This window comes from Lytechinus pictus, chromosome 5, assembly GCF_037042905.1.
Source record: "Lytechinus pictus isolate F3 Inbred chromosome 5, Lp3.0, whole genome shotgun sequence".
NCBI lineage: Eukaryota > Metazoa > Echinodermata > Echinoidea > Temnopleuroida > Toxopneustidae > Lytechinus > Lytechinus pictus.
The window spans coordinates 29323016-29467194 of record NC_087249.1 but is presented as its reverse complement, the minus strand read 5'-3'; the positions used below and the strand labels follow the sequence as shown (position 1 = coordinate 29467194).

General features: G+C 35.5%; 5 protein-coding genes across 5 annotated transcripts; 1 reads left to right on the top strand and 4 right to left on the bottom strand.

Moving 5' to 3' along the window:
* Positions 1 to 2283: 2283 nt before the first annotated feature.
* Positions 2284 to 9339, bottom strand: LOC129260319 (serine/arginine repetitive matrix protein 1-like). Its single transcript, XM_054898321.2, has 5 exons — positions 9235 to 9339; positions 7308 to 7592; positions 6634 to 6702; positions 5773 to 5887; positions 2284 to 3047 (listed from the first exon to the last, which is right to left on the bottom strand). Exons 2-5 carry the CDS (start codon positions 7582 to 7584, stop codon positions 2429 to 2431), a joined length of 1080 nt encoding a protein of 359 aa, XP_054754296.2. The 5' UTR covers positions 7585 to 7592; positions 9235 to 9339; the 3' UTR covers positions 2284 to 2428.
* An 8203-nt stretch (positions 9340 to 17542) lies between these two features.
* LOC135154167 (proteoglycan 4-like) lies at positions 17543 to 18049 on the bottom strand. The gene has a single exon (XM_064099463.1). The coding sequence runs from the start codon at positions 18047 to 18049 to the stop codon at positions 17543 to 17545; it is 507 nt and encodes a 168-aa protein (XP_063955533.1).
* Positions 18050 to 27044: 8995 nt separating this feature from the next.
* Positions 27045 to 31232, top strand: LOC129260321 (uncharacterized). Its single transcript, XM_054898322.2, has 4 exons — positions 27045 to 27281; positions 27897 to 28168; positions 29690 to 29843; positions 30758 to 31232. Exons 1-4 carry the CDS (start codon positions 27179 to 27181, stop codon positions 30826 to 30828), a joined length of 600 nt encoding a protein of 199 aa, XP_054754297.2. The 5' UTR covers positions 27045 to 27178; the 3' UTR covers positions 30829 to 31232.
* A 29803-nt stretch (positions 31233 to 61035) lies between these two features.
* Positions 61036 to 106189, bottom strand: LOC129260322 (myotubularin-related protein 10-B-like). The gene is made up of 8 exons (XM_064100196.1): positions 105792 to 106189; positions 98404 to 98491; positions 88923 to 89011; positions 85536 to 85666; positions 83344 to 83422; positions 74026 to 74096; positions 66398 to 66570; positions 61036 to 65423 (listed from the first exon to the last, which is right to left on the bottom strand). The coding sequence occupies exons 1-8, from the start codon at positions 106187 to 106189 to the stop codon at positions 64476 to 64478; spliced, it is 1977 nt and encodes a 658-aa protein (XP_063956266.1). The 3' UTR covers positions 61036 to 64475.
* Positions 106190 to 118040: 11851 nt separating this feature from the next.
* On the bottom strand, positions 118041 to 128287 carry LOC129260323 (myotubularin-related protein 12-like). The gene is made up of 4 exons (XM_054898324.2): positions 128078 to 128287; positions 123381 to 123520; positions 119393 to 119468; positions 118041 to 118219 (listed from the first exon to the last, which is right to left on the bottom strand). Exons 1-4 carry the CDS (start codon positions 128124 to 128126, stop codon positions 118056 to 118058), a joined length of 429 nt encoding a protein of 142 aa, XP_054754299.1. The 5' UTR covers positions 128127 to 128287; the 3' UTR covers positions 118041 to 118055.
* Positions 128288 to 144179: the final 15892 nt, after the last annotated feature.

Below are 144179 nucleotides of genomic sequence, written 5' to 3'. Positions count from 1 at the left end.
TGATGACAAAAAAATTATTCCTGTGAAACAATTATCGGCATGTCTTCATGAATATTAAATAAGCAAACTGATGTTGTCAAATCCCAAATTGTTCTTTTGCATTTTATTTTAAGAAATTAGGTCTATTCAATTTTTTTCCTTCAAGAACCAAAAATATTGGACTATTAAACAACCGATTAAGTGCATCAGATATTCATTGCAACCTTTTTCATTACAAGGGAGACATATCATTCACACATGTATGAAAAATGAAAGAATTATTGCTCACATAAAAAAAGGAAAGTGGGGATGTGATATCATCAGCCCATCTAATGAATATTCATGACAACATGCATATAAATGTTTTCTCACTATATTGCTAAACTTTAAATTTCATAACTTCGCTATTTTCATCAGATTTTGATGAAATTTTCAGCATTTTGCTTTGTCAATTTTACTCTATTTAGATATGAATATTTTCAGCCTGGAGCATCCCTTTAATATTGGTTAAAATGATAAAGAGAACATGCTTATATAGGGTAAAATAACACCTAGGCCTAATAAATTAGATTTACGCTGTGTTGACTGCATGCATGAAACATGTTTTCACTTGATATTTTCCCCAACAAAAATGCATGTTCACTTTTTACCCAAGGGTGGGCAAATTTTTTTCACTCTACTTTTGTTTAATCTTTGAAAATTAAATATAAGTAAGAGAAACAGATATGTAGATATTTAAGACGGATTGTTTATTATCACTTAACAAATGGAGAAGCTTTCTACATGTATAACAACATACAATAATCCCAGCAATAAAATCTATAGGCCTACAAAATATTCATCTACAACTGAATATACCTTAATTAATCAAAGATAGAAAGACTAAAACGGAATGTTGCAAGAAACTTGCAATCAATATTGTAAGTGAATGTTGGGTCTGAAAATCATCTTGAAATTAATTTCAAATATACACTCAATTGCTGGTGTGCATTGTGAAACAAGTAGTTCAAATCAAGGAGCTGAGCTCCTTGTTCAAATTGATTTATAAATTTTAGATTTGCAACAGAAATTTGCAACCGATTGCAAATAATATTCTTGCAACACCCAAAACGATGAACTAGATGTATATGCTGTACAAATTCAGAAACGTCATCTTTTAAATTCCAATACGAATATGATTATGGCTTTCATGCTTGTAACGGAGCCGTTTATGTTGTCACACAGTCTTAATTGGACGTTCATAAAATCAGCTTCAAAACTTAAAATAAAAAATGGTCGAATCATCATAAATGAAAGACAGTCAGTAACAATTGTGACTATATACAGTAAAAATGCATCTGCTCAAGCACCTCAACATTCATTTTATCTATACATATTCAAGAGCAGAACGATCATTCTAATTTTCTGAGAGCTCATAGTACTGTAATAAAGTTTTTTTAAGGCTGTTTTGTTATTTTCACTATCGATAAAAAATAGTTCCCTTCTAACCCCCTTAAACGAATTGTACATACTCTTTAAACAAACTTATGAGTGAGCTATTGAATGAATGAATTCATGAATTTATTAACAAACTTCATTTGTATGGCATTAATATTGTGTTTTAAAATATATACAATGATAACATAAACAAAAACATTCATAACTGTATGTCGTATAAATCAATAATACATCAATACATAGATTTCCAATTATTATAAAGATATACATCTATATACAAAGAGAAATGACGAATTGAAATTTAACATAAAGAAGGTGTAGCATAATGCAATATACATAAGTTATCTAATTATCGAATACAAATCAGAAAGTAAATAAATGTATAACGTTAGAGATATATCTTTGGTAATGGGGGCTTTGGTGGATTTTAGATATTTTGAATGAAATTTAAAAAGAAAAATGTACTTGATGGTAAAACTCACCCCTCTTGTTTATAATCGCTTTGAAGAACCTATAAAAATTATCAATTATATTTTCATTATCAAGTTTCATTATGAATATAAATTTGTCTTCATCGCTAAGGTTCTTAAACTGTTTATACATTTCAGCTATTGAAGAATCTGGAACCGCTATAGTATTGACTATTTACACATTAAATTACTTTTTAAAGGCCTAATTACAACCAGCTAACTTCACTTCAGGTCCCCCAATTTCTATTTATTGTAATTATTCTACCGTTTCAGAATAAATCGTTTTATATTTGATTTGTGCAAAATAAATGAAATGAATGAGATGAACCGAGAATTCTGACTAAGCCATTGCCATTTCGGATATTTCTTTTTTTTTTTTTTTGTTTAAATGGCCTGCTTTTAGTATAAATACACGCTAATTTCATTCATCATAATTTTTTAAACTGAAACGAATCTATCTAACATACAAAAGCGTTCCCTATGAAATTGATGTGTGGGCTAATTTTAAACATAATTATCAGAGTTTTGAAAACTTCTGGCTTTTATTTCTTTGACTTTTTCTTAGATCGACCTTTTCCAGCAGTTTTAGCTTTGCTCGTCTTTGCCTTCTTATGAGATTTAGGGGTCTGACTCTTTGCTGTTGTTTTCTTTTGGGTTTTTGTACTTTGGGGCCCCTTTTTCTTTTGGGGGGCTTCCTTGGGGGCCTTGGGCGCTTTAGGTTTTTTGGCTTTTGCTGTTTGGGGTGCCTTTTTCTTCGCTGTCTTCTTTTGGGGATTTGGAGCTTTCTTCTGTTTAGCAGTGACCCCCGTCGATGTGGATGGTCCTGATTGGGTAACCTTTTGTTGTTTTGCAGGTGGATTTTGACTTGTGTTAGGATTTTTGGCTTTTGCTGTTTTGGGTGCCTTTTTCTTCTGCGTCTTCTTTTCGGGATTTGGAGCTTTCTTCTGTTTAGCAGTGACCCCCTTCGATGTGGATGGTCCTGATTGTGTAACCTTTTGTCGTTTTGCAGGTGGATTTTGACTTGTGTTAGCTGATCGTTTTCGACCCATTGGAACTCCTACTGGTTGTGTGATGATGATTGGTCTGGCTACTGGAGCTGGAGCAGGGGCTTGTTTCACGTTTGTTGTAAAATGTTGATGCACAACCGGTGCTGATGGCGTGCTTAAATGAAGAACGTAATTCAACAGAGCATTATTATATTATTTTAGAAATTGGCACATTAATTTTGTAGTATTATATACACTACTCAAAAAAAGTTAAGGACCACTTTTTAAAACGTACATAAAGATTTTATACAAGGTGTTTTATTTCTGGAAATACCTCAGTACAACTGTCCTAAATGTCCTTAAACACGCTGTAATCAATTTCACGCATGGGTGGTTTCAGTTGTTGCACAATGTCTCTCGCATCACTGCACATCCTGAAAAGTGGGCCCCGAGGGGTATCAGCTACCGACATGAAGTGGTAAAAACGAATGTCTGAGTGTCTTTCAGGCAGTTCAGTAACGAGTGTGACCACCTCCTGCAGCAATAACGGCTTCACAGCGCTGTCTCATGGAGCTGATGAGGCGATTGATGTCTCTGACGTCCAGTGCATACCATGCAGCCTCCAGAGCCACACCCAGCTGCTGCAGTCCAAGTGGATGGGCTTCGAGCTGGTCGAGACTCCTCCCCATCATGTCCCAGACGTGCTCTATCGGGTTTAAGTCCGGGGACCTCACTGGCCACTCCATACGCTCAATCCCCTGGCCCTCAAGGAACTTGGTCACCACCCTAGCTCGGTGGGCACGGGCATTGTCATCCATGAAAATGATGTTTTGTCCCACATTTTCTGCAAATGGCACCACTATAGGTTCAAGGACCTCATCCCTGTACCTCACTCCTGTCATTGCTCCCCCTGGGACCACGTAGAGACGAGTACGGTTGGCGTAGGTGATGCCTCCCCACACCATGACGCTGCCTCCCCCATAACGGTCATGTTCTGCAATACAGGGGTCTGCAAATCTCTCTCCTGGTCGCCTCCAGACTCTCGAACGTCCATCATTGTGGTCAAGGGAAAATCTGCTCTCATCTGTGAACAGAACTCTACGCCATTGCTGTCTGGTCCATCTGACATGCTCCCGGGCCCAGTTGAGACGAATTCTTCTGTGAGCAGGGGTGAGTGGGACACACTGAGCTGGCCGTCTGGCATGCATATTGGCTCTGTGAAGTCGGTTACGGATTGTTTGAGTGGAAACAATCACTCCAGTTGCTGCAGCGAAGTCATTGTTGAGGCGGCGTGCACTGTGAAAGCGGTTGCGGAGGCTGAGATTCGTCAAGTAGCGATCATCTCTAGGGGTTGTCGAAACTGGTCGGCCACTGCGGGGTCTCTCGGAGTATAGCCCTGTCTCTCGGTGTCTTTGATTTGCTCTGCTAATGACACTGTGTGACACGCCCATCATTCTGGCTACTCTTCGCTGACTGAGGCCAGCTTCCAGCATCCCTAGGGCTCTGGCTACATCTGTTTCACTTAGGTGGTGTCTTGGCATTGCTGTTGTAGGCAAGTTGTTGATTGTACAGACTAAAGACGGAAAATGCTTTGGAAGACACTTGTCTTATGGCCCACTGCAATGATGCCAGAGACATCATGAAAGAACTGCATGTGTGAAATTGATGTCATTGTGTTTGATGGCATTCTGGACAGCTGTATCTTGGCATTGCTATTGTCAGCAAGTTGTTGATTGTAGAGACTAAAGACAGAAAATGCTTTGGAAGCCACTTTTTAAGGGCACATTGCAATGATGCAAGAGACATGAAAGAACTGCATGTGTGAAATTGATTTCATTGTGTTTGATGGCATCCTGGACAGCTGTATCTTGGCATTGCTGTTGTCAGCAATTTGTTGATTGTAGAGACTAAAGACAGAAAATGCATTTGAATCCACATTTGTACCACTTCACAATGGGCCCACTTTTCAGGATATGCAATAATGCGAGAGACATCATGCAACAACTGAAACCACCCATGTGTGAAATTGTTACAGGGTGTTTGAGGAGATTCAAGACAGCCATATTCGGGTATTTCTAGAAATACAACACCCGGTTTGAAAATTGTATACACACATTAAAAAGTGGTCCTTAACTTTTTTTGAGTAGTGTATTTTCTCTACACCTGCCTCTACATAATATCATGAAGACATTGACAAATCCCGCTTCCTTATTTCGTCCAACTGTGTACCCAAATCTATATTGATTTGATTTATTGTTTCACATTCCACAAAAACATACATCTTGAACATAATTATGAGAAGATGACAAAAAATACAAAGTTGTAGTGTTTTACAAAGAAATACAAGATCGTGAAATATGAGGAACCTATTGAAAAGCAAAGCTTGTAGACATATAGGTTCCCAGAAGAAAATAATCAAGGATTAAAAACTCCTAACGCAATGAAGCGAGATAAATCAAATGTAGAAAAATAATACATTATAAAGAGTTCTACATGATAGTCACTCGAGCAAGGCGCTTACCCACTAGCGTACGATTGTAAAAGAAATATTTTCAACCTACATTTAAAAGAATATAAAGAGGGCGCCTCAATTATATGGGTGTCTAAATTATTCCAAAAGGGAGGCCCTGTAAAGGAAGGCCCTATATTATAGTGACTATAGTGACCTATTTTTTTATTTCACAATTTTAATATTTCACAATTTGCTTTCCAGTTTTAAAATTTGAACTAATATGCCCAGCATGGAAGCACTGAAACAATCAAAATGACATGAATATGTTATCATGAGGATTGTGATCCATTTTTAAGCTGAACTCCTGACCATTGGATACGAAAATATCAATGCAAATAATGTAATATGAGATCAAACAAATTATTGAAGTGTTGTCCCATTCATATACCTATTGTAAACATTTGTCTGTTCCCCAATCATGGTGTTGCCTGAAGCAGTACTCGATCCAGAGGCACTAATTGTGTTAGATACACTGGGCCGAGATTGCGTAGCGGGTTGCTGTCCTGTTGACAAAAGTGATACAAAATGCATAATTATTTTTGTTCTGTAGAACTGTCAGACCCCCCCCCCCCCACCATTTTCCAACATGCATGAACTCATCTAGCACATTTCAATGTAATTGGATATCATCTTCAATAAAGGACCAGTTCTGTTTATGTTGACTTCTCACCATGATAATCACTGCAGAGATTCTCCAAAATCAATAATTTTTTCCTACACGATATTGAAATTTTTTGACAACTTGACATAATCATTCCATAAGGCTCTGAAAAAACACGAAAAGAAGGTTTGAATTACACTATTTTGACCTGCAATCTTCACTCGTATATAAATGGAAAGAAAATTCACGCTTACATCAATTTGGGAATATTTCCCCATCATCATTCATGCCAATGATGAATATGTATCACATTCATAATCCAAGTGTAGACCCCGTTTAAAAAGACAAATCCCCTCACATTAGGGCATTACAACAATTATGGATATCATCATATCAATCATAAATTTACTTTCACTGGGCACTCGTACATGACATTTGACAATATATCCATCTTTGTTTTCAATCCACTGACAGTTTAAAAGTAAGAATTGCAAAAAAAAAAGTGTAATGAAGTTGTATTTTCTAACATTCTAAAATGAAAGTAAAGTTCGTCTATTTTGCGTATTCGCACGACAGTTGTGTTGTATTAATGCAGGATAATTTCCTTATTGGATGTCTTACTATTTGAATAATGCATTTTGTTCGTACCTGGTCTTCCAGTTTCACTTCCAGTAGCCTGACCAGAGGACGAACTACTAGCAGCTTGGCTTGACGAATCTGTTTTTAAAAAATGTGATAGTGTGGTCTAAATGATTTGATCACAGTTTTATGCAATAGGCCTAATACACTATACAGAAATGTGATGTGATCGATTATTTATCACTTCACGTGTGTACATATACTTTATCATATGGTCGTGTCACACTCTGCATGCATGTGATTGCTAAGAAAGTTTAGACATTATAAACAAATGCTAAGTATACAAATTAATTACTGTGCACAATCTAACATTAAAAGCACGAGGCAAAACAGAATTGAAAAGTAAAAAAAAATGTAGGAACTGATGTCACTGTGGGTGCATAAAACGCCAAGCCAGATAGGCATGGCTTGTATAAATACTTTTTGTTCTTTTTTTTTTCATAACTGAAATACTAACTTAACTTTCTGCTGACAAAACAACAATTTATTTTTATGGTTCCAATTATTATCAAAATATTTCCACTGATAGATTAATGATTCGAGGATTTGATTGAGCATAGAAATAACATCCGTTTGCTGTGATAAGCAAATAAAAAATAGACATGAACAATGAATATCAAATGCCAGTGTTACATCATCAAAAGTATATTATCTTTATCCTGTTTTTTTTTATAGAGGCCTACCTGTCAAATGTAATTCAGCAAGCCTGACCAAGCCCGCATCCTCCAGTGCTTTCTTCAGGAGTGGTCGTTGCTGTTCTAGAGGGGTCTTATCACAGAAATCTCTCAGCAATCTCTTGGTTCCCTCATAAGTTACCTTGTGACCAGAATGATTGTCAGCTTCATAAAATTCCATATCGTCAAGATTAAAATCAAGTTCCAGTCCAAGATCGACTAACTTTGTGTTGGTGCCGATGGCTTTGGCAAGGCTTACAATTTCACTGTCAGATATCGACGCCATATTTAAATCTACAATAAAAAACAAAACAGAACACAACTTTGGTACATATTGTGAACCTGAAGTTTTGAAGCGATGTTATTTTAGCTAGTCAGAATATTGGTTTGGAAGGCAATTGCGTCTCTTTACAAAGTACACTGTAAAACTTATTGGGTAAAATTTTTACCACTACGAGGGTTATTATATGTCCAACCAATTTGGGGCAGTATTTTACCCAATGCGGGAAGCATATTGTCCAGTAAGGTTGAAAAATAAGCAGCAATTACTTTATAGAATGGGCAAAAGTTTCATCACACTGGATAAATAAAAATGCCCAAAAGAAATGTCTAATGTTGGTTGGATACATAATTACCCTCATGGAGCACTTTTACCCAATATTTTTTACAGTGTAAAAACGCTGTTTAAAATTTTAAACTTTAAAATTTTAAACAGCGCTGTCTACTACATGAACTTTACAGTAGTTGTTTAACAGTTAAACAACCATACATGCTTAATTTATTGAGAATTAAATATTAGGGACATTGAACTTTGTTGTTTAAGATATTAAACACTTGTTTAAACTTTTTAAACAACTACTGTAATGTTCATAATAAACAACGTTGTATAACATTATTTTAAACAGTGTTTTTGACGTGTATCCCCCCTTCTCATTTGTTGGGAGTCACGTTAATTTAAAAGTAATTAGTCTTCTTTCGATGTGTGTGCCCCTATTCTTGAAATCTTGGATCTGTCCCTCTATACCTTGTGAGTAAACAAAACTTGACACCTCACAAACCCCCAATTTAAGGAAAAAATATGGAATAAAAGCATAATCATTATACATGGCTGGAAATTGTATCTTCTCCCAAAATGATTTGATACCATATTTATGTGGTTTGACTTTACGCTTCGATAATCAGTTAGTATTCTTTACAGTGATGTACATTTTGATTTGCACCAAAGTAAGGCATGACTGCAATGAATGATTCCAGATGCCAATGATGTCATTATCCTATGAGTTAGTAAACATATTTACAAATCCCTTTTCAATTATATTAACTTCTAGAATTGATACTAAAACGTGTTTATTGAACAATTATAATGTAAGTTATTGAAAAGTTGTTTTGAAATGGATTTTTATGCAACCCTCGTAGGATTATGATTATGATATCATTGACATCTTGATTCATTCATTGCAGTCATACTTTGGCGCAACTCAAAATTTACACCATTGCACTGCGAAGAATACCTCCTGGGGCCCGTAACACAAAGCTTAGCAATGATGTTTCGAATCAATCTTTTTATGGGGTGGATTCACCTTTAATGGATATAGTACAAAAATATAGAAACCCTATAAAATTGTGCTACATAAATAACAAAATAATAATCTACAAGCTTACTACTTTATTTGTATTTAGGCTCTTAAATATCGCTCATTTTAGTTTTGGTTGAATTCTATGCTCAGATCTCTGTATGTGACCATAAACACGTATAGACCTGCACCAAAGATACACAGCGTACATAATTTGTATTGTGTATTACTAAATTCACCACTGCAAACAAGTAACTATCTCCGAAATCACTCTATATTCATTAGGCAAAGCATGATGACAAAATATATTTAAAAAATACAATAAAAGTGCTCTTTAATCATGATTTCTTTTCCTAGCTTACCTGTATGATTATATCCTGGATGTTAGTTCAGAAAAGGCCGCGAAAACACCAACCAGTCACAATGATTTTTTAAATATTTTTGTCCAAAGTATGCAAAATGCAAAGGTCGTGCGTTTGTAAGAGCGGGAATTTCTTTCATTTATTGTATTGGGGAAACCCCAGTCGTCATACCATAGTTTTTACAACACACGGTAAATGGTTCAAAGAACAAAAGAACACTTAGTGTTTTGCTCTCATAATAGGGGACACGCAAGTATACTGGAGGGGGGGCCTCGGGACCCTGTTACACCCACAAATGTAATAATCGCCCACAAATGTAATAACGCCCACAAATGTAATAACACTTTACCCACAAATGTAATAACGCCCACAAATGTAATAACACTTTACCCACAAATGTAATAATTTCACCCACAAATGTAATAATGCACTTTACCCACAAATGTAATAATTTTTGATCGCCCACAAATGTAATAATGACTATACCCACAAATGTAATAAATTTGAAGGGATTTTTGGCGAAATCTGTTCTAAACTAAAATCCTATAGTAATGCGTTCATATAGCACAAAAGTGCAAAGTCTTTTTTCCAGACCCGGTTAATTAAACATTATAGTACAATTCCAAAGTCTTTTTTCCAGACCGGGTTATTTCAAAATCATAATATACGTCCATAGTCTTTTTTCCAGACCCGGTTAATTCAAAAATTATAATGCAAGTCCAAAGTCTTTTTTTCAGACCCGGTTAATTCAAAAATTATAATGCAAGTCCAAAGTCTTTTTTCAAGACCCGGTTGTTTAAAAAATTATAATATACATCCAAAGTCTTTTTTCCAGACCCGGTTGTTTCAAAAATTATAATATACATCCAAAGTATTTTTTCCAGAACCGGTTAATTCAAAAATTATAATGCAAGTCCAAAGTCTTTTTTCAGACCCGGTTGATTAAAAAATTACAATAAAAGTCCAGTCTTTTCCAGACCCGGTTGTTTCAAAAATGATAATATACGTCCAAAGTCTGTTTTCCAGACCCGGTTAATTCAGAAATTATAATGCAAGTCCAAAGTCTTTTTTTCAGACCCGGTCGTTTCAAACATTATAATATAAGTCCAAAGTCTTTTTTCAAGACCCGTTTGTTTCAAAAATTATAATATACGTCCAAAGTCTTTTTTCCAGACCCAGTTATAAAAGTCATTTAAAACACAACAACAACAACAACAAAACAAAGACCCTGCAATCTTACCAACATTGAATAACATGGGAATATGGTGTAGTCTTTCCTGCAGACCCAATTATTTCAAAATAACCAAAATCATTAAAAAAGAATAACAGATTCTAAGGCCCAACTATCCTTCAAACTAAGAACCTTCAATAAATAAAAGTTTAGAGAGTTTTCTTTATTCCAGACCTTGTCATTTCGAAAATAAGATAAATGAAATCCTCATAACTAAGACTCAATCATATTCTTGTGCCTGTTCAACATGAATAAGATGATTGGGGGAGTATTTCATCAACATTTATGTCCGACAAGTTGTCAGATCTGACAACTGTTCTTGATGTTGATTGGCCAAGAAGCAGTTCTACCAGTGTCGGATAAAACGTCAGTCAACAACTCTTTTCATGAAATGCTCCCCGGGCTCTAAGTTTTGATGTTTTTTTATTATAAATTTCTTTGCCTGGAAGAAAAATGAATGTTTAATTACATCATGTTATTACAGGATGTTAGGCTGGAAGAGGGTAAAAATTTTTGTGTTCTGTTTTTTTTAATAAACTAGTCTGGTCAAATTAAGTATGCGTTATCACAAGGGTTTTATAGTTTGGAAGATGCTGCATGGGGTCTAAGTTTTAAGATTAATGTTTCGCTTAATTTGTATTTTAAAGAGAACTGAGTGAGGGGTAAAGACAACACTCTAAGCCCAAGCATTGATTAGAACTTGTAAAGAAGGTGGTATTTTAAAGAAACGTGGATGCAGAGGTGGAGTCTACATGTATTTCCTCAGCTCTACTTTTCCCTTTTTGTGCTCGTTTCGATTCAACTACTACTTTATTTACTTGTTACCATTGTTAAATGTCTTGTATTGCATAATTAGTTTTTTTTTCTGAAGGTTGCCTCCTATTCTCTTTCAAATTCCACCTCTTGCTTTCCCTTCTCTTTGTCTTATCCCAATTTCTTTCCCTTCTCCCACATCTTTTCTCTTCTCTCTCTTTCTTCTTAATCTTTCATTCCTCTTTTTTCTTCCTTGGTGACACTTTGTAGTACTTATGGCCTTTTGTATTTATTTATGATACATTTCTTTTTCATTTGTATGAATTTGTATGGTATTTGATATTTATTTATAATGTTTACATTATATTTTGTTATGATTCTATTTGTATGTAAATATTCACTTAATATTTCAGTCTTTGACTGCTTGTGATTGTATTTTGATAGTTTTTATTGCAATAAAATCCAATATATATATATAAGTGGGTTTAATTTTGAAGATTGGTCTTAGCTGTGATTTTTTTTTCAATATTTGTTTATCTTTTAAATAACCGGATCTAGACGAAAGACTAAGCATAATACTCGTGTTATTCCACAAGAATAATGATATGACAAAGTCTTTTGTTTTTAAGATTGTTTAAATCATTTTTAAATTACTGGGTCTGGAATAAAGACAACGCTCTAAACATGTGCTTTTCTACATGCATGGTCTTAATTTGAGGATTGTTGGTTCTAAGAATCGTTTTGGGGCGTTGGGTTTTATTGATTTTTTATTCTTGAAATAATTGTGTCTGGAGGAAAGTCGATCTTCGACAATCGGTCTTCATGTTATTCCACAGTAATTAGATTATTGGGTATTCGTTTTAGAATATTTGTAAAAATTATTTTATTTTTTTCAAATAATAACCAAGTCTGGAGAAAGAATGTTTGCTTTACCCATGCATTATTACAATGTTTTGTAGGGGTCGTAGTATTATTAAAAAAACTGGGTGTGGGGTAAAGACATACTTTTTTACTAGGTGAATTTTTGGAAAATTGGTCTTAGATTTGAAGTTTTTTAATTCATTTTTTAATAGCCGGGTCTGAAAAAAAGACTTTGGACTTATATTATAATGTTTGAAACGAACGGGTCTGAAAAAAAGACTTTGGACTTATATTATAATTTTTGAAACAACCGGGTCTGGAAAAAAGACTTTGGACTTATATTAAAATTTTTGAAACAACCGGGTCTGGAAAAAAGACTTTGGAAATATATTATAATTTTTGAAACAACCGGGTCTGGAAAAAAGACTTTGGACGCATATTATAATTTTTGAAACAACCGGGTCTGGAAAAAAGACTTTGGACTTATATCATAATTTTTTAAACAAGCGGGTCTGGAAAAAAGACTTTGGACGTATATTATAATATTTGAAACAACCGGGTCTGAAAAAAAGACTTGGACTTATATTATAATTTTTGAAACAACCGGGTCTGAAAAAAAAGGCTTTGGACGTATATTATACTTTTTGAAACAACCGGGTCTGGAAAAAAGACTTTGGACTTATATTATAATTTTTAAAACAACCGGGTCTGAAAAAAAGACTTTTGACTTGCATTATAATTTTTTAATTAACCAGGTCTGGAAAAAAGACTTTGGACGTATATTATAATTTTGAAACAACCGGGTCTGGAAAAAGACTTTGGACTTTTGTGCTATATGAACGCATTACTATAGGATTTTAGTTTAGAACGGATTCGCCAAAAATCCCTTCAAATTTATTACATTTGTGGGTAAAGTCATTATTACATTTGTGGGCGATCAAAAATTATTACATTTGTGGGTAAAGTGTTATTACATTTGTGGGCGTTACTACATTTGTGGGTAAAGTGTTATTACATTTGTGGGCGTAATTACATTTGTGGGTGCAACAGACCCCCCCCCCCTCCCGGGTAGGCGAAAAGGGAAGCGCCAAAAAAGAGAAAGAAAAAATATGAAAATTAAAGGGGAAAAAAAACAGGAAAATAAGATAAGGAAGAAAAAAAAGGGGGAAAGAAAGAGAAAAAAGAAGAGGGAAGGGGGGGGGGGGGCGTCGAATTCATATTCGACATGTTCATTCATGTTCGGGGGCGACGAATAGATGTTCAACTGAGGGGTGGTGGGCGACGAATAGATGTTCGATCTAGGGGAGCCAAATCCATATTCGACCTTTGGGGCGCGAGTTTGACCTGGAGCGCAAATTTCATGTTTCACATGCGGCGGGGGCGCTAAATTGATATTTGACCGGGGCGCTAAATTGATGTTCGTCCTAGGGAGGCGCCGCATTGAAGTTTGACATAGGGGCGCCGAATTGATGTTCAACCGAGGGGGTGAGGGCGCCAAGTTAACCTGAAATGAATCTCGTGGGGGGGGGGGGTGGTGCCAAAATGATGTTCGACCTTTGGGGCGCCAATTGGATGTTTGACCGGGGGGCGCCAAATTCATGTTTCACATGAGTTTGGCGCTCACATCAAAATTAATGCTTAGTTAGATGCCCACCTTGTTCATAAACTACCAAAAGTGGTTAGAAAGTCAAATTTTTAGGTCAGAATATCAAATCTTTCATCTCGCTCTTCGCGCTCGCATTAATTTTTTAGCAAGATGACGATTCTGTTCATAGATAAGTGCTTAGAATGTCCAACTTTGGGTCGATAATATAAAAAAAAATCAGCTCGCGATTTGCGCTCGCATAAAATGTTTTGTTAGATGTTTATCCTGTTCACGATTACCAAAAATGCTTACTCAAATGTGAAAATCTTAAGTCAGAGTATCAAAAATTTGCAGCTCGCGCTTCGCACGCGCATCAATTGTTTAGATAAATACTTATACTGTTAATGGTCACAAAAGGGCTTAGAACGTCCAGTTTTGGTTCGGAATATGAAAACTTTCAATTCGAGCTTCGCGCTTGCATTGATTAGTTAGATGCACATTCTGTTCATGATTACAGAAAGTGCTTAGAATGTCAAAATTTTAGGTGAGAATATCAAATTTTTCAGCTCGCACTTCGCATCAATTGTTTAGATAGATATCCATCCTGTTCATGGTTACAAAATGTGCTTAGAATGTCCAGCTTTGGGTCGGACTCATATTTCAAGCTCGCGCTTCGCGCCCGCATAAAATTCTTCGTTAGATACCCATTCTCTTCATGATCACCAAGAGTGCTTAGAATGTCAAAAGTTTAGATCAGAATATCAAATTTTCATGTTTAGATAAATACCCATCCTGTTCATGGTTACAAAATGTGCTTAGAATGCCTAGTTTTGGGTCGGATTATCAAATATTTTAAGCTCGCGCTTTGCGCTCGCATAAATTTATTATATACCTATCCTGTTCATGATTAACAATATTGCTTAGAATGCACAAATTCTAGCTAGAATATCAAACATTTTCAGCTCACGCTTCGCGCTCGCATCAATTGACTAGGAAGATACCCATTCTGTTCATGGTTACAAAAAGTGCTGTCCAGTTCTGGGTCGGAAATTCAAAGATTTCAGCTCGCGCTTTGCACTTGCATAAAATGTCGAGATAGATAGATACCCATCTTGTTCTTGATTACCAAAAGTGCTTAAAGACTTTCCAAATTTGGGGTCAGAATATCGAAAAGTTTTCAGCTCGCTTTTCGCATCAATCGTTTAGATATACGTATACCCATCATGTTCACGGTAATACCGTAATATAGATGAAAATATTATTCCCCCCATTAGCGAAAGCTGGATCCGCCCCACGTAAAGAAATGTCAGCTCCCGCTCACATAATTTTAGGGCGTACTCTGATGAGAAGTTAAACTAAATTGAAACCCCAAAGTGCTTAAAGGGATACTCCAGGCTGAAAATATCTAAATCTCAATAAATGGGGTAAAATTCACAAAGCAAAATGCTGAAAATTGCATCAAAGTCTGATGACAAAAAAATTATTCCTGTGAAACAATTCTCGGCATGTCTTCATGAATATTAAATAAGCAAACTGATGTTGTCATATCCCCACTTGTTCTTTTGCTTTTTATTTTAAGAAATTAGGTTTATTCAATTTTTTTTCCTTCAAGAACCAAAAAATATTGGACTAACAACCGATTAAGTGCATGAGATATTCATTGCTGCAACCTTTTTCATTACAAGGGAGACATATCATTCACACATGTATGAAAAATGAAAGAATTATTGCTCACATAAAAAAAGGAAAGTGGGGATGAGACATCATCGGCCCATCTAATGAATATTCATGACAACATGCATATAAATGTTTTCTCAATATATTGCTAAACTTTTAATTTCATAACTTCGCTATTTTCATCAGATTTTGATGAAAATTTTCAGCATTTTGCTCTGTCAATTTTACTCTATCTATTTAGATATGAATATTTTCAGCCTGGAGCATCCCTTTAATATTGGTTAAAATGATAAAGAGAACATGCTTATATATAGGGTAAAATAACACCTAGGCCTAATAAATTAGATTTACGCTGTGTTGACTGCATGCATGAAACATGTTTTCACTTGATATTTTCCCCAACAAAAATGCATGTTCACTTTTTACCCAAGGGTGGGCAAATTATTTTCACTCTACTTTTGTTTACTCTTTGAAAATTAGATATAAGAAGTAAGAGAAACAGATATGCAGAGTTTTAAGACGGATTATTTATTATCACTTAAACAAATAGAGAAGCGTTCTATAACAATATACAATAATCCCAGCAATAAAATCTATAGGCCTACAAAATATTTATCTACAACTGAATATACCTTAATTAATCAAATATAGAAAGACTATAACGGAATGTTGCAAGAAACTTGCAATCAATAGTGTAAGTGAATGTTGGGTCTGAAAATCAATCACAGGTCTTGAAATTAATTTCAAATTTGCACTCAATTGCTGGTGTGCATTGTGAAACAAGTAGTTCAAAATGATTTATCAATTTTAGATTTGCAACAGAAATTTGCAACTGACTGCAAATATATTCTTGCAATACCCCCAAACGATGAACTACATGTATATGCGGTACAAATTCAAAAACGTCATCTTCCGAATTCCAATACGAATATGATTATGGCTTTTATGCTTGTAACGGAGCCGTTTATGTTGTCACACAGTCTTAATTGGACGTTCATAAAATCAGCTTCAAAACTTAAAATAAAAGATGGTCGAATTATCATAAATCAAAGACAGTCAACAATTGTGACTATATACAGTAAAAATGCATCTGCTCAAGCACCTCAACATTCATTTTATCTATACATATTCAAGAGCAGAACGATCATTCTAATTTTCTGAGAGCTCATAGTACTGTAATAATTTTTTTTTCAAAGGCTGTTTTGTTATTTCCACTATCGATAAAAATAGTTCCCTTCTAACCATCCGTAAACGAGATGTACATACTCTTTAAACAAACTTATGAGTGAGCTGTTGAATGAATTAATTCATGAATTTATTAACAAACTTCATTTATATGGCATGAATATTTTGTTTTAAAATATATACAATGATAACATAAACAAAAACATTCATAACTGTATGTCGTATAAATCAGTAATACATCAATACATAATTTCCAATTATTATAAAGATATACATATATATACAAAGAGAAATGACGAATTGAAATTTAACATAAAGAAGGTGTAGCATAATGCAATATACATAAGTTATCTAATTATCGAATACAAATCAGAAAGTAAATAAATGTATAACGTTAAAGATATATCTTTGGTAATGGTGGCTTTGGTGGATTTTAGATATTTTGAATGAAATTAAAAAAGAAAAATGTACTTGATGGTAAAACTCACCCCTCTTGTTTATAATCGCTTTGAAGAACCTATAAAAATTATCAATTATATTTTCATTATCAAGTTTCATTATGAATATAAATTTGTCTTCATCGCTAAGGTTCTTAAACTGTTTATACATTTCAGCTATTGAAGAATCTGGAACCGCTATAGTATTGACTATTTACACATTAAATTACTTTTTAAAGGCCTAATTACAACCAGATAACTTCACTTCAGGTCCCCCAATTTCTATTTATTGTAATTATTCTACCGTTTCAGAATAAATCGTTTTATATTTGATTTGTGCAAAATAAATGAAATGAATGAGATTAACCGAGAATTCTGACTAAGCCATTGCCATTTCGGATATATATATATATTTTTTTTTTTAATGGCCTGCTGTTAGTATAAATACACGCTAATTTAATTCATCATAATTTTTTAAACTGAAACGAATCTATCTAACATACAAAAGCGTTCCCTATGAAATTGATGGTGTGGGCTAATTTTAAACATAATTGTCAGAGTTTTGAAAACTTCTGGCTTTTATTTCTTTGAATTTTTCTTAGATCGACCTTTTCCAGCAGTTTTAGCTTTGCTCGTCTTTGCCTTCTTTTGAGATTTAGGGGTCTGACTCTTTGCTGTTGTTTTCTTTTGGGTTTTTGTACTTCGGGGCCCCTTTTTCTTTTGGGGGGCTTCCTTTGGGGCCTTGGGCGCTTTAGGTTTTTTGGCTTTTGCTGTTTGGGGTGCCTTTTTCTTCGGTGTCTTCTTTTGGGGATTTGGAGCTTTCCTCTGTTTAGCAGTGACCCCCGTCGATGTGGATGGTCCTGATTGTGTAACCTTTTGTCGTTTTTCAGGTGGATTTTGGCTTGTGTTAGGATTTTTGGCTTTTGCTGTTTGGGGTGCCTTTTTCTTCGCTGTCTTCTTTTGGGGATTTGAAGCTTTCTTCTGTTTAGCAGTGACCCCCGTCGATGTGGATGGTCCTGATTGGGTAACCTTTTGTCGTTTTTTAGGTGGATTTTGGCTTGTGTTAGCTGATCGTTTTCGACTCATTGGAGATGCTCCTGATTGTTGGATGATTTGTCTCGCTGGAGCAGCTTGTTTCACGTTTGTTGTGAAATGGACCTCTCCGACCACAACCGGTGCTGATGGCGTGCTTAAATGAAGAACGTAATTCAACAGAAAGCATTATTATATTATTTGAGAAATTGGCACATTAATTTTGTAGTACTATATTTTTCTCTACACCTGCCTCTACATAATATCATGAAGACATTGACAAATCCCGCTTCCTTATTTCGTCCAACTGTGTAGCCAAATCTATATTAAAGTGACTATAGTGACCCATTTTTTTATTTCACAATTTGCTTTCCAGTTTTAAAATTTGAACTTATATGCCCAGCATGGAAGCACTGAAACAATCAAAATGACATGAATATGTTATCATGAGGATTGTGATCCATTTTTAAGCTAAACTCCTGACCATTGGATACGAAAATATCAATGCAAATAATGTAATATGAGATCAAACAAATTATTGAAGTGTTGTCCCATTCATATACCTATTGTAAACATTTGTCTGTTCCCCAATCATGGTGTTGCCTGAAGCAGTACTCGATCCAGAGGCACTAATTGTGTTAGATACACTGGGCCGAGATTGCGTAGCGGGTTGCTGTCCTGTTGACAAAAGTGATACAAAATGCATAATTATTTTTGTTTTGTAGAACTGTCAGACCCCCCCCCCCACCATTTTCCAACATGCATGAACTCATCTAGCCCATTTCAATGTAATTGGATATCATCTTCAATAAAGGACCAGTTCTGTTTATGTTGACTTCTCACCATGATAATCACTGCAGAGATTCTCCAAAATCAATAATTTTTTCCTACACGATATTGAAATTTTTTGACAACTTGACATAATCATTCCATAAGGCTCTGAAAAAACACGAAAAGAAGGTTTGAATTACACTATTTTGACTTGCAATCTTCACTCGTATATAAATGGAAAGAAAATTCACGCTTATATCAATTTGGGAATATTTCCCCAATTATCATTCATGCCAATGCCAATGATGAATATGGTATCAGGACAACTACCCCCTGGACAATCACCCCCCGGACAACTACCCCCCGGACAATTACCCCCCGAGGACAATTACCCCCGGCCAATAACCCCCCGGACAATTACCCCCCCGAGGACAACTACCCCCCGAGGACAATTACCCCCGGACAACTACCCCCCGGACAATAACCCCCCCGGACAATTACCCCCCGAGGACAACTACCCCCGAGGACAATTACCCCCCGGACAACTATCCCCCGGACAATTACCCCCCGGACAATTACCCCCCGGACAATTACCCCCGGACAACTACCCCCGGACAACTACCCCCCGGACAATTACCCCCCGGACAATTACCCCCCGGACAATTACCCCCCCGGACAATTACCCCCCGGACAACTACCCCCTGGACAACTACCCCCCCGGACAATTACCCCCTAGACAAAGGGGTGCACAGAGTCATACGTCGGCCGTACGTTTGACGTAAGAAGTACTAAAGGCATTCTCGAGTATCTTGGAATCAAACGTACCCCGTAAGAAAGCTGTAAAATTGAGCTCCATCCATAGGCGGATCCAGGGGGCCGAGGGGCCCGCCCCCCCCCCCCCTATCGGCAGAGCAAAACAATGAAGAAAAAAGGGGGAAAGAAAGAAAAAAAGAAAAAATAAGAGGAGGGAGACGAGTGCAAAAAAAAAAGGTCAGGGGATGACTTAGAAAATGATTAAAAAATATATTTCATGTCACTATATTAATTTGTTCGCTCGCGCTTCGCGCTTGCATAGCCTGTTCGATGAGATACACATCTTGCTAAATAGGCTGATATGTAGCTTAAAATGTCAAGTTTTGAAGTCGATATTACAAAGCATATTTCAGCTCGGACATTATTCATAATTTTGTTTGATTTACAAACTGATTTTTAAGTGCTCTGTTTAATGTCTGTTTTATGGTGTGAATATAACTTGCAGCTTGCGCTATGCGCTCGCATTACTTGATTTGCCAAATTATATAACAAACTACTTAAAACCCCCCTTTTATGACAGTTTACCAAAAAATTCGTCTCACGATTTGCGCTCGCATTTTTGTTAAAAATATATCAACTCACAAATCCTATTCATGATTACAAAAGTGCTTAAAATATCCAGTTTTCAGGCCTCAGTGTCAACACATTTTACTCACTCATTTAGGCTTATTACATTAATAAATATGATAATAAAATTTTCATGAATTCTTAATGATTAAATTGTCCCTTTTCAGAAAAGAATATCGACAATATCACAGTTTCATATGTTTCATATCGCGCTCAGGAAGAGGAATAAGAAAGTTGTCATTATTTTCATATGATGACAAAATGTCCTTAGACCTAGAATGTCCAGGTCCTAGGTCAAAATAATAATCAAGATATCAGCTCGCGCTTCACACTCGCATCATGTATTAAGTGCTTTCCACATCCACTTCACAATTACCATACACAATGCTATAGATAGTGCTCAAATTCACCATTATCATACCGGAATATCAAGTATTTTCCGCTCGCGCTTCGCGCCCGCATTGCTTTTTCAATGAGATTAATATCTTGCTCAATATAGGCTGATATGGAGCTTAAAATATCAAGTTTTGAAGTCAATATACAAAACATATTTCATCTCGGATATCGAGCTTTCATTATTTTTAAATTTACAAATTGATTTTTCAAGTGCTCTGTAAAATGTCCGTTTTATGGTCTAAATATTAATATTTTCAGCTCACGGTGCTCGGTCGCATTATTTGATTTGCATAGGCCTACTTCTTTATAAATTCTTACAAACCGTCCTTAAAATGCACCTTAAACGAATTGTATACTATCATGATTGCCAATTTGTATAGAAAAAACACTGTATTTGATTATGTCATATTGTTTACTATTTAGTAAATTTGGTACTTAATTACCTACTTTAATGTTTAATTACTTTCACCCAAGAATAATACACACAAAAACACCTTGTAATTTACAAGGTGTTCTTGTGTGTATTATCTTTGCATAAAGTTTTTTAGCTTACTGTATTAAGTTATAAAGCCACATCTTAATCTGGAATGTGCACCAATTGTTTCATATTTCTTAGCTTCTTGTTAGTTGAACTGTTTTAAAATAACAGATTTATAGGTCTAATTGACAGTGTTAGTGTTGATAGTTGCGTTATCGACTTTAAATATTTCTACCTATAAAGGTGTCTTTTTACGTTTTATCTATTTGCCTGATTTCTTACCTGAAATTAAACCCAAAATAAATATTTAAAAAATCAGATCAGTTGGAATCAGAGATATTCAGCATTTGTGATTATTATGACTAATCGTGTTCAATTGTTCTATGAAAACTTAGAATGAGGGCCAGTTTACAAATTTTCTGATGTATATATGCATTTTTCATGATGCAGAAGGCGCCGCTAAACAAAAACAAAAAAGGAAAAAAGAAGAAAGTGAGAGAACAGGAGAAAGAGCAATATAAAAGAGAAAGAAAAAGTTATTAACGTAAGATAAAGAAGAAAATATTTCGGAAACCTTTGCCACCGACCAAAACTTACAATGGGTCCCGCTTAATTTTAACATTGATGCTGGAGAGAAGGGGGATTTTCTGAAGGTAATTGTCTGGGGGGTAATTGTCCGGGGGGTAGTTGTCCGGGGGGGGGTAGTTGTCCGGGGGGTGATTGTCCAGGGGGTAGTTGTCCTAGAACCGATGAATATGTATCATATTCATAATCCAAGTGTAGACCCCATTTAAAAGGACAAATCCCCTAACATAAGGACATAAGGATATCAATCATACCCATAAATTTACTTTCACTGGGCACTCGTACATAACATTTGACAATATATCCATCTTTGTTTTCAATCCACAGACAGTTTAAAAGTAATAATTGCAAACAATTATAATGAAGTTGCATTTTCTAACATTCTAAAATGACAATTTTTAGATCATAAAAAGTAAGTTGTGTTGTATATAAATGCAGGATAATTTCCTTATTGGATGTCTTACTATTTAAATAATTAATTTGTTCGTACCTGGCATGCCTAGTACTCTTCCAGTTTCACTTACAGTAGCCTGACCGGAGGACGAACTAGTAGATTGGCTTGACGAATCTGTTTTTAAAAAATGTGATAGTGTGGTCTAAATGATTTGATCACAGTTTTATGCAACAGGCCTAATACTCTATACCGAAATGTGATGTGATCGATTAATTTATCCCTTCACGTGTGTACATACTATATCATACGGTCGTGTCACACTCTGCATGTATGAGATTACTAAGAAAATTAAGACATTATAAACAATGCTAAGTATACAAATCAATGACTGTGCACAATCTAACATTAAAAGCACAAGGCAAAACAGAATTGAAAGGTACAAAAAATGTAGGAACTGATGTCACTGTGGGTGCATGAGACGCCAAGCCAGATAGGCTTGGCTTGTATAAATACTTTTTATGAGATGTGATCGATTATTCTGAACCTGAAGTTTTAAAGCGATGATTATTTTGTTATTTTTGCTTGTAAAAATATTGGTTTGGAAGTCGAGGAAATTTCGTCTCTTTTCAAAGTATACTGTTAAAAATAATGGGTAAAAGTTTTATCACTACGAGGGTAATTATGTGTCCAACCAAATTGGGGCAGTATTTTACCCAATGCGGGAAGCATAATTGTCCAGTAAGGTTTAAAAATAAGCAGCAATTACTTTAGAATGGGCAAAAATTTCATAATACTGGATAAATAAAAATGCCCAAAAGAAATGCCCAATATTGTGCATCCATTAACTATTTTGTGAAAAATAAACAAAGCTTTGAAATGTCATATTTTAAATTTTACATCCAATTTTGTTGAAATTTCTAGGATTATGCCTGTTTAATTTCTCTAGAATCAATCTTTTTATGGGGTGGACTTCACCTTTAATGGATATTGTACAAAAATATAGAAACCCTATAAAATTGTGCTACATAAATAGCAAACTGATAATCTACAAGCTTACTACTTTATTTGTATTTAGGCCCTATATATCGCTCATTTTAGTTTTTGTTGAATTCTATGCTCAGATCTCTGTATGTGACCATAAACACGTATAGACCTTATACACCAGAGATACACAGCGTACATAATTTGTATTGTGTATTACTAAATTCACTACTGCAAACAAGTAACTATCTCCGAAATCACTCTATATTCATTAGGCAAAGCATTATGACAAAATCTATTAAAAAATACAATAAAAGTGCTCTTTAATCATGATTTCTTTTCCTTACCTGTACGGTTATATCCAGTGGATGTTAGTTAAAAAAGGCCGCGAAAACACCATCCAGTCACAATGATTCTTTCATTTTTCTCTACTGTATAAAATAGGCAAAATGCCAAGGTCGTGCGTTTGTAAGAGCGGGAATTTGTGTCATTTATTATATTTGGGAAACCCCATTCGTCATGTCAGAGTGTTTACAACACGCTGTAAATGGTTCAAAGAAAAAAGAACACTTGTTTTGTTTTCATAATATGGGGCATGCGCGTATTCTGGAGGGGGGGGGGGGGCTCCAGGCTCCCCCCCCCCCCCCCCGGGTAGGCGAAAAGGGGAGCGCCAAAAAGAGGAAGAACAGAGAGGAAAAGAAAAGGGAGGGGAAAAAGGGAGGGGAAAGAAGAAGAGAAAGAAAAAAAGGGGAAAGAAAGAGAAGAAAAATAAGGAAGAAGTTATGGGGCGCCGAAGTGATGTTCAACCGAGGGGTGGGGGCGACGAATATAATTATGCACGATCTACGGGCGCCAAATTCATATTCAACCTTTGGGCACCAATTTCATGTTTCACATGCGGGCGTGGGGCGCTAAATTGATATATGACCGGGGTGCTAAATTGATGTTCTACATAGGGGCGCCGTATTGATGTTCAACCGAGGGGTGGGGCGCGACGAATAGATGTTCGACTTAGGGACGCCAAATTGATGTTCGACGGGGGGGGGGGGGGGCGCCAAGTTAACCTGAAATGAAGAGGCACCAAATTGACCTTAATCTCATGGGGGTGGGAGGGTGCCAAAATGATGTTCGACCTTTGGGGCGCCAATCGGATGTTTGACCGGGGGGCGCCAAATTCATGTTTCACGTGAGTTTTTTGGCGCTCGCATCATGCACAGTGAGATGCCCATCCTGTTCATGACCACCAAAAGTGCTTAGAAAGTCAAAATTTTAGGTCAGAATATCAAAAAATTTCATCTCGCTCTTCCCGCTCGCATTAATTGTTTAGTAAGATGACGATCCTGTCCATGATTAATGTTCAACTTTGGGTCGATAAAATCAAAAATTTTCAGCTCGCGATTTGCGCTCACATAAAATGTTTTGTTAAATACTCATCCAGGGGGGCGTTTCATGAAAGGACTTGTCGGACGTTTTATCCGACAAGTCCCATTTTATCCGACAGTTACCATAGTAACAGTACCTCTCAGCCAATCAACATCAGAGAAAGATGTCAGATCTGACAACTTGTCGGATGAAAATGTTGATGAAACACTCCCCTGTTCACGACTACCACAAATGTTTACTCGAATGTCCAAATTTTAGGTCAGAATATCAAATTTTTCAGCTCACGCTTCGCACGCGCATCAATAAATGTTTAGATAAATTCTCATACTGTTCATGGTCACAAAAGGGCTTAGAATGGTTTCCATGACACCACCAAATCACAATGAATTATGAGGATATTGATTTCATATCTTCTGCTTTCAATGAAAATGGATGTGGGTCTGAAGGTGAAAGCAATTATGAACCATTAAGCCCCACAGAATTGATGAGGTATTAGAAGTAAATTAGTGTTTTGCGATAAAGGCAGCTGAAAAGAAACGTGAAATTTAAAGCGGGAAATGTGTATTGAGTCTTTTAGTCTGAATTCTTAGAAACATTCCAGGGAGACGAGCTGAGAATCGGGACCTCAGGGAATGTATGGTTGTCCTATTCCAATCCAACAGAGCGCCATCTACAGCCTTCTCATTTGGCTGATTTTAACTTACCTACATTTACCCGATTTACCTTTGAATATGTATTTTGTCGATTGTATTTTGTTTATTGTGTTGAACGGAAATGAATAAAATCTAATTCTACATGTAACCTAAACGTATGAAATCTATGATTTATTGTAATGTAGACCCTACTACTCAACAGTCAACACCCACCTTTATTCGGTGTGGTCTACCAAAAAACCATATACACCAATGTGGAATAGCACTTCCGGTGTTACGTGCATGGCGCCAAACCAACTCTGCGCAGCTATTGGCAGCTATTGTCCACGAATCACATTAGGCCTACTAAATGGGGATTCCCCCACCGTCACCTGTCAGCGCTGGTTTTTACAACTGTAAACAAATGAACAAAGCCTTTCTGCCAATTGATCGTTAACATTGATCGTTAATTCTTTGGCGCTCTCCATAACAACATCATACACATCTTCTACGTGGTATATCAGATTGGGCCTACCAGATACAGAGCGATATGAATGAAGGATATCCCGATCATTCTAGGTCCAAGGATTTGATTTGTTTCAATGATATTTGTAATGTCGAAAAACAAAAAAGGTCACGGTAAACTGTTCTTTCAATTAACCATCTTTTTGTTAGTTAGCTCTTGATTAATATGTTTACATAATATTCTTTCTTTCTGTTTTTATTTTTAACATTTTTAATTTTTATTTTCTGACTTTTTTTCGGTATCCTGCCAATCTCCTGTAATTATTGTGATTCGTGATGATTATGATAAAAACATAAATATAACGAAAACAATTTTAATGTTACTTCAAATCTACTTTTGGCTGGCAAATAGTTAGATTTAACATATACAATAAAGAGGTTCTTGTTTATTCAAATTCAGGCTGATTGATGAATTGTCGGAGAAATATACATGTGGCATGATAATTAAATCATGAATAATTATTCATGATAGAATGCTACGACATGTGAAACCGAGGTGCAAATGTGTAATCAATATTGCATAATACTAAGAAAAGTTCGGGGATTCCATAACAATCAGTCTTGTTGCTGTTGTTGTTAGTTGTTTTTTGTGTCCATTTTCACATTTCCGTTTTGTTATTATGTAGTTCTTTTTTTTTTGGGGGGGGGTGTCCTCCTGTCATTCCCACTACGTTAACCACATTTTCCAAAAGTAATTTTTGGTCTTTACATAATCGGGTAACTTTGATATAGTTTTGTGTGTATTTCTAAAACCATGTGAAATAAAATAAGTTGAATAAAAAAAACTATTTAGTATGGAATCCTTCTAACAGCCACATTTGTTTAATGTGACAGTATGTCTTCTTTAGTCCGCACCAGTGAACTTTAGCGATTAAGTGATTAGGGCTGTGTATGATCATAATTCTGGATCAGAGTTCACTCCTTTGGAAAGAGCTAGTATTTTATTTTCTTCTGACACTCTTTACCCAGGTGTATAGGCCCCAATCTGACGATACCATCGATAGACTTACGTTGTTTTTCTTCTTCTTTTATTACATTTCAGTGGAAGGGTCATAAACAAAATAATACTAATGACTGGTAGAGGACCATGAAACAAGATAGTATGGGTATTCCCATACTGGGGAATTTGCATTCGCTTCCTCCCATCCATCTTGATGTATGTCTTAATTCACTGAATAATGATAATAACAACTCTTGTTATTTCAAATTGACATGTCATAATCTCTGGTTGTTTATTCAAATATCTGTCTCTGAATCTTGCTATCTTGTGTTGTTTCATTTTCTTGTTTATGGCTGTACTTCCCCTCAATTATTACAAAAAATATTATTCACACCCCTCCATTCTGGGAGAGTGTCCTTCCCAATCGAGATCCACCCCCCATCCACAAAAAAATCCCCCGGCGTCATCTCGATGACGTCAGAAGATTCGGGGAATCCCCTACTTGCTCGTTGATCGATGGACCTGTGATATTCCCTCCAAAATGAATGACGAGGTATTTAACTGTCTGTCCTTTGGTCCTGCAGATTATTATTCTTGGTTCGTTCGCCTGATAGCAAATAGGGAATAATAAGCAACCCTCTTCGGTGTAATCATAACACTCACTCCTAACCGCAATTGTTGCTAGAGATACAGAATTAGTCATCAAAAGCTAGTCTGGATGGAAGCCCTGACACCTACATCGTGTGTGAGTCACAGGAGGAGTCAAAATGCTATTATGACGCTAAAGTATGGTTTGATTATCGTTACTATATTTGGTGAAGGTAAAGAGACAACTTTTTTTTCTATCTTTTTTTTTATAATTTACCGACTGAGATGTGTTTTATGTATTTTTTTTTCGAACCACTCCTCCAATCCCCCGATTAATAATATTTAAAAAAGATAAATTAGTATTTTCGAAAGATCTTTTTGTGAAAAATAATTTTGCACAAATGTATTTAAAAACAAATGTAGATTAAATGAAGCTTTTAGTGCCTGAAATGTGATGCAAACTATCAGTCAAATCAAATTCAGAATTAAAGATATAGAAAGACAAGAAATAGACAAAAAAAAATATTGGGGTCTCTCTTTTAGTGAAGACCATAATATGGCTGAAATATTTATTTTTATTTAAAAATGCTAAAAACATGAGGAAGACCAATTGATAAGATGGGTTTAAAACAAATATGTCGGCACGAAAATAGATCATACTGGGAGCTGAAGAAGATCATAAACGAACCAATTTACCTGGACGACTACACTTAAAAGAGAAATTTTCAGCCCGGCTAACTCCGCAAGGGGTACAAATTTTGATCTAATAACTTATGAGTTTGTTCTGTGAAACAGGATTGTTGATGACAACTTTCTCTCTCTCTCTCTCTCTCTCTCTCTCTTCACAGTGCTATCTCTGCCACCAGTCTATCGTGAGTTATCAACGTCAGGAATACCTACTGACTGGGACATTGATGTTAACGAAGACGAAACGATTCTTCTTCCACCGTGTGAGAACAAAATGAAAAAAGAATATCAACCGTCCGGTGTCATCTGGGGGACTGGTCGAAACCCGTCAGAAAACACGATGCTTAAAAACTACCCAAAAGATCCAGATCATGAATTCTACCTTGTCATCTCAAATGCTACACACAGGGATGCTGGCATCTACTGGTGTCAGGTGAGTCCTGTAGTTATGGTTGTAAGAATAGATCCTTTAAAGGGAAGGGAAGTTTGTTGTAAAAGTACCCGAAAAATGATAAAATTAGAAGCGGAAAGTTTAAGAAAGATCCATCAAAGATTAAAAAGTTATTTTGATTTGTGAGGTCCAGAGACAAAGTGAACTCACCAACACATCTCTTCCTCTCCTTTATTTTCTGAAGCGCATAGATGCACATAATTATGTTATGTGTTATGCTCTGTACAAAAAACTTATTATTATTGTTTTATTTTATCATTATTATGATTATTATTATTATTATATGCAGTACAAGCAGCTGCCCCATATCTTATGTAATATAAAATGCATAAATTTCACTTTTTAATATTCTGTTCGCATTGGAGGTACAATAAGAATTATTATTTGACATTTTATTGATGTTTATTTACCACACGATATAGAGGGGGATTGCTCGCATATGACGTCTAAAAAATAGATTTCTAATAATTTGGTAAAAAGCCTTTCATGGTTTTTCCTTAAACCGTCGGCAATATTTTGATGGACTTTCCCTTTAACATGTTTAAATACTGCAGAATTGAATTAACATATTAATGAAAGACTGAGTAGTCTTATTGAGGTAGATTAAAGTCAAACTTTCTTGAGATTTTATGGGGAAGAATCAAATTTTGACACCACCCGAGGTGAAAAGCACTATTAAAGGGATGGTCCGGGCTGAAAATATAAATCAAGCGTGTTTCATGCAACTTTTTCTCGACAATGCGATTTTATGCACGGGGTCTCATATGAACGATTAAAAATAAATATCAAAGTTATGAACTTTGTTTTCCGAATACATAGCAGTAAAAGCCAGAAAAGGTCAGTCAAATTCGTAATTTGCTAGCACCACTTTCAATTGTTTTAACTCAGTCATGCATGCATAATGAACATTGAGAAGGGCTTCAAATGGAAGAGGGGAAGTGTATCTTGTCATTGATGTACATATCATGAAGCAAATCTATAATTTTGATGGTAAAAAAAAATTACACTGAATTCCGGTTTCCTTCTTTTCTGGGACGCACTATATAGTATAAGGCTGCATGCAGTCACGCTAACAAAGCAGACTCTACATTGACCAATGATAGGCCGAGATTTGATCGGTCTGGAGTCGGTTTCTTGATGTGGCTGCAGGCATAAACCAAGTATACGTAATGCTATTCCATCGAATTCATTTGCTTGCCTCTACTAGCATCGTCGGGCAAGGGACAGTGAGATAAGTAAGGAATAAAATATGAAACTATGATAATAATTATACGTAGAGGTACATTGGTAAAAAAAAAACTCTATTCCTGTTTGGGTGATTAACCTGTTATTTCTTAATAATCTGATGTCGAAATCACATTTAAGGCTGATATTGAATCCAACGTCTCAAATGCTATATACAAACCCCAATGTGGTCGGGATAAGCGAACCTACACAGAATCCGCACCACAAAGATATTGTATAATAATTAAAACAATGACAAATCTGGTTATTTTCTTCCAGCTGAAGCTAATTGGTCACAGTGCGATAAATTGCACGCGTAATCTAACCGTGGTGCCAACAGAGGTAGAGGAAGGCAAACCGCAGCAGGAGAAGAACGGACAGCAATCGGCGCCCAGCAGATCAGCGGGTGAAACAACGCACAATCATTTTCAAGGTATCCATGGCAAGCTATCTGGTATTTTTTCAAGAAAATATGTTTCTTCTTAACATGGTTAATACGCATAATAACTATGATCATTATTTAAACATTATTAAGACAAAGGCTTACATTGAAGAAAAAAAAATCGCATTAAAATGAATATGTATTTTTTGGGTATAATATACTGGTCGTAAATTAATGATAAGTGAGTCTTGTGGTGATTTGATATTGAACTGAAAATATTATGTATATTATACATAAAATAGAAACATGAAAAATGAGGAACAAAAAATTATTGGCAAAAATTTATGGCATATTGTACCATGCATGGATGATTGTACATTGCCTTATACGGAAAATGAAAAATAGAATTAAAAGAATAGGAAGGCTATGAAAATATTTATATAACTGTGAATGGTCGATGGAACGTAAAAGGAAGGAAATGAAAAGTGAATAAGATAGGGTTACATGTTTTAGACATTTCAAACTAGCTTCTATATCAAAGAAGTATAAGAAGAAAATAATACATTCTACAATTTTAAAATCCTTATTGTTTTAAACGTTTCTTCAAGATGGACAGCCTGAGAATCAATTTTGATAGATGGGTGAATGTTATTCCAGTACCTATTTCGAACCATCTTTTGGGGCGAGGGGTATCCGTAAAAACGGAGAGTGCCTTTGCTTATTGATATTCGCCCCCCAAAAAATATTTTTTAAGACATGAGAAAGGACATTTATTAATTTTTTTGTATCATGATATTAATCATCTTTTCTCCTCCGTGTCCTCTGAGAAATTTATTAGTTTTGATGCATATATTGTTTGAAATATCAATAAAAAAGTCTTTAAAGAGAAGTTGCATCTTATTCTTATTCCCCTTTCCATATACTTCAAAACCTTTATTATTCTTTTCTCTTCATTTTGATTACAGCATTCAAGAACCTCTGCTTGCTGAGCGGAATCCTTACATTATGGCTGAACAACATTGGTGGCTTTCGGTAGAGGGATCAGAGAGGGAAATGAAGTTATTTTTATCGTTATTTCATTATATTCTATTCAAATGTACCTCAAAGTAATATCAAAACATAGTTACACGATATTAAATGTATCAGTATGATTTTTCATAACGAAACTGCCGATATTTTGTTTTCCTTCCATTATATTAAGAGGCGATTATTTTGCAGATTATACTATTAAGAAGAAACTCTATTTTGAAAATAAAAATGCCATGTTTCTTTCCTGAGTTTCTTTTTTATCAGGTTTTTTTTCAAGCAAAATAAAGAGAGCAAGAGTCTTAATAATACAGAAAATGTTCAATAGTGAAATAGATTTTGATAGGTCGTTTATAAAAAAATGTATAATTGTCAAACAAATGAAAGAAATCGATTCTGTAGAAAAGTAATACTTTTCAAAAAAAAAATACTTTATTTATTAATTGTTGACAATCTTCGATAAACTGAGCATGACTGTCAGGAACATTAAAACAGTTTCCTTTGTACATATTCTGAGCAGCTCTCAAAAACAATTTAAGTACTTTATTACGCGTCATATTTCCAATCTTATTTAAGGCTATTAACTTCAGTCATCAATCTAAAATATTTGGTCATCGTGCCTCGTCGGTTTTGGGACCCCTTAGGCAGGTTTTGATCAAGAAACTGATGGCCCAATGTTATGAAATTTTTCCTATAGTGACCATGGTAATTGACAACGTTCCATAAATTACAAACTGATAGATGTTCATTTAATGACAAAGGCTGAACTTTTTATATGAAAATATACAGTAGGCCCGATGAATATACTTAAACAGAAAAAACAAAGGATTTTTTATTCATATTCATTCCACTTAAATACTTTGATTGTCACATTGGTCTCCTTCAGGAGTTTACAATGTTGTTTTTATTTAGTCTTGAGGAAGACCAAGAACCGCCCAAAATACCAAGATACGCGCCGTATAAGTGAAAACAACAAAATAATGTCAAATATCATTGGCCAAGAAGGAGTGACTGTTAGAGATTTCTGATGTTTTTTTTTTCTCCACTTTAGGTTGAGTCAAAACAGGAATCTCTATAAGATCATGAACATGTGTAAATAATGTACATATACAGTTTATTATTATACTAGCATGATGAGCAAAAAAGGCCAATCCACTGATGAGTCGTAAAACCATGAGGGCTTTCTTGTAAATAAACAGTTTTTTACATTCCAATATTTCATGTACCGTGTTGTGTTAAAATGAATCATAACATTATCTAATGGATAGCAGTTGTAGAGGCAGAGAACGTCCCGTTTTACTCGTTTTAACAGGACTTCAACAGGACATGCCTTTATCAACTAAAATGAAATTAGGTTAAAATCATGATGGTTAATAAACATTTATACCATAAATACGTTTCCTAGGAATCTGCACGGGTTTACAACATGCTTTTACACACTCCCCGCAATAATACACCTGACAGTGTGTTGTTGTTGATTTTTACTGCCATTATCTTAATGATATATAGTGATGGGAATATATACCTGCATGCGCTCCATTAATAGAAAACATGCAGACCACATAGTTTTCTCATTTGATGTTTTTACAGTACCTGAACTGCTTAAAACATCTATTTTTATATTCAATGTATAAGATGTGATTATAGTATTAGTGACTTTTTATTTCTGTACGTGTCAATTAAATCTCCTCGCTATATAGTCTTTATCAACGTAAAAAAAGGGAAAAGAAAGACGAGGTAAGAGCTATATCCGCTATATATAAAGGTTAAGTTCTCCAATTCATATACAGTCTCTGTGATCTAGTGGTTATGAGCGGATAACATTCTGTACCCGGGTTCGAATCCCGGCAGAGACACATTTCTTATAGCATTTGGTGTAAACTTTGTACTTGAAGGATAAGCAACATGGGCGTCTTTCATTTTCACGCGCTGCTTGGGAGAGATAATTGAGATTTTGTCACTATACAAAAATATGAATTTGGGTGATTTTAACTGAGGACAGTTGTTTATTCTATTGTTTCCGTTTTTATGTATAGGTTTTATGATGACCTTGGCTTAGGGGTTGTTCCCAAATGTAAGAATGCATGGGGGAACAAAATTCACTTTGAGAAGTAAAATAAAGGGGAAAAAGGAAATAAATAAAAAAGTCTTCACTCCAAATGGGATTACAGTCCTTTCTTTCTAAAAAAAAAAAAGGACTAACACTCATCCTCACTTCCAAAAGGTGTAGAGTACAAGTGGGGAATTGTATTTGGCACTTGCCACAATTTTTTTGTTTACATTTGTGTTGTCAAAGGGGGTCACGTATTTCGTGTACCCCCCTCATAATATAATTAATACCAAAATTGACACTATTTTACTAATAAAAAGACTCTTATTTTTTTCAATACGGGTGTAAAGTGTTTACTTTCTTCATATACTGCAGGATCAATATATTGAATTGGGCACTTTTTGTTTTTCATTTTGTTTTAATGTGTCAAATAAAATTTTATTTTTTCTAGTTGTGTATATACATGTAATTGAACAAATTTATTTTGATCGGAATATATATATATAAATAAATTAAATTCAATAAAAAGCAATACTTATGAATATCCTCATTATCCAGTTGTGTGTCGTTTTATATGTCTGCTCTGAATTTATCAATTCATTTGATATCAGGAATCTCCCCCTCCCTCGACCCCCCCCCCTCTCTCTCTCTCTCTCTCTCAATCAATCAATCAATCAATCAATCATTTTCGCTCTTATTTTTGTCTGTACCCCATCGGCTCAAGCCATCTTATATCGTACTTCATTAAGAACAGGGGAAAATGATTATTCTAATATTTTGTGACATTTACACGTACTTAATTTAAATAAGGGAAGTGAATGGCGGGGGGGGTGGCAAGACTGTGCATGGGAGAGGGTATAGAAAAGAGGGAGCATGATGTGTGTGATACAATGGATAATAGGGAAAAGAGAGAAAAAGAAATGGGTATGGGTGAAGAGAACACAATAAGGGGAACATAACTGTATGCAGGTATGAGAGGGACAGTGAGAAAGAGGCGGAGGTCGTGTGTGGGGTGAGAGGGTGGATGTGTTTGTATGTGTTGAAGGAAAGATATATATATATTATTTAAAAAAAAACAGTCTGGGAATCTTGGTTATACAAGAGAGATATCATTCCAAATGTGACCTATTTTTACGGGAAAATCCGAAGGAAAACCAAAAAATCGTACAAGCGATAAGGGAGAAATAATTGGCAGACAGACATGTATACATCTCTCCATTAACACTGGGAGCCCAAGACTGTGAGTCGCATCATTGGAAATCCCCATATTATGATGACACGTATATAGATGGCGAAATACCCACTAAAATCATTTTCAGTAATGAAGGGAATTGTGATGCCTAAATAGGCATCAAATGGAAAAGCGTCCAGTATGTAATCATATCTATGATAGCCGAATTTCAGGAGTGATGAAGGATCGTGTGATTGTTAAACTTAATGATAAAAAAAATGGTTCTAGCGTGGGGGTTGATAATTTATTAAAAGATGGTAAAAAGCGTATGGTTCGATCAAATTCTATACCGAAATGGTAAAGTCATTTTGCTTATAATGATAATGAAGAGAACTTTCAGTATACGTTGGTACATTTAATTTATGTTCATAGGTCTGTCCATTATCTAAATATGCTTTTCGTGAACTCAATTATATACAGTGCGTATATATATTTAAAAAATTGGGACAGTTTAGAAAAGTCTATCAAAATTTTGTTTTGAATTAATATGGTGTCTATATTTTGATGTCAATAGATGCCCTGAAGTTTTATCTTTCAAATTCCATAAAAAAAATAAGTTTCGTTCATGCTTGAGCGAACACGGAACGTTTTTGTCAGGGGTTTAAAAAAAAAGGCTTGCGCCAAGTGGCAGAAAATGAAAAAATATTGACGATCAGACATCGTGCTAATCAGCAGACTTCATCTTAACCCTTTCATTATCTTTGCCATAATTCTCGAATTATGCTTTCAAAATCCATTTACAAAGAATTCATTTACTTGAATTGTTTCATATATTCATTTAAATATATCATCTTTTAGCATTGATTATTGCTTCATTAGTAAGAAAAAAAATTGTTGTCAACCCAAGCAAGGATATTTGCATTATTAATGGGAGAGCTTGTAATTTATTCAAATCCTTAAAGGTTATGGTGCCTTTGAAATACATAAATCCTATTGTCAAAGGGACATTGATTCCTTGAAGAAGTTAAATTGTGTGCTTGATAGGGTACTGGGAACAATTTTTAATAGGGGGTGGTCTAAATTTGACATGCAAAAGAAAAAGAGTTTTCACCAAGAAATGAAACTCTTTTTGATTAAGAGAAATTTGGCAAGCCAAAAATAAATGCTTTTGCTACAAAATCAAGGTAAGTTCTGTTAAAAATTTGTTATTTAACATATAGTAGACCGGCCAAATGTCAAAAAGTGCTCTATAAGGATTCGACGGCAGAATTTGTTAATGCCTGACATCCCAGCTAAAATTCTTGCAAAAATACCCAGGAATAGCGTACGGCCGGATGCCTAGCGCAATTTTGCGTGAAAGTGTCATTTTTAGCGTAAAATCTGAAAGAATGTCGAAAATCACGCATTTTGTTATTTTGACGGATTATCATTTTTTTTTATTATCTTTGATATGGAATTATTTTTATTCAGAGTTTCAAATAATAAGTCTCATAAATATGCATGTCAAATTTGAATATTACACACAAACATATGGTGCAGTGAAACATACAACCGCGATTTCCTCAAAATAAAAGTTTGTGAAAACTATCAATAGTTTGAAGTTTTTATACGCAACTTAATTTCTTCAATTTAAATGCGTTTATCCATCGAATGTATAGTAAATGTCCTAATGCCACAAATATTAAAAGAATTTTCAAGTAAGATGAAAAATATCTCCTTTTATGTAATCCGAAAGGAGACAATGTGCATTTTACCAGGTGCGCATTTGAAAGAAAAATTGAAAATACCGTACATTACGTACATAATTACAATATAAGTACATACTGAAGCGAGTATTTAACTACATCTATAAGTACGTACTAAAGCGAGTTTTTAATTGGATAGCAAAATTTTTCAATTCTTTGCATCCCAGCTAAATGTCTTGCGGAAATACTGAGGAATAACGTACGGGCGGATGCCAATTGCACTTTTGCGTGAAAGTATCATTTTTAGCGTAAAATCTGAGAGGCTGTCGAAAATCACGCATTTTGACCTTTTGACGGGATTTGTAAGAAATTTTGTTTCCCTTTGATATGCGATCATTTATATTTGGAGTTTCAAATTATAAGTCTACTAAATATGCATTTCAATTTGGAATATTACACACACATACATGGCACTATGAAATATAAAATCGTGATTTCCTAAAAATAATAGTTTGTGAAAACTATCGATAGTATAATGTTTGTGTTCCGCATCTCAATTTCGTCCATTTTAGCGCTAACCGAATAAATACGTAATAATTGTTTGTCATGTCACATATAGTGAAAAAAATTGAAATAAGATGCAAGATATATCATTTTATGTTATATATGCGAAAGATAACAATGTACATTTATCGGATGCGCACTTCTGATTAAAAAAAAACAGCGCACAATATTATATCTATATGCACATAAATTATATACTAGTATTAATCAGTGCGATACTCGTCATGATATTATATAGGATTATGTTTACTTTTGTAGAATTCGATCTTCTCGCTATTTCCGCGAATGAATTGGTGCTGAACGTAAATCTACATGTGGCGATAATCATAAATAGGTCTGATATTTAATTTGCCGTTACCATGGTAACATTAATTTTATAGGAATATCTATATCCCAAAACATAGAAAATATACATGTATGAATAAAACGATTGGATTAGCATTTTATACTCTTTCAATCTAAATTTTACTTAAGTTATTGGATTATCAAAGTCTTTGAAAAAATATGGCCGTTGCCAAGGCAATACCTAATTTTCGTCTCGCCTGCATAACAGAGCAGGACTAAAGGGGCCGCTTTTCCGGTGGAGGCGACGGCAGTTTCGATATAACAGCCTCATATCAACCTTGAAATCTTAACCAAGGTTACGTTTTTTGAAATTTTTGAAATTTGAAAGTTTGAACGTATAGAAAAAAATAATGACACTTATAAGAGTATTAAGGTATTACTGATCGTCTTGCACAAGTTTTAGATCACATGATTAAGGTCAAAGTTCATTTAGAGTCACTGAACTTTGGCCATACATATTATCATAGATCCATGCTGTTATATATCGTAGTCTAAGAAGGGGGCCGGACAGCCCGACCCTGGGTAGCCCTGGACATAGTTACATGTATGTATTGCATTGTACAACCATCTACATATTACAGTATTTGCGCTGGACGCTGGTCATTATAGCCTTTAGATTTGTTTGTCATAATGGTCGTACGACTGCATTTCCTAACATGGCAATACATGTGATGAAATGAGCTTTAAGAATTAAAATGTGAAATTTAAGAACCTACTCTTTTGGTATTTCAAACATCATTCTCCACAGATGAAAACTCGTAGCTCATGCAAATGGTTATTGACCGATCCATTTTAATTTCTGGTCTAATGAACTGTTCGATTAACTGATAAAGAGACCTTAGTCGCATAATACAATGCCTTCTACATTCTAGAATTGATAAAATGAGCAACGGACACTGACGTAAGTCTTTTGATGGAAGTGAGGGGGAGGGAGAAACTTGCCCCAAAAAAGCATAAAACAGAAGCAAAATAATGGAAAGCTTGTTGGGGGGGGGGGGTCATTTATTCATTTTTTTATTTATTTATATATTTATATATAAATATATAAATAAATAAAAGATATATATACATGTATATATATATTTATTTATTCATTATGACCTCAATTGAATGTGAATTGAATGTAAACATTGAATGTAAATATTGTAATTGAAAACATTTTTTTCTTAAAAAACACAAATTCTTCCCTAAATTAAGTAGTGGAGCGGTTATGTGACAAAAAATGGCCAAGATGCTCGGATCTGGCAGAAAGTGTGAAATTTGGTATACAGGGGTATTTTTGGGCGCTGATTTAAAAAATTGCCGGCCCCAAGCGATTTGACCATCGGGTCGGCCGCCATTTTGAAATCCAAGATGGCCGCCATGAAAAATCATTAAATGTCATGTCATTTTTTTTAGTTTTACATTGCATGTGACGCTGAAATTTGGCATATAGGGGTATTAGGAGGCACTGATTTCAAATAGTGCCAGCCCCCAGCAATTTGACCATTTGGTCGGCGGCAAAATGGCCGCCATCTTGAAATCCAAGATGGCCGTGATGATATATTATTGCAATCATTTTCTCGAGTTTTATATGAACTGCGGTATTGAAATTTGGCATATAGGCTTAATTTGGGGTGCTGATTTCAAATATTGCCTGCCCCCAGCAATTTGACCACATGGTCAGCGGCTAAATGGCCGCCATTTTGAAATCCAAGATGGCCGCCATGAAAAATCATTAAATGTCATTTTCTTGAGTTTTACATGATATGTGACACTGAAATTTGGCGTATAGGCTTAATTCGGCGTGCTGATTTCAAATATTGCCGGTCCCAAGTGATTTGACCATCGGGTCGGCCGCCATTTTGAAATCCAAGATGGCCACCATGAGAAATCATTAATGTCATTTTCTTGAGTTTTACATGACATGTGACACTGAAATTTGGTATGATGGGGTATTTTTAGGCACTGATTTCAAATATTGCCACCCCCCCCCCAAGCAATTTGACCATTTGGTTGGCGGCAAAATGGCCGCCATCTTGAAATTCAAGATGGCCGCCATGATATAATAATGCAATCATTTTCTTGAGTTTTATATGAACTGCAGTATTGAATTTGACATATAGGCTTAATTTTGGGCGCTGATTTCAAATATTGCCGGCCTCAATCGATTTGACCATCGGGTCAGCTGCCATTTGAAATCCAAGATGGCCGCCATTAAAAATCATTGAACTCATTTTCTTGAATTTTACATAATATGTGCCACTGAAATTTGTAGTATATCGGTATCTGGGTGAGTTCATTAAAAAAATTGCTGGCTCCAAGCAATCTGACAATTGGTCGGCGGAAAAATGGCCGTCATCTTGAATTTGAAGCTGGCTACCATAAAAATATTGCAATTATTTCGTTGAGTTTTATATTATCTGCGGTATTGCACTTTGACATATAGAAGTAGTGTGGGGAGCTTATTTCAAATAGTGCTGGCCCTCAGCGATCTGATCCCCTGAGTCAGGGTTATACGGGCCAAAGATATTCATTCGAGCCAACCCATTTAATTCTCAATTTTTAATTTTGATATTGCTGATTGACAAAAACGAATGAATATGATTGATAATCTAACACTGATTCTAGGGAGGGTAACTTTACTGAACTTCCTTTTTTCAAATTGGGAAGATATATCACCACTTTGGAACTATTTTTATACTGGCGGAAGAAGTATTGCCATTTTACTGTCTCAAGTGATGAATATGACCCTGTCAGGTGTAGTCTTCATAAATGCGGATTTATTTTTAAAATGTGCTGGTCGAGGTACCCTTTTCTGGTCAGATATGGAATGTCAGACATGTATCCTATCCACTGGACAGGTAGTAAACATTCAATTCTCGAATTTCATCCTTTTTTTTTAGAGCGCCTCTTTAACACACGAGTCTATGGGAAATGTTTTAGGCCCGTGATACCTCAGCTGCAAAATGGCAGCCATCTTGAAATCCAAGATGGCTGCCATAAAGAAATCATTAAAAAAAATCAAGTATCATAATTATAAAGAAGGTATATTATTTTGAAATTTGGCATCTTGGGGTATTGACATTTCCCCCAAGTAATCTGCAAAATGGCCACCATCTTGAAAATTCATTAAAATCATTTTCTTGAGTTTTAAATAATTTGAGGCACTGCATTTTAGACATACAGGCAGGTTTTGGCCTGCTGGTTTTAGAATATTGCTGCCCCAGTGATTGATCCACCGGGTCAGCTGAAAATGACCGCCACTTTGAAATCTAAGATGGCTACTACGAAATATCTTTCAAAAATGTTTTCCTGAATTCTACATTACCTGTGACACTGTAAATTGGTACTATGAAGCAAAAACTTGTATTGTATGTTAATTTCAAATATGGATAGATAATGAACATAATTATAACACATAACACACTTTATCTGCCATTTTAAATCACACAACATAATGGGGCAGCTGCTCGTACAGTATATGACGTCACAAATCAAAAACTTAAAATTCTAATATCTTTGATGGATTTACCAATATCCTTTTTATATCATATTTTCTTGTGTTTTTACAACAAACTTTTCTCCGGGGTGAACTTCCCTTTTTAATGGATAGAGCAACGTCCGATGTGGCGCTGCTAAGTTGCTGCCGGGCTCATGATCTACAGGGTATGGGCGAAATAACTTTTCGGAGCATTTCTGTTACTGAATTCTATTTTGAACAATAAAATATGTATTATTATCATCCATCATTAATATTAATTTCATCATCATCATCATCATCTTACCACTATATAACCATCAGTACTTCAAGTCTGGAGCAGTTTTCTTCTTGTCGATTTGTAATAAAATATCGCAATTATTGGAGCAATATTCTGAAACCAGTAGGCCAAAAACCTGCCTGTATGTCTAAAATGCAGTGCCTCAAATTATTTAAAACCAAGAAAATGATTTTAATGAATTTTCATGACAGTCGATCCACTCTAGATTTCAAGAAGGTGGCCATTTTGCAGCATATCTATTGGACAGATTACTGGGGGCAATTTCGATATCCCTAGATTAAGCTTACCATAGATGCCAAATTTTAAAATAATACGTTACCTGATACTAGATAAAGTGATTTTTTTTCAATGATCTTTTTTCATGGCAGCCATCTTGGATTTCAAGATGGCTGACATTTTGCTTCTGACTCAGGGGATCAGATAGCTGAGGGCCAGCAATATTTGAAATAAGCACCCCGCACTCCGTCGATATGTCAAAGTGCAATACTGCAGATCATATGAAACTCAAAGAAATAATTTACAGCCTCTCAACAGAAAATGGTTGTTCTGGATGGTTATTGTTCAACCAAAGCCACCTCAAATGTGTAACTGCAGAAGAAGCTAGCTGGTTTGTGTATTTATGGTGCTTCATATTTACGTAACATCTATATCAGCAATTAAGGGTGCCAAAGTATTATAATCCTTGCAACGGACAAAGATGTGGTTGTGTTGGATTTGTTTTCAGTGCCAATACAATGGGTTTTACTCATCATTATAATGTTGTACATCATTCAAACTTGGTAACCATATTGGAATTCAAAATAGCATCTATTTATTATGTTTTTTTCATTGATCAAGGATGCAAAGATCAAGTTTTTCTCCAAATTCAAAGTGTTACAGGCCATACGTAAGACTTGAGCAAATTATCTTTCATGGCGGCCAGCTTGTATTTCAAAATGGCAACCAAATAGGGGTCTGACAATAATCAGTGCCTAAATATATGCCTATATGACAACTTTCAGGGCCAGAGTTCATATAAAACTCAAGACAATTATCATTACTTTTAATTCATGGCGGTCATTTTGCCGAAACCCGGTGGTTACATTGCTGGTGGCCGGCAAAAATCAGTGCCACATACTTCTGTATGCCAAATTTTGGTGTCATATATAATGTAAAATCCAAGAAAATTATTTTGATATGGTTTTTCATGGCAGCCATATCTTGCCGCTGAACTGATGGTCAGATCACTTGTGGCTGGCAATATTTGAAATCAGCACCCAAAAATATGTACTCTATTTGCACATGTAAAATTCAAGAAAATGATTTTAAGTGATTTTCATGGCGGCCATCTTAGATTTCAAGATGGCAGCTGACCTGGTGGTAAGACTATTGAAATGAATGCCCTAAACTACACCTACACTGTATATGCTAAATTTCAATACCATAGCTCATACAAAATTAGAGAAAATTATTGCAACGATATTTCATGGTGGCCATCTTGGATTTTAAGATGGCGACCGTTTTGCCGCTGACCTGGAAGTCAAATTGCTGGGGGCCGGCAATATTTGAAATCAGCACGCCGAATTAAGCCTATATGCCAAATTTCAGTGTCACATATCATGTAAAACTCAAGAAAATGACATTTAATGATTTTTCATGGCGGCCATCTTGGATTTCAAAATGGCGGCCATTTAGCCGCTGACCAAGTGGTCAAATTGCTGCGGGCAGGCAATATTTGAAATCAGTGCCTAAAAATACCCCAACACACCAAATTTCAGTGTCACACGTCATGTAAAACTCAAGAAAATGACATTAATGATTTCTCATGGCGGCCATCTTGGATTTCAAAATGGCGGCCGACCTGATGGTCAAATCACTTGGGGCCGGCAATATTTGAAATCAGCACCCCAAATTAAGCCTATATGCCAAATTTCAATACCGCAGTTCATATAAAACTCGAGAAAATGATTGCAATAATATATCATGGCGGCCATCTTGGATTTCAAGATGGCGGCCATTTTGCCGCCGACCAAATGGTCAAATTGCTGGGGGCTGGCAATATTTGAAATCAGTGCCTCAAAATACCCCTATATGCCAAATTTCAGTGTCACATGCCATGTAAAACTTGAGAAAATGACATTTGATGATTTTTCATGGCAGCCATCTTGGATTTCAAAATGGCGGCCGACCCGATGGTCAAATCGCTTGGGGCCGGCAATTTTTGAAATCAGCGCTCAAAAATACCCCTGTATGCCAATTTTCACACTTTCTGCCAGATTCGAGCATCTTTTTCACATATCTACTGGACTAAAGGCTTTTGTTCAAAAGGCTTGGTCAGTCAGCTCGCTCACCAGCAGCGTAGCTAGGCTTTTGTCAGCAGTGGAGCACGGGGGCGGGGCTTGGTATTTTGCAGGGTGTACCAAAATAGATTCATTTATCAAGTATTTATTATTAAGTACATATTAGCTTTATTCTCACAAGCACGATTAAGTATCTGACAAGGACTATTTGAATAATGCGAGCGCGAGGCGCAAGCAGTTTTTGTATATGCCATGAAATTTAGAGCTGAAAATTAGAAAGTTACACAATTCGTAAGTGTAATCATGAACATGATTCGTATCTTATTGTAATGTTGAAAATTTCAAAAAATTTTAATATTCTGACATAAAACCGGACATTTAATACATATTTTTTTAAAATAATATATAGGCTATTGATGCGAGCGCGAAACGCAATCTGATTTTTATATTCCAATCCGTAGACTGGACATTTTGATGACGTTTTGAAGTAAAGAATGTTATGTATCTGTTTTAAAAAAGCCAGTACAAGCCGAGCTGGCTTTTTTTTTTACTAGAAACGAAACATTCTAATGCGCGATAGCTCAATCGGTAGTGAGGGGGTTTCGGATTCCGGTGGCCTGGGTTCGATTCTCACTTGGTGCGCTAGTGCCAAGTAAGGCATTTAAATGCCTTACTAGTAATGGTAGTAAGGCATTTCAATCCTCATTATAGGTCCCTCGGAGAGTACCTTAAGCCATCGGTCCTCTGTTGCTTGCTTAGAATTTATTAATGCCAGCGCGAAGCTCGAGTCGAAAATTTATTTGGCATCTTTTTGTAATCCCGTGAAGGGTGCCTATCTCGCTATACACTCGAATCTAGAAAACGGGATATTTTCAACTCCATGTAATCCTTTCGGACACTACACATGACCTTAGGCAGTGGGGGTGGGGGGTTGCAGAGGCAGTTGCGGCCAGAAATTTTGTAACTCGTTTTAAGTATGTACTTATTTAAGTAATTATATTTATAATGTACGGTATCTTCAGTTTTACATTCGAAATGCCCCCCCCCCCCCCGATAAATCTTGCATGCCCCCTTTCGGAAAATATATCTTCCATCTTGCTTGAAAATTCTTTTAATATTTGTGACATTAGAAACGGTTGATATTCAATAGATGAACCAATTTAAATCGAAGAATTTAAGTTGTAAAAAACTTAGAACTATTGATAGTGTTCACAAACTTTTATTTTTAGTAAATCACGATTTTTTGTCATATTGCCATATTATGACTTGTGTGTGTAATATTCCAAATTGAAATGCATATTTAGTAGACTTATAATTTGAAACTCCAATTTCTTACAAATCCCGTCAAAAGGTCAAAATGCGTGATTTTCGACAGTCTTTCAGATTTTACGCTAAAAATGATACTTTCACGCAAAAGTGCAATTGGCATCCGCCCGTACGTTATTCCTCAGTATTTCCGCAAGACTTATATAGCTGGGATGCAAAGAATTGACAAATTGTGCTATTCAATTAAAAACTCGCTTTAGTATGTACTTATACATGTAATATGTACATAATGTACGGTATTTTCAATTTTTCTTTCAAAATGCGCACCTGGTAAAATGCACAATGTCTCCTTTCGGATAACATAAATGAGATATTTTCCATCTTACTTGAAAATTATTTTAATATTTGTGTCATTAGGACATTCACTATACATTCGATGGATAAACGAATTGAAATCGAAGAAATTAAGTTGCGTAAAACACTTTAAACTATTGATTGTTTTCATAAACTTTTATTTTGAGGAAATCGCGGTTGCATGTTTCACTGCACCATATGTTTGTATTTAATATTCAAATTTGAAATGCATATTTATGAGACTAATAATTTGAAACTCTGAATAAAAATAATTCCATATCAAAGATAATCAAAAATATGATGATAATCCGTCAAAATATCAAAATGCGTGATTATCGACATTCTTTCAGATTTTACGCTAAAAATGACACTTTCACGCAAAAGTGCTATTGGCATCCGCCCGTACGTTATTCCTCAATATTTCCGCAAGACTTTTAGCTGGGATGCAAAGAATTGACAAATTGTGCTATTCAATTAAAAACTTGCTTTAGTATGTACTTATACATGTAATATGTACGGTATTTTAAATTTTTCTTTCAAAATGCGCACCTGGTAAAATGCACATTGTCTCCTTTCGGATAACATAAAATGAGATATTTTACATCTTACTTGAAAATTATTTTAATATTTGTGGCATTAGGACATTTACTATACATTCGATGGATAAACGCATTGAAATCGAAGAAATTAAGTTGCGTAAAACACTTTAAACTATGGATAGTTTTCATAAACTTTTATTTTGAGGAAATCGCGGTTGCATGTTTCACTGCACCATATGTTTGTATGTAATATTCAAATTTGAAATGCATATTTATGAGACTAATAATTTGAAACTCTGAATAAAAATAATTCCATATCAAAGATAATCAAAAATATGATGATAATCCGTCAAAATATCAAAATGCGTGATTATCGACATTCTTTCAGATTTTACGCTAAAAATGACACTTTCACGCAAAAGTGCGCTTGGCATCCGGCCATACGCTATTCCTAGGTATTTTTGCAAGACTATTAGCTGGGAGGCCAATCATTAGCAAGCATTAACAAATTTTGCCGTCGAAAGTATAAAAAATCGTTTTGGCCGGTCTACTATACGTATACTGCATATGATGGATAATACACGCAGCACCCCGCTTCCCAGGGCATTGGTGCTTGATGACAGGATAATATTAATTCTTACACGAAAATGTTCCACAACCTTTGTAGCACCTAATGAAAGGATTTTAATAAATTACAAGCTCCCATTAATAATGCAAATCTCCTTGCTTGGGTTGACAAAAAAAATTCTTACTTATGAAGGATTATTCAATGCTAAATGACTAATACAAAACAATTCAAGTGAATAAATGCTCTGTAAATGGATTTTGAAAGCATGATTCGAAAATTATGGCAAAGATAATGGAATGGTTAAGAGGAAGTCTGCTGATTAGCAAGATGTCTGATCGTCAATGTTTTCTAATTTTCTGCCATCACTTGGCGCAAGCCTTTTTTTTTAACCCCTGACAAAATTATTCCGTGTTCGCTCAAGCGTGAACGAAACTTGTTTTTTAATGGTATTTGAAAGATAAGACTTCAGAGCATCTATTGACATCAAAATATAGAAAATAATTCGAAAATTCCGATATCATAAAAAGAGAAAACTTATAACATCATAGATTTTTTAATAGATCATAATGACCCGGCCTTTTACGAACCCGCATCCAATACAAGCGTCCGAAGGGTCCCATTTCAGGTACCCAGGAGTTGTCGACAATTAGACCGACGGACATGACTTGCAATAGGGGATATCAATCAGAATTGACAAAATAAATGTTTGGATAGGCGCGGTTTTCCGTATGAAACATTAAAGGAGAATGAAACTCTTGGAGCAAGTTAGCTTTTGTGAAAGCAGAAAAATCAAAGAATAAGATCAACAAAAGTTTGAGTAAAATAGGACTAGCAATAGAAGAGTTATGAGCATTTGAATGTCGAGATCACTAATGCTATGGAGATCCTCCTATTGGCAATGCGACCAAGATCTATGATGTCACAGATGAACAACTCTCCCCTTTTGGACACTGAAAATATACCCCAAAATATCTCGTTTTGCTCATTCTAACCATATGACAAACGATTCATCAATAATATAATGTTGTGAAACCTCTGTACTTGTCCTCTCATAAAGAGAACACCTCACCTTGTGATAGACTCTATAAAAGTGAGAATATAAGTGAAATAAGTACTAAAGTAATGAGGGAGTTGTACGTGTGTGACATCACAGATCTTGGTCGCATTGCCAATGGGAGGATCTACATGGCATTAGTGATCTCAATATTCAAATGCTCATAACTTTCTTATTATTCATTCAATCTTCCTCAAACTTTCAACAATATGTTTCTTTGATTTTTCTCTTTGATATGGATTCAGCTGGTTTCAAGGGTTTCATTCTCCTTTAAACGAACAATGCAGGGATATCTCTACATAAGGAAACCAGGGACAGGTAATTTCTTCTTCCTAAAACATGTCAAAAAGGCATCCGTGACACTAATTAACTTTCACTATGTGCATAATTTTTGCTTGATGAAGACACTGAAACTTTCCAACTTTTCGTTCTGGTTGTTGTTGTTCTAGTTAATAATCTAATTAGTAATTTTCAGAGAGACAACCTAAACTTGTGTAGATTAATCTGTCTTCTTCTTTCCTAATTTTAGATCATTTTATGAAGCCTGAAAAAAAAAGTATCAGAGGGCATCTTCGTGAAAGTTTTGATGGAAATTAGAATGATATTGAGATTTAAATATGGAGCCGGTATTTAGAAATGAAAAACAATTTGCTGATAAATATTTTTTACCAGTGCACACACAGGGTCGGATCCACCTTTCGCCAATTGAGGGGGGGGGGGGGCGCGCGATTTTTTTCACTCATATTTTCCCTTATCAGCCGCTCAAAGAGTCAAAATTGATTTTTGTTTGTTTCTCAGAAGGGGTAGTCCTAACAGTCACTGTAGCGTAACTCTTTTAGCACAACATAAATAAATAATAATCCCATAATCCCTATCTAAATAGTGCGAGCGCGAAGCGCTAGCTATTTTTTTTTGTAAATTTCATGTATTTTGTCCTGAAAATTAAACATTCTGGGCAATGTTTGTGATCCTGAACAAGATGCGTATGTAACTAATACAGTTTTAATATAGGTTCTAGCCTGATCGAAAAGGGACCTGTTAAAGGTCAAGTCCACCCCAGAAAAATGTTGATTTGAATAAATAGAGAAAAATCAAACGAGCATAACGCTGAAAATTTTATCAAAATCGGATGTAAAATAAGAAAGTTATGACATTTTGAAGTTTCGCTTATTTTTCACAAAACAGTGATATGCACAACTCAATGACATGCAAATGAGACAGTCGATGATGGCCCTCACTCACTATTTCTTTTGTTTTTTATTGTTTGCATTTTACAATATTTCATTTTTTTTACAGATTTGACAATAAGGACCAACTTGATTAAACCATATAGTATTAAACAATGCTAATTCCACATGTTCAGGGAGGAATTAATCGTTGTTTCACATGACAGCAGGGAGAAAAATTGAATAGGCCCTATTTCATATTTCATATAATAAAATACAAAAGAAATAGTGAGTGGATGACGTCATCAATCTCCTCATTTGCATACCGACGAGGATGTAAATATAACTGTTTTGTGAAATTAAGCGAAACTTTCTTATTTTACATCCGATTTTGATGAAATTTTCAGTGTTATGTTTGTTGGATTTTTCTCTTTTTATTCAAATCAACTTTTGTTGGGGTGGACTTGTCCTTTAAGGACTGTTTCTATTTAGCCATGAAGACAATACATATTTCAACGATCAAATAATGCGAGTGCGAAGAGCGAGCTGAACTTTTTGGCGTTTTGACCTAACAAATTGAATTCTAAGCACTTTTTGTAATCACGAACAGGATAGGTATACAAGATTGATGCGAGCGCGAAGCGCAAGCGGAAAAAAATTAGATTTTGACCTTAAAATGGGACAACCTATTCATGCTTTGTAAATCATGAAATTTGGTATCTTCCTATTCCTCTTCCTAAGAGCGAGATGAAACTTGTCAATATTCTATTCTGAAGAAAAGGACACTTTAATTATGTTAGGAATTCATATAAATGTTATTATCTTATTTATTAAATTTAACAAGCCTATATGAGAGTGCAAAATTTGTAAATATCAAGGCCTGAAAAACTGGAAATTTGAGCACTTTATACATTTTTAACAATTGATGAGAGCGTAAATCACGAGCCGAAATTTTTAAATGATGAACTGTCATGAAAAGGAGATCTTAGAAAGTTTGTTATAAAACCCACAAAATTAATATGGAGGTATACATAACTCGATCAAAATGCAAGCGCACAGCGCTAGCTGATACGTTTTGACAATCAGACCTGAAAAAGGATATTTTTAGAACTTATGGAACACACGAAGAGGATGGGTACTTGACAAATCAAATAATGCGAGCGCGCAACGCGAGCATAACATGTTGATATTTAGACCATAAAACAGACATTTTACAAAGGAATTTTTTAAAGATTAATTTGTAAATCAAACAAAATATTGAATGCTCGATGTCCGAGTTTAAATGAATTTGTATATAGACTTCTATACTTGATATCTTAAGCTCTATATCAGCCTATTGAGCAAGACATGTATAATCGAACAAGCAATGCGAGCGCGAAGCGCGAGCGAAAATTTAATATAGTGAAATGAAAGATTTTTTAATTTCCAAGTCTTCCCATCATCTTATCTTATTCACTCGTCTTCCCCCTCTTATTTTCCTTTTAATTTTCTCCTTTCTTTTCCCTTCTCCCCCCTTTTTTCTTTTTCTTTTTGGCTCCGCCAATAGGGAGGGCCGGCCCCCTGGATCCGCCGATGCACATTAGGTACCAAGAATGCACATAGCATTTGAATTTATTTGAATGTAGGATGAAAGAGGACTCCCACTGATTAAACGCCTTGCTCACGGACATAGGAGCCGTGGCCGGGGATCGAACACAGGACTTTTATTTGTCTTGTCAGGAGCTATTAATTATTAATAGAGATTAATGGCGTTTGTCAGGCGCCTTATACCACTCCGCCACGGCACCTCCGCGCTAATGACGTACAATAATGATATAAGCTCTTCTCACTAACAGAAACTTTTTTATTATTTGTTTTATTTTGATCATTATCATCTGCAAAGCCGTTTTTAGCAAGTCCTTATATCAAAGAAACTTTTAAAGACAGAGTATCAAAGACCATCAAAACAATAGAGAAATTGAAATTATAGAAGAAAGGATGCAATAGAACAATTAAACCCCACATGTAATCTATATTAGCATAATGAGTATCGGTATATTGCCACTTTCAGATCCTCATAATTACAGTTATAGGGATGTCATATATTCAATTATTTGGATTACTTGACAGTCTGTTTTTTTTCCCTGAAAAATCCCACTTACCATGCTTCTAAGATCTTATTGTATAAACGGACAATTTGATCCTCAATTAATTGAAGGATGAATAAATTCAACTTTAGAAAACCACGTGAAAAAACTTTCGAGGGGTGAACCGGACGGCATCACGGGACAATATGACGAATGAAAGAGTTTCCTCATTTTTACGCCCTGGAATGCACTTAAATTCATTTTTTTTCACGACCGGAACTTGAGTACACAGTTTAACTTGTTTAACGCCCATTGATATCCTTCTTGCTTATAAACTGAATATAAAGCTCGACAGGGGTACACGAAGGGAAGAGAAAGAAAATGAAAAAAAAAAAAGAATACACAAAATCTTCAATAAACTTTAAAAAAAAAAACAGAAAATTACATTCATATATTTTTCATATGCATAATTTTACATTTCACATTTGTGGGGTAAAGATGGAAGAAGTCTGCCAATATCAAGTAGAGATGATGGGGAGGAGATTGGGCAAAGATGAGAGAAGAAAAAGAATGAAATGAAGAAGAAAAGGAATCAAAAGAAGGATAATGGATAATGATAAACAAAAAGAAGAAAATATAAAATATAAAAAGAAGACAGTGGTTGCAGAACGATCTTCAAAGTATAGGGGAGGCTGAATATGCAAGAAATCAGTTTAATTGTCATCTTAACGTTCTTTTTCATGGTTTACTGAAAAATGGAAGCTTTAGCCCCCCCCCCCCCCCCCTCCCTGGATCTACGTCCCAGGGACAAGAAGGGAAAAAAAGGAAGTGGGGGATGAAAACATGTAGAAGCTCTTAATGATAATAAACTACACATCAGTATTTTTCAGAAATTTATTGATCAGTTGTCTATTATAAAGGTACAACTGCTCTATCAACATACCCGAGAAGAACAAAGTCATCTGTTTGTTCGTTATCATTTTTTTCTAATTAATCGTCAAAATAAACAGATGCGCCGGTATTATGAAGGTATGTGTAAGGTAGATAACCTTTATGACAAAAAAATGTCAAATCTATGAGAATGTTTTTTATCTTATATTTCAACTGCTTCTATCGGTGTAAATAATGATGGTAAACACAAGACATATAGACAATAGGTATGGTACACAGTACACACAAACATGCATTATCTTAAACAATTGAGCTGCTTCGACCGGTGTAAATAGGAAAAGTTAAACACTTGGAGATAAGTAAACTTTTAACCAGCACGAGGGTAATTATGTGCCTAACCAATTTTGGGGCAGTATTTTACCCAATGCGGGAAGTATATTGTCCAGTAAGGTTAAACAAAATAAGCAGCAATTACTTTAGAACGGACAAATTTTCATCACACTGGATAAATAAAAATGCCCCAAAGAAATGCGCAATATTGGTTGGACACATAATTACCCTCATGGAGCATTTTACCCAAAGTTTTGCAGAGTGTAGGCATGATACACAAATCATGCACGCCATCATGACAGCACGAATTCATTTTATAATGATTTTTTTTCCCCAGGTGGGGGGGGGGGGGGGGTAAGTTATAATTATAAAATGGTTCCAAGAATATTGCACAGTCCTGTATAGTGACAGCGATGTCGCCAATTACTTGTGAGAAGTCTTTTATATAGACAAGAGAATTATTTATCAAATTTGCCATGGAGTGACGTGCGAAGGCCAAAACTCGACATGTTATCAAAATGATCAACGTACATATTTTACAAAATAATAGTCAAGATATTCATGAAAAGTTTACAATGAAACATGGTGTTTGAAAATAGAAAATATACTTTAACAAACCATGTTTATTAATATTTGTTATGGGGAGGGGCGAGGGTTTGGGAAGTACTCAATGATGTATATTGGTAATGTGACTTTAATGTTGAGGTATTCGCTCATACATGAATGTTACGAGAATAACCAGAACTATCACTGAAGGTGATTAATACGGTTTAGTTCAGATTGGTCTAATGCCAATTCGTCCAATTACCAACTCGTCTACTATCATTTGGTCTATCATCAATTCGTCCACTATTCACAAGGTCTAATTGCCATTTCGTCCACTCACCATTTCGTCTAATAACCAGTTGGTCCAATAGCCATTTAGTCCATAAACATTTTGGTCCAATCGGATAAGTGTTGATTGGGCAAAATGAATGAAAAGAAAATGGGTATTAGATCAACTGGTTATTATACAAAATGGTCAAAGACGAACTGGTGATTAGACGAAGTGATTATTGGACCAAATGGTTGTTAGTCGAATTGTTAATGGAGGAATGACATTAAGCTGATTGAAGGGAGACCATGTGATGAGTGGACGTGTGGGCAGTAGTTTACCGATTAATAACCCCGCCCTATACCGTTACCATGGCAACAGTTTCCAACACATGGAAAAAAGCCTTGCCCGTCAAGACCTATGTGTGAGCAAAATATTACGAGAATTGGTAAAAGCTGATGAAGTAGTTTGAACCGAAATATTTTTACCTAACTTTTGACATATAATACATTGTTACCATGGCAACACGATTTTTGCACATGCAAAAATATGTCCTGTACATCTTTACTTCAAGACCAATGTGTGAGCCAAATTTCATGCATTGGTGGTGGTCTTGCATTTCATATTTTTATGCCCCCCCCCTTCTCTCTCCCTCTCTAGACATATTATGGATAGGGGCGTGCGGCCAAATCCTGATCTTCACGGCCCACCAATTAGTTCCTATACCCGAATAATGGGTACCTAGTCTACAACACCCCATCAACTATACCAAACAATAGGTATCTACACCCTACCAATTAATATCTATACCCCCCAAACATCCCATCAATTTGTTATCTACAATCTACCAATTAGTATCTATTCCCCCAACATATTGGTAGGTAGCTAGCTATACCTTTACAATTGGTAGCTTACATCTCAACAATCAGAATCTTCACCCCACCAATTGGCACTGGTACCTACAGTACAGTACCTTCATTCCATCAATTGGTATCTACACCCTCCAATAATTGGTATATCTACACCCTCCAATTGGTATCTACACCCTGTCAATTGGTATCTACACCCCATCAATTGGTATCTACACCGTCCAATAATTGGTATCTACACCCTGTCAATTGGTATCTACACCCCATCAATTGGTATTTACACCCTCCAATTGGTATCTACACCCTGTAAATTGGTATCTACACCCTCCAATTGGTATCTACACCCTGTCAATTGGTATCTACACCCCATCAGTTGGTATCTACACCCTCCAATTGGTATCTACACCCTGTCAATTGGTATCTACACCCCATCAATTGGTATCTACACCGTCCAATAATTGGTATCTACACCCTGTCAATTGGTATCTACACCCCATCAATTGGTATTTACACCCTCCAATTGGTATCTACACCCTGTCAATTGGTATCTACACCCCATCAATTGGTATCTACACCCTCCAATAATTGGTATCTACACCCTCCAATTGGTATCTACACCCTGTCAATTGTTATCTACACCCCATCAATTGGTATCCACACCCTCCAATAATTGGTATCTACACCCTGTCAATTGGTATCTACACCCCATCAATTGGTATCTACACCCTGTCAATTGGTATCTACACCCCATCAATTGGTATCTATACCGTCCAATTGGTATCTACACCCTCCAATAATTGGTATCTACACCCTCCAATAATTGTATCTACACCCAGTCAATTGGTATCTACACCCTGTCAATTGGTATCTACACCCCATCAATTGGTATCTACACCCTGTCAATTGGTATCTACACCCCATCAATTGGTATCTACACCGTCCAATTGGTATCTACACCCTCCAATAATTGGTATCTACACCCTCCAATAATTGTATCTACACCCAGTCAATTGGTATCTACACCCCATACATTGGTATCTACACCCTCCAAATGGTATCTACACCATAATAATTTGTATCATACAAACCATGAACCGGAGCAATAGTCTGAAAATAAAATTACATATCACCTTTACATTTATCATTTTCACACAAGCAGCTAGCAACACAACCCCCCCCCCCAACATTTTCCAGAAAATTCAGTCACATAAATGCAATGGAGGTGAAAATAAAGGTTTTATTGATAATATTCAATCATGAGTTTGTCATCTTTTAAATTTAATGTACAGGTCTTCGACAAAATATTTTTTTACAAAATAAAGCAAGATACATAACATATTGTGACCTAATTGATTTGCATACTCTATTTATCATTGAAGTGAATATTTACAAATATACAGAACAAAGAGCCTGAAAAATAATAACTCTGCAATAATATGATAAGTAAAAATCTTATTTTACATACAAGTTAACATTAACCATTTTAAGCTCTAACAATAATTCAATTGTATTTCATCTTTACATTCTGAACGAAGGTTGATATTGTGAATAAATGTTGAAAAAGTATTAAAGACAATGCAGTATTAGCCAGGGAGCAAAGTGATGAAAGTTAGTTAAGACCCTATGGAAATGCAATAAATGAATTTAGGATAAGCTCGTTTAGAATTGTCTTTTAAAATCTGGAATTTGAGAATTGGACAAATCTAACAAGAGGATTGACATCCTTGTCAATAGCATTGTAATAGTTAGACGGAAGATAAAAAAGGTTGAAAAGAAGGTGAGGGAGAAAAAGAACAAAAAGGTAAAGAAGAAGAAAGAGAAGTGGAAAGGAGGAGGGAGAAGGAGGAAAGGAGGAAAAGGAGGAGGGAAGGGAGAAGAAGAAAAAGAAGAAGAAAGAGAAGTGAAGAGGAGGAGAGAAGGAGGAGAAGGATGGAAATGAGGAGGGAAGGGAGAGGAAGAAGTAGAAGAAGAAGAAGAAGAAGAGAGAAAAAGAGATAAAGGTGAAGATGCAAAAGATGGTGAAAATAATGATGGAGAAGAAATAGAATGGGAGAGAGTGAGAGAAACAGAGAGAGAAAAAAGAGAAGAAGGAAAGACAAGGGATTAATAAGTGAGATAGTTAAAATCTGCGTGCAATAGCGGATAAGGATCTTTGGAATGAACATTTTTATTACATTACTAACATCCAAAATAACATACACTATTTCTTCACTGAAGAAAACTTAAAATGAATATTTATTCTCAGTTTCCATACAAGAGGTATCTATAAATAGATCATTACATCAACTCTCTCGCTTCAACAGCATTGACTGAAACACGGCTATCAAACCCGGGTTTCCTAATCAATAATAAAAACTGTAATACTCATTAAAACACATTTGCCGATCTTGAAGACATTATGACCCTTTTGGAAATTGTTTAAGCTTGGGTACACACATGACACATTCATGCAATTTTGAGGGGAAAAGCCAAGAGTGATTGTGCAACATTCAATGAAATAAATCAAGCAATTAATATCAAATCAACTGAATTATAACATTAAGTGCAGTCACACTAACTGATTTTCTATAAGAACATCAATACAGGAGATGAAAGGAATCATGATACCTTTTGTCATGTTAGGATCAGTCGCAGTATGTAGAGCAGAAACATGTTTGTGTCGCAGTTAACTCTTCAAATGAGAGTGGGAGGGCCAGTAGTAATTAAAAGCTTACAAGATATTGAGAAGATAGGATTGAAGATCGATACGAATCAGGGCATGGTCACATAAAGCTTAGCAATTGATTGTACAGGTGATTTGTATGATTGATTGTACATAATGATCTATGCAATCAATAAAGTCAGCACTATGATTGGTTGTTAAGCTTTGTGTTACATGGCTCTGTTATTGAAAGACAGTTCATGTGTGACTTGATGGGAAAAACCAACTGTCAAACACAACAATGAAAATGACAAGGGCTTACATGATTTGTTCCATCAGTTATACCTTGGTCACATTTGTTCTACGGCGGCCGTACGGCGAGTCTAAAACAGCCATTTTAACATTTTGTGTACCAACTACATGTAGGTGGTTTGAATTAAAATTAGTAAAACGGCTGTTTTCGACTCGCCGTACGGCCGCCGTAGAACAAATGTGACCAAGGTATTAGTACATGCGAGGGATATAACAGCCCTGAATTAAGATGTGATGAAATAACTTAAAGTTATCCCATGTTTGACAAGAAAAGTTCTAAACTACGCATCTGAATTTCAATTTCAAATCTAAATTTATTTATATTTCCCTTCATAAAATTTCTGGGAGCTCTAAAAGCTTCTACAATCAGTAGAATCAGATTCCTTTTGTATTTTGGCTCTACATTGTTGTCCGAATTTAATTGATTATAAATTGGTAATCTAATTTTTTTTTAATGCACAGCATATGCAAGAGTTTTCAGAACACATGGTATTTTCAGTAACTTTGTGACTTGCTATAAATATCTTAGATAAGTTTGGTTTTGCTTTCTTGTAAAGCAAATACTCCATACAGAGGATGAGTTTTCTGGATGGTGGACTTCAAATGGCTATGAAAATTTGAGCTAAACAGAAAACTACCTTTTTTGCTTGCAGTTGGAAAATTAATGTCTCAAGAAAGGAATGGTCATTATGATAAGTGTGATGTGAACCCCAAAACATTCATCCCCCTTAATTCAGTATCACTTTCCTCATGAAATATCCAAATAACATATCATCGCTTTCAAGAGGAAAAGAACTTTACATATCTTGACATCACAAAATAAAACAGTTGAACCCCAATCAGAACCAGGTACATATAATGACAAACACCATAATCAACATGATCAGAAACAAAATATCAATATCTAAATGAAGGAATTACGTCAGTTGTGGACTTGATCCTCTGACAGATAGACAAAGTCTGTCAAAGATTATCAATAGAGCATGACAGAAATTTATCAATAGGAGATCTCAGGACAAGTGTGCGCCTAGGAAATAAAATTCCCATGCTTTTTTTATTCATAGTATATACTAACTTTGATAATGGAGGTCCCTATACAATGATTTATTGTATGATATATAGGATGGGGTAGGTGAATGCCCTAAAACTGACTTAAAGGGGGGGGGGGGTGCAATGACAATTCTCTGACTAGTATAGCACTGTATACCATTCCCTATCTAAATCAATATTGGAGTTTGATAATGTCCACATTTCAAGAATGATGCAGAATTGGATGCTGGAAGATACCCCCCTCACATCAAAAAGTGACCCCATCACTGGATACAGCCACTCCACACCACCTAGCATCAATTGTATTTTTGATTCCTTGGAAAGTTTTTCATGACTAAAAATAGGGAGTAATGTCCCCAAAGCAATCAATGACAGTTTAATAGTTTTGTCAGCGTGAATGAACTGAATTTCCATATTTATATTGGAGGGAGTATTTTCATAAACTTTAAAAAAAATATATGTTGTTTGTGATCACCACACCCCCAAACGAAAACTTTTAAAACCAAATTAAAGAAAAAAACCTACTTCAGGATGATGAAGTTTGCAACCTTCTCACTGCTTGGTATTTTCATACAAGTAGGAGCATTATTTCCCATCACTGGTGCATCCTTCAAACTATTTGCATTCATTTGCAGTCATAACAAAAAGAAAATTTAATTATACAATGTGTACTTCCCCACTTGGTATCACCCGACACCAAAACACGTTGACCCTCTTTCATTAAATGAAACTAAAATCGGTGACATCATTCAACTGGAAATGACATTCAGTCATAAATTTCGATATTTTATTACATTTGGAAGATGATATTTTATCATGCACAAAAGCATTAAAGAGGAAAGTTTAATTTGAGACATGTGATGAAGAAAAATACATTACAGAAGAAAACAATGACCCATGTACAAACCAGCACTATAACTAAAAGCAGTGATATTTTTATTGAAGAAATTGATCCATAAATTGCATAATTAAGAAAATCATGTGATTGCTGAAATGTATGAAAAGATGGAGAGATTGTTAATCTATACAGTGAGTCCCACAAAAAAGAAAACTGAAGTTTCCAGTGATATTTTCAACATACCCAAATTATTGATGGCCTTACATTGACATCATCATAAAAGTAAACTTTTCCTTTTCATTTTTATACAAATGTGATATGAATAATTAACGCATAGAAGAGCAAGAAGAGTTTGAAAATTTAATGTGAAAACCAAGCTGCGCAGAAAAATGGGTCAAGATTTGTTTTGGATTCTATGACCTTGCAAAGAAAGGGATGGCTCATTAACATGTCTTTTGTTGACTTTGTTCTGTTTCTTTCATTAATCTCTAAATTATATAAGAGTGGATTCAGATTTATATGTGAGTTTCTGCGCAAATCGTTTTTGGTATACCTCAGTATTTATTGTTTTTACACCACAATGTGTGAACAGTGAGTAAGTATTTAGCTCATATCAAAGTGGAGATTACATTCTTACAATTAATGTTAACTCTATGATAAAAATATATTGAGATATCTTATTCTAAAGACGGGTTTCCTTTTTGTGGGACGCACTGTACAGTTTACTTAAATGTTTGTTCATTCTTCACGAGAGGAGGATATTTTCCAGAACCTCAAAAGTTCTTCAAAAAGTTTTGAACTTGTAGAGGGTCAAGGAGAGTTTGCTGACAGCAAAGCAAAAGAACTTGGATACTCATTTCAGAAAAGCTTCGTAAAAAGTTTGAAGCTAAATCTCTGGAAAAATTTAGTGCCCTAAACTACATGTAGGCTCATGACTCATATGCTTTCCTGCAAGTCCATCATCCCAAGCAGAAATAATGATGATTCATAGACTTGAGAGTACACAGAAGCAATCAATCACCCCCCCCCCCAAACAATAAACAACAAATAGACCATGGCTTACATTATACTTAGTTTTTCCCGCTGGCTGATTAAAAATTGATAAAACAGCCATTAACTGACAAGCATTTTATGGATTCATAATATGTTTCACTTTGTCGAATTAGTCCAGTGAACTTATCTGAACTTGCAACTTTCCTGTCATATGGAACAAGGTTGGATTGATAAGAGAGGAGGAGGAGGACAAGAGATATCTCTTTAAAAGCCATTTAAGACAAAGATTAAAAAACAGGTAAAAGAAAGATAACTGTTCCAGCAAACATCATATGGGATGGTTTTTCATAAAGCCATTTGTAATATGAATGACTGGAACATGTCAGCTATGTAGGGATATACAGTATTATATAGCACAAAAAAAAGGGTCACCGGTAATTTGTAACTTACAAACGGCTTTGTGAAGGCCCCCAGAACCCCCAAAATGGTTTTAAATTTTAGAGCAAGATGAAGGTGGAAAGAGTATGAAATAAAGCATCACAAACGGTGTCAAACTGCCAGGTAATATTGAAGATTCCTTTAGTTTTAGGATTGTGAAATAAAGAGGTTTGTAAAATTCAAAGAAGTTTAATAGACAGGTTCCCTGAATAAATGAAATTCTATTTGGATCCTTGTTATGACTTTCTAAAAGTGATTTTCAAGAGCCGAGAAGTAGATTCATGTCCATAAATCTCAGTAGGGAATTTCTCCTGATCTGAGTAACAAGCATTTTGCAAAAGACCAATAGCCGATATCTCACCCCCAATGTCATAAATTAAGAACGCCTCATAAAATTATTGGACTATGAATCCAATAAAAAAAGTAAAACTTAAATGACAATAACTCAAGGTCAAGCTCTCTTGTGGAACAATTACCATTTATGGTATCATAGTGTGTTGGGGTTTTTTTAGAGGGAGGTTCTAAAACACCCAATCAGCACTAACATCCAATTACTGTACTGCAACGTGATAATGAAACTGAAACTGAAACAGCTACATTCTGGGTCAAGCTCTCACTCTCTTTCTCTTTGAGATAAGACAGTACAATATTTTTTTTTCTCTAATAGGACTTCTGTTTTACCATTAACATTTCTGCTTTTATTTCTTTCAATTTGTGTAATATGTATATTTCAAATAGGTAAACATAGTTGGGGTGCTGTTCTTTGCTACAAGACATCTAACATAATCTGATTGAAAAAAATACCAAGAAAATGATCATTCAAACCAGAAGCGCATCCAGGATTTTCCAAAAGGGGGGGGGGGGCACATTTTTTGGAGGGAAAATTTAACAAGCAAAAAAAAAAGTTTTTTAACCCCATAATAAGGATATTTCGTACTGAAAAAAATTTGACAAGGAAAAAAAAAGAAAGTTTTCACTTTCAATCAAGGGGGCACACCTCTGTTTTAATGGCCTTTTTACATTGCAAATTTTAATTTTGCTCCTCAAAGGGGGGGCAGGTCGGGCTGGCAGTGCCTCCCCCTGGATCCGCCAGTGATTCAAATATATCAAGAAACGTTTTTCATCTAAATCAGTGAAGTAGTTTAAAATCAGACATGATGAGAGGTGAATTATCACTTTAACCATGTAATGTTGTCCTACTTTCACTTGGGCTACACACACTCCACTTAATACCTCCTTGGTCCATGAGGGAATCGCACTAAACTTACAATTCCAAGTTTAAACTTTAGCTTCCAAATAAGAATTTTTGCAGTCAGTAATATATTTATGATTGATTGTTAACCTGCTGCTTGCAACAGAGAGCCTCAACTGATATCTTTTTATAATGAAAATTGCAGATGAATAGCAAATTTTCAAATTGAACTAATTGCCAATCAGTTTCTCAAGACACCCCCTTAGATATATGTTTAGATCATCAGGTAATCTGACTACACTGATCATTAGCCCAAGCCGGTATTAGACCAAGTGGTGATTAGACCAAACAGCAATTAGGCCAAGGTGATGTCGACAAAGGTGTCTTGACAATTAGAGAAAAACTGATGCAGACCAACTGGGATTTAGCCAGAGTGGCTATTATCTACCACAATGAGAGGAAGAATGCTCATTACATGATTTGCCTTTTTCACATCTTTCCACCTTTATTATGCTACACAGAAGGGACTAGTGCTACATAGTCAATGATTTTAGAATATTTTCCTTTCATATTTGATTAAAAAAATACTGCTTTCTGAGCCATAATGATGGAATATATTGATTGGTTACTCATACAAGTTTTCATGGCAACTGCATAGAAAAACCAAACACCAGCGTTACCTGTACCATGTCGAATCCTCAACACTTCTACATTTACTTTCTCCCGTTTCTCCATCATGTTAAAATTCTTACGCAATTTCTCAAGAAAATAGAGAGTTCTGGGGCCCGTTTCATAAAAGACTTGCAAATGTTGTAACTTTGCCAGCATGGCAACTACAATGGTAACCTTGATTATGATTGGCTGCTGAGCCCTGTTACCATGGTAGTTGCCATTATGGCAAAGTTACAACAGTTGCAAGTCCTTTATGAAACAGAGGCCCTGATACAATTTCAAAGCTTACTACACCAAGGCAATCTACTATTCTTGATAGAAACACATCACTTTAATATTGACAAGGGGCAAGGATCCATTTTGTAATATAATTCATCTTCATGTAATAATCCAAAGTAGATTATAATTTAGATATGTTGAGTAGTAGGTCATGCTTGATATTACCACACAGTATAAAGGCACATCTCATTCTACTGTTAAAAGATAAGAATATATTCACAGTTTACATACATGTAAGCAAAATATACATATTTCACAATCTGCATTGAAAATTTATGAACATTGAATGATAAAAAATCCAGGGACCTGTTTCAGAAAAAGTCGCAATTGAACACAACTTGAAAAGAAATCAATCGCAACTTGATTAAAAGCAATCAAAACTGTTTTATTTTCAATATGCGTTCAAAAAAATAACTCTGCCTGCAACGGGCCCTTAAAGAAAATGATTGAAAGACGTCTTTCAAGATAATCTGGTCTCTCAACAAGGGTTTTAGAACACCTGGGTCCCGTAACACAAAGGTTAGCAATTGATCGTACGCTTAATGAATATGGTCTTTATTTATGAATATACTAGTATAATATAATCCTTGTTCTTCAGAATGTACTATGAAAATCTTTTCTATGATTCAGCTAAACTCTCATTCATTGTCTCCATTTGGGAATTGTATATGAATATCATTCTTTTACAGCAATTTCTGTAATATCTTTGACCAATTATATTACAAACATCTAATGATTATACATGTATTATTATTAGAATATCTGTATGTCAATAAAAAAACACACCAAGAAGTGCTTAAGTCTTGACATTTGATCTTTAATTCTGAGGCTATCACCTTTACCGATTTCTGTATTAGATTAGTTGCATTAATCGCTTGTTAGCATATTGGTTTACAAGAACTGATGATAATATCACAAACTTTGGAATATGAAAGCAAATATTGGTAACCTTTGTCTCATATGGTCACTTTGTGAGTTTTATATTTATTTTGTAAAAGTCCAGTCAGTCTCACTGACCCATAATCTGTGTGAACAGGTTTCTGAGTGACCCTATAAAGTTTTTATTCAATAGACCAGTTCGTAGTTACATCAGGGACAATTTTGGTCAAATGACCTTTCATTTATTTCATTATATTAGGCAGATTTCAAAGCAGGATATAACATATGCATGCCTTACATAGCAGGATGAAGAAATTGAATTATACCAGGTGACTAGAATAGCACACCATTGAAGACTCCATGAAGGTATTTGTTGCACTTCTACTTTGAATGCATATTATAGCATGTCGTACAATGTACTTGGCAAACTGCAGTGAAATACCAGTCGTGGACGCATTTTTGTTCTTTGTGGATGCAAATGAAAAACACAATTGAAAAGAATATATGAATAATCAAGACACCAAAGTTGGTGCTTATCTCATTAAATTTTAAACCACCATGCCACTTTAGTACAAATGACCTTTCTCTGATCATGCGCAGAATCTTCTGATCATGCGCAGAATGGAACTACGAACTGGCTTATTGTGTTAATAGTGGGGACAACCTTGAAAATGTAAATGACACCTAAGTGGTGAAAAACAATAGAAAGACTTCTCAGGGAAGAAAAAGGGGATATGTTATTTACGCAGGTGATCTTGATGGAGAGATTTCTCTAAGTACATGCTCCAATAAGTAGTAACATTCAAGGAAAACAGACATATGGTCTATACAGATACATGCAGGTGGTTGCTACCAAAAATGTGCGCTCAATGCTTGAAAGATAGCAGTTAAAAACCAATATCAACAAACAAGGGAAAGGTTTGTTTCATTACAAAATAGCAACTGAAATACAATGCCTGCTTCACAACTGATATCCATGCAAAAAAAAAATGTATGGATGACTACCTCACTCTACACATTGAATACAGCCCAGGGAAACGGTATGTTTGTTCCCTTTGATCGTGCTTCATTGTGTTGAAGTGCAGCTGTGTACAACAAAGTTGTTATGATACCCGACAGAAATGTGAGAATCCCCAGCTGATATTGAATGGCATGAAAAGACTGTCATATCATAATGACCTTGTTTTCAGCACACCATGATTTTTTTTTCTTTCAATCTTTATTTAATAACAGCTAGATTGTGCAAAAGTTGGCTGAATTATGTGGCCTTTTGGGCAACCATACTTTACAAAGGACTGCAGAATTCACATAAATAAACTGATATCAAGCTTGCAGTTTGCTTACAAATTGATAAAGTCTGAACTCACACAGGTCTACGAAAACCCGGAACTTTCCAGTTCTTGTATAGACCAATTCAGTGGGGGGGGGGGGGGGGTGGGCTTCACATATACATATACCTAACAAAAGATAATGTATTGACATAGCAATGCACCTGGCTCATTACATAACCCATTGTAAGTGCTTTTATTCTTCTTTGGAAACCCCCAGTTATGGCCGCCATACGTTGCAGTGAAGTTGGATTCATCCGTAGATGCACATATGTAAATTCAAAATGTTATAATCCAATTATAAATTTGCACATGCTACTTTATACAGACATTGCATACTAAAGGCATTCTCAATTTTTTTTACAACGTGTTGGGTCAAAGAAACAAGCTCTTATGCAGTATTTGATAGGGAAATTGAAAAGGGATCTTGAGAGTGAAAAAGTCAAACACAAAACAGTATCCTGTGGTGTACATTTAAAAAGAACATTGAGATATAATCATTCCCAAATTAAGCAATAGCTCACCCTATTCATTGGGTATTAAATTAATCATTTAACTTGCAAGAAGCTTGATCATCAATGAGCATTGAGGTCTATGCTGTACAATCATGCTTAAATACTTGAATAGAGTCGGGAATATTACTATGAAAACAGTACTAACTTATTGAGAATTACTCGAGTGTACAAGTGTAGGTGTGCTAATGCATCAAATACATCATACTTACATTTTTAAGTGATAAAACAATCATTTCAGAGAAATTTTTTTTGCAAATTAAGTATTTTTTTTTTCAATATATAAAGAGGAATATAAAACATATCAAGATAAATACCCCAATCAATAAATGCATACTATCATTTTCTTTGTTATTGCACTCCTATTAGAATGATATATTTACAGTTAATCTAGTCTAGACTAACATATTTGTGATCTTCTTACATATCAAAAACACAACAGAACATTCTCTATAATCTGTATTAGTCAATTCAATTAGCCTCCATGGTGGCTGGAAGAACCGAGTGATGAAAATGAGGAATTCTTTTTACAAATGAGCGTGAAATAATTTTGATGATGTAAGATGTGTAAAGGAAGGGAAGTATGATGGGATATTTAGCGGTGATTCCCAGACAATCTTGATTCGGCAAGTTGAGGTTTCACAGATTTACATTGGCCGACGTCAAGGTCAAGTATATCTCTTGAGGCAAATACAGTGTTCCATAGGCACTGTCCTTATAAACATTCATATTGAAGTCTGTAATGAAAGAGTTACATCTCCTCAGAGGTCTCTGCATCACTCTCTGCTATCTCACCCTCCTGCTCTAATAAACTCTGTCCTCCTAGAAACTTTGCAAGGGGTGTACCCAGAAATGAGTTCCGATCCCCACCTAGGAACTCCAGATCACTGATGGAGAAGGGAAAGGCGGAGGTGAGCCTCTCGTGATTCCGTTTCAAGTCATCCTGCGAGGTGAAAAACAACCTGCTCTTTCGCTTCGGCTTTGTAGGAGGTGCTGCTATGGATTCTTTGGCTACCTTCAGGTTCTCTAGGGTTTCTCTGAGTTGCTGTATCTCATCCACCAGTCTACACTGCTGCTGGTAGATCGCGGGACTGCCACCACCTATCGTGTGAACACTCGGCACCCATCGAAGGTAACAATGAGTCCAGAATGTGATCGTCGGTGTCTGCAGCAGCGGTATGATGATCTCTTCCTCGCAATGTGCAAACACGCTGCTCGCTGAATTAGCACCATTCACATTAGGGTTCTTCCTTCTCTTCCCACCATTGAAAGTCCAACTGTCCATTTCTTTGAAGTCAGAGCCAATGAACGACTTGCCATTGTTCAACCTGCGGATGCTGCGATAGATGCCAGCATTGCACCCCTGCCTGTAGTCAGGTTCCTCATCCAAGATATCATTATACTTGAGATCTGACTTGGCAATGTACAGAGGGTTGGTGAAGAGGGCCTGGTCATCCTTGGTGAACTGTAGCGTCCAGGCCCACACTGTGGCCAGCTGGGTGGTCTGGTACTGGCCCTTGCTGCTACTGACGCAGGTCCTAGTCCGATGACGCTCACTGTTGAACAGGAATGTACCAAAGATGCCAGAATGCATGCTGTCCCAGAGGGCTATCAGGAAGGTGTCTGTGAACTCAAAGGCTGAAGGGAACTGCTCTATCAGTTGGTGAACACAGTCAAGGAATAGCAGGAAGACTGGAGACTGTTAAGAAAAAAAAGATGAAAGCTTTTGAAACAATGAAGAAATAGATATATTCAGAGTTACACTGGTACATACCATCAGACCCTGATCACTATTTCAACAATCCAAAAGATTTACGAAAACTCTACCAAAAGGATAGTTTAGAAATGGTGCAATCAATAGAATAAAAAAAAAAACTCATCAATATTTTGACAGCTTTATTACATATGTTGATGAATGCTTATTCATATAGATTTTTTTTTCCAAGCTGAGCAGAAAAAGGTCACAATGAAATAATCATTACTGAATGCACTTACTTTCTGAGAAATTGAATTGGTCAACAGTATTACGAAGCATGGCAACAACACAACATGTTTGATCTCTGCAACATTTATTGTTGCCTGATAGATCATTGACTTTGCACACCAAATGTTGCTGAGCTTTGTAGTACTGGTTTGATGCAACCATGTCTGAAAGAAGCTTTGATAATTTTTTTTACTAATTTTGTTCATTTCAAATCTTTGCATTTTACATTTCAACGTTCAAAATAAAAAATGGTTTATAAGGGAAATACAAGATCGTTTCCGAATAACCTGCAAGATCTTTATTTTGCCATTGTTGATGTGTTTCTGAAATTGTTTGTAAAATTACAAACAAATTTGTGACTGACTTGAATATATGAAGTCAAGTTGATTGCTCAATCATTAGCCACAATTGAAATATGTTGTTGGTGAGTAACATATACATTGCAAAAACATAATTCAGTCTAAAGGATATCATTTGCAAAATTTGAGAGACATTATTTGAAGTCATTCTGCATCAAATCATCAAGAGAAACTTTGGGTTCATCTTTTGAACTTCATATTCCAATCAAGTTGTTTGTAAACTTATTTTTAAAAAGCTGAATGAAATAGTTACTTGAATGCAGAATTAATAAAGCAAAATATATAAATATATCCCTTCGTAATATAATTTTCTTTCCATTTTCAGCCTACCTCTGTTCCACTGCTAGGGACACAGTGTCCACACCTATCTAGGAATGGGTGTCCAGCTACAATCCACTCTTTCTGTATAAGGCTCTGAAAGCCTAGTTGACTACGGTAGTGACTGTCCAGCATGATCTGAGCAAGACTTGCTACTACACAGGAGTAATCTCTACCTTGTGATTCTGTACATGGAGAAGAAGAAAAGGAAGACAGGTATTAATTTGAAGGGTATTTAACTTATGCTGTTGCTTTCTCTGATGATCTGAGCAAGATTTAATTGCTACACAAGGTAATCTCTGTAGTGTGATCTGGTGAAGATCAGAAGAAGAGTCTGATATTTGCATGATACACATCAAATTTGCCTCATCTTTCAGAGTGTTGTGGGTTTGAATCCCAGTCATTGTGTTTTTTTTTCCTTATGCAAGTTATTTATCCACATTGTGCTGCACTCAACCCAGGTGAGGTGAATGGGTACCTGGCAGGATTGAGTCCTTTAATGCACTGCTGATAAATCAACAGCTAAAGCTAAAGTTAGGGCAACAATAGATCTCTGGTTGCTACACAGGAATCTCTGTTTGCATTTGGTCAAATTTCTACTTATTCCCAAACCAGCTTAGGCTAATTCTTTTTATGTCTACTAAAAAGCAAGTGGTCTAGTTGCCACTTTGTCTCCCTTTCTTTCCCTTCCCTTTGTCCTAAATTTCTAGCATTTAAATATTGAGAAAAAGTTTCATCGGACAAAACCCATCTTTATAAACACACATGTACAAGAAGGAGATCCAGTCTTCAATAATGAATCCTCATTTAGCCATCGCTCACAGACCTTGCCTGAGGTAATGCTATTTCTATCTCCCCAGGGACCAAGTAGGGAAGTTCACTCCGCAAGAGTATAGTCGACAGGGAGGGGAGAGATGGGGAAATATTACAACAGAAGACAGGAAAGGCTAGAAGGGTTCTGTCCGTAAGAGGAAAGAAGAGTGACCCCAATCCTGTGGGGAAAACCTTACCCTACTTTCAATTTTTGATAATTACCCTTCCTAAGGGACATGGTATTGAAAATTACTCTTGCTAGGGGGAAGGGTACTTCAGCAGGAGCTCCCTCCCTTGAGTTGACATACATGGATATCTATATCACTCCTTTGAAAGTACTCATTCTATCAGGACACTTTGGCCGATATTCTGAACTCGGATTAAATTTTAACTCTGGTCAATAGTTCTGGTTTGACTATGGATAGCCAGTTGTGACACTAAATTCTAAGAGCAGAGGTTCAATTCATCAGTTCATTTGACACCTCAATCCTTCTTTAATGTCTGAATATTAACTAAACTATTTTTCTTCATCACTGAAGCAATGGGTAAGGAGACAGTAAAAATAAGGAGCGTAAAATGTAAACAAAATTTGACATTTTTGGCTTCCCATAATTTTCATACAGATTAAGATCAAATGTGACCTAAGTTTAATTGTACACCAGAATATCGGCCAATAGATAAAAAAGTAAAAAGGTAAATTGAAAGGTGAATGGCAATAACATATTTTTTGTGCAACGTATAGGCCTATTTATATATATCATTATTATATTCTATGGGGGGGGGGTCTCCACAGAAAAAAAATATAGCAAATGCAGAATGTTGTTGATTTTTGCTAAAGGAGTATTTTGCCAATGACAATCTTTATGACAATACTTCAAGTTGTGATCACGACTACCATGTACATGTATTTAGTCTTTGCAGTCTCTGTTTATATCTCTTTTTCTGTATCCAAGCCAGTTGCTACCTATAAAACTTGACATTTCAGCTGAAACAATAAAAGCAACAAGAACCAATATACTTTTGATCATCCACCCCTGTTACAAGACCTGTATAATGCTATTAATAGCTGCCAAATAGAAGTATTTACAGGAAATCTATTTGAATTATATAATCTACTTTGAAGTATAAACAGGATTTCAATTCCATTTCCTTTCCATTCCTTCCTCCTCATTTCAATCATCGTTTCTACCCTTTTGACGTAAGAGCTTACCAAACAAGCCCAGTATACAGGGGATCACATTTCAAAATAAATTCATTCAAAGACTTCACCCAGAATCATGACTGTGGCTTTTTAAAGAAATCTGTTTCTGGAGATTAAGGCCAGATTGATCTTATATAAACAAAAATGATTTTATATGCTAAATATGACTCTGGAAGCCTGGTATGGCAAGTTTATTCTGTTATGAAAATAAAAAGAAACATGTATTTTAACTGTACCTGTAAATACAAATGAACCTCACTGGTCAATAATCACTTTATACAACACACAGAGACGTACTGCAATAAGTGTGAATATCATCATCATCATCATCGTCATAACCATCATTCTCATCAGACCGTCCTCCTCCTCCTCATCATCATCATCATTATCATCATAATCATCATCATCATCATCATCATCATTATCATCATCATCATCATCCCTTGATATGCTACATCATATATGAAATAGTAAAAAAAATTGTATAAAGCACTATATAAATGTTTTACATATTTATATTATTGTTATCATTATCATTGGAAAGTGCTCCAAGAAATTGTGGCAAATTTTACCTTTTATTATTTATCTATTTGCTTTTGAGGACAACTTGTAAAAAAGGTTTGCTGGGTAAACCACTACTTCTCTGGTTGAATACCCAAATTTTTGCAGGATCTGTAATATCCAGGGATCGTTTCTTGCAATCATAACTTTTTTACTGGAAATATGACTCCGGAAAAGAGATAACAGGAAAGAAAACAGGAAAAGATAACAGATAGTCAATAATTTGTTTGTGTGTGTGTTTTGTTTTTTGCTTTCTGGGACCATTTTTTAGGGTACACAGATCAAAAGCCTTTTGATTGTAATTCATATAAGATGGGTCTGCAATTATTACTAACACAGGAAACAGACATGTACGTGAGTATACAAAGTCAGTCACTTCTATCAAAAGATTGTGCAAAGATCATTGAATAATTCAGCAGATGCAAGACAAAAGCACTTAATAGTCTATGCAAATATAGATATACAAAGATCAATACATAGATGTACAAAGATTGATACGTACATGTGTGCAAATAAACCCATTCTAAAACATTCGGAGAAAAGATAGATATGAAAATTGTCAAAATACTCTTTATATATTTTATTGTGAATACAATGGAAGTTTAATCATAAGGACCTGTCTGGAAGGTTTTACATTTTAATTTGAAATTCAAAATTGACATTATGTAGCTCGGTAATGTGAAAGGTTTGGTAAACTCTGCTTGGTATGTAATGATATCACTTGGTCTAATACAAATTCCATTTGGTCAAACTTTATTTTATGTACAATCAATTTGTCTATTCAACATTTTGTCGTCTGATTTCACTTTAACTGATATTACCTGTTGTCTAATATCCAGTTTGGCAATCTCCCCTTTTCTATAGCACTGTGGACCCTTATCACTTCTTCTATAGTATTTAATTAGACCAACTACATAATAGCAAAGTGGTCGTTAGCAGAGCTGCCAACCTTGTGCAAGCAAAAAAAGGAATCATTATGGCCAAAAAAAGGAATTTCCAACAAAAAAAAGGAATGTGTTAAAACGAACCTTAAAACCACATGCGACAAACATCCAATGCAAAAAGTATGTATGCAGTGAACAATTTAAAAAAAAGTTAATCTCTAGGCCTAGTCTGGGCTAAGTAACGGAGTGTTACAAATTGGACCCTTAGTCTTGGGCCGTTTGATATAATCTACCAACTTTAATTAAGTCAGTAGCAGGGCTTGAATGAAGAATTGAGAGGGGCAAGGCCATTTTTAAATGGGCACTTTCAGCTTGGGGCAACCGGCAAAGTGGCCTTGGATGCCCTAAAATTTCAAGGGGTATCAAGGCCATGAAGGCCACTTTTATTCTAGTAAAATGGGCACCTAGGCAAATTTTTTCTAAAAATGACAAGTAGGGCTTTCATTTTGTAGTGCAACCTACCCCGGCACTTATCAAAGTGAAGATCTGTCGAGAAAAAATTCTTTCAGGGGCACCAAAATCAGTTCTGGTGAACATTTTTAGGGCTCCATTTTTCTGGGGCTTCCTTTCCACTTCTAAAATAATTCATTGTTTTATGTTGAGTTTCCTGACAAAACTACCAAATTGTAGACTAAGAGAGAGAAAAAAAAAGTTGACATCAATTCAGACTTCTCTTCCCAAGTAACATTGTTTTTGCCAAACAGTACCCTTTAAAATTAAAGTGTCATAAAATGGAAGTGTACATGTAACATTCCACAAATATAGAAAAATTATTCATAAATCAATCTAATCTAAAATTCAAATAGATCTATAGATAAGAAGTTGAAATCATTCCACAAAAGTCCCATCGTAAATCACTTCACGATGTGCACAGCTCAGCCTCAATCACACTGCACGCACACTCAATCATCCCCAGCAGTGACAGCACTATAGAGCAGACATCTAGGCCGCCAGAACCGGGGAAGAAATCTTCCCATTCCTGCTAAACTGAATGCTAAAGTGCCGACTTCTCTTACTACATTTGGGGAATTACCCTACCCAATTCATCGTACTCCTCGCTCTGCGCTGCAAGAACAAACGTTGGCTCCACTCACCTGAAGGTGTTGGCCCGTGTGTAAAGACAACGTATTAGCAGTAACGTTAGATCTAACATTCGGCGGAAATCTGATTTTCGGATCGTTTTTTTGTACATAAAACATCACTTTATAGGAAAGAAATTACATGCAAATTTAAGATAAAATATATAAAATTCAGAAATATCGTACCTTAGACCGCAGTTACTGTTATTTCCTTTAAAATGATGATCAAAACATAATCATCCTCGATCCTTTCGTTTGTAATCGTAAGTTGCCATCTTGGATGACGTCATCATCCTTACAGACGTATTTACCAGTCGCTATACATCGCGATTCGTACCATGCATGCCGCTCGCATATTCAACTAACGAATATGTACGTGCACGCTATCAAATTATTAAAGTGCGTTGGAAAACCGGCCGGTGGGCGACTACGCACGCGCAAGTACCAGGCTCATCTCGGGCTCAACACGCACTCCACATACATACAATTATGTACACACATTATCAAAATTGTCAAAAAACGTAATTTGAAAAGAAAAACCATAATGCCGTAATTTGAATGAAAAAACGTAATGATTAAGGCAAAAACGTAATGGTTGGCAGCTCTGTCGTTAGGCCTTGAATTGCCAGGTGGAGAAAATAAAACGTGCACCATTAAAAAAGATTTTGCCTGAACAAAGACAGCAAATCTCAAAGTTAGACCATGGAGTTTTAGATGAAGCATGTCTATTAACTTGCCCTGCCACAGCGCTTATGTTGATTAGCAAGGTATCAATCTATATTTGCTACACCCTACACAGGTGTAGTAAGTGGATACCGTCTGTAGACAGTCATTCTTTGAATGCACTGAGCTGTATAAAGCCTGATGGAGCTGACATTGGGGTCATTATATAAAAACTCCATTAGTACTTGGTTGATTTCCACTGAAAGATTCCAACATGAACTTTGGAGTGTACAAATAATAGTTTGATGTGCACTTTACAAGAACTGGTCAATTTGATCAGGAATCATCTCTATTTTCAATATTGCAATTGCTACTTAACATGCTAACGGAACTCCCTTTCATAGATACATAGAATGTATATGATAATAAATCAATAAAAATCATATTATTTACAACAACCGAAATTCATACTTTGGGTAAACAAATTCATGCTGCCATATCAAAGCAAATTATCATCCCTCTGAATTGATAATAAAACTGAAATAAAATAAATTATTATATGAATATCAATAATGATAATAATAATAAAAGAATCCTAGCCATAAAGATGTTAACATTTCAGGTGTGGCCCTTATATTTTCATCAAAGTACAAATTTATTTTGCCATATCATATCATAACAAATCTAATCTCTCTGAATTCAAATTGAATATGATCAATAAAGGTATTGAATATCAATAATAATAATAGCACAAGCTATAAAGAGAGGTTTACATTTAAGGTGTGCTGCTTATATTTTTCACCAAAGTACAAATTCATTTGCCATTTCAGAAATGAGAATTACCATCTCTCTGAATGAAATCATTCGAATTGAATACAATTAAAAATTATATGAAATAGAGACCAGGCTGGACAAATGTTTATATTTTGGGTGTGCCCCTTAAATTTATACTAGAAAATACCAGAATGACCTTGATTACTTCAACTGGGCAGGGGAAGGAAAATGTGGATGAATGACTTGCTAATGGATATTCACAGTTTTTTTTCAACTTTGCTTCTTTTTTTTTATACTTTATTTACTTTTTTTATTTGCTTTTAATATAGTTTTTTATTTTTGTATTTGTTTCATTATTATTATTATCATCATTATTTTTATCATTATCATCACTATCATTATTATTCATTTATTTATGTGTTTATTTCTCATTTGTTATTATCTTATTTTTTTATCTATATATTTATTTATTTATTTCATTTTTTTTTTTTGGGGGGGGGGGGGGTAGGAGTTTTGTGAAGACATACTGTTAGACCCCCCTCACCTGGATCAGCTGGTCCCAAGCTATCACAAGATGGCCAGCTCTTATAACTGTTTCATTTGAAATGCACCTCCCTCCACCCTCTCCCTTAAAGTAGGTGCTTTCAGACCCATTCAAAACTGATAATAACTGATAATCTCTGTTCGTGAAATCCATCCCGATCTACCACCATAAGAGAATACCAGGGGGGTGTTTCACAAAGATTTAAGTATGACTTAAGGTCGCACTTTAATGCCTAGTTGCGTGCGGTATAAAAGGCGAGACCGCATTGGTCAGATCATGCAAAGAGGACGCACACTACTGCATATTGATCAATTAGATTGCGCGTTGCATTTCAGATACGCGTCGGCATTTAAGTGCGACTTACGTCATACTTAAATCTTTGTGAAACACCCCCCAGTTATTTCTTCCAGTATGAAAACAAATTATTAGTAATACCCCCCCCCAGGAAAAAAAATGCTTGCTAATAAGTGGATACTTTTCAAAATTCGAAAGGAAATGTCAAAGATATTCCCTCTGAAATTTCCTATCCCAGCCAGAACATGCAGGTGCCATAGAGTGTTTCGGTGGCTAGCTGACAATATCTTATTGCATGCATTTGCTCCTGCTCAGTCCATTTTGTGCACACTCATTAACTTTGAAAACTAACCCCAAAAGGGTCGGAAGGAAGGGGGTATGAATTCAGAAACTTGGACCGCGTATTTTGAGGCCTGAACAGGTTTTCGTAAATTGAGGGTTATTTTGGTGATCGAGTTGGTCTGAGAGCACCTACATGTAGTCATGTCATTAGTTAAGGCCCTGTCACATCATTCAGCGCAAGCTTTGTGTGCGTGACTTGCGGGTAACTATTTTTTGCTACCCGCACATGTCACCTGCATCGACAGTATCTCATACGTATCTCACACACAGTTGCCCACAGAAGTGCATGCAAGTCTGATTTGCACACAGAAAATTTTTATACATGCTCAAAACATTTTTGCATTTGAGTTGCTGCGGGTACTCACCCGCAAGGCTTGTATGGAACAATGTGACAGGGCCTTTATATTAATTTGTTTTTTTTATACCTTTAATAATGACCGTCTTTTCTGCTAGGTAGATCTTATCAGCTGCTTCCTTTGCAAGGCTGAGGCATGCTCTGTAGACAAAAAAAAAAAAATTAAAAATACATGAATATTTGTATTCAAGAATTATAATGTGAATTCAATAAATGGAAATACAAAGAGAAAAATACATAATGCTTTTTCACTTTTTCCCTCAAATATGGAAAGATCTTTCTCATCGAGGTAGAGGAAAAAAATATTTTATTTTTCCAGTGGCAAAATTGATGTGTACATATATTTTTGTTACTGGTACTTTTGTGGAGACAATATGATTGATTCTCTGAAACATTAAAAAGGCAGAAAGACATTACGGTCTTGGAAACATCCACTTTCGTTTTTGGTCCATGGATATCAAGATCATTAAAAATAAAATTCTTAGCATCATCTTAACTATATTTCTTCTTCTTCAAGTTGCATTTTTTTTCTGAACACCTTTCAAACATTCCTAAATGTGCATTCGCAGGAATGATTTTTATTGGATTAATAGGAATACAGTTTACTCCTCAAAATCAAGAAAATTCTCATTAAATCAATTCATAATTTCATTACTCCCATTTATCCAATAACAATCATCCAAGCCAATTCAAATATTTCCCAAATCATATTGTGCAACATGTTTTTCCTGACTACATCAAGTGTCCTAAAAAAATTGAACTTCTGATTATTTTTCCTGGGGATTTTTCGAACTACCATTATGCAAGAGAGAGTATAACCCCCCAGTTGTCCCTATTAAAAGGGGGAAGTAACATTCTGTTTGCTCGATTATGTACATACACATGATTTGATTTAATACAGCAATACCGAGAACATCATAACCGCCATCAAATGAAGTCCCTTTTCAAACTGTTAAAGTTCATGTTTACACAATGCCTCTTTCATAGTTTGTGGGAGGGCATGGTTGGAGGGGTGGTGCTATTCCCAGCTTTGATCTACAATGCAACAATGCTGCATAGGATTTGGGGAACAAAATACATGAAAAATATCTATTGAAATCATTTAGTAAAAACCTTGAAAATTTCAAGGAAAATAGAGCAGTTGAGGCAGGAATTGATTTTGTCGCTGAGTTATGGTGATTTCAGAATCTAGGAACAAACTGTTTAAATTTAAGGTGTCTGTACTTCCCCCAACACAAAGATTGGTATAAGTGCAGTATTCTTGACCTTTGCTACATGTGTACATAGAAAATGTTTATACCCTTTTTCATTGCAATTGGGGGAGGGGGGATTATAGGGATTTTTTCTTGGTAAGTGTATGTTTTTCAAAACATTTTTTTTTCAAACACATTGGTACCGATGACATTTACAAAGAGCATAAAATGTGGATTGAACCACTGATTTTCATGGTTTTTATAAATAAAGTTCGTCAAATTGTCAGTTGGCTAATATGAATTATGATGCATAAAAGTGATTTATGAATATCATTTCTTTTACAAAAAATATTTCAAATCTTCATAACGGCATGAGTTAAAGGTTGAATCTAATTTTAATAGAAGGGGATTGAAGACTAGTCTTTATTTCTTTGTTTCCTGCTTATCAGCAGGACGACACAAAAAGATACACGTACTTAGGATAAAATGTTACATTAGGTGGTTTCAGACCGCCTCGAAGTTCGTCAGTTCCAGGTATTCTCTGATCGGGAAATTTACCCCAATCAGAAAATACCAGGTATTTTGGTAATGTGAAAGCAAACTACGCGTAATTTCCCCGAAAGAAAATACCCGCTAAATAGTAGGTACTTGGCGAAATTACGAGAACTTTCGCGGGGATTTTTCCAAGGTCGCAGGTATTTTGGCAATGTGAAAGCAATTTACGGGAACTTTAAGCCCAGCGTGTCGTTGGGCGCGGGCGCCGTGGGTGGCTGCTGGGCTAGTGGTTTTGAATCTCGCGCCTTGCCTGCTTATTAGACCATACTGCGCATGCTCCTAACTTCAGGAATTTATCCCGAAGGGTATGTTTCAGGGCGGTGTGAATGCAGGAATAATTAATGGGTATTTTTTTGCCTAAAAATGTTCTCGTAATTTAACGGGGATTCTTGTGATCGAGGCGGTTTGAAACCGCCTATTGTGCTCATTCAATATTGAAATTCAAGGAAAATTTCTAAAATGCTATATCACACATTCTCTAACTGGATTTTTGAAATACATATATATAATGGACAAATAGAGGCTACTTTGTCAATTTTATCGAATTCCTAGTTTATGTGCGATACCAAACCTGAAATAAGCTCTATATCTGCATTGTTGTTTATCAATTGATTTATTTATCTATTCATTTTTATCTAAGAACAGGGTAGTTTTTTCAGCACCAAAATGTTTGATTTACAAAAGAGCTTTGTAAATAGTGAAATGTCTTTGATAGCTGTGTGCATTTTTTTTCTCCTTCCTTCTCCTTTTTTTTCACTGCTTTCCTTGGAAGTCTGACAGGGAAGTACATCTAAAGCACTTATTCAGGGGTATTATAAGTAGAGAAATATTCGATAAATCAAGTCTAAAAACAAAGTTTGATGGGACAGTAGTATGATAGCTGCAATTAATAGCATCCTTTCGTTACTAATCAACAGCGGTTGCTTCCACAAGCAGGGGAAAGAATTGTATTTTGTTTTGAAATATTTTTGAAGAAGATGGTGGAAATGAAGTTAATCAAGTGACTAGACCCAATACAAACAACCCAAGGGGGGTCTTCAGATGATCACATCCTCATAAACAGACACCTGTCAACAAATTTCACCATCTTCATGAAGCCCTCCTCATTAAAAATGATGCCTATTTCTAAGATTAAACCATTGTCAGCTGCTTTCAAATATTAAAAGTAAAAAATGCTTTAACCAAACTTTACTGCAATATCAAATGTAGTCTGATCCTCACCATTCTACAGCTTGTGTAACAAGTCCTCAATGTCAAGGGGAGGAAGTAATTTGCCCTACATTTTCAACATTGCTAGCAACAAGTTTTCTTCAATGAAAAGGACTATATTTTTTTGTACCTTGTACACATACTTCAAGTTCACAAGACAACATTAGGGCATGTGGTTCACAAAATATACATGAAATTGTGCCTTTGAGTCAGACACAAATAGCATCATAAGCCAAGTGATTAATATGTGATTATTTTACTTTTAAGATCAGAGAATTCACCCAAAAAAAAGCACAGTAAAAGGTTACAACCAGAAGAAAAGAAATGGTAATCAACGACAAAACCTAGTAATAGCAGGAAAATAATGCAGTGCCTTTGACTGGCAGACATCATAAATTTGAAAGCTGTCAGAGGGCAGGGGTAAAGGCTTCCTTCCCAACTCGGCTCATTTAAATGTCAAACTTGACGGCCAGGAAATACTTAATCTATTGACTAGACCAATTACATTAAGAGCCAGAAGGGGGCTCCATCCACCAAAACATTCTGTTCTGCACAAAATTCACACAGTGCCGTTGAACAATACTGTCTGAGACACAAATGCATATATTTGTTGTATTTGTCCTTCAAGTTGGTTTACAGACAAATATAACATGGTGCTAGGCACTTGAAGTTTTGGAATATTCAATTTTTCACCATACAACACAGTCTGAGGTAAATATTTTGACAGAGGCAGACATTATCTTAAAACATGTGACAGGGTCTAAAAGGATATTGTTACTGATGATTTAATGCTTGGTCATCATGAAAACAGTCAGAACATAAACAAAAACAGGGGTCCTGCATTCACAAAGCTGAACATAATCATTGAACTATGGTTTAGATAAGTAATTTAATCATGATGTAGAGAAACCATGGTGTAGTGGTTCTGACTCTCGCCTTGTAAAAAGAGGGTCATGTGTTCGAATCCCACCACGATCTGGTGTCCTTTGGCAAGGTGTTAATCCACACTTTGCCACTCTCGACCCAGGTGCTATATGGGTACCCGGTACGATGTGAAAGTCATTGTAGCTTGTCCAGTACTGTGTGCGCCTCACAGGCGACCGACTGGAATACTCCCCAGGGAGTGATGGATGTGCACACATTGTGTGCGGGAATGACCGATTGAATCCGATGACCGGGGTAATAATATATCTGTAAAGCGCTTAGACACGTTGTTCCGATGTATTATAAAAGCAGATTATTATTATTATGACTAGCCAATAAATTGTTTCACAAATTCTCAAGTAAAAACATTTTGAATGCATCAGCAATTTTAATGCAAAAGTACATTTTCTTTTAATCATTTAAATATTAAAAAAACATAACCAATGAACGAAAGAAGACAAATGAGCCCAGACAGATAAGTCAAATTTGGCTATCAATTGATTTGAACTGTGAATTAATAAACATTGTCAAAATAAAACAGTTTTCAACCAGTTTCTTGTATAATGCTAGATTTACATTTCCTCTCACTGCATTATGATTGTAAAAAATAACTCAAATAACATGCTATTCTTGGATTCCATTTTTTCATTTCAAAAACATATTTCAAATAAAAAAATTATAAAAAAAAGCTATCCTGCCCCTAACAGAAAACAAGTGGAATGCCTCTGGCCGTCTCACCTGCATCACGCGATTCAATATAGCAGCAGTGCTGATTTTGAAAACTACTATAACTCGCACAAGATGTTCAGTGATACTTGGTTACTCTTATTTCCACGTTTTATGAACTAGACCAATACACTTATAGAGATATGATGGCAATTCAACAAATACCCCCAACGTGGCCAAAGTTCTTTGACCTTACATGACCTTTGACCTTGATCATGTGACCTGAAACTCGCACAGGATGTTCAGTAATACTTGATTACTATTATGTCCAAGTTTTATGAACTAGACCAACACACTTTCAAATTTATGGCTGTAATTCAACAAATACCCCAATTTGGCCAAAGTTCATTGACCCTAAATGACCTTTGACCTTGATCATGTGACCTGAAACTTGCACAGGATGTTCAGTAATACTTGATTACTATTATGTCCAAGTTTCATGAATCAGATCCATAAACTTTCAAAGTTATGATGGTAATTCAACAGATACCCCCAATTCGGCCAAAGTTCATTGACCCTAAATGACCTTTGACCTTGGTCATGTGATGTGAAACTCAAGCAGGATGTTCAGTGATACTTGATTAACCTTATGTATAAGTTTCATGAACTAGGTCCATATATTTTCTAAGTTATGATGAAATTTCAAAAACTTAACCTTAGGTTAAGATTTTGATGTTGATTCCCCCAACATGGTCTAAGTTCATTGACCCTAAATGACCTTTGATCTTGGTCATGTGACATGAAACTCAGGCAGGATGTTCAGTAATACTTGATTAACCTTATGGCCAAGTTACATGAACTAGGTCCATATACTTTCTAAGTTATGCTGTCATTTCAAAAACTTAACCTCAGGTTAAGATTTGGTGTTGACGCCGCCGCCGCCGTCGCCGCCGCCGTCGGAAAAGCGGCGCCTATAGTCTCACTCTGCTATGCAGGTGAGACAAAAACCCTATACATCTATGGAGCAAAAAAGGAAATATGCCTATTTGATTTAGGCTGATTGATGGAGCACGTTCAATACTCTAAACTGATCACGTTTTCCTAATTAACCAGTTGACAACCAATTACTTGTTTTTACTGTAATTTGTTTTATCTTTAATTTACCTTTGTTGCCCTGCAAATAATTTATTAGTTCATGACCTGGGCTTTTTTATTTTTTAATATGCATACATGTTCCTGTGTTTGATTTTGAACATTGAATAAAGTAATGATTTAAATCTCATTGACTTTAAAATTACAAAAAGACCACCAGGGGACCATTTCGTCAAGAGTTTCAACTGTGGTAACTTTGCCATTATCGCAACTACCATAATCGCAACTTGATTGTGACTGACTGCTGATCCATGGTAGTTACCATACTGGCAAAGTTAAAAGAGTTGATTTGAAGTCCTTTATGAAACTGGCTCCATGTTCTGACATCCTAAGGGTTAAAAGAGAGACATGGGAAGAAAATATAGATATGAGGAAAGACTTCAAGAATAGCTTTTTTCGTTCCATCTTTAAGCTTGTAGAAAAATATTTAATACTAATTGATTGTTCCAATGTCTGTTTCAATATCAAAGTCAATTAGAAATAGTCAAGTCAAGTTTGTAAACAAATTATTGGTTATCTTTTGCTTGATTGCAGAGTGCAATAAAAAAGACCTTGTGTTACTTTGCGTAATAATTTACCTCATGGTGAGGATAAAGAAGGATGGCTGGGATGGAAAATGGTCATATGTTACTGAACCTTCAGGACTTAATTTCTCCAAAGTGCTTTCAATGGAAAGAATACTCCAAAAATTGGAGATCAGATGTACACATTATACATGAATGAATTTGATGACTGGAAACTGTTAAAAGCTACTGAAACCGTTGCATATGATTGGCCCAGAGTAAAATTTGGTAGTCAAATTCACTAACAAGGTCCTTCATGAAACAACCCAGAGTATCCACAAAAAGAGCTCAGAAAACAATCTCATATTAGGGAGTAAACTTGTAAAAGTCCAGATGATATTCTTTTCAGGAAGGAAGGGCCGAGGTGATCTTTCTTACTCCTCCCTTTTCCTTTCACCATCTAATACCCAACAGCCCACTATAGAATTCGTCTTTTGAGAGACTTCATGAATCATGGGGTTACTGACTGAGAGTACAGTACCTGATGACATCATCACTTCCACTTGGGTTATGAATTCATAGATTTTCAAGAAAGAGGATTTGATATGTGGATCAACGACAGATTGAATATAGAAGATAACGATGAACAAGTTCAAGAAACATCAAGTAAACTGAGAAATAGCTGTTGACACCACATCTACTTGATCTACTAAAGATGATCAAAATGAGACCACAGCTCATGGACTATTGAGATATTTCAATATAAGAGACAAAGTGTATTGAGAATAGTGACAGGAAGAGTGAGACAGAGTGAAAGTGCAAAATAAAAGAAATGTAGGAACAAGAAGGAAAAAATCCAAATGGCAAAGCTGGAATAAACAGCTAAAGGAGGTTTAGAAACAGAGAACACACGCAGAATGAGATATAAAAGAGAACAAAATATAGAAGAAAGTGGGAAAACATCATCAGGAGGCAGATGGCCAGAGACTAATCACAAAATATCACAAAATATCATTAAATTTCAGACGAGGCCTCCAAATGAAAAAAAAATAATAAAGAGATAAAAGTGACTTGTAATCTTAAATTGTTAGAAACTTTTATCTTCAGGATTTCAGAGAAAACAGATTTTCTCAGATTGTTTTCTCAAAAACATGTCAATGCACACAACAGAGATATAAAAATGAACAGAAAATTGACTAGAAAACTGTTCAAAGTTCATTATAAAAGTAAAAAATAGTCATCATTTCTGTATCAGAGACAACAAAGAATTACAAAGTGACATTGAAACATGCCTTTCTAGATAATCATAGCATTATTCAAAAATACGTTTTCTTGATTATCATGGGTAAACAGGATAATACAAATACCGGTAGATGAAAGGCAGAAACAAGAATGAAACTATCAAGAAAATTGAAAAGCTAATCTACATCACTAAAGAAGGTTTAGAAACAGAGAACACAAACAAAACAAGATATAAAAGAAAACAAAATATAGAAGAAAGTGGGAAACGTCATCAGGAGACAGATGGCCAGAGACTAATCACAAAATATCACAAAATAACATCATAAAATTTCAGACAAGGCCCCCATATAAACAAATAATAAAGAGACAAAAGTGACTTATATTCCTAAATTGTTATAAAGAGGACTTCAAATAAAACAGATTTTCTCAGATTGTATTTTCTCACAATAAAAGTATGTCCATGCACACAACAGAGATATATTAAGATGAAGAGAAAATTGACTACAAACAGTCATCATTTCTGTATCAGAGACAAAGAAATTTCACAAAGTGACATTGAAAAAAAATGCCTTTCTCGATAATCATAGTATTATTCAAAATGTTTTCTTGATTATCATGGGTAAACAGGATAACAAAGATATTTTCAAGAAAAATCCAGACTAATTTTTATCCAAAGATATATCATTGGTGAAATGATAAAAATACAAAGGAACAATGTAAATCATGCAAATATTTGCATCATATGAAGCAAAGTGTAATATGTTAAGGTCAATGTCTAAAAATATAATTTCATGAATGAATTAATAGAACTAACAGTTTATCAACACAAATTAGTATTTATCCTGCCGCAAGAACATGTTGCTACGTGTACATGGACTTTGTAAATCATCTTCATAAATAAAGAATATCTTTATCATATCTTAAATAAATATCAAGTTTGACTTTGGCAGACAGTCAGGAGGAATTACCGTAACTTACTTTAAACTCATCTTGATAAAACACTGAATGTCCCATTCCCACCCCCTAAAAAGGTCACTCACATGTGTGCATAACTTGCCATATATGCTTTTATTAGTAAATGGAAGAACATAGATTATTCTCAATTCAATATAATTTTTCATCTCTCATTTCTTTACATCACTGTACATTCCATTGAATCATTAACAAAACAATTTCCAGTTAAATGATTGATTGATTGATTCTTTATTTCCATGCAAAAATTGAAAATACAACATAAAATATATTGACAATATTTCACGGTACAATAACAATAAACAATCATTGCGTGGGAGGGGACAGTCACAAGCACAAAGGCTTGAAAAGGGACGCCCCTCAAGAAAGACTACAACCCAGAATAAACATCCATATAAGTCCATCTTTGAAAATCACAGTAAAAAGCAGGGCCATGATAGATGAGCTTTGTCCATAAATGTATTTTACTGATATTCCAAGAAACTGAGATGCAGAAATTCACCTGTAATATTTGCCACTTGATAGATCAAGTTCAAAGTTCAAGGTTAAAAAAAAGTTCAAACACATATAGCTTCTAATGCAGAATGAAGGCTTTCTCAGTCAAGCAACAAAGTTTTACAATGAAGATTAGCAAACATTCTGTGTACACAATGGGAGATGATGATGCTTAAAAAAAAACAGAAGTAGAGGCATTTATTTCCTGGTTACTAAAAGCTGTGGGACAATCATGAATCTAAAAAAAAGAGAGTATGTACAAAATTATTGTTGTCCGAAGTTGTAGAGACAAATTAATGACAACATAATACCATAATCATATTAGATTTTGTCTTTGTAACTTTGTATCTATTTCAGAGTTTAATCATACAATGAGCAATTATTTAAAGAAGTTGGACAATACTATCTCTTAAAGTGTGATTTTTTTTCTGAGCTTTGACATGCCATATCTTAATAAGGCTTGATTATCATTCTTACCCTATAGTTTGAAGCCACTTGGTACTGTCTAACGTTGAATACCACTTCTCATCTGTCGTCCAGAAGTCCTTGATGTTTTCTAAAAATAAAGGAATCAAGAAAAAAGAAAAACAAATTAAAATGAGACACACAAGTTAGTTCTTACCTTATTTTTTCTCACAATGAACAACAAATGTATAAAGAGTTCATGAAAATTACTTCGAAGTTTTCCTTTTATTCTGAATTACTGTCATTTACCATTTATTTAATCAATTGCTTTGTGAGTGGTTCAAACATTTCTACATCTAGCAAAAAGAACGTGGATACAAATCACTTTAAAATAGAAATGCCATAGGCTTACATAAAGTCTCTGCAGGTCCGCTTTAACTTTAAAACACACCCTTAAAAATTACCAAGTTAATCACCACAAGACTATGTATAATAACAAGAGTTTAATAGTAAAGAGAAGATTCCTTTTTAACAGCCCCCCCCAAAAAAAAAAAAAAAACACAATTCAAGTACTTTGCAGTTAGAATTATTTTTCTAAATCAATTCTCTATGGCAATGAGGTCTGAAGTCAACTTGCTAAACTACTATACCAATCTGAATAAAGAAATGAATGAAAATTAATCAGTCTAAATCGGTGACTTAACACAAACATGAATAGCACAGTGGGTACCCATAACCTGACGGCTGTGAAACATGAGACTTCAACTCCTGCTGGAGATGTCACTTTTTGTAACAGAGAACTGAGATCATGATCACATTCCCAAAGCCCTGAATCACAGTGCCTTACTTGAGGGATTGCCAAATTGAATTATAAAGCTATACCCCCCATGCCATGATGTCAATAATACTATGACTTTTTGGAAACATATATGACTTGGCAGAAAATATTGATACCATCGCATAACTGAACATGAATGCCCAAGCCTGAAATTTCTTTATTATTCAGGTAAGGCTACTTTTCTTTAGTGCACATTTCTGTATTATGGCATTAAGAGGGAAAATTAAAAAAAGGCATCCTTATTCAATACAGAATATTAAACTGATCATCTTTGAAGTAAATAATTCTTGTGTAAAGAAAGAAGTGTCATTCATAGAAAGGCAATCACTCTCAAATTATGGAAAAGCAAAAGTGCAAAACAAAATCGGGGGAAATCCACGAGGAGTCTGATAAAATTACAGTGCCATAATAAGAATTAAATTTGGCAAAATTTTGACCTCAAGACTCCTTCAAAATTCATGACAGTCAATTAGCCTGGTTATGTAATCAACACTGGACTTGAAGACTTGGCAGCAAATGCTGGAAAACTGCCACAATCCTAGGAGGCTACTTCTCAAAATACTAACTACATCATTGGGATTTATAAGGTAATGAAATCGTACAAGACTGAACAACAACTTTCCCTACAAACATAAGTTGACTTTCAAACCATGGCTGAGCTACCCTACAGATTCTTGGGGCAAGTTCTTATGAGGAATGGACACTGCAGAGTATCACTTGTACAGCCACTTGATTTTGGCCTATGATGCTAAAGCTGCCAAGAACAAATCAAGCAACACTGGAGAACATTCATACATTACACTATTGCCATTGACATCATGAGCAAGAAAAGCACCTTGATATTTCAGGTTTGTACATTCTTTCTTGTCAGTACATGTTGGCAAGGGTGGCAGTACACCGTATCATACATTACAAATTCCTAGACAGTTACTTTTCCAGGGGCAACAAAAGAAGAACCAAAAGGTGCTCCTTGTTCCATCATATATTCATCACTGAGTCATCCTTAAAGCCAACACCTGGCAAGCTCAAGAACTGGATGTAGCCATCCTGTACAGGGACTTCTTGTATCCCAGGAGATTCCTTACTCACTTTGATGATGTCTTTCAAGACCTTTATTATTTTCCTATATGACATTGAAAGACTATAACCGGTCACAGAAAAAAAAATAATGGGCATTGTATGAAACCTACGTTCAATTCCATATCAAGTATAAGTTTCAAGATGAGGCACAATTCCTTTTATTAAGTGCAAATTTGCAATTGGCATGTGCTCAATTGTAACTCCACTTCCTTTTAATGCAATGCCGAATCAGGCTTGATTTTCGGACTGACGCTTAATTTGCAATTGAATGTAAGTTTCTTGCACTGCACCCTAAACATGGTTGTAGAGGGTTTCAAACATGGCTCGAGTTAACCTTGGACCTTACCTGGCATGCACATAGACTGAAGCTTCTGGTAGCCACTTTGTAGTTCCTGTATACTTGGACAGTCTCTACTCAGATCAATGATGTCTGGATGAACCTTGGAGGGGTGACTTAGCATTACACTGTCAATAATCCTGGATGGAGGGAAGAGTGATGGAAAATTTAGTCAGGATGGAATGGAGAATTGATGAAGGAAATATTTGAATGAGAGAGGGTTCAATATTATGGGTAGGAGACAGGAGAATGACAGATAGATAAAGAGGAAGTAGAGAAGAGGGGGGGGGTGAGAGAAGAGGAGAGATAGGGAGAGTAAAGAAGAAGAGATGTGTGTGTGAAAGGGAAAGAGGGAGAGAGGGAAAGAGAAAAAAGAAATAGAAAGATAATGAAGAAGAAATAATGAAGAGAGTGTGAGAGTATATAAAGTGGTACAATGTATATAAGTGTTTATAACATAAGAAATGTAGACAATGAAAAGGAGAAATGTATGAAAAAATGAGCCAGGAATAGTATAAAATGGGTTGGAAAATCAAAAGGAAAGGACAGATACAGGCATAATAATAACAAATTGGATAAACAGAAAAAAACATAAGCTAAGAATGAACATGAAAATGCAAAAAGGGGGAATTCGTGAAAGAAAATAGGGAAAGAATATGAAGGGTTGGCTAGACAGGGGAACTAGACAGAGTAGAAAAACAAACAATAGAAATTGGTTGATTAAATGAATAAAAACAAATAAAAACTTGGCATTTGGCAGGTGAGGTTTACCTAACTCACAAGTAAATCTTTAATTCAAGTAGGGGCAATCCATTGTTACCTGGAAGCCTCTGGGTAGCTCACACAATCACATCATCTATTTTTATACCAGAGTCAATCTATACAAGGGGGAAGGAGGGGGTTTGTCTACCTTAAACCACATTTCATTACACCCCAGCCAGTCATGATTCCATCTTGATAAAAAGTTTTCCATACGTTTTTAACGCATACATTTCATTTTCTAGACAGGTGAATCATGGACCATGGGACTAAATGAGTTAGCGAAAAGATCCAAGGGCATAATATGATTTAGGTGAATATAGGAAATGGTAAAATTGAATCATGTCACTCTATGGTTGCTAATTAACTGATATCACATCAAGTCTCCAAACTTCAGATGACTCAATATGCATGATCCCCTTTTTACAATCTTACAATATCGGATTCCAGCTCCAGAGTTTACGGGAACTCAGTAGGGGTTTACAAACAATGTAAATGTAAAACAAAATGCAGCTAATGCAATATTCTTGGAGATGTGATTCTTCCATTGTGAGTCAGAGCGTATATTGTAATGAAGGGATGTTCTTATCATTCCCAAGAAACAATCATCAGTGTTCCTGGATGCTGACGGAGGGGAATATCATGGTGGAAGGTGGGGGGGGGGGGGGGGAATTTCAGTCAAACACAAAGCCTCCTCCACCAAACCATCCACCCCAAAAAACTTCCTTGTCAAAACTCAGTGTTTGGCCATTTCTGCATACATTGATACTAATGGATGCTGTATCAATCTTTGATGATCCAGAATGATGCATTAGTCAATCCCTTCACATAATAGCAATTTGTCTAAAGTCAATAAAGTTAATATGTATGTTTATTTGTGACATGATAGAACTATCAACAGCAATCTATAACAAATTATATCAAATAGTTAAATCGAAAGTCAATTGAGATTTTTTTTTTTAATACCGGTACCTAAAACTCTCTTTTCTTTGTTTCAATTCTATTCTGAGGTCATTACAGCGCTTTCTTGAGTTCATATTAAAGACTTTTAAAGCCAATGGAAGCTTTATATAAACAAGAGCACAAGATGTTGTCTCCTTTCTCCCTACTTTGAGTGGGGAATAGTTTCCTGACCTAGAAAATGAAAGTGTGAAGGTCAATACATGTACATGCATATTATCAACAGAGACATGGTGGGTATCTTCTTGGTAAAAGATACCGTCATCTGTGGCTTATCCCGTCATCAGACGGACCCTAAACGTCGTAACACAGTTCCGTCTCAAGCTCGCCAAAGAGACTGTTGTTTCCAAAATTGTCATCGCCGACTCCCCAGCGCTGCTATTTTTACAGGAGTATCTGTCTAACGTTTCTATATGAACTCCCAATGACTCTGCTTCTATCCCTAGACGAGCTGGATCTCTGGCTGAGGGTGGAATGAGTCATGTGATAGCTGGGGTCCCTGTGGTACCTATACACTCTATTTATGAACTTGGCTGGAATTTTTTATCATGTTAGCACCTTACACTGGGAGGTCCTTCGCATCTAATGGGATGATAGATTAATGAGCTTAGACCCAATTAAGCACTTATCAAGTTAACTTGATGCTTATTATGTAAGGTAAAATGCTACTAGGACATTATTCATTTCTGTGATGACGGGGACAATGAGCTCAAAAATATTGTTCACATCATATCAATATGAATTTTCTACGCATTACATAATCCTGTCACATGTCTTTGTTCAGTTATTAACCCAATGAGAAAGGGATCAGGCTAGTCCTTGTATTTTGCAAAAGGGATACAGAGAAATTTATTATCAGCCAGTCAATTTATCTATGATTAAGGTTGGTTAGTTTATAATTTCCCAATAAGAATACACATCCACCATATTTTTTCTAATTTATTATCATCAAACTGTTTAAAATTCATCCAATTTCAAGGCCTGAAAGCAATCTAGACTTATATGCGTTTTCTTCTTTTGATGGCTGTGGAATAACTTCAGAACAGTCCCAAATCCATTTTTTTTTCTCTGATGACATATTTTGATGTTCAGGGGGCCTATCTGGAGCATTGTGGCCCAGTGGATAAGTCTTCTGACTTTGAAATAGAGGGTCGTGGGTTTGAATCCCAGCCATGGCGCAATTTCCTTCAGCAAGAAATCTATCCACATTGTGCTGCACTCGACCCAGGTGAGGTGAATGGGGGTACCCGGCAGGATTAATTCCTTGAATGCATGAGCGCTGAAGGGAAGCTCGAGCTAAAGCCGGGGTAATAATAATAATAACGCGCCTCGGAATAGAATATTTCTAGATAGATGGCGCTATATAAATGCCTATTATTATTATCATTATTATCTCATAAAGATCTTATGATTACGATATGGAACGCATCAAATCCCATATACACGAATTGGCATTTATGGATGATGAAAGTCACACTTAACCCTTGGTGAATGGCCCATTTCAGAGTCAACTGCAAGTGGTGCGAAATGTAAAAATTCACCATTTTATAGCTCTTTAATGAATAAATCCCATGGGGATATCTACAAGGACAAACTTTGCTGTTATGTAGCTGTATATAAAAAGAGCATGTAGCTCCATATCCTTGTTATTATGTTATTTAACACACTTATTCTTACCATTTTTCAGATTCATTGTCCAGTACAGTGTCACAGAGTGCTGTCATTCTCAACAACATACTACCATTCCTGTGGCTCCAACACCAGAACTGGAGAAATATGAGGAGAAAGGGGGAAAAAGAGAGAGAAAAATGAAACAATTCATTTGTTAAATGATACTAAAAATATGAAATAATTATTTACAATGAAATCCACAATCCATACCTTCTCATGCCCATAATATTGTACTCCGTCTGCAAGAAAGATACATGTATTTTTTTTAAACAGAACAGATGTCACTCCATAGTATTGACTAAATTAAATTCTATTAGACAGCCCCTAAGAGAGCAGGAGGGGTAGGGGCATCAATCAGCTTTGTTTTAATTGATTCTTCTAAAGCAAAGCCTGCTTTAATTACCCCCAGCTCCTCATCCATTATTAGTAAAAACAAAATTCTAAAGAAAGCTAGTGCTACCTGCGTTCATGACTGATGAGGAGATTAAAAGTGGTAACAAAATTAAATGTAACACTTCAATCCCACTGTGAAATTTAAAAAGGGCGTAACATTTATTTCTCCAAAAAAGTACATCCCGGCATATGACCATGAATTACACATGCCTATGCATAAATGCCCGCATGGTTATCTAGATCCTTTGATGTCGTAAATCCCAGTTAATCCTCTATGTTTCCCTTTTACGCATAGGGATTTGGATCTAAATATATTTGTTTGACGTGATCCTCTGCCTAAGTTCTGGACTTTAGACATGGACAGATACTCGATTGGTTTCCATAGCAACACATCCCTTCTAAGCAGGTGCCACAAATTCCAGGAGCTCAATAGATCTAGAGCATAATGGCTGCTGAAGAGCCATGGCTGGAATTACGTTTTTTTTTAATGAAACCAGGAATAGACAAGCTGTCAGTTAGATGACAATCTAGATCTGTTAACCACTACTGTGCTACTGTCTGAATCCAAGAGGCCTACAACAAGGTACCAGGGCCCTTTCACACCAGTAAAATTCAATGTTTATTTCTTCACTGTAAAAGCTACATGTAACTAAGTCCATCGCTGCCACCTCTGGAGATGGTCACAAAATATAGAACCAACGTCTGGCATTTATCTATTGGTGAATATGCCAAATATGAAAAATATGAAAAACATGATCAGAATAATGGCTTTACTATACAGTTTCAATGTACTAGTTCAATATCATTGCATTTTGGGTTTATCTTGATGGGCGTAATGGTCTTCTAGGGTCAAGTAAACCTAATACTCTTCTAACCTGCTAGATTTCTCTTGCCTTTAAATGCAACTAAGTATAACGTATTAATTATTATGGTAATACGACAATTCCATAATGTAATCAGCCTTTTCATATGAAGCATAAACAAAAATGAAAAAAATAAGTTCAAGAACGTCCCACATAGAGTGTTAGAAGTAAATACTTTTTGGAATGTCCCAATAGGCTGTGTGGTACAAGCCCTTGTAATAATACATTTCAATAAACATAAACCCGTTTACACCAGATGCATTATGTATCTTGTCATATAACTTTATGATCAGTGGACCACCAATGCCAAGGGGCCTCTAAAGAAGGCAAGACATCAACAGGAAACTGTTGAAATACAAAGTTTATTTTCATGCATTATCTGTATCTGTGGCTATTCTACAGGGTATCATGTGGCTTTGAAGCTGTCTGCTAGGAGATAGCGAGCCACGAGTCTCATTCAGCCAAGCAATAATTCAGTTTTGTTTATTTTTTTTTATTGTGTCATGATATATTATTCCTGTAGAGTTACATAATACATGAACCCTACTTTCCAAGGCCCTGTTTGTTGAAACTTGAATTCAAAAACAAAGTTGTAAGATTCTATAACTTCTGCTCAAGAGCCAACCAAATGCAAACTTTTCAGTAGCTTAAAGCAGTAAATTGACTCTCATACCAAGTTTTACAAACTTTTTCTTCCGTTTTAAACTTGCTGGCAGGCAATAGTATTAGCAATCTTCAGAATTCAGAAGTTCTGTCATGATAAGAATTACACATAATCAGATCCCAGTCAAATTCTACTTTGTTTAATCAATCATGTGCAATGAGAGGAAGGGGCCTAAATTCTCTTCATCTTGGTGAAGAAATTTGATGAAGATTTTATCTGAATTATCTTTGCGCAATGAAACATTATCCGTAATTCAAATAACATTTTCTTGGCATCTTGATGATGAAATGCACAATTTCAGGATAACTTTTCTCAGTTGACATTTCCAATCTTTTCCAACAACATTACCAAGAAAGGTATGGTGATTTGCTTTTCCTTTTCAGTCCTTTTCCCCCTTCATACTTGATGGAATACAAATCAATTAGAACCAGATGATATAAACAAATTGAAAGAAAAACAAATTAGTGGTCAGGATGGGGCCTCATTGATATCCTTACAAAATTGAAGAGTAATGGTATATGTACTTTTCTTTGTTTTTGGACAAGTCGAATTGTTAGTAAATCTGTATTTTTATTGCAATGTCTTTAAAAAAAAATTAAAACCTTAATATATCATCCTGTTCATGTAAACACATCAGGAAAACAAGCACACTGTATATGTATGTATCATACAGAATGGAAAGCGATACCAGCACTTTCTAAATATAGAGCACTGATTGGGATTAGCGACATTGGTGTGGATGATACTGGGTGCGATCTTCGGGATTAGACGAGTACAATTAACCCTCTTCCTCCTGATGTGTTGGGGAAAATCAACAATCCTGATAGTCTAAGTGTTAATCATGTATTGGGTGTTGGGCTCAGACAGAAGGGGGGAAGAATAAATAGTACAGGGAACATCGGTTAAGCCTGCTCCAAAATGGGGGTATTCCTCCCAGTGTATTGTGGGAAACAATAACATTGATAGTCCGAATGTTAATCATGTATTGGGATTGGGCATTTGGCTTATACACAAGGGGGGGGGAAATAAATAGTACAGGGAACATCGGTTAAGCCTGCTCCAAAGTGGGGGTATTCCTCCTGGTGTATTGTGGGAAAAAATAATGATAGTCCGATTATTAATCATGTACTGGGTGTTTGGCTCATACACAAGGGGAGGGGGCATAAAGAGTACAGGGGACATACGTTAAGCCTGCTCCAAATTGGGGTAGAAACTGATAATGTATTACCCCAATTCAAATTTCATGACCCTTTTAGGCATCGCTGCAATATTATCGGTTGTAACAGGGCCTTTGTTAGCACATTGTTAGCTTTCACAAAATTTCTGCGTGGCCAGTACAGGTCTTTACAGGGAAATGCTTTGATCATGTCATAAATTTCTTTCCTAATCCTAAAGTTTCCTGCTTAATCTGAACAAGTCTCATGAGCCTCTTATTAATCTTGAATTCTCTTTTCATCATATAAAACTTTGGCTCAGATTTTAAGATAATGAGGTACATTATGAAGGCCTTAAAGGTGTTCAGGCGGTGATTAACAGTTGGCAAATCTCCCAAATGAGTTTATATTAATCAAATTAAAACACACCTACTTCAAGAAAAGGCTACACCTTGAATATCAAAGTACATTTATTACTATGGAGGCTATCCATTTTAGAATACCCTACAAATAAGAATTACATACCTAAAGCCAATATGATCAATGGAGGCCATTAGAATATTCTTTAATTCTATCTATACATATATTTTTCTTTATTTTGAAGCATCTCTTTCACTTGTCACATTGATATATCCCATCCTACATGTACAAATAAAGGGTGTACCTAAAGCAAGATTAAAGAATATCACAGAGGCCCATTGAGATACATGTAAAGACTTGATTGAATTATAAAAGCAAGCAATAATCTCAAAGGTAAGTTGCCAAAGACATCTGCACCAGGTCAATGTCCACTATAGATCATCTGAGTAAGGGAATAAAGATATATATGTCAACACCAACAACTACAGTAATGACTGAAACATTCAAAACTTCAAGCTATAATACACCATCTAATCAGTAAAAGGGTAAGGTGGTGCCACTTTTGATCCCACAATGCACCAGTCACCCTTCTACTAGCTTACAACGCATCTTCAGTCATTTCTTTGAGCGTGCCAACACTTTGCAAAGACAAGGCAAATTCGCAACTACAGCGCTCTTCCTGTCAAAGCACTACAGGCAGATTCAGCTTAGTTACAAATCTTCAACTAACAGAGATTTAAGCCATCAAATTGTCTGATGTATCCCAGAATGCATTATTCAGAACAATCTTTAATGCTGATGTTAATGAAAGCTCTTCAGCTCATAAATAAGATCCTACATTTTACAATGATTTCCTCTCCAGTATCAAAAGTCAAACTATCCATAACATAAATTTGATTTACAGTTTCACTTGCAAGGCATGCATGCAACTTTGAAAAGTCAGAAAATCAGTTTATCAATTATCGTTTCTAACCATTAATATGACACACCCAATAACAAATGGGGTTTCACAAGTTTGTTATCTTCCATCAATAAATCACAAATAGGCCTACTGCCTGCTGCTTTATAAAAAGCCATTTCAGGATTTCTTTTCTGGACTTGCTCAATCCACCATAGTTGCAATTAGTGGTAGCTCCGACTTCAACAGTTTCTACCAAGGTAATCATGATTCTAACTAAATAAAAGAAAGACTTTCATGGTAATTACAATTCCTGGCAAAGTTATCATTAAATGGTAAGTTTTATGCTTTGCTATCAAAATTAAAAGAGTTAACTCCCGACCCCATATCCACCACCCCCAGATTCTCTAACCCTTTCAAATGTTGAAAATGTTTCATATAAACACATATGAACCTGCCCTCATTACCTAAATCCCAAGGCTACTGCCTCTTCTTCTCTTAACTTCAACCTTGCTGGCTGCCAAAATTAACTCCAGGAACCAGACTCGAAAATAACGGAAAACTGAATGTTTCACCGGGGACTGAAATATCAGCAAGCGACACATTTTAAGGTTTTTCTCTTTTTCCTTTAATAGTCTAGTTACTTCCATTGGAAGGTATTTCTTTTAATAAAAAGTAGATTTTTTCCCCTCCATTTTGGGCAGAACTTGACTTGCCTAAATGTGATAATTAAGTGGCCTTCCTGATCAATGAAAGACTGCATCTAGATCTTACTTTCCATGAAGCGTGCTTAAAATAATCCTTCTACACCCTTCCTAGTCAGCTTCTCTGTGCAGAAAAACTCTATTTTTTATTTTGTAAGAATTGTATGGGTGAGGCTTAATGCGAGAAATACTGATTCCCCTTTTTTCAAATATGTCTGTGGCACTGAAACATGTATTACAATAGAAGATAGTAATGATTTCAATACAAATTTTCTAAGACAAGAATGCTGATCATAATGAAGAAGATGTTGATGATGATGAGGATGAAAATGATAATGAGGATGATGAGGTAAAGGAGGAGAGGATTATGGTAATGATGATAAGAAGAGGATGACGATGTTGATAATGTTGGTGAAAGTGTAGGGTGGCAACTGGAGTTAAATGGCTACTTTAAATTTACAAAGACTGAGCAGATGAACTGAATTGCATTTATAAACAATGCTACTTCTCTCAAATACACGATGCCGTGAGCAATATCAAGGAAAAGTTGTTTCCAAACAAAATATAAAAGGCATTCACACAGCCAAGGGTTGAGAAATCCAAGGCGAGCCTTTCTCGCAATTAAATGAAACAAGACTTACAGGAATACATGTACCACAGGGAGCTTCTTGTTAAACTCAGATAACATGTTACACTGACAGAAGCATTACCTGTTTTAATTAAAAACCATGCTGACAGCACATACACTTCCTATTAGCATGAACTGTGAAAAAAAAGGACATAAATGTGCCAAAAGAAAGGTCAAGTGAAGAGTGATTAAGGCCATCAATGAACAGGCATTTTTTTTCTTCTTCAAGCTTTTATAATGAAGACAACTGCACATTTTTGCATCTTTTATGAATATTCATGGATGCCAATGGCACATAATGCATGCATCAAAACTGTTTCCCCATTTCCTCAATGATAGATGGATCTATAAAAACAAAAAGGGAAACCAAACTTTCATATCTTTTTATGAGAGAAATAGTGAAAATAAATATTAAATCACTTGACAGTATAAGTTATTAGCATTTGAATGATACATCAATCAGGACGTAATGAGCATTGATCACTACTTAAAACCACTGTTCTTTTGCAGGTGGATCACTTTCACTGAACAATGAATAGGCAGGTAGTGAGTTTGTGGTTTTGAACAATGCAATTGTTCACAGCCTCTATCAACACTGCTTCAATATTTGTTTTAATGTTTTTTAATTAATACTTCTTAATGAGTTTTTATTTTCAATCAAAAAGTTTCTAGGTAAAGACAAAACTTTATTTCTTCTTTTTCTTACTCATTTTGTATATTTTTCATATTTGTGTCCGATGTGTTTAGTTTGTAAATGAAGCAACTGCAATTTTCTACATTTTCCGCACAATTGTGTGCAGGGATGTATATGGTCCTGGAACACTAATCAAGGTATCAATCCATTCCTGATGAATAAGGTTGTATTTCAAGTGAAATAATTGAATTATCATTGGGTAATTTTCTCATACACAATACCCCTTGTGTTGTTTCACACCTACCTAAAACAGTGGTAGAAACTTCTTTAACCCCCCCCCCCCCGAAACAATTACTTCTTCTAAAATGCCCATCTGCGCTTTTCTTCCCTCCACTCGTTCACATTATCATTTCTGTCCTCTCAGTTTCAATATATGTACTAATCTAATTCGCTATATCATTTTCACATCCTCCCCTTTCTGTTATATTCACCATTGTTCCGGAATATCACTCCGTCTATTGTCTACTTTCATGATTACAGGTGCTTAAAATATCTTACTTCTTAAAAGGTATTATTCTCGCAAAGACAAGTTATAAACTGATTTTTGCCTCCGACGAAGATTCTGCTAGGATCGAAAGCTTAGGCCCCTTTTTGACTTTCTAATTTACTCCATTGGCTCTCTTTTATTAGATAAGCAGTTTTCAGCAGCTTCTTTTTGCCAAAAAAATAAAGAATGACATTTGGATAAGAAATCGTGGTTGAACAACGCAGGTAATCCATAATATGAAAGATTTGCTCTTCAATAACATTCAGAACATGATTTTTATGGATCAGCTAATGTATGAATAAAATCAACAGAATAGGGAAACGGACAGAGGACAGTCAAGTGTTACAAAGAGGAAAGAAGGAAATATAAACATTTAAAAGTTTGCCATGCTTGGATCCGGAAACTACAGGATATCTGGGTACTTCCCTTCTTCACATTATTCTTGTCTCTTCAATGAAAACAAAAATGTATATCTTGAATTGATAATAAAGATGAAGAAATAAAGGTTGATTTTCCTTTAAAGTGATTGGTTAACATTGGTTTGACTTTTTAAAAATCTGAGCTAGAAGGTCACACTTGTCACCTGTGTCTGTGATATGTTACAAAAATGAAGCCCAGAAAAAATTGCGTTCGAAAATAATTATTTAGTGCTTAAAAAATTGAAATATAAAGTGACCGAAAACACCATCTTAATTTCATCCCATACACTTATGTGTACTATTTACCTATTTACAAAATCGGGGTTTGCCTTGTAGTTTTAGCTTTTCATTCTCAATAATGGTTGTTTTCAGGGTTTATTAGTTCTAATACATGCACTTGTACACATGTTTCATCTTGGTTTGAGAATTTTTTAAATCGGCTTCTCACAAACAACAAAGGCTCAGAAGAAAATATTGAAACTAAAAAAGGTGAATATCTTTTCTAAGAATATGTGGTTTCTTTCAAGAGTCTTCTACTAGGGTCAACAAACTTAAGGTGAATCACCTCTAAGGCAATGGCTGTACTAAAAATAGTCTTAATCATATTTCTATCATCCCTATCTATTCTAAACCCATCGGAATCACGTACCAAAACAGTTTTAATAAATGACTGAAAACAACAAGTCAAAAATAGCAAAATAACTGCTGCACACTCCTATGAGATTTACACAGTTAAATTTCAACGCAGTTGTGCTGATTTGCACAAGCACCTGATGGGTGACTTTTGTGACATTGGAAATAGAAACGGGCATATTCACACCAGATTAATCGGGAAAATATCTATTCAGGAAATATATCCGGATCAGAAAAATAAAAATATGTTGACAGTGTGAAAAAAAGCCAAGAACTCATATCCTTTAAAATAAATACTGGTACTCCATCTTAGAAAGCACTTTTCAAAATTACAAGAGCTTTATAAGTCCCATGGATTGACTATTAATGATGGTCCATTCTTATCTCATTTATATGAATTTTGTCATATTTCATATCTTGCATTTTGATTAGAAATGTTTTTGTATATTCATTAATGTTTGTTTGTTCTTTTTCGATGTGATAAATCAAATAACAACAAAATGGCATTGAACTGATATTCAGTGTGAAGACAAAACATTCGAAAAAAAAATGAGGCGAGGTAGGAAAATGTGCATTCTTCTCACATTGTCACGATCTATGAGGATTTATCACATTCATGCAGGCATGTGTATGAAATTATAGACCTATTATAGGGTCTGATTACAAGTTCTGCAATCTATGGGTATTCATCTTCATTTGGATTGTGTGAATACGTCCACTGAAGAGCACATTCGCAAGCAGGTGATAATTAGCTGGTGAATAGGACAGGAAAGCTTGCCACATGCTAACCTTGCCTCTTCATGAATTCGTAACAGCTGGTTGTTTATAGAGCATGAGAGTTTGAAAGATCTCAAGGCTTAAATACGGAACACATGTGGACTAACAGGACTGTGTGGAAAGCGTGCGAATGTCATGAAAGGATTACCGTTGGCGTTAAGGTGTTATCAAATGAATGTCTCATGGCAATTCGGGCTTTAGGTCAATTAATGTAGAGTTTGTCCAAGAAAGAAAATAGGGCGGGGGGTTGAATTAAGTTCTTTCTTATTTCCGAGCCGAGAAGTGAAATGCGGAATTCATCATCACTAAAAATTGAAGATAAACTGCCAGTTGGTCTAACCCCTCATGGTTTAATCTCAATTTTTCTAAAACCAGTTCATCCAATAATCATTTGGTATTATCGCTACTCAGGCTTATTAAGATTTCCACTTGGGCTACATCAATTTTGTCTAAAATGACAAATAACACCACACATCTGACAATACAAAATTGGAAATTGATCAAATGTTAAACATAAACACGAGACAAAACAGGAAAACTAAGGTAGACAATGTGGCTATTAGACCATTCATCATTATGCCCATTAGCCCCAAAGTGTATTAGACGAAGTGACGATCTGACTACATAGCAATTTGACCAAACTGAACCAAACAGGTGTACCCATAATGGTATATAACAATTAATTTGCTTGATCATTTGATAACTGAATTCAGTTATTCCCCTTGGCTTTAGGTAGGGAACTTCCAAGTTCCAGAAATGAATGGGTGAACAGCTATTATTGAAACCCTGATACCAATCTTCATGTCTTCTTACCGGTACTCTGCAATCTTCAAATTGTGGTGATGCCTTCTTCAGCTCGTAGTCTGTACATGGGCTGGGTACAACAAAGTACTCTGGCATACTGTGTTTGAAAGAAAGACAAAAAAGAAAAAAAAATAGAGAGAGAGACATGAGGGAAAAATTGTCAAAATATGATAATAACAATAATAATATAGGTATATTTACCCAGGGAAGCCACTTCAGTTCTGAAAACTCAGAAGACTAATCCACTTGGCCACAACGCTCCAGAATCTAAGTTCCATTGATATTTTGACAATGTTTGGGTGTATGTTTTTATTGAAGTCGGATGTGGCATTTCTTCTCCTATCATCACCCTCGCATGTACCCCAAGAGTGTATCCCTTTCCTTCTTATACCACACAATTAACCCCTAACCCAAAGGAGGCTAAAGGTTCTATTTCGAGATTCAAAAAGAAAAATCAGGTTTCCTTTATAAACCTACACATCCTCTCGCATTCAAATTCCATTTGAACAAGTTTCCCTGAAACCTGGTAAAATGCCCATTTTCTGTCTAGAAGGAATGACAAGTTTTCATTCTATATGCTTGTGTTGTTAGTTTTTTTAAATGGCACTTCTTGGAACGTGGGAGAAAATGTGTAGACCTTAGAACTGATGTGAGGTATCAACTTTAAATGATCAATAAAGCAACGTTATCTTGAAGTGCTGTGTGGGTTTGTTGAAGAAGGCAGGAAATAATTGTTACCATTGAATTTCATTTGGAGTTTCAGTTCTGTATATATAATGGTATCTTTTCCCCTCTACACAGGGCTCCACACACAAAGGCCCGAATTCACAAAGATGGTTTCGAAAACCCACGGTTGAATCCATGGTTTATGCAGATTCCCTGAATAAATTACGCTTAATTTAGAGCGTATCAGGCGCGTGTATAAAAAATGTCCAATGCTGATGCGAGCTTTTGTCACTGTGCGCCAAATTGACGCCTGTTACCATGGTTAGATACGCTATTTCATTCATGAGTCCACTGTTTGAAGAGTGGACTCATGAATAAAAACAGTGGACTCATGAATAAAATAGCGTAGATAACAACGGCAACAGGCGTAAATATGGCGCACTGTGACAAAAGCTCGCATCAGCATTTTATAAACGCGCCCGATACGCTCTAAATTAAGCGTAATTTATACTGGAAATCTGCATAAACCATGGATTCAACCGTGGGTTTTCAAAACCACCTTTGTGAATTCGGGCCAAAGGGTTTGCAATCGATCCCCAAATGCCAATGACCAATCAAGATCACTGATACAACCTCATTACGTCAAAAAGCTCTAATCAGGAACCAATCAGAATTCACAAATTAACTCAGATCTTTGTTAAAAGACCCAGAACATGCACTTGAAGTACGAGTGACAAAGCATTGTTATGAAAATCGACAAGATGGTGACAGACAATAGGAGACCACGTAGACAACGGTATGACGGGAGCACGCTCTCTATCAATAAACGCTAATTTCCTTTGTCTGGCCGGCAGACAAAAGCTTCAAAAAGGATTGTTTTATGCCTCCTGGGGACACGTTGGTGTCAGATCCACACAAGTCCTGTTACTCAACAAATATAAATACATAACAGAGTGTTCTTCCTGCAAGAAAACTTCAGAATATTTAGGTGATATTACATTGGCTACGCGAATATTACTGGTACCTCTTTTCTCGATTGATGTCAATGGCTGGTAAACAAATGCATCCAAGTGATTGTGCTCTTTTTCTCATTCGTCATACACACTGTTTGTAATTTGTTTTACATTAAACGAAGCTTGAAATAATTCCCAAAACAGAATACTTAATTTTGGGGAAAAACAACCTTCTTACATACTATACAGGCTGAAAAATGGTGCACAGAGAAGAGAGCTATGTGTAGATTCAGTATGTTTTGTTGTATGTACAGAGTTTTTAGCTGAAATTCCCTCCCTTTTTTTACCACAAAGTTTGCTCTCCTTCACTCGTTAAAAAGTGGAAATTTCATCAAAGGACTATCAAAACCTTGTATCAATAAAAACATTGAAAATGTTCAAAAGGAGCTCAGAAAAAGCTATATTTTAGAATGATGGCAATGGTAGCAACCTCATTGTATCTGAAAACAGTCTCCTTATACCTGTACATGACTCTTTCTTAAAGCAGGTTGTCAATTAAGACATAACTCTATAACAGAGCCTTTCTGAGGTGCTCTCATTTTTTTCTCTTAATTTGAGATTCACAGTTTTGACAGCTCACTAGCGATTCGGCTTGTCACCACCATAAACTCTCACAATAATTGACCGTACATGTATCTTTTTGCACAACTCAAGAAATATGACTTCATATTTCCTCCTTCCTGTAAATGATAATTTCTGTCTTGTGGTGAGCCAAAGGAAAAAGAAGAATATAATTACATGAATAATTCAACATGTTTCCTGCATACAAGGATATCCATGTATCATACACAATAGATGGTATGGAGTAGGGAATATGCTAATACACACAAGGGCATGGTGCCATTTCAGATAAAGATAGCTGATAATATATAATCAATAGGAATGAAGTGAAATATCAGCGAAAAGAGCCTACCAGTAATCAATATTTTCCACAATATTTTGTCACATGTGTCATGATAGAGTGCGAGACACAAATGTCTCAAATGGGAGATGTGCATACTGTACATGTATATTCATAAAATACAGTATTTAAAATCCTAATGATGCTAAACATAAAGCTTTAATCAATAACCTGTACATCACTTGCACCTCTTAATACCCTTGAAACTGTTTCCTTCTTTGCTAACGATAAATTACCAATAAATTAAAAACAGGTGTCAAGCTAGTTTCACAAGAATCCCTATTCTCCAAACATTAATCTAGTCATCTCTTAATAATACATAACTACCGATTACTCTTACTTTTGCGAGCCTTAGGAGGAAGTATTCACACACAATGCATGCCAAGAAATAATGAAAGCACAGCACATTACCTGTATGTATACAATGTTCTTACCTATGGCCCAAACGAAATTTAGATTGCAAATAGTGCGGAAGGATGTAGCTAAAACCAATATTTCTGAAAACAGATTTTATGACTTTTGGCATAAGGTGAATGATTTGATTTAATATCCCAAGTGCAATTTTGGTACATGTAGCTCCAATGTACGACATATTGAATGTATGCAAAGCTGTCTCTTGTTCCTTCCCTGTTACATTCTTTCCCAATATTAAGCAGACATTGGATCTGTTCGACCCCTCCCCCCCCCCTACTTGGGACATCACACACATTTTTTCCCTATAGTTATGTGCACATTCAAGGCAGATGTCAGCCACCAATGGAAATAAGGTGCCACTGATCAGTTCTAAAATAAAAGATCAATGGAGGGAACTAACTACATCAGTACGTGCATATAGCACCATGGCAAACTGAAACCGTTTTTTAAGTTGATGGCCGCTCTCCTACATATGTAAAACTTCTGTCTCTGTAGAAAAGCACCTGTTTTTATCTACAAGAATTTTTCTATACAAAACCTGGATCCCTTTTAACAGGAAATGAGTAGCTGTGATACCAGATCATCCCCACATTTTGTACGTAATACTGTTTTTCCTGAAATCCCAAACATGATTTACTCTTAATAAACTACTCAAATCACTCGAATCAACAGAACCAAAACAATTCTCTGTCATGTAACACGAGATCATCCAAACGTGAAAATCTCCCCCCCTCTCTTCGTTTTGATATATCTAATGACAGATGCTGATGTAAAACAAACTGTGGGATTACATTTAATCTCTGCGCATCATCCGTCCTTTTTTCCCCAGAAGTCTCTCAGCGCCTATGTTGTCAGAGAGGAGCTATATATAAGTGAGATCTTTGCAGTGATTCAAGCAGGAAGTAGATCGTTCCGTGTTTGCTTTCAATTTTGGAGTTGCGGAGTACTAAAACTATATTATTGGTATTCAAAAAGTATACAAACAAACATCGCTTTGAAATGTGATAATATTTGCGTAAATATTCATCATTGCAATCATGATAAATATGTTTCATTTTGAAATCTAAATTGAGGAATGCTCGTTGGATACTTCTTCAATAGAGTTCATAAAAAATTACTCTCCAATACTCGTGTAATTGCAAGGAATTTTTCAGTACAAAGATGTAAATAGATTTAGGGTTCAGGAAAGGATTCTATTTAGCTTTACATGAAGTTAAATAAGTTTACATGAGAATGATGGGTCAATTTTGTATGATTAACATTGCAATTAACTTGAATTTACTTCAAGAAAAAAATAAATACAATTACCTTTTGGGCTGTTAACTTAATTTGTCTCTTTTTTAATCATTTCAGGTAATGCCATATCTGAAGGTATTTATAATAAATTATTGAAATGAATAAAACCTTTTCCTTTGCACAATAGATATTGGATTTCAAAGAAAATATACTGATGAGAAATAAATCCACAAAGCAATGGAAAAATATCCTTCAATTTCAGCCAATTTCCTGTGCGTCCCTCCATCCTCCATCGACTGTCAAATGATTAGTCTAAAAGCGCTTTGTACTTGATTTAATTTCCCTCCTCCAATAGTAATGAAAAGGCAGATTTTTTCCCCCTTCCTTCTATTCTATGAAAAGCTAAATCAACCTCTGAGGTAATCAAGTTAAAACAAAAGCTGTTTGAATATTGCAAAGATATTCCTTCTGGCAGTGGGTGTCATCAGGGTTAACACAGATTGTCCAGTCGGTCGTGAATATTGCAAAGGTAAAAATAGGCAGAGATGATGCAAGTGTCTTTCATTTTTATATTACACACACATACAAAGAAGCACAAACCCTGACATAAACTTGCTAATCCACTCGTTAGTTTAGTGAAAACATTTATGATTTTTGCATGCTTAATTTGATAGTATTTACAATTGAATCACTTTCTTTCATTCTTTAAAAAAAGCATTTGTGCAGGACTGCTTTCATGCTCCAGATCATAATTTATTGCAGATCTAAAAAAGAATAAAAAAATACTGTCTTTTCAATAAATTCAGAGGCTCTTCTTCAACTAAAAGCCCTCTAATATTCCCAAATGTATTTTTTTACAATGACCCACTTCAGCAGAGCTCATTGGCACTTGCCAATGCTAATAATAGACCACTCCCAATTTGTTGCGCATTTCTGTTTTTTCCAAACAGATGTATTGACATTGACTGAACTGATCCTTTGGCACAACTCTCAAACTAGTCTAAGCTTGGATAAAAATCACAATATAAGTAAAAGAGGTCAGGAGTGGAGCTTGTGCTTGCGGATCACCGGAGAGTTATCGCACAAAAGGGTAAGAATGAATACACCAGGAACACACCTTCTCTCATGCGATCACTGTGGCTAAAGCAGCCTCGTCGAGCGGAAGGAGGGATTTAATCAGGGCTGGACCCACATATTGGATGGCACGGTCAAATTGATTATTTGTGCTACGAGCTGCCAATTTGGGTTTGGGTTAATCTCTAGCGACTGGATACCTGGTGGCTGTGCCGAGAAGAGATAGCGGGGAAAGAAATTCTACAGGGAATAGTATCTTGATTGGTCAGATGAGGGTTTCAAAGCAAGGTTAGCAGAAGCAGTTCAGCTGTTAAGGGACCACAAGGATGTTGGCCCTAAGTACTTTGTACAGATCTTCACCCTCATATGACACCGGTATGCCTTGAAGCTTTGTCTCAATGACCAGGAATACCTTCTCTGGGATTTGTATTTCATTAGTGAGCGAGACAGATACACCAACTTAATTAACATTTCTTGCAAATGCTTGTAAGATGGTGACCAACATTTGCTCCTGTATTTACCTGCTACTGCCTTAATTATTTTTGAAGACATAAATTGAGATTTTTAGTTAGGGTTGTATTCATTTTTTTTTCCAGAATAATGTGAGGGTTAAAAATAAGATCAGCGTTTGCTTGAATATCTTGTTCAACATCTGTAGGGGTAATTGTTGTCGTTCGAGAAATTGTTCTGGAATCTACTACCAGTACCCGTAAAAGACCATTTTAAAATCAATCAAGGTCACTTTAAACAATTCTGTTGACAACAAAACACTACAGAAAACCAAAACTTCACCCAAATCAGGTTTTAATAAATACAATAGGGTCTTAAAATGTTGCCAAAGTCGAGTTTTGAAACAAATCCTACCGTTCGCAATACTAAATTGAAAGAAAAAGAAGGTTTTCATTTCTCTGGTAAATCGCATATACCATGGCTCATCAGAGGAGGATGAAGACACGGCTATGCAATTGATGTAAATAAACTTATTAAACAAGTACACTCTCTTTTGTAAGTATTCTTTATGACAAAGAATAACTTTGTATATACTTTCAATTTCTGTTTCTTTATTAGTCCAATACAAATCTCATCCCTCCCTTGTATAAAGCCCGTTCAATTATATTATTTCCTGGTTCAATGTTTTCTCACCTCGCAGTACACGCATGTGTTGGTCTCTTCCACTGACAATTTACTCTAATGTAGCCATGATTCCATCTTTTGCTGTGCCCTACATTTTCTGACCTTCAGTCTTACGAGCATAGCAACGGGTACCTGTCTTTCTTGGGATTTTCAACTTCACTCTAAAACCAAGTATGAACTTGAATGGTAATTTTCCTTTACAAACTTTTACATATATATGAAATGAAAAAATAACCAGGCGTCGTGGCTTAGTATGAGTATCCATACTCATTGATCGAAGGTCATGTGTTCCATTTCCGGCAAGGTCATCCTTAAAATGTGACCATCTGCCATCCAGTGAAATGTTCAAAATCTAGATTGGAGAAGGGTAATAGTAGGACATATCATTTCATGCAGGTCCCCTGTAATGTAGATTCATAACTGAAGTGGCTACCCTGTTGAAATAAAAATTTACGATTATCATATTATCTGATCTTTGGCTTCTAAAGTCAATGGGTGGTACAGTAATATCATTGTGCCGACTAGGTTAGCCCTGTGCTAACTTAGACTACACACTTTTCAATTGCCAATTGTCATCTCATTCATCAAGTAAAAAATGTTTTAATTCCGCATTAAAAAGGTGTCAAAATAATTAGTTTTGTTTTTATAATGAATAGAGAATGATAATATGAGTATCAAATGAGTTCTTTGGTGCTCAAAATGAATATTGAATATTAAAGAATGATGATCCAATTACTCCAAAGAAATGTGGATTAAATTTCTTGTTTAGTCTCTGGTTATACCTGGGGATATCATCAGGATAACATCAAATCCCTTTAGTACATAGTAACAATTGGAATAAGTTGGAGTGATAAGATATGCCATGTACCTGGTTATCTAGCCATTCCATGACTCACTTCACTATCACCCATCCCCCCACCACACCCCTCGGAACCTACCCTACTCTGTTGTTTTCTCACCTGTCTGATAACCTAAAATCTCTGTTCACCTCTGTGACCCGGACATTAGTTGCCCCCATCCTCTTAATCTGCTGCTCCCAGTCTGCCACCCTCCTGAACTGTGGCGTTCTCCCGTGCCTCTCCCGATCCGGTTTGTTCGGCGGCGGGGGCGGAGGCGTGGACGACACTCTGTCACGATAAGGCGTGTATTTGGGTTGAGGATGAAGCAGACCCTTGATGCGGCTTCCGCTGCGGACCGGTAACGCTTTCTTCACTTCGTGTCCATTTGTGAGGGAGTTGTGGGCGGACTCCGAGCGCTTGGGCCGTGAGTTGGGAGAGTTGTTTGGAAGCTCGAAGAAGAAGGCAAAGAGAAGTTGTGGATTGGTTGGGAAGGCATGATGCAAGATTGTATTGACCATCTAGACAAAAAAAGATGCAAAGAATGAAGTAAAAGGGAATCCATATTATTTGCACAATCACATATTTATATTTAGTTCAGCTGAAAGATTGCATGTATTCATCAGCATCTTTATGTAATGTGAAATTATCATTCTAAATTCAATTATTTCTTAGGACACTTAAACATGTTTCTAATTTGAATTTCATATCTAAATCAAATCCTCTAAAAAAAACCTCCTTTCAATCTAAATCACAGAATTAAAAACAAGGAATGTACCACATACAAAACTGTCTTTTGTTGAAAAAGGATGTTAAGTTTCATTGTTTATGTTGTGAGGAAAAGGTTCAAACTACATGGAACTCAAACATCCTGGGCTTGTTTTCATGGAAAGTTACAAGCCTCTGTAATAAGCTACTGAAATAGTGCAATTTTAGTGGTTAAGAGCAAATTTCATAAAAAGAGCCTCTGCTGACTACATATACTACTGAGATAGAAATCTTCATCCCAGATAACCTGTTACTCTTCTGACATCCTAACCTCACTCTACCCTTCCACATTTAACTGAAACAATCCCAAACCTGCTGAAAACCTGCCAAGATCGGTGTCTTTGCAGACCAAATCAAATCTAAGTGTCTACTTCTTGCACAAGACAAGTGTCTTGATCAGGACATAGTGTGTATTAGTCACACTCCTATCACTCAGCATGTCCTTAGCCAAGGCAGGAGGTGGGGGCAACCCCCCTTTCAGGAAATCAATTACCCCCACGTCTCCTCACATGGTCTGATTTTTTGCCCATGAATCCTTGTTTAGGGCCTCTGTGGTGCAGTGTGGCGAGTTATTTTTTCTACTGACCGCACAGCACGGTCAGGAAAGAGAATTTGTGGTCTTAGAGTTATATCAAGTTATATAATAAATGAATACACCTGTATAAGTTAGAATGCATGACTGAACAAGTGCACACTAGCATGAAGTAGCATGTTATCGATTTATTGTTCGACAGAAAGTCCACTTTTGTATTTCTTTGGTGTGCTCTATATTTACATAAAAATGTAATAAATCAAAATTCATTATATTCATTGTTGGTACTTAGAAATAGAATTGTTTATATAAAAAAAATTCTTTATAAATATCACCTATGATCAAATTGCGTATCATATAAAACTGTAGTATAGCAAAAATTATCTAAATTGGTTATGGCCCTCCATAACCAACATGTTATGCCTTTTCCCTTCTTTTTAGCACTTCATAAAGTAGTTGTTGTACCACATAAATGTATAGGTAGCAAATACAAGTTAATTTAACATATTTGTTAAAACTTTAATGAAATGATATGAAATTTGTATTTTTTTTGGCTGAAATGAAAGGCACATATTAAGAATCTCAAGATCAGTTACACCATGTATGTCTGTACATGTATGGTAGATGTTTTGGGGGCTGTGAAATACAGATTCATAAAAGAGATGAATGTGAGTCATTATTAGATATGATCAACGTGTTCCCTTCATTTTTTCTCTCACTAAAATCTCCAACCCACCTTCAGGAGGCAAGATTAAGGGTGATTCCATGGCACATGATTTCATGACTACCCTAAATGAATTACAACATGAACGTCTATATTACAAACTATCATGTCTTGGGAGAGTAAAAAACAGGTAGACTTAAATATGGATGAGGAATCCCTTTGATGCTACATTCTTCCTTCTTTCTTTCTTTCTTTCTTTTTTTTTAAAGGTTTTTTTTTACAGCTAAAGGCTTTTGTAAAATTGCAAAAAAACTTGTTAAATAAGTAGTTATATTCTATAATGCATTTAGTTATGTTGGTGGAGTTTCTCTTTTAATCAAAAAAGAAGTTATCACTCTAATATTCCCTTTTGCTCTTGTCCTAGTCTTTATTTATCACACCATTACTTCATCAAGGCAAGGTAAATGTATTTATAAAATGATATTATTTTCATGTATGTTTATTCATCAATCTGGGAATCTACATCAAACAAGCTATGATTTGTAGTAGTAGTAGTAGTAGCAGTAGTAGTAGTAGTAGTAGTAGAAGTAGTAGTAGTAGTAGTAGTAGAAGTAGAAGTAGTAGTAGTAGTAGTAGAAGTAGCAGCTGTAGTAGTAGTGGTAGTAATATGTGTAGTAGTAGTAGTAGTAGTAGTAGTAGTAGTAGTAGTAGTAGTAGTAGTAGTAGTAGTAGTAGTAGTATAGTAGCAGTAAATCAATTACAGTAGAAGTAGTAGTAGTAGTAGTAGTAGTAGTAGCGGTAGTAGTAGTAGTAGCGGTAGTAGTAGTAGCAGTAGTAGCAGCAGTAGTAGCAGCAGTAGTAATAATATTAGTAGTAGTAGTAGTAGTAGTAGCAGCAGCAGCAGCAGCAGTAGTAGTCATTATCATTGGCGTATAAGTAGCAATCACAGGAGTAGAAGATGTTGTTGTAGTAGAAGATGTTGTTGTAGCAGCAGCAGTAGTAGTAGTAGTACATGTAGCAGTAATCATAGCAGTCGTAGTAGTGAACTAGTCGCATGTACTATCATAAATGATTTGGAGTGAAAACCCCAATGGCTCCAAAAAGATAATATAACCCAAATCTACAGACTCCATGTAAAACTAGAGATCTAGTATGCAAGCTCGTAAAGCTCTGCCTTGACATTTCATATGACGTTTCTTTGGCTGTCTCTGCTATGATCTCCTACAGACCATCAGAAAGACAGATCATGGAGAAAAATCACTCATTTTTCTTTTCCATTTATACATATATTTTAGCAAATCTCAGATGTTTTTGACCTGCCCTATGCAAGATAGTTTTCATAAATACCAAAAATAATTTGTATTACTGCCCCTTAATAAAACTAGCGACGCCAGAGTTCTATGGCAAATGTTAGTGTTCACCAATCATATGAAACGTTTTCAAAAGCATACATACATGTACACTAGCAAATTAAACCTTGCCATTTATCAGTTTGGAGAATTTTCCTGAAAGGCACTGGATAATAAATAAATCAAATATTGTGAAATATGTTATTCACTGAAATTGTCAATAGGCTTAAAGCAATTTACTTGTAAATATTTTGTCCATCATGATTACATGAACTTGTAGTTCTCAAAGTGACTTTTTACCAATGGGTAACAAGCACTTTTAATTGATTAGATTAATCTAAACTTAGAAAGGATTATAGGATAACAAAGGCTGATACACGAGGTACAGTTAGGGTCATTCGATAATGGGCATTATATCTCAAACAAACAACAAACTGTACTTATATCATCAGGATATCCTCCTTGCACAAAGTGCCTGATTGCACGTTTGATGCACAAATCAATTGGACAATTAAATTAATATCTGATAAAAAAGTACAGTGAATATTCTACAACCCTGAACCATAATGTTCAATCTGGTCAAATTGTGCATTTCATGGAGATATGAAGTCTAAAAGTCCCAAAACCCTATTTTGATGAAACCTCAGCAACCATAAAAAAACACCTTCGAGGATCACTTTCCAAACAACAACTGTATAAATATGTATGGTAGAAATTTATTTCTGCAAAAGAAACAAAGTTCTGATTACCCAGGCACAGAATTATGGCAATGGCAAACAAGTACACATATTTGTAGCTCCAGTGAGCCTCGTCCTCTTCCAATAAAATTACAAGAGAAAAATGGGCAAGTCGAGGGGGAGGAAGGAGGTATACAATAAGGGTGAAAGAAAAAAAGAAAAGGAATAAAAACCTTTGCTATCCAGTCTAAAGCAGAGACCCAAATTCAAATTCATATTTAAATTCAAATTCATGTTCAAATTCAAATTCAAAATTTGTACTCAAATTCAAAAATTCAAATTTGGTTTCAAATTCATACTAAAACTCATATATTGAAATTGAAATTCATACTTCATATTCAAATCAATGATTTGTGTACGAGACTGTTGCAATCACATACGTGTATCCAGACAAGACAGAGGTGTGGGACATGAATCTGACATCCTGGCTCCAAAGTCCAAACCTATCTTAGATACCTAATGACCTTCAGAGGACTTCATATCATGGAAGAGTTAATGAACGTCAACTGAAACATGAACATGGATTCACAGCTGGTGCTGCAGGCCAGAAAGCTCACACAAGTCTCATGTTATTCTGTCCCATGTCAATATGACGGAGGTGCTACAGGCCAGAAAGCTCACACAAGTCTCATGTTATTCCGTCCCATGTCAATATGACGGGGTGGAAAGTGCATCAAGTGGGTCCGGAATGCCTGCCATGAGTATACCATCTGGAAGAAGGGGGTGGGGTGTAGTCTCTGAGGAAAGGATGGTCACATGAGGTGGTTTCAAACCGCCTCGATCATAAGAATCCCCGTTAAATTACGAGAACTTTTTTTTTGGCTAAAAAATACCCATTAATTATTCCTGCATTCACACCGCCCCGAAACATATCCTTCGGGATAAGTTCCTGAAGCTACGAGCATGCGCAATATGGTCTGTATAAGAAGGCAAGGTGCGAGATTCAAAATCACTAGCCCAGCAGCCACCCACGGCGCCCAACGACACGCTGGGCTAAAAGTTCCCGTAAATTGCTTTCACATTGCCAAAATACCTGCGACCTTGGAAAAATCCCCACGAAAGTTCTCGTAATTTCGCCAAGTACCTACTATTTAGCGGGTATTTTCTTTCGGGGAAATTACGCGTAGTTTGCTTTCACATTACCAAAATACCTGGTATTTTCTGATCGGGGTAAATTTCCCGATCAGAGAATACCTGGAACTGACGAACTTCGAGGCGGTCTGAAACCACCTATGGATGTGGATCTTCCAGTCGACTCCCAAACAGGGAGAATTGATTCTTGTACTCAACAGTATGACAATCAACTATAAAACTGAAATGAAACTTGTGCTTTTATAAGCGATTCATGTGGAGTATTGGTCAGCATCAATACTGCTCTATGAATAGCAAATTTCATTTAAAAAAATATCCAGCGGACATTACCATCACAAATGGTCAAGGTGGCAAGGAGTTTGGCAATTATCTGGAGTTTTCAATATTGATATTATTACCAATTAATATTTCAGCTGAAGAGAAGGTTTTGGCAAGTTCAAATCCTTTTCAAAACTGAAAAATTATTATTAAATCAATTGGATGTAAATCTAGCAAACATTTCCCATATAGATATATGTACACTCTCCAAAGGAATCATGGAGTTCTAATAGATATTGGTCTTATTTTGAGTTCCAACAAGGCATATATATCCAGGCACATAAACACATGGATGAGATTATTCCAGATTCACTTAAAAAAAAAAAATTAAAGTAATATGGGTGTTATAACCAATATGCAAGCTGGCTGAGGAGAAAGATTTTTTTCCAAGAGTTTTGGCAAATTCTCTGTCACTTTCTTGAATCCAACACTCCCAAAATATGGGTACATCCCTCCCCCAGGAGTTGTCTGCATTATTTCTCCATAATGCCTTCTCCTATTGTTACTGTTTGGCATGCAATATGATCAACCATTCACTTCCAGCCAGATACGTGTACATAGCTCTGCAGGAAATGGCATTGTATGAAACAAAGATGATTGAGTACTGTTCATTAGCCGAGTTCCAACAGACATCCTCTGGTAAACACGGCTCATTAATCAAACAGGTTGATTCTGACTCTACTCATCTACCAGCTTTCTAAGTTCAGAACATCTATATGTAAATTTGAAATATGAAGATAGGCATTCACTCTGGAATAGAACACATGTTTTAGTCGATGTTATTATTGTTGATATTGTATATGTGTGGCGAGTAAATATTAAATGTTACTTATATAGCTGAGATTAAGAGATATTTTTAGGAAGCAAGATGAAGAAGAAAGAAAGAATAAAATCAAGGAAAAATAAGCAACATAAGATTTGAAGAAAAAACCTGAAAGACGTCAGAATGAAGTCAAGTCTAATGAAAAGCATTTCTTTAGATATTAAGTTGAATCAGGAATGTTTAAATTATGATAACCCTATTTCTCTACTGAAGCCTTAACCAGAGGGCCATTGCAGAAAAGTTGCAATTTGACACAATTCCAAAAAATAAACCCAACTTGATATTCAACCAATCAAAAGTGCATATTTGGGATTTGCATTGAATTTGAATTGAATTTGAACTGAATTGAATTGGATTGAATCTACATGTAATTGAATTGATATGAATTGAACTAAACTGAACTGATTTGAATTGAAATGAATTGAATTATTGAATTGAGCTGAATTGCATTCATCTTAAAATTGGATTTCAATGAAGCTCTTTCTGGAATAGGCCTGCTACGGTCTTGTATTATCAGGGGCGGATAACAGAAACGTTTAGATTGGTACCTCACCAAAGGGCAATGTTAATTATTGACCCATCTTGATGCACTTTACAACCACAACAACAACTATCCTGAATGTGATATGATTGCACTGTACAGTGATAGTATTCCGCTACTTGATAACATGAACACCTCACGATAGGAATATGTTTCCCATCCTTTCCAATAATGAGATGTAATCAGGACAAATGCAGTATCTGTCTCACACAGGATATTACAGAACAATACACCCTCATTTCCCATCCCTAGCTATTAAAGCGATTTCAATTGCACATGATGCCTCATGGGTTGAAAATGTTAAATTATCTTGACCTGATTTCACACAAATTTGTTATGTATCTTCTTTCAAAATATCAATTTTTATCATTCAAGCATCTGTTATTGATGTCATTTTATGAAATAGGGTAATAATAATAATAATAATATAGGATATTTATATTGCGCACATATCCACCTTGTTAGTAGCTCAAGGCGCTCCTATATTACCCGGCTAAGCTAGGCGTTCATAGCGCACACAGCTCTAAGGAATTACTTCCTACCGGTACCCATTTACCTCACCTGGGTAAAGAAATTTAAATACTTTAAAAGTTAACTAATTCATATTTATATATATCTGTGTTGGTATGTACATATGTATGCGTGTATAGAGTATGAGAAGTTAATCATTTGAAGTAACTTTGTGTTATATGAGATGAAAGCAAAAATACAGTGGGTTGGCACAATACAATAAAATTCTTTGACAACTCTACAAAACTCACATGGGCACTAAAATGCCAAAATTGGCACTTTGACATCAAATATGTTGGAATAGGATTATTTCAAGAGAGACTAGTTTAATTTCTCCAACTCTTTAAATAGATTCAGAAACAATAGAAACATAATTGTTTAAACAAATAAACAGAACAAGCATGCATGGCCACATTCCAATTGATGCTAAACATTGCTTTGCCATGCATTACGATAAACAGACCATGAAGCTGGCTTATAGAATTACTTGAACATGAATCACATAATTAATTACTCCCAACAAAAATATTGCATTTCTATCATGAATCACTGGAAATAATGAGGTCAGAATTGTTTCTCCGTCTCCCGCCCCTATCTGACACAACAGCTGGGGGCACGGTCGGATCAGCCACTTAACGTCACGGTCAAAAACTTTACAAATCGTTGACACAGCATTGACGGAAAAGTCGCCTTATTCTATAAAAAAAAAATTATTGTCAATATTCCTGTATAATTGGGGCAAAGGATTAGGTGGGTTTTACGCGATGGCAGGAAAAGTGCACCATGTTGTATTCGATTAGGAGTAAAAGTTGAATTTGTTCGTTTGCAGTTACACAATGGCACTGTGAATCATGATTAATATGACAGAATATACTTTGAAACTCAAACTCTTGCTTACACCAAACTGTGCTTTAAAAGTCACACACTGAGGTCATAAGGATGCCTATCTCCATTCTGCACAAGTGACAAACAAAGCCTATTAATGCAGTTTTAGGAAACTGACAAAATCTTACAATTATCATAATTATTATTATCCAAGGTAGAACTGGTGGCCCAATGGCTGACTTGTTATTGCAGCAGGTCCTACATGTAGGTCTAGGCCCAAATCAAAGTTGATTTTCGGGGTCCCTTGTTGAGATTTTTAAGTCCCGATTGCCCGGACCATCTAAACTGACATGAAGCCGTAATAGCTCGAAAACATGCATGCTTTCATATAATATTCCATTAGAAACAATTATCATAGAGCATTAAACAGGGCAATGGTTCATGTTCACTGAATAAACCCAAAATACTTGAACGCAGATCTACAACATCCTTTTGTTTGTTTCCAAGTGTTATATAGGGACTGCATCTGTGGTGTGAGGTGTGTGATTATAAAACCACATACCGTACACACTTGGGTTAATAGGGAACTAATGATATTAGCAGTCACTGGTACACCACCAAAACATTCCATATTATTGTAGAAAATAAATTGGTTTGTAGTATTTCCTTCTTTGTGTTTGTAGTGCAAGGATAATCATACAAACAGGAAGCTCTTGTAAAACCAATTACTTGAGATGTACCTACGTGGCAATAAAACAAATTAGGACGGTTGTGATTCAATTCTATTACTGGATAAGATTAAGTAAATCTCAGCCACTTGTGAGAATTTGTGAAGTAATTTAATAAATTCAACAACTGACCTGGTGGGTGTTTCATAAGGCTCTTCGCGAGTTACAAGCGACTTTACGAACGACTGGTGATCCCTTCTTGTGGTTAATAATACCCACCAGATTTTTCATTGGTGTTGATGTAGTTCCCAAGAAAGGATCACCAGTCGTTCATAAAGTCGCTTGTAACTCATGAACAGCTTTATGAAACACCAACCTGGAATGCAGAGAACATAATAGGATTCTCCATCAGTTATTAATCACTTTGGTTAAAATATGTACAGTATCAACTATCATATTTCACTTCCTTAGAAGAACTGGAAATTACTGATGATTCCATTTGGATTTCCAAAGTTAATTGACTCAGTATGGTCAAAAGAATCTGTAATATGCATTTCCTTCACAAACGGAAGAAGTTACAAATAAACTTGTCCCATAAAATGGGAAGTCGCATATATCACATTTCTGAAGCACTTTAACCCGGACATCTTACTGAAAGACTGGATAATGACCACGATTCCATTATCAAGACTTGTCCGATTATCTTTGCACAAAAATGAGGACAAATCAGAATGATTTGACCATGAGCTGGGACCTGGGAAAAATATCTAAAATCCACTTGATAATTGTCTTTCATATGAATAAATGAACTCATAAATTAAACGATAAATTTTCCCTGCAACTGAGCTATATGTATCAAGGTTGAAAATGTCAAAAGTATGATAATTTCTTCAGTAAGAAATTCATCCACATTGTGCTGCACTTAACCCAGGTGAGATGAATGGGTACCTGAAATGCCACTGCGCTGTAAAAGGCTGCGGGGCTAAAGCCAGGGTAATAATATCCCAGTCCTTTGGAAGCGCATAAGGACGTTATGACATAATGTGATATGCACTATACAAGAACTGCATTATTATTATTATTATTCCAAGCCCCGGTTTAAACAAATGATCGATTTGGATCAATTGCAACTTTGAGACTGATTTCAGTTATGCACTTGAAGGACATGATTTGAGAACATCTCAAAGATGTGATTGATTCAAATCAATTGCAACTGTGTTTGGGGCAGGGCCCTGGAGTATCCCTCAACTGACCTACACTCATCCCCGATAATAATGAGGAAAGATTAGAATGATCTGACCGTAGAAGGACAGACCTGATGAGGAAGGATAGGGGCCTGGACAGGTGGGGGATGCGAAATTCAAAAGCTTATAAAGAGGTTTACAAATCCATCTCCTTCATTTTCATAAATGGGTCATTTAACAGTTATAAGTGGATCACAGCAGTGGTTCTAATAAAAAAAAACCCACAAAAACATGTTACTCCTTATTTTGGTATGGTTTAAGCAAAAAAGGAAGTGATTATTAAGCATGAGGATCTCTTATGCATACCACTCACCCCTCTCCTCAACTTTGCTCATTTACAGACAATTTGCTTAAATGCAGATATATTCAGGCGAGCTACAAAATACAGTATTATCTCAAGGTCTGAAATGATGTCTTCACTTGGCTAAAATGCAAACATATTCAGGCAAGTAACGAAATAGAGTGTTATCTCAAGCTTTGAATTTGACAAGCTTAATAATGAAGTACATCAGCTGATGATGATGATGATGATGAATATGGTGATATCAAAAGCTAAATGGTATTGACTGAAGATTGACCATCTTGCAGCACCGGATCCCAAGACGATGAGACTATGATACACAAGCATGACAAGCAGGATTGAGAAGGAGGTCACCTGGATCACGCTTCATGAAGCAGCCTTTCAGTGATTTTCACCAAGAGATTCAATCTTAGCCAATCAGATGCAAGGATTTCAGTAGCTTTTAACAATTTTCAGTGAAGTCACTCACAAGATATTTCATGAAAAGTTCCTCAGATGATGCGATAGGTTAGGAGCTACAGGTAAATGGGCTGAGGTTTTCATCAGCTTCAGAGGCCAGACTATTAGGGTCTATCGGGTCAGTACGCTGAATGACGGCATGAATTAAGTAATGAACAAACACCCCCAAGGTCTCCCATTTTCCATTTGATTTTGCCTCCCAGATTTGGGTAATTTAGACTATAAACAGAAGCTAAAGGAAATGAATAATTAAAGAAAATGAAACCCAAGAGTGAGTTGGATGCACTGGCATCCACTAGAAGCTCTACACTGAGGTCTAATTACCAGTGATGCCTCCATATTGCAACATTCAAAGCATAATCTCTCTACCAATTCTTCTCAAATGCCTATTTTTGTGACTTTACATAACAGACAAGCAGTCAGAAGATGGCTTATTCTCTCAAGGTAAGATTTAAAAAAAAAAACAGTAATGGGAGAAAAGTCCATTGTTAATATGAGTGGAGGTGTATCCAAACATATGACCATTTTGATTTAAAGCTTCTTAAACTACAAAACATTTCAGCTCAGGTAAGAAAACATAGTGAGATCTGGGGCTTTCTGCATGTAACCAAACCAAGTCTTTGATCTTCTAAAACATACTGATAGATAGTCCTAGGAAATCTTAAACCCTGCATCATATGCTCATATAATCACTGCTATTCTGTTCATTTCCCTCAATTAAGAAAAAACATATTATATCGAGTGATAATACATCAGAGGAGATCTGGGGCTTTCTGAAATACAGCTGACCCGTGACCTTGGTTTGCTCCAATCAGTCACTAGTCCCTGAACATCCGCAGTCCCACACCACCTCCTCAAGAGAGGCTGAGCCTGATTACTTGTTGAAAGAGCAATGATTGATTCAAGGAAATGGTATATCAACCTACGCTTTGTTCCACGGGATTCAGACCATGTAGACATGCTACATGTAGGACCCTGGGGACCTTGTTTATATGCCATGTTTTAATGTCAAGAGTTCATGTTCAAAGGAAACCAAGCCCAGAGAAGTTATAAAGTAAAGTAGGAATGACACTCAGAACAGATAATTTGAAGACAACCATGAAAATTTCAAATACTCATGGCCATTGCCATTATTGATGTTGATACATGTACTTCTAGAACTATTTTGAAAGATGCACGTTTATCTAGATAATTTTAGAATGTAGGCTTACATGTACATCCGTCTTTTTCTAAGACACGACCCCAAGAAGTAACAATGCTGATGATATCTGTGATCTTATGATGATCACAATGATGATGATGTGATGATGAAGACAATGATGACCATGACAGAGGGTTCTAAAACTTTCAGATAAAGGGTTGCTGTGAAGTCAGTATCATGTTACTCTTGAAATACTTCTGACATGCACAATTGCAATCTTGCATACACTATATATGTTCTTCCTTTCGAAAACCCTCCCATAGATCTCGATGCAACAGAAGAATATCATAGATGCAAACATTATTTTAGGTATCAAAAGAACCTAAAAGCAGCAGGCAATGTGGCTCTTGCTTCCTTAGGGTTTCCTGGCATGCTGTCTTACCGTTTTAACCGTGTTCTTGGGGGCAAACTTGAAGCTGAACATGTGTACTTTAAAATTCTTTGATCTGATCTCGATGAGTTTCACATGACTGGTTGAACCCATTCCAGGTAGCATCTGACGTCGTTTACCGTTACTGACTACTTTAAAAAAGACAAAGGAATTATTGTTAACAATTGACAAGATCAAAAAGAGACAAAACTTTAATTGTAAGTGGCAAAATAGCCAAACATCCAGAAAGCATTTTGTTAAAAATATACAAAGTTTTAACCCACTAAACAGAATTTTATCTCAGTATAACAAATGTTTGCCACATACCTTTTCCCAATCATCTCGGGTACAACAGGTCTCAATGGGTTATTATATCATTCAGGCACATTTAATGTATAATTCCAGTAAATAAATACATGTATTTCATACCCCGCGAGTTGGTTGATGAAGCCGATGAATCTTACCTCATCAAAATGCAAAATTTATGTTATCTGTGCATTTACCATATTCAATATGAAATTTATGTTTTGGAAATATGATCAACATTTTTTTTAAAGAATATTTTAACAGGTAATTGAGCTGTCATCTCGGAAACAACAAATTTAGCATCTATGCATAGAACAGATCAACAGGGTAAGACCATGTGATCCATTTCATACTCATTGGCCCGAATTCACAAAGGTGGTTTTGAAAACCCACGGTTGAGTCCATGGTTAATGCAGATTTCCTGTATAAATTACGCTTGATTTAGCGCGTATATTAAAAAATGTCCAATGCTGATGCGCGCTTTTGTCACAGTGCACCAAATTGACGACTGTTGCCGTGGTTATCCACGCTATTTTATTCATGTGTCCACTGTTCTTATTCATGAGTCCACTCTTCAAACAGTGGACTCATGAATAAAATAGCGTATCTAACCATGGTAACAGGCGTCAAATTGGCGCATTGTGACAAAAGCGCGCATCAGCATTGGACATTTTTTATACACGCGCCCGATACGCACTAAATTAAGCGTAATTTATACAGGAAATCTGCATAAACCATGGACTCAACCGTGGGTTTTCAAAACCACCTTTGTGAATTCGGGCCTATAGGACTAAGCCCAAATCACTCACCGTTGCAAAACTCATTCACAAAGTTTGCATACAAAAGTGGAATGAATACTGGACTAGTGTATTTGACATCAATACTTCCTTTCGGAAAGAATATCACCTAACAATGTACATGTACATCTTCAATTGAAACACTTTCAATGGGGTTCCACAACTAATATTCCTTCCTGTTGAAATAAGAGAGAGAGTGGATATGAGAGTTTTACTCACCCTGAAAGAGTTGACCAACGCCTGTGAGTGGAATGTCATTCTCCTTGAAAAGGTGATTTCTGTGGTCTATTTCAATCTAAACGCAAAGAAGACGGAAATATACAATCATTTCTATCAAATGCAGTATGAAGAAAATAATGAGAAAGGGGGGGGGGGGAGAATTTACATGAAGACTCAGTGTGATTTCAGCCCCAAAATGGTCTAAAGAGCCACAGAAATTTGAATTTAAATGCCCCAGAAACTCCCCATTCACTGCAATGTTAAAGCTTATCCAATGTTGCAGATTTCAGCAGTCGGTTGTGAAAAGTGGTGCCCGACAATATAATTTAAAGCCAGAAGAGAGAAAATATGAACAAGGGGTTCAGGGCTTATAAGCCCCTAAAGGTCCCAAAAATGTTATATATGTTGATTTCAATCTCTTGGTACTCATCTGCTAAATACATATAATCTGTGTGTTGACAATACTCCAAGTCATTCCTCAAATGCATTATATGACTTTGGAACAACTTGTTTTTCAGCCAATATTCAAGCCAGGTATTTTGTTGTTGTTTGGGGAGCGGGGCTAAAAATGCATTGAACAGGAGATAAATATCCTAGACCTACAGGTACATGTAAGAAAACTTTCTAGTTTCATTTAATATCATGAAATTTTTATTCTGATGAAGCTGCTCGCACCCTCCGACTGAAAGCCTACCATATGGGGCGAATTTCATGATTGTGAAAAGAAAAATGTCACCACACCAATCCTTATGAACCTTGTGGTTTTGGCTCTTTATTTCAATTGATTTTGATTTGCAAGCTAGGAAATCTGACAGATCGTTTTTGTGAGAGCAAGGCCTTCATTCTTTGAAGGGAAAAAGAATTTTAAAATGGCTTGTAGTCCACTTTGGCATTTACAGGTAGGGTAATGTACATGTTTATAACAAGATATTGAGGTATACAGGCAATTATTGCAAAAATCATTTTAAGTATCTTTTGACAAACATTAAAGATCACTAGTGATATTTCATGAAATAAAACCTCCAAACCTTTCTGACACATATGGATGATTTTCCCCAAACTCCTGAAGAACATCATTTCCCATGATTATCAAGGAAATTCATATACAACCTGTCGAAACAGTAACTCAGATAATCATCATTCAGATAATTTTCTCCAAATTAAAAACAGTCTGGAAGTATATTATGAGAAAATTGCGAACGAACCATACATAAAAATGAACTTGAAATAGTCTTCTGTGATATCCTGTACCTTGAGCCCCCTATCCATCCCTAACTTCCTGCACCTGTCTCCTAAGGAAGGATACTATGACCAGGGATGATCCTCCCTATTTTCCCTGTCCATAATGTAAAATGACCCTCTATGTCCAGATACAACCACAAACCAACCAAAGTTGTGGTCAATGATCTAGAATTACAATTAACAAGTACATGTACAATGTAGGCCTATCGTTTGAATTTTGTATATCTGTTTTTTGTACACTTAAGCAGAAAGAGCAGTTCATTTGTAAAAAGAAGAGTATGAAGCAATATTGCAAGCGCTATGCATGTACATGTATACATTGTACATGTATGCAGGGTAGGAATTAATCTTTTTTTTTAGGGGCTAATTTTTTTTTTTACATTGGGGCTACCAGTGAATATCTTGGGGCAATTTTTTTTTCTAATTCATGGGGCTACTTTTTTTTAATCGCATATCAGCAATTACCTTTTGACATTCCGAGACTCACTGTGACGCCTAAAAGCTCAGAACATTTTTAACTGTAATTAATGTATACATGTTTGTAAGTTTGCATTTTGGTTGAGGATTTGTTCAAATAGACTCACATACATGTATATGATATTAAAGAAAGGTGTTCACCATATATGAATGTCCAGGCTTGTTTATTCTTTAGTTTTGTCTCAACTTTGAATAGTGATATCAGCCCTGAGTGATATAGTGATGAGCAGTTGAATGAGTGGCTATTGAGTATTAAACATATCCAGCTGAGCAGATCAACGATGCTGTTAAGGCACTGGCGCTGGCTCTGGCCGTTTGGCAGAGCCAGATTGAACTCGAATTAAAACTTATCCATATCGCACTCCGACTCGACGATGTCGATAATCAGCGCTGTCACAATCACTAGCTGATCGCATACAATTCTGTGCATGCCTAGTACACATAATATACCGTACAATGCATGTGGTCTCGTTACCAGCTGTGCAGTCTAATCGTGCACGCGTACATGTACATAAGCCATGCGGCAAGTGCGTCAACAATTCTAAAAACCCCGTGCTAAAGACTATGCGTACTCCGCATCCCATATTGCATTGCGCGTTTATTTACAATCGCGAAGCTTCCGGTGTTACGGAAGGCTCGGATATTGCATCGACCGTTCAACTTAAAGCTGGCAAGGGCGATATAAAAGATGGGCTTGCTCCGCCGCCGGAGAACGTAATTATGTGAAGTATTTTTTACATTGTCGATGGTATTTTATTGGGGCGATTCTGAAATAAATAGTGGCCCCAAAGCATTGGGTTTTGAGAATTTTTAGGGGCGATTTGGGCTGTCATGGGGGCAAAATCGCCCGTCGCCCCCGTGTAATTCCGACCCTGGCTGCATGTATGTAGGCTTATATGATGCATACTCTTCATAAATATCATTTTGCTGTTATGATGTTGATTTGGAATGCAAAATTTTGGTCACTATGCTTATTTCTGATTTCAGACCAAACTTTACCCATTTCGGTTAATTTTAATATTATATTTCGTGATTCTGATTGCTAAGAAAAGTAAGATGCACTGTCACTATGGTAATTGTCAGATAAAAGAGACAGAGTCAGATAAAACATGAGGCAAGTCCTTTCATGAATTACTACTCAGGTGATACAATCAATAGGAAATGATGAAAAATACCTACCAGTTTGAGTCATTTCTAAGAGACAATGTAGTATTTAACATGTATGATATTGATGTAAATTTGGAATAAAGTCTTTCATATTAAAGGCTATGTTTTCACAGGCACACAACCATCTCCAAAAGATGAGAATATTTTGTTATATTACATAGCCTATGTAGGTTCGAATCAGTGATAGCTGCGAGGATCGCATTTGGTATATTCGAGGTTTTGACGTCACCTCAGTGAATATAACTGCGTTGTATTTTCAATTGCGGCGTTATATTCACTCAGGTGACGTCACTCGCTGCTTTTAAGTTGCGTAATCATGTAGTTTATTTGATGTACGCGCTAGTGTTAATGCGTCGATTGCATGAAGAACGCGCTTGATGTATTTTCCAGATTTTTTCTATTATGACGTAGACAGATCAGAGGCTCAGAGCTGTAGCAAGAATTTCGGTTGGGGCCAGATGATGAAGGCAATCTCTGATGGCGAATCCATATAGACTATATAATATAACAGATATTGCCTGGTCTATCGTTTTAATAAATAACATTTCAACTCCCCTCCGAAGCTACATTTTTCCCTCGGGAGAATATTTTCCCTCAGCGCTGCGCGCTTCGGGCAAAATATAATCCCTTGGGAATAAATATTACTCCGTCGGGGAGAAGAAATGTTATATTCAAACTCTAGGTAGGCAATATCTGTATAATATCGCTCATTTTCAACTATAATACATCCTCAAAAACGTTTATCAGTCATGCACAGGTATTCAGAGGCATTACCTATTGTTCATTTTTAGTTCAGAGATCTTACAAAAATAGTTGGCAATTTTTTGTGCGTCTTCTGACTAATCCGAATGTACAATAGGTGCAAGTTCAGTGAGAACCAAACGACACATAGAACATGAATGAAGGGGTTCCCAACCTCTTCCACTATTGCCATTGCTTGGGTGTGAGTGTGTCTGTCAAAACACATCCTAAAGCCACAGTCACATCAGTGAAACCGACTCCGGACAGACCAAAGCTATTGCATTCATTTCAAATGGAATCTTATTGGGTCCATTTGGGGGTCAGTTTCACTGGGCTGTCTCCAGTAGCATTACCAACTTACCACATGTTGCATGGGTCTATTAGCTGTGACGAAGCTGATTTTGAAGTTGGTGCAGTAGAGTGATCCTGATATTCCACGGTTCAACCCATTGTAGGAATCAAACTTGAGTACATTTGGTGTATGACCGATGATCACCTCACCTAAAAAGAATTGAAACAAGATGGGTTTTTTTAATTATCTATGAATTTCGAGGCTTTTACATGTAATGTAAATCATGTCTGGATTTGAGGATTTGAACATTGGAGGTGTACATTACATGCAACTGATATCACCTTTGACTTTTGATCTAGCTTATGCCTGGTACTTTTCAGCAGATTTCAGTTCTTTTACAAATTTTTTTCTACTCAAAACTTGAGAAGTTTTTTATCAAATATAAAAGGCAAAAATAGACACATGTACACTGTACAAGTATGTTTTTAAAGGGATGGTCTAGGCTGGAAATATTTATATCTCAATAAATAGAGTAAAGTTCACAGAGCAAATTGCTGAAAATTTGATCAAAATCGGATAACAAATAAAGTTATTGAATTTTTAAAATTTACATTATTCTGGTGAAACGGTTCTAGGCATGTCTTTATGAATATTCATTAGGTGGGCTGATGATGTCATATCCCCACTTGTTCTTTTGTATTTTATTATATGAAATTAGGTTTATTCAAAAAATTTCTACCAAGAACTAAAACAATTGGATTGACAACTGAAGTGCATTAGTTATTTATTGCCGCAACTTATTTCATCATAATGGAGACACATCATTTACACATGTACACTGTATGAAAAAAATGAAAAATTTATGATTTCATGTAATAATATAAGAAAAAGTGGGGATGTGACATCATCAGCCCACCTAAAGAATATTCATGACGATGTGCATATAACTATTTTCACAAAATATTGATAAACTTTAAAATTCAATAACTTTGTTATTTGTTATCCGATTTTGATGAAATTTTCAGCATTTTGCTTTGTGAATTTTACTCTATTTATTTAGATATAAATATTTTCAGCTCGGACCATCCCTTTAATTTAGAAAATGATTTATAATAATGAGGACAATACATACATAAATAGAACACTTTAATATATTAGTATTATATATGGCAAAAAGAAGCTGCTGAAAACTGCTTATCTAATAAAAGAGAGCCAATGGAGTAAATTAGAAAGTCAAAAAGGGGCCTAAGCTTTCGATCCTAGCAGAATCTTCATCTGAGGCAAAATGACAAACATATAAAGTTGAACAACCATAATATAGACCACAAACAAGTTACAGCAACACTAGAAACAAGGAGACAAAAGGGGCATTAGTGAGTAGAGAAGACCAATCAGGTTAGTGAAGGGGATGAAAGAAAAGGAGTAGGCAGACACAAAGGGAAGTTAGTGTAAGTAAGGCCAGTAAAAGACCTCAAGCCAAGAGGGATTAAAATAATGAGGCAGGCAACATCAAACAGGATCTGGAACAAAACAGTGATAATGGGATGAAAAAGAAGAGAATTAGTGAGAGGTGGGTCAAACAGGTTACAAAGAAAGGCTTAATAAACTGGTGCATAAGAGTGGGGGGAAAAAGAAAAAGAATGGGGAACAACTGATAATGTGCAAAAGACATATAAGTATATATGATAAAGCATTAAACAAACTAAGAGAAGTATTATATATGTACATATTTGTAATGATACTGGATAATGTGAACATTCCAGATACAGTACATGTACAAATTCTTCATCTTTATCAACACTCATTTCAATTAAATGAAGAACAAAATTAATTAATTAATTAATGTCAAAATGAAATATTAATGGGGAAATCATTTTTGCTATTCAAACACAGGTCCAGAGTACTATAGAAAATACATGTATAACAATATTTTCTTCCTTTATGTGACATTGTTGATTCAGATTTTTTATGAACTACCGGTATACTTGTAAATAAATATCTCCATGGATGAAACATGAAATATTTATTAATAGCATTTATGAACCATGAACAGATTCTTAGTACAAATATATTTATTTGACTTCCTGATATATGCAAATATCATGTAGGATGCAAAATAGATAAATAGATTAATAAAACAAAGGAAAAAAATGCCAAGTACAGTGTGTGTGTGTGTACATACAGGGGATGTGTATTGAGTTTTTACAGAATTGTATCAATTCAGATACGATTTGTCTATAATGGGGTGTTGCAAGAAACTTATGATTGATACGATCGTAAGGTCATTTTAGGTCATAAAATCAATCAAAAGTTATGCATTTCATTGGAAATTTGCAATTAATTGATGGTCTCTTTCTTGCATCAAGACATACAAAATCGGTTTGTTTTTAAAGGACAAGTCCACCCCGACAAAAGCTTGATTTGAATAAAAAGTGAAAAATCCAACAAGCATAACACTGAAAATTTCATCAAAATTGGATGTAAAATATTAAGAAAGTTATGACATTTTAAAATTTCGCTTAGTTTCACAAAACAGTTATTTGCACATCCTGGTCGGTATGCAAATGAGGAGACTGATGACGTTATCCACTCACTATTTCTTTTGTATTTTATTATGAGATATGAAATATTCAAATTTTCTCCTAATTGTCAAGTGAAACAGTGATCAATTCCTCCCTGAACATGTGGAATTAGCATTGATTAATACTATATGGTTCAGTCAAGTCGGTCCCTATAGTCAAATCTGCAAAAAATGAAATATTGTATAATTCGAACAATAAAAAACAAAATAAATAGTGAGTGATGGACATCATAGTCTGACTCATTTGCATGTCACTGAGTTGTGCAGATCACTGTTTTATGAAAAATTAGCGAAACTTTATTAAAAATGCCATAACTTTCTTATTTTACATCCGATTTTGATGAAATTGTCAGTGTTTTGCTAGTTTGATTTTTCTCTACTTATTCAAATCAATATTTTGCTGGGGTGGACTTGACCTTCAATGAATTGTTCATGAGCTCAATGGCACCATATGGCGCTGTGAACATTTTGGACGAGTCCACTATTGAAATACGTGCAATTTGGTAGTTCGTCAGGTTTGCACAAACTCGTAAAATCACTCGTAATTTTGCATCTGAAATTTGCAATTGGTTGCAAATATTTTCTTGCAAAACCTCCTGAGACCAAACTTTACATGCAATGCTGCCTTCCGAAATATGTGATCCAGGGTTCAAACCTTGAACCTCTGTATCATTTTGTAACATCATCATGTTCATATAGCTTGAATTACAGGGGCATGCCATTATGTCCAATCTGTAAAATATGAAGACTACTGTAGGAACCCCACCAAAAAAAAATTAAATACAAAAAATCAATAAATAAGTAATAAATAAATATGCAAGCAAGTAAGCCAGGAAGTAAGTATAGGTAAATAAATGAATAAATAAATAAAAAAATAAAAAATAAAAAATATATAAATTAATTAAATAAATTACCGGTAATAAAAATATAAATGAAAATAAATTTCAAAAAAATTAAACAAATGAAAAAATTTAGAATGATTTTCATCCATATATATGCCAAGTATATTTGATACTGTACCTATTTCCAATAAATGATTCAGCTTCTTTACATATAGTTGAATCATGTTGAATTTACCTGTGAACTTCAATTCACTAACATATCTACAGCTATAAAGAAATGATATCACACTGCACTGCAGTACATGTACATATACATACACATTGGCAAGCAATGCTGCTGTCACATTAGCACATCATCAGAGCTAAACTTTGTCTAAATTTAACTTGTTGGATCTCTTCACATGGAGGTGATAACCACTGACATTGATGACAAAGCAGTATTACTCAGTGTTTTTTTAAAGACAGGTACAAGTATGTTGTATGTCGAGGGGGAAAAATTAAACTACTAGTAACCTTTTAACTTAAAAAATATATGGAGGCTTTTTTTTTTATTTCTTTAAGATATTTATTCCAAACGTTTGGAGTCATAAATTTGCCATTTTCTTTTTTACTTTTCTTGTTTTTCTTAGATACTTTATAGCAGTTAAATGTATATTGTATGCATTGTATGCATATGCCAAGGCAATGAAAGTTATGTATCAAATTGGTTCGTAACAAAATTTTATTGATAAGCAATAGCTATCCTATATTAATTTTCACAATAAAATTTGAGAAATTTGAATTTTTATACATTTTCAAACTAAAATTCCATCAAAGACAGGAATAATGCAAATAAAGCCTTTTTTTATACAAATTACATGTATATGCCCCAGTAAAAATAGTTCAATATTCAAAGCAAAATTAATGATTTAACTATAAATATTTCTAATCAAAATGATGACTTGAATCACTTTTAGATGTCTAGAAGAGACTTCTCCTATAAACATTAGGCAATGCCCTAAAAAAAGCCCTAATTATCTTTTGATTGATTTTGTCCTTCTTAGTATAATGTACCATCAGTATATCATTATTACTATAAATGAAAGTTTCCATAGAAATTAGACTGATAGCAAAGTCAATGATATATTAAAGTTGTTTTTTTTGGGGGGAAGGGGGGGGGGGTTGTAACAGTGACTATAAGAATTACTTTAATGACCTACACGGCTACAGAACTGCAACAACATATTTATTTTGGTCAACAAGCGAAACATTTACCCCCATGTTTTCTCATTTTATTTAAAGTTTCCTATAATAAAAAAACAATATAAAATCATACAGAAAAGATATATTTATCCTTTGCTTACCGGGATAGAGATAAAGATCACCCGAGTAAGTAAACGAGGTGCCATACATGATGAAGGTTTAATATTCCAATAAATCCTCAGAGAAACATGCGATCAGAGATACTCAACAAGTGGCAACTGAGTAGTCACGTCCACTGATGTCGTCAAGAAAAAGCCCTGCCGACTTTCACCAGGGGAAGGACTGTCCCCAGCCAGGACTCAAAACAGAATGGTTTCTTCAACAGTGAGTGATGTAGTGAGAGTTCGAACTCTTTTCTAGATAGCAGACAGCTGCTAAATCGTTTGGGTGACGGATGCACAGATCGTGCATGTTTATGACAGGAGAGGGCGCTATGCTGTTTTGGAGTACTTGTACATATTGGTTATTAAGCTGCATGGACACGTCTTGTACAAGGCTGCTGCTACATGTATAACCTGTTCATTGAGGGTATCACAGGCCTAATTCATTCCCCATAGACTCGTGTGTTAAATTGGCACTTTAAAAAATTCATGAAAAATAAGGATGAAATTCGGGGGTCGAATGTTTACTACCAGTGGATAGGATATATATCTGGCAATCCATATCTGACCAGAAAAGGGTCCCTCGACCGGCTCATTTTAAAAATAAATTGGCGTGTTTGAAGACATCGTCGGGGGGGGAGCAGATTCATCACCTCAAACAGCAAAATAGCCCTAATCCTTCCGCCAGTCAAAATATAGTCCAAAATAGGTGATATTTCTTCCCAATTTGGGAAAAGGAAGTTCAGTAATTACCAAAAATAGAATCAGTGTTAGATGGACAATCATATGCATACACTTTGTCAATCAGCCATATCAAATAAAAAAAATAGCAATGGGTTGGCTCGAATGAATATCTATGGCATGCCACTAGTGATTAGGCCCGTGCAGCCTGAGGGGAAAATGTCTATATTGTCAGCACCAGAGTGTGCTATACTATTCAAATTACTGGATTGATTGATTGATTGTATGTCTTTTCAACTCTTGAAGTATCACTTGTAAAAGAAGGCAAAATATGATGGCACTAGTGGATCAAAAACAAAATCAATTTGAGATACGGTAATTACAGGGATTACAATACACATATTCTGTGGCATTATTATTGAACTGGACCCTCACAATTTGAAGATTAAAAAAATCACTATTTTTCCCTTTATAGTCTATACTAAAAAATACTAACTAAGAGGCTGTTCTCACTACGTTCCTAAAACTAGTTTACTGGAAACTAGTTTAGTGGAAACTAGTTTAACGCGTAGTGAGAACGGTCAAAGCGGTCTTGGAAGCGATCTTCCAAACCAGTTTGGAAAACCACCTCGCGATGTAGTTTTCAAGATCGCTTTGCCTCGTTAAACTGGTTTTAGCGTAAGTGAGGACACAACCGTTCTTCGGGAAGCGATCTTCGCACATTTTGAGCGCGCTACTCCACACGACAGGTGTAGAATGCCTATGCTGCGGTTTTGAATTTCGCGCGAAACGTGTCACCCCACTGAGAGCCTTTCCATAGCAACAAGAGCACTTTACGTGAAGTGATTTTGAAAACCACTTTTGTGTGATCAAGTGGGAACGCTAGCAAAGCGATCTTCTAAAGTGGTTTCCTGAATCGGTTTCCAGTAAACTAGTTTTAGAAAGCGTAATGAGAATGGCCTCAATAACAAACTGAACCTATTCATAATAACCTGAATATAGAAAAGTCTGGAGAATTGGTATAAATGTTGGTGAGTAAAAGCTTGGCCCTACTATAGGAGAAATATATTCATATTTTGGGGTGTCATGTAAACAACAGATAGAAATCACTATTTGTGGCTTTTGTGCACTATGTAGATTGGAGGGTATGAATTAATAAAGGTTGGGTTTGAAAATTTGTTATAAAGTAACCTAGGCCTGTAATTTAAAAAAATGTTAGATCGGGAATTGAATACAAGAGCAAAATAAACAGTGTATCAAGACTTCCTTGTTCCTATTATGTACATACACATGACAATCATGATGAAAGACAACTTGACCATACGATGGAAAAGTTGTCCCATTTGAGGCTAAATGGGCATGATGCGCGCGCACTGTACAAAGTCAATGCAGTGGAGATGTCAAAAACCACACGTACAAGGACATGATTACAAACTATGCAAGTATGAGATTTTAAGCCATCTTGGGTTGCCTGGAAATTGATTTTCTATAATATATGAAATATCAAAGTCAGCCAAATATGACAATGGATGCCCATTTCAACTCGTCAGACTTTTCTTTCTAAAGACCGACCTTTTTTGTTTCTTCTGCAACAACCTCCAATGCTTTAACACGCAAATTGCATGGTTCACTCAGTCACAGGCGGCAATATAGTGATTTCAAACTCAATTTCAATCTCCTGAATGAATGTAATTCCACAAATGGGTTTTCAGGAATTTGACAGAGAGGAATCTTCTATACTTTACATTTTAAAATCACTGTGATTGGTTAAATATTGGCATCAGACTTTATGGAGAACCAATGATAGCTCATTTGACAGTGTTGTGAAATTTGAAACACATTCGCGGCCTAATTATCATAGCTATTGTGACGTCAGACTGATGCGTTAATGCGATCAGATCGCACCATTCTTTAATGGAGATAATTGTCTGGCCATCGCACAGGTTACACACACAGCACATAAAGTTTACGCGTACCATACACAGTGTATACTACTACAGTTGTAGTACAGTAAGGTGTTTTTTCATCAAGAAAGCAAATTACATGCCGGTAGGTTTTGCAAACCTGACGAACTACCAAATTGCACCTATTTCAATAGTGGACTCTTCCAAAATGTTTACAGCGCCATATGGCGCCATTGAGCTTATGAATAATTCATTGAAGGACAAGTCCACCCCAACAAAATGTTGATTTGAATAAAAAGAGAAAAATCCAACAAGCATAACTCTGAAAAATTCATCAAAATCAGATGTAAAATAAGAATGTTATGACATCTTTAATTTTCGCTTAATTTCACAAAATAGTTACATGTACATGTACAGTATATGCACATCCCGGTTGGTATGCAAATGAGGGAACTGATGACATCACTCTCTCACTATTTCTTTTGTGTTTTATTATATGAAATATTCTTATTTTCTCATTTTCCTTTGAAACAAAGTCTTATTTCTCCCTGAACATGCTGAACATGTGGCATTATCATTGTTTATCATTTTATGGTTCAGTCAAGTTGGTCCTTAGGGGAGACCGGGGTAAGTTGGAACGCGGGGTAAGTTGAAACATTGTAATTTTCTTTAATGTCTTTAAATAAATTTCTGCAATACTGCCCTCAGTTTATTGTCATTATCAACAGCCATCCACCATATTACAGACAACACATGTGCAACAAGCCTGGTGAAGTTAGAAAGGATTTTTTGTTTTTGACCTTCTGAGTAATTTTTTTCTCTTTCAGAAATGTTTTATTATTTCAGAAGTTTATAGATCAAGTTGGTCAGTTTGGGGTATGATAGACACTTGTACCAAGCTACAAAATGAAGTGGTGAAGTCCCTTTTTTCATGGACCTATTACGAATGGACATTCAACGAATCCCCTCCTTTGGGCCGAAGACCGTCACCGCTAATCCTTTTATAAACAGAGCGCTGGCAGCTGACGCCCATCAAGCCGGTCGAAAAACATGCTCTCACTGATGGACAGCGGAAATCAATTGTTCGCTGCTCCTACCCATTGCGATGTTGTTCGTTCACTTTATCAAAGGCAACGTACAGCAGCGAACGTTAGCGCTATGAAAATGATAGCAGAAACAAGAAAACAGGCGTGCATAAACATATTTTTTACGTACATCGCAAACAACCGCACATGAAATGCATTGACATCACCTTACAGATCCGTATATCTACGGCAAAAAAGCAGTTGAAATTCAACCGAGAAATGTGCTGAAAAACGTTAAAAATGCATCTTTTTCGGACAGTATTGATGTCGATAGTAGCGCTTACCTTCGGTCAGAAGTTGATTTTCATTTGGGCATAAAATTCCACAGGATTGATGAAATTTAACGGGATTTTTTTTATGGTCGGACGACAATCACACATTAAAGACATCCTAAAATAATGTACTGAAAAACCGGATATGAATTGCGCATTGCATTCTAGGTAATGTAGGGACTTTCCCCGGGGGGGGGGGCCACTTCCATTCACGAGTGGATACCGTGCGCGACAATGGGGTCTCGAAAAGCACCCTAAACACGTATTTTCCATATACTGAAAATGCACCCCTTAACAAGTATTGGCGTGTAAAACCCTACCCTTAACAAGTATTGGAAACAAAACGATATTCTTGGCAAGTATTCCCTGAATTGAACCCCTAAACAAGTACAGCGATATTTCATTTGTTATGTCACAGACGTCGGTCGTCGGTTTTACCTTTACCTATTGGGTTTAGTACAGCCCCACCTCCCACACCTCGCGCAAATCGTACTCTAAACACGTGATTCTTCAGGCAAAAAGTACATCATTTATAAAACATTTTAGTCTTAATTTTGTATACCCTCGCAAATTTGACCCTAAACACGTAGCTTTCCTAGCAAAATAGATACCCTTTTTTCAATATTTTAGTGTTTTTGACACCCTTATTACGTTACGTACGTAACGTGCCCTATCTTGAAAAAGACATCCTTTTTACATGTTTTTTTGGTCGCGCATGGTATCCACTCGTCAATGTAAGTGGCCCCCCTGGGGGACTTTCCCTATTGGCAATCGGGGCTAAAACATGACCGTCTTTGATCGAAAGAGGGCCAGTGATCGATCGGTGACGATCAATGGCCGAAAGGAGCTTGTGTAAACAATCGCCCCGGGCGGTCGTCGTAAAAACCGGGTAAAGAGTAAGTTAAGGGTTAGACAGCGATTTTGACAGCTGGAAACAGGTGGTGGTCATAAAATGCTCTCGTTGAATGTCAATTCGTAATAGGTCCATGCTTTTTTGTGCTGTAAGCTTATAAACGTCAAATGGGCCTCCGGGGTTAGTTGGAACAAAATTGAAGGGGCTAGTTGGAACATGTTCCAACTTACCCCAAACATAATTATGAATAAAAATATATAAAGTATTTCACACTCTTCTGAACATGTATTGTATACCATGCTTGTTTTGTTTATCAGTTAGGTCTGAGTGTGCATTTAAGGCCTATTGTAGGCCCCTAATGCAATATTAACCCTTATCAAACTGGGGGGGGGTCAATTTGAGCCCCCCCCCCCCTCGAGAAAGTTGGTCACTACGCCGTCGCGCGAATTTTTTTTTTATTACACTGCTCGCTGACTTTTTACTTTCAAGTCTTGCGCGTCATTTGAGACCAAATTTGCGGTGCCTGTGTGCGCGGTTTCGAAATTACACAACATTTTGTACGTGCATGTCGGACCCAAAATTGCTCAAAAACGTGATTCCATGTACAAGGTCAATGCAAATTGTGTTTTTCAACCAAAGGTCATAAATGTATGATTATTTTTTACTTTTGTTGGTTCAAATAGATTTATTTTATGTTATTTATGATCACAAAAGAGTCCCGACAAGGTTCATCGAAAAAACATAGGTTCGAAAAAACAAAGAAATACAAATAAAAAATATAAAAAATACATAAGAAATTATATTTTTTGCAATTTTTGGTGGATATTTATTATAAATGTGAAAATTGATACTCTCACCAAAAAATTAGCATTCTACTAGCTTACTAAATAGAGTTAAAGGCAAAAACATACAAACAAACAAATTTAGGGCAAATTTCATATGCTTATTTGCATAATTAATTAATGCAGTGTTCCAACTTTTAATACCCCATACAACTTACCCCGTATCGGGGTAAGTTGGAACGTTTGCGATAGTCTTGTTCAAGGTAGATTTTTTTTCAGTAACCCTAATAGAGTTAAACTTTTTATGGGGTACATTTGAAGCCCTTAGATATATGCTTCAAGCTGATATATTGATTGTTTCTCGAATAAAATCTATTTGGATTTTACAGCCATTTTTGTCAAAAATGTTCCAACTAACCCTGGTCTCCCTAGGTACTGTCAATCTGTAAAAATTGAATTATTGCATAATTCAAACAAAACATAAATAGTGAGTGAGGGACATCATTGATTTTCTCATTTGCATGTGACTAATTTGTGCATATAACTATTTTGTGAAAAATAAGCAAAACTTGAAAATGTCAGAACTTTCTTATTTTATTTCCGATTTTGATGAAATTTTCAGCATTATGCTTGATTTAAATCAACATTTTCTGAGGTGGTCACCGTGGACTTGACCTTTAACAATGTGCTGCATGTCGCTGGCGCGTGTAGCCTGCAAAGCGTCCGCAATTCACTCAAATGGGAAAATGACCGGAAACTTCTCCATATATATGCTTCACTATGCTATTGGGTGGGGTTTTAAAAATCGTTAAAGGAAAAAAAACAATATTAGTACACTGTAGTACATTCAGTAGTACATTCAAATGCAAAGCTGAAAACTTAAATGAAAAAAGAAAAAAAAATCTGAAATCAATCAAAATGATTTTTTTTCCTTTTATCTTTAATTTATGGCACGCTTATAGGGAATCAATTAAATATATATTTCACTTGAAAAAAATATGTTTCTCTTCCACTAAACCATTTCACTCAAAGAAATTTATATTTCACTTTTAAAAATGTATTCCACTTTATCAAAAAAATATATTTCACTTTTCAAAAAAATATATTTCACTTTTCAAAAAAAATATATTTCACTTTTTCAAAAAAATATATTTAACTTTTTCAAAAAAATATATTTAACTTTTCAAAAAAATATATTTCACTTTTCCAAAAAAAATATATTTCACTTTTTCAAAAACATATATTTCACTTTAAAAAAAAATATATTTCACTTTTCAGAAAAATATATTTCACTTTTCAAAAAAATATATTTCACTTTTCAAACAAAATATATATTTCACTTTAAAAAAAAATATGTTTCATTTTTCCAAAAAAATATATTTCACTTTTCAGAAAAATATATTTCACTTTTCAAAAAAATATATTTCACTTTTCAAAATAAATATATTTCACTTAAAAAAAAAATATGTTTCATTTTTCCAAAAAAATATCTTTCGAACTACTTATTTTTCTATCTATCTGTCTAACAATTATCTGTTTAAATATGTCTGTCTATCTATCTATCTACAAATCTATCTACCTGTCTGTCTCTTTATCTATCTATCTATCTAATGATTTATCCGGCTGTTTAAATGTCTGTATATCTGTCTTTCTATCTATCTGCCTATTTATCGTTATCTATCTATCTATCTACCTTATGTCTATCTGTTCAAAATATGTATGTCTATCTGTTTTTTAATATAATATCTATTGATCTGTTTAAATAATTATGTCTGTTTATTTGTCTGTTTATCTATTTAATATTTATCTATTAAATCTGTTTAATATGTTAATCAATATGTCTATCTGTGAATAAATATATCGATCTATTTTCTCTCTATCTATATATCTATCCATCTATCTATCTATCTGTCTATCTTTGTATGTACCTATGTATCTATCTGTCTCTGAATCTATGTGTATATCAAATATAATATCATAATCACCGTTATCATCATCATCATATTTGCCATCAATCATTATCAGCATCATCCTCCTCATCATCATATTTTTTATCGTCAATCAATATCTAACTAATGTCCATCTGATGTCTATCTATCTAATTCATCTGTTTATATCTATCTATCTATCTATCTGTCTATTAATATCTCCACCTATCATTTATCTCTCCATCCATCTATCTATCTATTTATCTATCTTTCTTATATGTATTTGTTTAAATATGTATGTCTGTCTATTTATCTTTCATATTTATATCCACTCATTTGTTTAAATAGTTATGTCTGTTTATTTATCTACGAGAGACCACCTAATTCGTCCGCACGACGAATTAAAATCTAGTTTTACTTGTTACATTTTAAATCTGAGAAAAACAAATCATTTCACTTTTGGTGGATAACACATACGGCTGCTCTATGATTAGACCGGACGTAAATTTCATTCCTCACGTAAAAATCCATTCCTCTCGCTACGAAAAACATTTCACTCTTGTTGCAAAATTCATTTCACTCAATTGCAGAAAATGCGTTCCTCTTTTTTCTCGGCCTGTAGGGGGCGCGCACAGAGATGGTTGCAAAATTTTCGCTGTGCTGAGGGGAGAAATCATGAATGCGGTTGCAATACACAAAATAACTAGGATATGGGAATACCAGCGAACCCAATTGCATCACTTTCCCACGTGCACGAGAATGCACCACGAGGTGGACCCATAAACACAAATACAAACACAATAGCCAGTGGAATCAGCCGTTGCATTCGGCCCTATGATCAATCGCTAACCTTTGTAGGCATTAGGCATGAATGCTTTATACATACACTATCTACGGAGCTGAATGATCAAGGTATAAGTGTTGAAATTTCCCTTTTCTCCATTCTGTCTGTCTTTTACTTCATTGACATACGATAGTCGTAATGATTGATGAAATGAAGCTTACAAAAAGCTACATTTCACTGGTCAACTCACTTGTACCTGCACCGCAAAACCAAATTCTCTCCATTTTGTCTGAGACATGAAGGGGGGGGGTGTTCACCATCTTTAGAACAGACATAAAAAGTGAGTATACGGGACTGAAGTTGGGTGATTACGTCATCGCTCAACCCGAAAAGGTTGGTGTTAGCCATAGAGATATTTACTAATAACGCGTAATTAGGATACATCTGTGTGGTGTTAGCCGAGAATGTCCACCGAAAGCGATGACGTCATCACCCAACGTCAAGTCCCGTATACTCACTTTTTATATCTGTTCTAAGGATGGTGCCCCCCCATTCATGTCTCATACAAAATGGAGAGAATTTGGTTTTGCAGTGCAGGTACAAGCGAGTTGACCAGTGAAATGTAGCTTTTTGTAAGCTTCATTTCATCAATCATTACGATCATCCTATGTCAATGAAGTAAAAAAACAGACGGAAGGGAGAAAAGGGAAATTTCAACTTTGACCATTCAGCTCCGTAGATAGTGTATGTATAAAGTATTCATGCCTACATAACGTATAGCCAGACCGTGCTAAGGTTAGTGATTGATCGTAGGGCCGAATGCAACAGCTGATTGCACTGGCTATTGTGGATAATCAGCGATAAATTCAAACTTTACGATTTGTGTTTATGGGCACACCTCGTGGTGCATTGTCCTCGTCCCACCAACAATGTGTGCGCCGCCTACAGGCCGAGAAAAAAGAGGAACGTATTTTTTGCAATTGAGTGAAATGAATTTGCAACATGAGTGAAATGTTTTTCGTAGCGAGAAGAATGGATATTTACGCGAGGAACGAAATTTACTTACGGTCTAATACGGCAGCCGTATGTGTTATCCAACAAAAGTGAAAGGATTTGTTTTCTCTCGGATTTAAAATGAAACAAGTGAAACTAGATTTCAATTCGTCGTGGCGGACGAATTAGGTGGTCTGTCGTAGATGCAGAGACAAACACACATAATTATTTAAACAAATGAGTGGATATAAGTATGAAAGATAAATAGACAGACAGACATACATATTCAAACAGATACATATAAGAAAGATAGATAAATAGATAGATGGATGGATAGATAAATGATAAGTGGATACATTAATAGAAGATAGAATATATATTAACAGGGGGCGCGGAAGCTGGAGGGGGGCTTCAGCCCCCCACACTTTTTTCCAAAACCGTGTACAAAAACGTATAAGTGACCATATGATTGTGATTTTTTGCATGGTCCCCCCCCCCCCACTTTGAAAACCATTCCGCGGCCCCTGATTAATAGATAGATAGATAGAGATAGATAGATATAGATAAAGAGACAGATATATAGATTTGTAGATAGATAGACCTATTTAAACAGATAATTATTAGACAGATAGATAAAAAATAAATAGTCCGAGAGATAGATAGATAAATAGACAGACAGATAGATGGATGGATAGATAGATAGAAAGATAAACATATTAAACAGATAGATATATACTAGGCAGAGAGATAGATAGATATATCATGTAGGTAGATAGATATATATATAAATTGAATGATAAATAAATAGATATACAGACATATTAAACGAAATAAATAGATATTAGATACATAGATATATAGATACAAAGAAAGATAAACATATACAGATAGACATATACTAGGCAGAGAGATAGAAATATATATCATGTAGGTAGATAGATATATATATAAATTAAATGATAAATAAACAGATATACAGACATATCAAACGAAATAAATAGATATTAGATAGATAGATAGATAGATAGATAGATAGATAGATAGATAGATAGATAGATAGATAGATAGATAGATAGATAGATAGATAGATAGATAGATAGATAGATAGATAGATAGACAGACAGATTTGTAGATAGATAGATAGACATATTTAAACAGATAATTATTAGACAGATATATAGAAAAATAAATAGACAGATCCAGAGATAGATAAAAGACAGATAGATGGATAGATAGATAGAAGGATAGACATATTTGAACAAATAGATACTAATTAGGCAGATAGATAGATAGATAGATAGATATATCATGTAGGTAGAAAGATAGATGGATTTTACGTATACGGAGATAATACGGCAGCCGCATGTGTTATCCAACAAAAGTGAAAGGATTTGTTTTCTCTCAAAATTAAAATGTAACAAGTGAAATGAATCTTCGTCGAAAATTTTTTTTTTTCAAAAGTGAAATATATTTCTTTCAAAAGTGAAACATATTTTTTTGAAAAGTGAAATATATTTTTTTGAAAAGTGAAATATATTTTTTTTGAAAAGTTAAATTTATTTTTTTGAAAAGTAAAATATTTTTTTTGAAAAGTGAAATATATTTTTTTGAAAGATGAAATATATTTTTTTTTAAAAGTGAAATATATATATTTTTTTAAGTGAAATATATTTTTTTTGAAAAGTAAAATATATATTTTTTAAAAAGCGAAACATATTTTTGGAAAAGTGAAATATATTTGTTTGAAAAGTGAAATATATTTTTTTTGAAAAGTGAAATATATTTTCTTGAAGAGTGACATATATTTTTTTGGGGGGAAAAGGGAAATATATATATTTTTTTGGAAAAGTGAAACATACATTTTTTGAAAAGTGAAACATATTTTTTTTAAAGTGAAATATATTTTTTTGATAAAGTGGAATATATTTTTAAAAGTGAAATATAAATTTCTTTGAGTGAAATGGTTTAGTGGAAGAGAAACATATATTTTATAAGTGAAATATATATTTAATTGATTCCCTATGGGCGTGCCATATTAATTCACAACCCGGAATACACGTATAAATTGCTAAACATGTAACATTAGAATATAAATGAAAACTAAAAGTATTTGAACAAGTGTGTTCTTTATATTATTCTTCTTTTAATAACAAACACATAACCTGGCACACATCCCAGCAGCTGTCATATTAATAGAATGAAACCAATAAGGTTCTCTTTCAGACCAAACAGTAATGATATGAAGAGGCTGATACAAAATTACACAAAGGATCATGAAAGCAAGGAAATGCTAAGTATCTGTCTTGTGTCCATGTAATAATTGACAGGCCGATTTCAAGCATGCATACAATATACAGTTAGGTGGCAGAACAACTAGAAATAAATTTCTACATTTGGGACCAGCCATTACTCAAAAGAGACCCTCTTCAAATCGTGGGAATACAAGGCACATCTCAGAAAAAATTACTTTCCCATCCTTTCAGAGAAACAAAAAGTGATGAAAAATTTTGCTTAAAAAGAGAGAATTTATACATGTAGTTTATACCAATTAATTATTTCCTGGCAAAACAAGAAATTAAGTGTAATTGGAAACAAGACGTGCTGAATATAAAATCACACTGCCTGTAGACATGTAGGCCTACATGTGTAACCTGAATTCAAGTACCGGTACATTATTAAATGTACAGATGTAGCTTGGACAAAACCAAAGTTTTCATGATCAAGCTTTCAAAACCTTATCCAGAAAAAAGTACATGTATCTGTATAATTTTGGTCAACAAAACCTAATGCATCCACGTGATCAAACAAATATAACATTTCAAATAGTATTTGGTCTCGCTTGCTTTCCATGTACACTACAATTTTAAAAATATATATTCCTGCTAGTGCTGATTTCTAATGTAAAAGCTGCTACTGTGAACTATTTGAGTGATTGAGAAGTGGAATAAAGTTTATTAATGCTAGACTAAAGCCCATACATAAGTTCACAATTATAGGGCGCTCTTCCACGGCTCTTCTCTACGAGCTTCCTTGAAATACATGTAGCATTCCTGTTTTAGTACAACTATTTCCTGAAATCTCAAAAATTTCCTGTATAAGAGAAACTCTTTTCCCATGATACATGCAGGTAATTTCAGCTGTAAAAAAATACATAAACTGACATCAATCAGACTTGAAATAAAACCATTCACATCATTTAAACCAATGACAATCCTGTAGGCCTATATTTGTTGAAAATGCTAATATTTAGCAAACAACAAAGCAGTCATTCATTCAAATATATGATTTATTTAAAAATCCAACTACATGTACATAATTGCAGACCTGCAAGTACAATTCTCGTTAGTAATCAATCAAGGTTCATTTTTTTATGTACACACAGCTTTCATAATTTTTTTTGAGTCAGACAATTACATACAGTAATTAGGAATCAATAAACCTAAATATCTTGATTCCTTGACAACAGTTGAAGACAAAATTTAAAAATAGGTAAGTTTCAATGAAAATGGCCATTTAAACTACATGTACATGTAGTAGTAATCGGTGTAGTTCAAGATGTGAGCTTGTGAAAACCAAGATTTACATGTAGGCCCTACACTTTCTGAACATTTTTGTAGTTTAATTCTTTGTTAAAGGAAAACAAATTATACATTTTTATGTAAACACATATTTTTGGCAAACATACACATCATGACAATTACATATATATCTGTGGTTTGCGGTTTATACAGCTGGTTACATCTGCAATTGTGAAAAATCCACCTGAAATCTCCTATTTTACAAGTAGGCCTACAGTTCATGTACATCCAAGCTTTGAGCAGAATACAGGTGCAATATTTTATTTGAATCATTTGGTTGATGTAAACATGGAGCTAAAGCTCCATGATATAAACCATTCACGCTATGTTGTCCGATACAGGTCACCCTAACTCCTACCTGTACGTTCATGTACAGTAGATCATCAAACACCATTAAAACTAAACCCAGTTTGCCTAATTGCCATTTTGTCCAATTATCACTTGGTCTGAATCTAATGCCCACTTTCTACATGTACAGCAATTATTGAATATCCACTGACAGTTTAAACCAAAAGATATTCATCTTTTGTTTCTATTTTCATAAAGTAGTACATTTATTGTCTTTGACCAGTTCAACTAAATGTAATCCGATATCGACTATCCAACAGTCAAAATGGGTACAGAAGCCAAGGTATACAAAAAATGGTAATGGCCCATTATTATAAAATGGCTTTGATGGCAATTCACCTTCCCGTGACAATGCAGGCACACACTGTAGGGCCTACAACATGTAGTATCACATCTGAAGCTTTCAGGACCACAATGCTTATTAATTAAAGTACAACTGTTCAACTTCAAACAACTTTGAGACTACATGTACTATTCACAAGGGTAAGTAGGTGATTTTTAATAACTTTCTGGTCCCAAACAGACATTATAAATACACCCCCAACCATGGTTGCTTCCTTTGCATATAAACCAGTCTGGAAATTTGATTCATCCTGAAAACAATTCTGACTTTGAGCTGTCACTTTCATTTCAATATGTGAAAATACCATAGAATCCTTGTACATAAGAATTTCAAGATTAAATCTTGGCAGTCAAATATAGACCAGGATGCAACAACAAAAAATCACATCTTCAATGACGAAAATGGGCATACATGTAGATGTACATTCCATGTCATCAAAACAAATAATTTGGGGAATACTGTACATACAATGGTGCCAAGTGAACTTCTTATCAGATGTTTGATCAATAATTTAAGTAAGTACCTCAAATTTATGGGGCTGTTTATTACAAGTATAAAACTAAAAGACACTTTGTAATAAAATTGATGTTTGCAGTTGGTACATGTACATTGTATATGAATAACCCCAAAAATAATAAATTCAGTGACTCAATAAAACAAAAATTATAGCTCTGTAGGGCTTACACGCTCCCAACTCCCTGGTCAGCCAAATCACGTCACAGTTGAAGAAAACAAAATATTTCAATTTTCAGATAATCATTTGACATTTTTGCATGATATAATTACAAATATTGAAACCTTAGGCTTAGTATCGTTTTTAAGCTCAAAATACACTTTCTCATCTTTCCCCCACAACTAAACTACATGTACATGTACACTGTACCCCTTTGATTCTTTCATAATCATATCAAAGAACAAAATTGTGAAAAGGGGATTTATTCAATTTTTGGGGTTACACTATTGAGTGTATTCAAGGGCATAAGTATACAAGGTGCAGTTGATACATTGTATGTACATTCTGAAAGAACAGTCCCTGATCCTACAGTGACTAACTGAGGGGCAGGAAAGCATTAATAATCCTTTCCCTTCAATCACTCTGGTGATACATTTGTTGCTTGTATGGGACTTTATTTGGACTACATGTTCATTTGTACATAGGCCTAAATGTAGTCTTTTTTTCAATAAAAAACATTAAACTATCCTAGACATAAATATGTATGAAGTACATGTACATGTATATCATATACATGTATGTAATGTACAATTTTTTTTTACTCATATTCCAAATAGGCCTAAAATGTAGGCCGAAATGTACTGTACATCTACCCCCCCCCCCCCCCCACACAGCAAAGCTTGTTTATCTTTATTCAGTTGTGCAATAAGCCAAGTGGTCATCTTCATACAAAAGGCATATCTGCACCATCCCGAGTTTGCTCGAGATTTTAGCCCTATCGGCCCTCTTCGCGATTAATCTCGAGATTCAAGAAAATGGTCTCCACCATCGCAAGAAGAGCGATTCCTGCTCGAGCGAGGCATCGATGCATTATGGTCTGACGCCATGAATAAATAATCCCGAGTGCGTCTGCACCTACGAATTAGCGCGATAATTCGTAAAATAGCGCGCTATTTTGCAAATAATCCCAAGTTGACTTGGGATTGCAATCTCGAGATTAATCCTACGAACTAGCGCGATAATTACGTCTCCATTGCAAATAATCTTGAGATTGTTCAGATCGGGATAATTTGCTGGATCAGAAATAGCGCGCTCGCTATCACGCTGGTATATGCTGTGGCCCGGTACGGGTATACGTCGAGTTAAATCGAAACTGTTTTCATCAATGTACGAACGTGATACTGAACGAGCGGTGTCACCACTTCCGGTGAACTAGGACTACGTTGCAGTCGCAGACAATCGAAAGCTCCTTAGTATTACAACTGAACTGCATTGAATAGTTTATACATCAATTATGTTGTACATGTTTAGCTGTACCTTTTATCATACTTCATTGATTTTGTATGAAGTAGAAAATAATTTCACAATGTACTTCATCCACGTTATACCAAACAGAATTCTTTAACTCGTTCAATCACCAGACAAGTATTAAAAGAACTTGAAATATATTTGGTTCACTGAATCTTTTGTCTGAGTGCAAAGAATATACATAAATTGAACTGAAAACAAATGGGAATGGTGTAACATACACATTAGGTGGTTTCAAACCGCCTCGATCACAAGAATCCCCGTTAAATTACGAGAACTTTTTTAGGCTGAAAAATACCCATTAATTATTCCTGCATTCACACCGCCCTGAAACATACCCTTCGGGATAAGTTCCTGAAGTTACGAGCATGCGCAGTACGGTCTGATAAGCAGCAAGGCGCGAAATTCAAAATCACTAGCCCAGCAGCAACCCATGCACGGCGCCGCACCCAACGACACGCTGGGCTAAAAGTTACCGTAATTTGCTTTCAGACCGCCAAAATACCCACGACCTTGGAAAAATCCCCGCGAAAGTTCTCGTAATTTCGCCAAGTACCTACTATTTATCGG

What these genes read in the sequence shown, in the direction of transcription:
- LOC129260321 (XM_054898322.2), top strand. Translation starts at nt 27,179, where the DNA reads ATGGAAGCCCTGACACCTACATCGTGTGTGAGTCACAGGAGGAGTCAA. An exon ending in CGTTACTATATTTGGTGAAG is followed by an intron (nt 27,282 to 27,896) that starts GTAAAGAGACAA and finishes CTCTCTTCACAG; the next exon opens with TGCTATCTCTGCCACCAGTC. An exon ending in AACGCACAATCATTTTCAAG is followed by an intron (nt 29,844 to 30,757) that starts GTATCCATGGCA and finishes TTTTGATTACAG; the next exon opens with CATTCAAGAACCTCTGCTTG.
- LOC129260319 (XM_054898321.2), bottom strand. Translation starts at nt 7,584, where the DNA reads ATGGCGTCGATATCTGACAGTGAAATTGTAAGCCTTGCCAAAGCCATC. An exon ending in TGCTGAATTACATTTGACAG is followed by an intron (nt 6,703 to 7,307) that starts GTAGGCCTCTAT and finishes TTTTAAAAACAG; the next exon opens with ATTCGTCAAGCCAAGCTGCT. An exon ending in CAGACAAATGTTTACAATAG is followed by an intron (nt 3,048 to 5,772) that starts GTATATGAATGG and finishes TCTTCATTTAAG; the next exon opens with CACGCCATCAGCACCGGTTG.
- LOC129260322 (XM_064100196.1), bottom strand. Translation starts at nt 106,189, where the DNA reads ATGGTCAATACAATCTTGCATCATGCCTTCCCAACCAATCCACAACTT. An exon ending in GATTTTAGGTTATCAGACAG is followed by an intron (nt 98,492 to 105,791) that starts GTGAGAAAACAA and finishes TTTCAAACACAG; the next exon opens with TATGCCAGAGTACTTTGTTG. An exon ending in GACAATGAATCTGAAAAATG is followed by an intron (nt 85,667 to 88,922) that starts GTAAGAATAAGT and finishes CCCTCCATCCAG; the next exon opens with GATTATTGACAGTGTAATGC.
- LOC135154167 (XM_064099463.1), bottom strand. Translation starts at nt 18,049, where the DNA reads ATGAGTCGAAAACGATCAGCTAACACAAGCCAAAATCCACCTAAAAAA.
- LOC129260323 (XM_054898324.2), bottom strand. Translation starts at nt 128,126, where the DNA reads ATGTATGGCACCTCGTTTACTTACTCGGGTGATCTTTATCTCTATCCC. An exon ending in TGATCTTTATCTCTATCCCG is followed by an intron (nt 123,521 to 128,077) that starts GTAAGCAAAGGA and finishes AATTCTTTTTAG; the next exon opens with GTGAGGTGATCATCGGTCAT. An exon ending in ATAGACCCATGCAACATGTG is followed by an intron (nt 119,469 to 123,380) that starts GTAAGTTGGTAA and finishes CTTTGCGTTTAG; the next exon opens with ATTGAAATAGACCACAGAAA.